This window comes from Populus nigra, chromosome 15 (assembly GCF_951802175.1).
Source record: "Populus nigra chromosome 15, ddPopNigr1.1, whole genome shotgun sequence".
In the NCBI taxonomy this organism is placed as follows: domain Eukaryota; kingdom Viridiplantae; phylum Streptophyta; class Magnoliopsida; order Malpighiales; family Salicaceae; genus Populus; species Populus nigra.
Genome location: NC_084866.1, coordinates 9126957 through 9271135, shown reverse-complemented (window position 1 = coordinate 9271135; position 144179 = coordinate 9126957). Strand labels below are relative to the sequence as shown.

Here is a 144179-nt window from a genome sequence, read left to right as displayed (position 1 = left end):
TCTAACCAGGTCATGTAGACTATAAGATCATCCAAACCAACCAAAACTATCTTTCTGCTCAACTTCTAGAATGTTGTCATCCAATTCTACTATTTGATTTTCTCTACTAATTGATCTCATTCAATTTTTTTCGTGGAGAGTTAATAAGGTTGCTTTATTGGATAACAAACAAGGTTGATTTGATCTAGGATGATATATCTTATTCAGGTACAGCCACCAAAGCCCAGTTGTGCAAATTTTCAGGGTTGTATTTTGTATATGCATCATAATTAGAGATGGAAATCTGATTCTTGAAGTTGTAGTTCTGCAACTTGTCCATTTGGCTTGTGTTGCATCAGGGGCTACAGTTGTATTTTGAGGTAGATTCCTTGAAAACCATGCAATACTGGATAGATAGAGAGAAAAAGGATATACTGCGCTCAAAATCACCTATGTAATGCATTTTGACATCATGCATGAGGGAATCATTAGTGACTGGTTATCTAGTCAACTGCTCTATTCCTGTATATCTTGAGCGTTGAAGCTTGAAAAATTTGCATGAACATTTTGAATTGCTAGGTGAATGGTTCTAATTGTCAAAGCTGCTTTATTCATTTAGATAGCTTTCATCTTCTGTCTCTACTCCACTGAAAAATTGTGTATCAGTGTAAATCTTCTTTTTCATGTGGTTCTTCAAATGTTTTGCTGTTTTTGCTGAAGGCATAAAGTTGGCCCCTGGTTTGGTTCTTATGAATTCATGGGAAAAAAATGGAACTTCCTCTACATGTTAAATCTTTGAAATTTTTAATTCCATCAATTAGGTCTTTTGGGAACATTATGGGCTTGTAGTTTTGTCCTGAATATCTGCTGCTTGACATGGCATGGTGAATAATAGTCTTCTGTAGAGTTCATTGATATCTGAACTTGGTGGTTTACCTTCATCTTATTTGCATGGCAGGAGTGGGAAAGGCCGAAGCCGGGGAGTAGGCCTGATATATTCCCGCAGTTTAGCCCTATGAAGACACCGATACCACCCCCATTGCCATATGATCCTCCTGAAGAAGACGAGGAAGAAGAAGAAGAGAAAAAGAAAGAGGAGGAGGAGGAAGATCCTGAAAAAGAAGAAGAACCAGATAAGCCTGAGAAGCAGTAGTATTAGTAGCAGTGTGGTAGCCTTGAATTTCTTTTGAATTGTCTATCAATTCGCCAAGTTTTTGATGAGTCAAGTCTAGCTTTTCATTGGTAATAGGAAGTGGATGGAATGTAGTAATCATCCAAGGTAGGGTGATGTTATGGCTGGTATTTACCAGTATGAGCTGCAAAGATCTTGCTATGGGACATAATACATGGCAAAATGCGATAAATAGATGTTAATTCATTGCTGTGTTGAAGTTTGAAATATTCTCTGTTGTGTTTCATTAGTAATTTCTATTTTCACTATCTGCCTGCAGTACCATTTCTGAAATAAATTGCTGCTACAAAGAATAGACTTTATGATGGATTTCCTATAAACAACGATCTAAGGTATGGAAAGTCTATTTTCTAACAAAGGCTTCAAAGCTATTAACGTATGTGTTCTAGACATAAATATGAATTATGTTTTCCTTGTAATAAACGATCTATAATCTCAGAACTTATCATTCTAGGTATGGAAACTCTATTACAAAAGTTTTTTTCTCAAGCGTTGTCCAGTTGGATTGCTGTCTAATTTAACCTAGAAGATAAAGCTCGGCAGGACAGCAGCAGGTGTAAGAAAAAAAGACAAACTGAAAGTAGTATGTGCCATTTGGGGCACAGAAAAATGCAGGAGGTATGACTCTAATTTCTGACGAAGCCTTCAAAGCTACTAAATATATGGGTTCCAAACATAAATTTGAATTATGTTTTCGGCTCGGCACATATTAGAACACTCCCCCTTGACACAAACTATCCCTTCATCTAAATGGCAGCTAATACTCATATCTATATTCATAGTATTCATCCAAATAGCCGATTATGATACTCAATCAATTATGTTAGTTTTCATCTAATCAATCAACTAATTTACATATCCGTATCCATTGTCTCTTTCTAAATAGTCAACTATAATACCAATCAATCACATTAATTTCTGTCCAAACATTCAATTAATCACATATTTGTATCCATAGTTTCCATCCAAAAATCCAACTATAATACCAATCAATCATATTAGTCATCATTCAAATGATCGATTATAATATCAATCAATCATAGTAGTCTCCATCCAAATAACCGACTAATCATATATAAATTTACCAGTCTCTATCATTATAACTTATTTATTTATTTTTAACATTTTTAGGTTCAATTGTTGTGGTCAATTATAATTTACATAGTGACTATTGCTGTTGTGATCAATTATAATTATATACTAGTTATAGTTATTGCAGTCATCCATAATTATATACAAAATATCTTAGATATATTACCTCTATTTTAAGTTAGGGATGTACAAAAGCTCATAAGAAGGGTGATAACTCTTAATAGATTTATCTTTCATCTAGGATAATAGACTTCATAGTTGAGTACTACTTTAATGAGTCACTTGTGGATGTATCATGCAATATGTTCTAGTTTGAAGACAAGATTGTGTTTATTAGCCTTAAAAAATATGTCTTTAAGTATATATTATGTTTTGAGTTTGTATCATCGAATAATACCACAAGGTATGAAGCTCTCCTAGCTAGCTTAATGTTGGCAAAGGTTTTAAACATATTCCCCTTTAAAGTATATGGCGACTAGTAATTGATAATGGGTTAGTATGAGAGCTAATTTAAAGATAAGGATTCCTTAATGATCAGGTATCAAAAAAAGATATTTGGGCTACTCGTTGGTTGAGAAGAGAAAGGGAACACAATCTCTCTTATAAGAATTTTGATAAAGAAAAATAACTGATAAAATCTTTTATTAAAGTTAGTAAGCGCTAACCCTATAGATCTTCTCCTATATGTGTGGATAAAAGTCATCAAAAGTCCAAGTATTGAGGAAAAAAAAAAGATACATGTAGGTGCAATCAAGGTTAGCTATAGAGATGAAGATGAAGATAAAGATTGGAGGATTGTCTTTAAGAAATACGAATTAACTAAAAACTACTCTATGGATAGGGTTAAGGTTGTTCACCTTATAGGTAAGGCAATATGGTATTGATTGGTGAATGATCAGTTGTATCAAAGATCTATAACTACACTATTTTTAAATTATGTATCCATATACGAGATCTAATATGTGTTGAAAATAGATCCACAAAAGGGTTTATGACATATATATGGGTGCAAGAGCGCTAACATCTTAACTAACTCGAGCAGATTTTTACTAGCCCACCATTACCTAAGATGTCATGGATTTTATTAAAAATGCAACAAGTCCTAAGAGTTCGTCCTTTTACCTTATCAATCATCGACTGGAATGATTGTCATTTCATCTTTTTTTACCCTTGTTTTAGTAAAAAATGAACACAATAGGATCATTTTTAAGGCATATGAAAGAAGATAATTTGATCTAGTAGTTGTAGAGTATTTCATAAAATGAATAGAGGTTAAAGCCCTAGTTAATATCACAAAAAAATCTTCTTCATATGAAAAACATAATTTGTTATTTTATCTCACCCAAGGTTTTGATTATAAACAGTAATATCTAATTTGACAATACAAAAATAAAAGAACACTAACAAAGAATATATATATATATATATATATATATATATATATTCTCCTATATGTCTCATCTATAGACAAATGGACAAACAAAGCTCATGAATAGAATAGTTCTGAATAGGCTCAAGAAGAAGATTGAAAAAGCAAAACAAGAATGGACAAACCTCTTGGATAAGATTTTATGGGCCTATAAAACCATCCAAACGACCTCCATGGATGAAACCCCATTTCTCCTAACTTATAACAGAAAATAGATGTTCTTTATGAAGATTGGGTGCCCAAGATACATGGTACAAAACTACTTTAGTAAAGAGAATGAAAAAGAACTTACAGTGAATCTGGACCTATTAGAGGAAACTCAACTGATGACTTTAGCATAGAATAAGGTTTATAAACAAAAGACAGCAGTACAACAATCATAAAGTGAAAAACAAATGTTTATATGTTGGGGAACTATCTAGTCCTGAGAAAACTAGAGGTAATAGGAAACCCTGAGGAAAATAAAAAAACTAGCACCGAAATGGGATAACCCTTACAAAATTGTTTATATGGTTGATGCAAAAACTTATTGAACACTATTGGGAAAAACCTAGCTTGTGCATGACATTCAAATCATTTAAAAATAAACTATCATTAGGTTGAGGACTTGATATCTATATAATTAAGTATTTTGAGCACCATGAATGAATGAAAAAGTACATGCTTTCTCATCTAGTATTAATCTTTTTACTATATTAAATTACCATAATTTCCAAATATAAAGGCAATGACTCTCGGACATTAGAAATTATTTTTTTCGGGTATAAAGGTGACTATATATAGATAGAAAAGATCATCTTTTCCAAGTATAAAAGAAATGGCTCATTTATCACAGGGACACTACCTTACCCAAGTATAAAGGCAAAGATCCCTCATGGATATAAAAGACCATCTTACCTAGGTATAAGTGTGTATACAACCTTACTCATGTGGATGGCCCTCAACAAGTATACTCATAAAAAAAAATTAAGTACAAGATTATGAGAGTCAAACCTTTTAATGAACTAGACTTGTCCAGGTCAAGTCAAGAGCAAGAGTACTCCTGGGATAGGTAAAATCTACTACCATAAAATCCACTAAGTGTTAGGATGTGGGATCTCACTCTCTATCTTGATATAATGATATGTTAAACCTAAAATTTTTGCATGTATGTCTAAATTGAAATTTTTAGACATACATGTTATACCTAAATTGAAATTTTAGATCTCAATTTCTATTTAGGTATAACATGTATGTCTAAAAATTTCTAAGTGTTGAGATGTTGGATTCCTTGGTGAAAATTAAAAGGTATATTGAACTAAAAAAAAACAAACAAAAACCATACAAGTTATAAAATACCAATACTTAAAAATTTCAACAAAAAAAAAACTTACATTTATAAAATTCCTTGTCCATTACAAAAAATAATGTTTACTGGAATAGTGTTTTTTTTTCAATTCTATCTTTTAATATTGAATTTACTAGGGATTAAGCTTCATAATTTATTTTGATTTACTTTTTATGAGGTTATCTCGATCTCATGACCTGGATTACGGTTGACTTGAATGTTTTTTATATTTTTTTATTGATTTTTTTAATTTCATTATTCAACGTTGAATTGATTGAGAATTAAACTTCATAATTTGTTTTGATTTGCTTTTTATAAAGTTATCCTAGTTTTATGAGTTTAGTTGCAGGTTTGACGAATTAGCCTGGGTTAACTCCAGTTGTGTTTTTTTTTTGTTTTTTTAATTTTTTTTTTCAACATTGAGTTGATTAAGAATTGAGTTTCATAATTTATTTTAATTTATTTTTTATAAGCATATCGCGATCTTATAATTTAACTTTTGAATTTGACAGGTTAACTTAGATCGATATAATATTTTGTCGTTTTAATATTAAAAAAAATATTAAAATGAATTTTTTTAGTTAGATTACATTTTAAATAATTTTCAAGTTATTTTTAAATCTGTTAAGTTAATTAAATTAAATTATATCAATTTTTATATATTTTAATTTATTTTACTAAAAAAAATATTAGCATAGAATTTTTTTATATTTTTTTTTAATAATAAAGTATATTGTTGTTAGTTTTTTTTTTTTTTTTTAAAATGATTTCAAAGCCAAACATCTCTAAGTTTAAAGAAAAGAAAAAAAGTGAATATAACCTAAATAATAAAAAAGGATTAAAAAAAAAAAAAGTTTCCCTTCCCTTCGTTTGCTTAAACCCTAAACCATCCACCCACAAAGAATTCATTATCGGTAACTTTGAGCGTAACGTCGGAACTCCACCAACTCACACTTGCCTAGCCATCGGCGGTTGTTCTCTTGCTGTCGGAATCCGGCTGTGGCAGTCCTTTATTCTATTAACCAAGCCGTGCTCGGACCTTGCTTCAGCTTGAACTTGGGGGCATACTTTCAAGGTGAGTGGTAACTGTAAATATGTAATATATTCTTATCATTGATTCAGTTTATGAATGTCTGATTGAATCATTGAGTTATGTGGGCTAAAGAATTGCCAAGTTTTGAGAGAGGTTAGATGGAATTCTTAGACATTCACTTGGACAAATCTCAACATTTTCCGGGACCTTGGCATATTGTGCTTTGGAAACTAAATGTGAATAACTTATGTACGGTTGTCATTGGATTAATAATGATGGTATTTTGAATCGATATGAGTTGATTGGTTGTGATTTTCGATCGTTTATTGGCAAGCACGAAAAAGAATGGCGATACCACAGTTATATGGGCGGACAAAAAATGTGACCAAAAGATCAAAGAAGTACCTGGAAGAAGCACTGTATGTGAGGCTGTTCAGAGAAGGCAGCTCAGAGGTAAGTGTGAGACAACAGTTAAATCAGTTCCTCAAGAGCTCCAAGCTTGTCTTCAAATGGGAAGTAAGCGACACCATCAAGAAGCTTCGCAGTCGCAATCTTTATCACCCTGCTCTCAAGGTATCCTTCTCCAAATCCTCAATTTCATGTTCCTGTATTCTAATAAATTGTTTGTGATATTATATAAAATTAATGAACATTTTACTCCTATGGTTTAGAACTTCAATGCTTATGTGATATGATTGTCTGAATCTAGAAGTTGAAACATGTCAAATTTTATGAACATTTAAGTCCATTTTTTAAAATTTTATTTTGTGCCTTACAGTTAATCTATGACCATTTGTCTCAAACTAGTGGTATGTTCTGAATCCCCGTATTAAAAACTGTTTTACCTTATTTTTTGGCTCTTAATGTTTCCAGGGTTAATGTATATTATGGTTACTTTGTATTTTGCTTCGTTCTTTTCCGTCACCCTCTTATGTCATAATCATGTATTTGCTTAAAAATTTTCAATCATACCATGCATAATGTATAGCATTATTTCATTGTTTCACAGCTATCAGAAACTATGTCTAAGAGGGGTATGAATAAAACTGTGAGTGAGCAAGCTATACATCTTGATCTTGTTGCCAAAACTCGAGGCATACCTGCTGCAGAAAATTACTTCATTGATCTACCCGAAACATCCAAGAACCTTCTAACATATGGAGCTCTTCTCAACTGTTACTGTAAAGAGTTGATGACTGAAGAAGCTGAAGCTCTCATTGAAAAGATGAAGGAGCTCAATCTTGGTTTAAGCTCCATGTCTTACAATAGCTTTATGACTCTCTACACAAAAGTGGGTCAGCCTGAAAGGGTCCCAGAAATTATACAAGAAATGAAGGCTAACAATGTCATGCCAGATTCTTACACATACAATGTCTGGATGAGGGCTCTGGCAGCTGTAAATGATATTTCTGGTGTTGAAAGAGTATTGGAGGAGATGAAGAGGGATGGCCGAGTTGCTGCCGATTGGACAACATATAGCAACTTAGCCTCGATTTATGTTGACGCTGGCTATTTTGAGAAGGCGGAAACAGCACTTAAAGAACTGGAGAAGAGAAATGCAAACAAAGACCTTTCTGCCTTTCAGTTCCTCATTACTTTGTATGGCCGAACAGGAAACTTGCTTGAAGTTTATCGAATATGGCGTTCTTTGAGGCTGGCTTTTCCTAAAACTGCAAATATAAGCTATCTAAATATGATTCAAGTGCTGGTTAACTTGAAGGATGTACCTGGTGCAGAGAAGTGCTTCAGGGAATGGGAATCTGGGTGCTCAACTTATGATATCAGGGTCGCAAATGTTCTCATCAGTGCATATGCCAAGGAAGGCATGCTAGATAAGGCAGAGGAGCTCAAGGAGAGGGCCCGCAGGAGAGGAGCCAAACCTAATGCTAAAACCTGGGAAATATTTTTAGATTATTATTTGAAAAGTGAGGATATCAAAGTGGCAGTTGATTGTTTAGCTAAAGCGGTATCTACTGGTAGAGGGAATGGTCAGAAGTGGGTTCCATCACCTGTGATTGTAGGGTCTTTGATGGCACATTTTGAGCAGCAGAAAGATGTGGATGGTGCAGAAGGTCTTATTGAGATTTTGAAGAAGGCTGTAGATGATGTAGCAGTGGAGGTATTTGAGTCATTGATTAGAACTTATGCAGTGGCTGGAAGGAAAAGCCAGATGATGCGTCGCCGATTGAAGATGGAGAATGTGGAAGTGAGCGATGATTGTGAGAAGTTGCTTGAAGCAATATGCGTGGAGTGAGTTTTATGTACTGTTTCAGTTTGTTGCCATGATAACATTTGTTCTAGGATCAATTTTGAATGGTTTAACTTGCAACTTGTTCTAATAATGAAATGTTGCATCTGCTTCATTTGTTATGGTGGAGATACATATAGGCATATAGCTGACGATAAACAAAGTTTAATGCTGTGTTTGTAAGCTCCTTTGTCCCAAAACTATGAAACTAAGGGTACTGCTAAATTCACTGTCATTTTGTTATTCCCAGTATTTGATTTTTTGAGAATGACTAATGCGACATTTTAATGGTGTTTATTTTTATCCAACTCTTGAGTGTTTTATGTCAAGTACCTAAAATTAAAAAATTAGTTTTGCATAATCGCTGTGTTTCACTCGACATTGTATTGAGCTCTGCTTAATTGCTTCGACTCTACTTTCACCCCCGCGTTATCTTCTTCTTGTAGAAGAAAGCTCGTTCAACAGTATGAGTTTTGCGTCGCAGTGGGCAATAGTTACAGAGCTAGCAATACGTTCAATACCAGACAAAATTAATACTTCTACAGGCCAACCAATTAGCACTTCGAAGTTTATTTTAATTTGCGCTTCCCATTATTTTGATCTTGCTTCTTTCCCATATAACCATTTTATTAATTCCGGACATGCCGACAGGTTGATTCAAGATTCAGGCGATGCGGTAGCTGGACTAGTATGAATAAGATAAAGATTAGAATGAGCAAAAATCCAGTAAAATCTAGTTGACCTGTGACTTGGACGACCTGGAAAAATCCGGTTGAGATTTTTTTTTTCAAATATGTTTTTTTTCTAACCAAAAACCCTTCTTTTTTATATTTTTTAATTGGTTATTAACTCTTTTCAAAGTTTACTATGTAAATACTAAAAAAATATTTTATTTTTTCAATGTGGAATTTGAAACCCTTTAATATATATACTCTATGTTCACAAGAAAAAAAAATTATGTTTTTTCAATGTGAAATAAAAAATCTTTTTAGTTTAAATACTTTAATTTAAATGGATAACGTACTAACATAATATCTTTTTAATATGAGATGAAAAAATCTTTTGAAATAATCTTTTAAACTTCATTAGTTATAACATGTATAACCTATATTTACATAGATTATTTTGTAATTTTTTCATATGAAATATTAAAACTTCAAATATTTTTTTTAATTTTTCTAGGTTAATCCAGGTTGACTCGAATTAACCAATGTAACTCAAAACCCAGCTTCTTAACTAGGACTTCTAATTAGATCTAATAACTACGAGATGGCATGCCCGCACGCTGCCGCATGCTTATAAAACAAATGTACTTTATAGTGTTATAATTGTGAACCAGCGCTAGATAAGTAATAGAAACTAAAGGTATGATGGAGCCAATATTTCATGACGGAAAAAAAGTGTGTTAGTGATCAAAAACTTAGAGACTGAACAAAATGATTTGTAGCAATCCCCAATGTTTTGTGAGGAAAGATACAGTGCTTTCGCCACATGATTTAGCTTTTCTATTAATAAAAAGCAAAAAATATTACAAAGCTAAATTTTTTACCAACTTAATATTTTAAAAAAAAACCAACAAAGATAATTTTGGAAGGAAAAAAACTCATAAGGAAAAACGTTGTAACAATTGACAATGTTTTGTGAGAAAAACTATAGTGTTTTCCCCAATAAAATAAAACAAAAACCCTCTTAGAGAAATATTATAGCAATTCACAATATTTTGTGAGAAACATTACAACGCTTTTCCCATATAATTTAGCTTTATTGTAATTATAATTCTTAACCAACTCAATATTAAAAAAAATCGACAAAGATAATTTTGGAAAAAATCATATGGGAAAACACTGCAACAATTCACAGTGTTTTAAAGGAAAAAAATTACAAATCTAAATTTTTAATAAACTCAATATTAAAAAAATCAAATCGATAGAGATAATTTTAGAAAACAAATAACAAAAAAAACAAAAAAAAACAATGTAGCAATTCACAATGTTTTGTGATGAAAGCTACAATGTTTCCCCACATGATTTAGCCTTATTTGTAATGACTTGAAATTGTAATTCTCAACATCTCAATATTAAAAAAAAAATTGACAAAGATAATTTTGAAAAAATTATAAGAAAAAAAAAACCATGTGAAGAGACACCGTAGCAATCCACAATGTTTTATGAGGAAAGCTACAATGTTTTTCCCACATGATTAAGCTTTATTACAAAGTTAAATTTTAACCAACTCAATATTAACAAAATAAAATCAAAAAAGATAATTTAAAAAAAAATATTACAAAAAAAACGCACAAGAAACTGGAAAAAAACCATGTGAGGAAAAACTGTATCAATTCATAATGTTTTGTAAGGAAAAACTTGTATTTACTTGTAATTGCAATTCTTAACTAGCTCAATATTTAAAAAATAAAATTGACAAAGATAATTTTAGGGAAAAACATAACAAAACAGAAAAAAAAAAAAACAAAGTGGGAAAAAACGTTGTAGCAATCCACAGTAATTTGTGAGAAAAGTTATAGTATTTTTCTCATATAGTGCAACTGTAATTTTTAACCAACTTACTATTAAAAAATAAAATAAAAAAAGATAATTTTAGAAAATCATAAAAAAACAAAAAAAAACCATGCGGAGAAACACTGTAGCAATCAACAATGTTTTAAAGAAAAAAATTAAAAAACTAAATTCTCAATCAACTTAATATAAAAAAATAAAATCGATAAATATAATTTTAAAAAATAAAATAGAAAAACTAAGTAGGAAAACATCGTAGCAATCCACAATATTTTAAAAGAAAAAAATTACAAAGCAAAATTTTTAACTAGATCAATATTTAAAAAGTAAAATCAACAAAGAAAATTTTGAAAAAAAAAGGAACAAAGAGGAAAGAGGAAAGTTGGAAAAAAAAGGAAAGTAATTTTGGAAAAAAAAAGAATAAATAAATGAAAAAAAAATGAATAAAGGGGGAAGTTGGAAAAGAAAATGAAAAGGTGCAAAAAAAAAAGTGAAAAAAAAAAGGAATGCACCATGGATCACTATTGTAATTCAGAGTAAAGTTAAATTCTAACCAATTCAATATTAAAAAAATAAAATCAATAAAGATAATTGTGAAAAAATATATTACAAAAAAAACTGGAAAAAAAACACGTGAGAAAAAACTGTATCAATCCATAGTATTTTGTGAGGAAAAACTTGTATTTACTTGTAATTGCAATTCTTAACCAGCTCAATATTTAAAAAATAAAATTGACAAAAATAATTTTAGAAAAAAACATAACAAAAAAAAAACCAAGTGGGAAAAAACATTGTAGCAATCTACAGTAATTTGTGAGGAAAGTTACAGTGTTTTCCTCATATAATGTAATTGTAATTTTTAAATAGCTTAATATTAAAAAATAAAATTGAAAAAGATAATTTCAGAAAATCACAAAAAAAACCATGCAGAGAAACACCGTAGCAATCAACAATGTTTTAAAGAAAAAAATTAAAAAACTAACTTCTCAATCAGCTTAATATAAAAAAAATAAAATCAATAAATATAATTTTGAAAAATAAAAAAATAAAATAGAAAAACTAAGTGGAAAAACACCGTAGCAATCCACAGTATTTTAAATGAAAACAATTACAAAGCAAAATTTTTAACTAGCTAAATATTTAAAATGTAAAATCAATACAGATAATTTTGAAACAAAAAATAAACAAAAGAAAAGAAAAACATAGGAAAGTTGGAAAAAAAAAGGAAAGTAATTTTTTAAAAAAAAGAGAAAAAATAAATGAAAAGAAAGGGGAAAGTTGGAAAAGAAAATGAAAAGGTGCAAAAAAATATAAAGAAAAAGTGAAAAAAAAAGGAATGCATTGTGGATTACTATTGTAATCCAGAGTAAAGCTAAATTCTAACCAACTCAATATTAAAAAAATAAAATCGATAAAAATAATTTAAAAAAAAAATATTACAAAAAAAACACAAGAAACAGGAAAAAAAAAACATATGAGAAAAAATTGTATCAATCCATAGTATTTTGTGAGGAAAAACTTGTATTTACTTGTAATTTCAATTCTTAACCAGCTCAATATTTAAAAAATAAATTTGACAAAAATAATTTTAGAAAAAAATATAACAAAACAAAAAAAAAACCAAGTGGAAAAAAAACATTGTAGCAATCAACAGTAATTTGCGAGGAAAGTTATAGTGCTTTCCTCAAATATTATAACTGTAATTTTTAATTAGCTTAATATTTAAAAATAAAATCGAAAAAGATAATTTCAGAGAAAATCATAAAAAAAACAAAAATAAAAAAATCATGTGGAGAAACACTGTACCAATCAACAATGTTTTAAAGAAAAAAAATTACAAAACTAAATTTTCTATCAGCTTAATATAAAAAAATAAAATAAAAAAATATAATTTTAAAAAATAAAAAAATAAAATAGAAAAATTATGTAGGAAAACTCTGTAGCAATCCACTGTATTTTAAAGGAAAAAAATTACAAATTAAAATTTTTAATCAGCTCAATATTTAAAAAGTAAAATCATTAAAGATAATTTTGAAAAAAAAAAGGGGAAAGTTGAAAAAAAAGGGGAAATAATTTTGGAAAAAAAAGAAAAAATAAACGAAAAAAAAGAGGAAAGGTGGAAAAAAAATAAAAAAGTGCAAAAAAAGGTAAAAAAAACAGAGAAATGCAATGTAGAAACACCGTAGCAATCTACAGTATTTTAAAAAAAAATTACTAAGTGAAATTTTTACCTAGCTCAATATTTAAAAATTAAAATCAACATAGATAATTTTAGAAAAAAAAAGAAAAAATAAACAAAAAAAAAAAGAAAAAAGAGGAAAGTTGGAAAACAAAAAGGAAAGAAATTTTGAAGAAAAAAAAAAGAGAAAAGTTGGAAAAAAAATGAAAAAGTGCAAATAAAAAAGAAAAGGTGAAAAAAAAAGAAAATAAAAAAACTATGTGGGAAAACACTGTAGCAATCCATAGTATTTTAAAGGAAAAAAATTACAGAGAGAAATTTTTGACCATCTCAATATTTAAAAATTAAGATCAACAAAGATAATTTTGAAAAAAAATAAAAAATTAATGAAAAAAAATAAAAAAAGGAAAGTTGGAAAAAAAAAGAAAATAATTTTGGGAAAAAAAATAAACAAAAAAAAGAAAAAAGGAGAAAGTTGGAAAAAAAATGAAAAAGTGCAAATAAAAAAGAAAAAGTAAAAAAATAGAAAATAGAAAAACTATACGAGAAAACATCGTAGCAATTCACAATATTTAAAAAAAAAATACAAAGTAAAATTTTTAACCAGCTCAATATTTTAAAAGTAATATCAACAAATATAATTTTAGAAAAAAAATAAAGAAAAAAAAACAAAAAAGAGGAAAGTTGAAAAAAAAGAAGTTATTTTGGAAAAAAAAGAAAAATAGACAGAAAAAAATGAAAAAATTAGGAAAAAAAATGAAAAAGTGAAAAAAAAAGAGGAATGCACCGTAAAAACACTGTAGCAATCTATAGTATTTTAAAGAAAAAAATTACAAAACAAAATTTTTAACCAGCTTAATATTTAAAAAGCATAATCAACAAAAATAATTCAACGAAAAAAGAAAAAGAAAAAAGCGGAATGTTGGGGGAAAAAAAGAAAAAGTGCAAAAAGAAAAAGTAAAAAAAAAAGAAGAGAAATGTATTGTGAATTACAATGACAGTGTGGATAAATAATGAATTCCCCGTATCTTTTAATTTTATGTATAATAATAATAATAACAATGTATAGAACTCAAAAAAAAAAAAAAGTTTATTTGAAGTTTCCAAGGGCGTGCTTGATCACAGCTCAAAGAGAGGACTAAAAGTTTTTGGGACGCTATTAAATTCACATCAAACATTAACCTTACATATACAATAAATGTACTTGGTGCGCGGAAAGAAACTAGAGGAACGAGACAGGATAAGATAGAATATATTGAGTAGCTATCCTCAATGATGTGAAAGGCAAAAGGTAAAATTAAGATTAGACCAAAGAAGACATAAAGTTATATTATTATTATTATTATATAATTGATATTATATTTATGATATTATTCCATTAAATACTATAGATTTTATTTTTTCTCTCAAATAAAGTTATAGAATGTTTTTTTAATATAGCAAGTGTTCTACTTTTTTTACTTACAATCCTTTATGGTTTTTTTTTCCTTTCAAAATTTAGTTAAAATTAGCCTTTGAGTCCGTGTTTAGCCGTGAATTGGCAAAAAGCTAATAATTGCATTAAAAAATATAAATGTTCTTATTTTTATCTGTATGCAATGAAATATTTGAAATAATAATTAAAAACTCAACCAGTATATTAAATAAAATAAATCAACTACCCATAAGCGTTAATAAATAAAAAAAGTCAATGTAACTTCTTTGACCTAACGGGCCAAGAACGAGTTAGTTGGCCTGTTTAAATGGCGATCTAATTTTAAAAAATTATATCTTTTTTTTTCCTTCTCTTATTCTTTTTCTGGTTGGGCCTTGATTGAGTCTTAATTAATCGTCTTGATTGGGTCTTAATTAATCACATATTGGATTAAATTTGTAAGTAAATTGAAGAGTTATAAAAGAATTGAAGATAAAATTCTAAAAAATATGTCATATTGTATTATCTTCGGTCAACTTGAATTAATAGATAAAATTAACAACCCAGTTAATGGACATGATCTCAATTAGGTATAATTTGTTTAAGCTAAATAATACTCAACGATGAAAATTGCATTTTTTTAAAAAATAATTAAGTTAAAAAAATAATGACAACAAAGGGTTAAATTGCATTCCTCTTAAAATTTAAGGGGAAAATGCATTAAACAAAAAAAGAGCTCAAATGTTGTGTTTTAACCCGTCAAAACTTTGATCCGCGTAAAAAACCAAATAGGGTCTAATAATTTTTTTTCTTAGATCTGTTATACATCAAAATAAAGAATATTAAAAAAATCCCTAAAAAAGAGCCTGGGCATGTGGGTTGGCAGCCCTGGCCTTGCGCCCGTGCCTTATATATTTTTTTAAAAATAAAATATTTCAGACGACATGTCATTTGTCTGCCAGATTTCGCCTACCATAGTGATAGCTAAAAAATCAAGGTAGACCTATTTTCCTTTAAAAACTCAATTTGTAACCCATTTTAAACAAAAAAAACAAACACCTCACAAACACCTTTAAGACTTTATAAACCGATTTATCAACCTAAGAAACCCCGAAAACAGTTCTAAAATGCGAAATCAAACCATGTTAGATTTTTCTTCCTCGAATTTAATCTATTTTTTAGGTAATATGAAGATTTTAAACAACCATCATCGAGCTACTCTTTTCAAATAGAACTCGTGAATACCAAGATAAACCAAATTGGCGATCATAAGATGCGAAAATGATGACTTTCTCTCTATATATTAAAATTAGATGAAACTTCCTCTCTCCTTCACAAACTAGGGCTTGAAAATAATAAAAATAAAGTTTTGTATCAAAACTGAATTAAAAAAAAGAAAGGGACCAAATAGTTTAAACTTTTAAATTTGAAGGACTAAGTTGGACTTTTCATGCCAACTTTAAACACACCATTTATTTTCGGCTTCTTTTCTATGTTGGTCCTCCTTCTTTTAATTTTATTCATAGTCAACAGTACAAAGTAATTGGCTATTAACTTTGCAATTAAAAGACTCAGTTGATGAAAACAAAAGTTAAGAGACCCAAAAAAAAAAAGCCCAACACTTTTGCAATACACAGTGCATTGGGAGTGTGTGAACAATGTTTAACATTGTTCAACACCATCTTCCATTTTAGTATATTTTTTATTCATTATAATAAAATAATTAATTTTTTTAGTATTTTATTTCATTCAATACCATTCATTTTATCATTTATTTTTGAATAAAATTATAATAAATTCTTAATATAATATTAGCAATCATTTAGTTGATTATAATACATTAACCTACTATGCAAATTTTTTTTTAAAAGTTTGTGCTTGATGGATTAAAGTTTATAATTTGTTATATTTTAAAATAGTTTTTTTTGGGACTAATCATTGTTTTTATTTTCTTGGATTGCACACAAGATATGTAGACATGATTTTCAACGTGTGTTCTTATTTTTATTGAAACTTGTTTTTCATATCATGCTATTTTTTTTATTTAATAAAAAAATGCTCATGATAAGAAAAGTGTTTTCATTAAAAAAGCATATAATTTTTCATTTCCTTTATTAAACACATGCGTAAGTTTTTTTTTTTCACAATTAATTTTGTTATGCTGCTAAAGAACACACAAACAACACCTATCCATTTCTTTTTATTTTTTGTGTTAAAAAATAATATTTGATCTTACCTGCAGTGCAGTGCCGGCAAGTTAGCAGTTAAAGTAGTTAATTTAAGAAATAACATACTAGATTGTTAATTAATTATAATTGTTCTGCACCTAGTTTTCGTTTTTCTTCTGATATGGGACAATGGGTGGCTGAACAAATACAATTAATTTGAGCTGCTGCTGGTGGTCGTGCTGCTGACAAGGAAATGCACAGTATGGCTCTGCTTCGGATTTGCAGAGGGACGTGTCTGAGTCAAAAGCAGTGTTATTAAAACAAAGATTGTCAGATTGGAATTATCTTAATTTCTACCCTTTCCTTGACCTTCGCATGTTTCATTGCTTTTCAGTCACCCTCCACTTCCTAATGCCGTGTACAAAATCATGACCAAAATCATGCCATAAGATTTAATTATGATCAAAATCTTTTTAGTGTATTTGTGATTTTATTATTTGTTAAATTGATAATAAATTAATTTGAAAGATTTTGATTTTTTTAATATTTGAGAGATTTTAACAAGTTACTAGATATTGTACTTAATCTTCAAATATAAATTAATTCTTGAATTGATAATAAATTAATTTTTTAATCCTATTTTATTTAAATTTGTGAATTATATTTTGGCCAACTTATTAGGAAACCTAATGAGTCTTACACATAAGATTCATTGGTCAGAAATTAAAATGAAACGATTAATCAAGTATGACTTGATTATAAATAAGTTTTAAAATTTAGGACTAGAGTGTAATTTATATAGGGAATTACAATTCTAAATTTTAAAAACTTAAATAGGAATTTCATTGAATAAATCTATAAAATTATCCTGAAATAATATATATGATATTGTTCAGGGAAAAAATTGATATTTTATAATTTATGAAGTTTTTATGTTTTTTTATAAATAAAAAGCTATGTTTTTTATTTATGGTATGATGTAAGTAAAGTATAATATAAAAATATCTAAATACAAAAGAAAAGAATTAGGATTATAAGGAATATCAATTCCTGAACATTTGAACATTTGGATGTTAATTTGGAAAGACAAGGCGCTAAGCATTAAAAGAAAAATGATAATATTTTCGAGGGAAAAGAAGGAAAAAGAAGCATGCTCGTATAGCATACCATCGCCCTATTGTGGTTGTTGGAGTCCAAGTTAATTTTACCGTTAAAACGGCCGTTCAATCATCTCCCAACTCCCATTGTAGCCGAGGCAAGTTAGAAAATGGTGGGGGTCCAGCTTACCAGAATATATTGCTTCAATCGCAATCATCTTCGACCGTCAATTCCAGACCGGACCCCATAAACCTCTTCCCATCTAACGGTTGGAGTGAGCCGAACCCCAGATAATTACGCCGGCAATTGTACATCCAATTCTAATTCCTTAGTTACCCTCCATAACGTTCGAATAATGGGCTCCATTAGAAAAGCATAAAAGTAGAAGGCAAAGGTCACGATTGTAATTGAAAAAAATAATAAGAAATAAAGGTAATCACAGAAACAGCTGAGCGAAGTGCCAGTCATTAGTATTTGAAAAAGTGTCCAAAAACGATTTTTAATTTTTAATTTCTTGGAGCTTACTGTTTTCACTTCATAAAGCTTCCCTTTCTCTCCCTCTGTTCAGACTTCAGAGTTGACGAGAGCTTCTTCAGTAATGCCTAATTCTTAGTTTATTTTTTTTTTATTTTTGTTTTTGGCTGCAATCAAATCTACATTTTCGAGCATTTTTTGGTTGAAGGAAAGTAAGAAGAAGAGAAGATGCTGGACGGGATTCTAGGCCGAGGATCTGGTGCAAAATGGTAAATATATTTTATATGTTATGTTTAAAGAATGATTTGAAAGAGACAGAGAGAGAGAGAGATTAATTTTTGGTTTGGCAGTAAATCGCTGATAAAGTCGACGAAGAATCAGATCGAAGTGGCAAGAAGAAAGAGAAATGCGACTTTGAAGTATTTGAAGAAAGATATGGCTGATCTCCTTGCTAATGGCCTCGACATCAATGCTTATGGCAGAGTACTCATCCTTTCTTTTCTTTCTTTCCTTCTTTAACGTAATCAAGTTGATATTGTTTTCCGCTGTTGGATCTGATAAATGCTTTATTGTTAAAAATAGGATTTCTCTTAAAAGAAAGAGTTTGGAAGAGGATTAAAGAAATCAGCGTTTCAAAAATTTAAACGAAAGCAATATTTGTCTGAAATATCTCGTTTTTTTTTTTGAGTTTTGTAATAAAGTCTGTAGAGAGGAGAATGCAAGATTTAATATAAATTTCTTCATTTTACTGACAAGCAAATAGGAAGCATGTAACTAATGTGAAATGTCCAACTGTTTTCTGTGTTTGTGTTTTTTTATTTTGAACTTCTGTTAACCTTCCTTCAATGAGGTCGAGCATTAGGCCAAGTTGAAGTCCATTGAATTGTTTTTTTTTTCTTGATTCTTTATTTATGATTCCAATCTAAGCTCTTAAGTAAGTTTCTGAAATATTAAAATTTTAATTCAGGCTGAGGGACTGCTAGCTGAATTGGACCAATTGTCTTGCTATGATTTTGTTGAGCAATTTTGTGATTTCGTGTTGAAGCATCTATCAGTCATGCAGAAATTGAGGTATGCGTGGTTATTTTCTCGCCGGGCAAGTTTAGTTTTGTGCAAATATTTCTCTGTTCATATTGTTTGCAAGCAACATGATATGATCTATAGGCATTCACGGTAAATATAAAATTATGAGATAGGCAGATAATTGCTTAACACTGCCATGTTCTCTTGTGGATGACAGTCTCTTTGTTGCCCCATGTTCTCCTTCAAAAAAATTATCATTATTGGACTTTTATCAGCCTTTTGGCTAAGATCAAGGGCTTCCAGTGCATGGATTAGGTACCATCACATTGTTGGTCATTGAAGATAGATGTAATGTATACATAAGGTTTTGTTGGGGTTAGCTTTTATGATAATGAGCGCCTGCTTTGACATATTCTTTCTGGGAGGTTTTGCTTGTTGTTTTTACCAAATGGTTGCCCATTTTCATTTACACTGAGTCATTTCAATTTGGTTGAAAAGTGATACAAATATATTCATGAATTGCTGTGGAAATATGAGTTGGACAATGTTTATCTGTATTAGCATGGCCATTGGCATACAGTATGTTTGGCTTGAAAGAACCAATAAAGATAGATTGGTTTTTAATCCGTTCATATATAAAAAGGAAAATAAAATTGTATGACTTCCAAGCATTCAACTTTGTTGTGTGAGAATTACTGAAAGGTATCCTAGATATATTTAAACCAAAGATGGTAATATGGTTTCTTTTGACTGAAACATTTTAACATGAATTCTTTTATAAGTTAGATCAATTTACTAATTCCAAAATTTTATGAATATTTCTCTTGATATTTTTTGGTCATCTTTACAGGCACTGTCCTGAGGAATGTAGGGAGGCTGTTTCATCCCTGATGTTTGCTGCTGCAGGATTAAACAATTTGCCAGAGTTACGTGACCTTAGAGATGTATTTTACGAGAGATATGGGAGTTCTTTGGAATTGTTTGTGAATCAAGAGGTAATTCTTTGTAGATCCTTTCCTTGTACACAATTTATATCCATTGCTCTTAATAACTGATCATTTAAATCCTCATTAATAGTTTCGTGAAAAGCTATCGTCAAAGTTTGTGACAACGGAGAAGAAAATTCAATTAATGCAAAATATAGCATCGGAGTTCTGCATAACATGGGACTCCAATGCATTTCAACAGAGGATGGCCAAAACCCCAGAATCTACGAAGGTTTGCTTGCCCCTTTGTTTCCTTTTTATTGTCTTTTGTGTATTTGTTTATGTTGGGGGTGGAGGGTGAATTATTGCTAGCAGACTGTAATAATGGTTAATATCTATGATCTGATTTCAAATGTCATTTCATCCAAGACTTAACTGCCTTTTTTCTTCTCACTATTTTTAATCAATCCCCCCCCCCCCCTGTTTTTTTTTTTTTTTTTTTGGGGGCAGTAAGCTGTATCTTCCTTATGGCTGATTGTTTTGCAGGACCATGCTAAAATTCATGGGTGTTTACAAAGCAATGATGACAGATACATGCCTAATAATGACAAGGACAGCATCCCAAAAGGACATAAACGTGATTTTCCATCAAAAGAAAGACTTGAGTGTGACAAACACGAGCCAGTCAGGGCCAGGGAAGAAATTGTCTTTAGAAGGGACAACCGGGACATTCTGTTCCAGGGAAGGCAAGAAGCCACACTGGAGAAACATCAACCTTGGAAGGAGGATACTCCCCTGAAAACTGTTAGACTAGGTAGTTCATCTCAAAGGAAAAGAATGGAAAGTGTGGATGGTGGATCCAAAATGCTAGATGGTAGGGAGAATTCTGCTCCTAAAAGAGATGACAAGGACACAATAATTCGTGGAAAGCCAGATATCACTCCTAGTTATGGAGGATTATGGTCAAACAATGATTCATTGACAGCACACAACAATTATGGTGGACAACAGAAAATGGAAAACTCAACAAGAGATGTTTTGAAGGAAGAAGCACATAAGCTGAAACCTTACTATAACAATGCTATCCCCCCTCCCTACACTAAAACTAATTCTAAACTGAAGGATACCAGACATGGAGCCAGTGTAGGGTCTTCCCAGATTGGTTCTGACATTAATGCAGTTCAGAAAGATCCTTCAAGGGATAACATAGCCAATTCTTGGAACAGCTCGGAGAAAATCCAACAAGGATCATATCTGCTGGATCATGAGAAGCAGAATGTTGGACTTACAAGACAAGATGATCATGGACATGAGAAAAGTAATTATTATCAGAATGATGGTGTTGGTAACCCCATACCAAAACCAAGATCCATGAGGCGGAGACACTCAAAGTCACACTCCACTCATGATGATGCTGGAAATTCGGAAGATACAGGTGGTGTGAAGAGAAGGTCAAGGAGCAGGAGAAGGGGGGATGACTCAAGAAAAGGCCTGCAAATCTTGTTTGATGATGAACACTATCAGAATGATGAAGAAGAAAGGATGATAGATAAACTTTTGATACATTACAGCAAGAAACCTACTGCGTATGAACCTGGAAATGTGGTGAGAAGAAAGTCAAAAAGCCGTCACCCACATCAGCAAGGCACTACCGAGGCAGATAAATCCCCACGGCATACCAGCAGGGACGGGCCTGATGAAATCTCAGAGACAGTTTCTGCACCACCCCGATCCATTTCACTTCCTCATGAAACAAATTCATCAGAGGCAATGAAATTGTTTACTCGAGCTGCTTCATTTCAGCCAGACAGATCAAGCGCAGCCCGGCATGTGCATCCTAAGTTACCAGATTACGACGACCTGGCAGCCCGTTTTGCAGCCTTGAAGGGGAGGTAAAATCATTGAGCAATCAGATTCAGAATCTTTTATCATTGCCATGATCGCATGCTGTAGCCGGAATCTTGCACGTGTTCCTTGGAGAGTGGTTCTTTCGCTGTCTTTGAGGAGGAAACAGGGCTTTTCTACTTGTATTCACCGAAGTAGCAGGTTGGCTTTTTCTACTCGTGATTTCTAATCCTCTGTAATTGAGAGGGGGTGCTGTGGTTCACACTGGCATTACATATTTCTCCAATCTATTGACATTGGCGTTTACATAGCTTGTAATATCTGTTCTATTTCTATTCAATTTTCACCCATTGTTCGAGAGAAGTTGAGATTAAGATTGGTCTTTCTGTAAAACATTTCCTTTTCATAATAGCAGTTACTTGAGAGGGCATTGTACTTTTTCATAATAGTTATGTGTTCAATGACTGTTATGACCTTGAATGTCAGAGAAACCCCACTAGATCAGAACAAAAGCCCTTTAAATTTCCCATGCCCAATGCCCTCGGTTCCTACCTGCTATCCTTGTCGAAGGTGAAAGTACTGTTTCCCGCCAAAAACGAAAAGCTTCTCACCCTGCCTTTTATTACAGCCCCTCTTTTACTGCCTCTTACTCCACCTTTCAAGCATACGCAGACGCACATAGAGAGAGAGAGAGAGAGAGAGATGAAGGGCTCCTCCAAGATCATAATGGGAGCAACACTGGCAATGGTGGTGAGCCTTGCCATTGTTTTGGCCCTAGTTCTGGTGCTGCTAGCTGAGCTTTACTGCAGTCTTTTACTTCGCCGGCGTCAACTAAGATCCACCTCCAACACCACCACCACCACCTCTGCCACCACTACCACCACATCCACCACCAATACTTCCCTGTCGCAGTCACCACAACCCCAGAATCAACCGCCTTCTCTTCCTCTACCAAGCTACTATGCTCAAGGGGTCCTTCGGGCTCCAAAAAGTTTCTTATTCCCTGCAGTTTCACCCAATAAAGAAAACAAGTCGGCAGAAACAAGAAAAGAACACTCTCAACTTCATCGTGTCCTCGAAGTCCATACCCAAGTATTAAACCCAGGTCTCAGCCCCCAGCAAATTGGTCTCATAAACATTTCACCCCCATCAACTGCCTTCGTATCTTCACCCCATCAAGTTGAACAAAACCCTGTTCAAATTAGGAGTAGCAATGCCTGTAACGACAGGGAATGTGCTGGTTGTGGAGAACATCTTGTTTACATATCTAATCCCATTTACGACAATGATGCAAGCAGACCAAGCAGGGTGGATACCCCATATGAAACTCCTGATTCTTCACCATCACGTTTGGAAACATGCGGTTCTAGTTCAGGTGAAGAAGAAATAGCCTTACCATCCCCATCTGCTCCACGTTCAGTCCCCGGGACCCCTCCATTGACTCCAATGAAGAAGCTCCCAGCTAAGGCTTGTTCAGTTTCATTGAGAGATGCAAGGTCTCTGGGCACTTCAGGGAGTGATTCTGTTAGTAACAATGGCCTCTCATCATCATCCTCAGGTTCTCCATGCACATCTCCTTCATGGTGATCAGCATTTAATTTTATGTTAAACCTTTACGAGGTGCATGCCTGTATTGTGAATACGGTGAAAGCTAGAGTGAAGAAGTCCCTACCACCTTTTTTTGTTTTTGTTTTTTTGCAGACATGGCCATTGCTCGGTCACCCGAGCCCACGTTTATGCTAAATAGAAAAATCTCGTAGGGCAAGTGGGAGTACCTCTCTCTCTCTCTCTATCTTCACTCTGCAGAAATGCCTCTCTGGTTTCATCTGCTTGTAATTGTACGGGGTGTTTTTGGACTTCCAACTGGGTTCTGGTGGAAGACTGAACCAACCACCCAAGCATTAATTTAGATTTTTGTTTGTTTTTATTGTAGACGCATGTGAAGAAGTCAGGAGTGGAATAGAAAAATAATAATAAAAAAAGATATCTGTTTTTGAGGGACCTCGGGTTCCTGTCTCGATGCATGAAAAGCACAAAACAAACTGTCACCTGCGAGGTGTTTGTCCACTGTAGAATACGACCAGACCAGACGAGGAGGCCAGTCATATTGTGTTGTATTTTTCCAGATGTGGAAGAAGCTTCACTGTCTGCAATGCCTTAATAATTCCGTAGGAATGGTTTAGTGATTCGGGCACAACCCATTTTTGCAATTGTCGTGCCCACAAGGTTAAAAAGACACAAATGCTGTCCGGTTTGTGGTCTGAGCTCCATAAACATGTGTTGGAAACTTGCCTGGCAGTTTCATCAATTTTATTTTCTTTTTATGTCAGTTCATCTTTGCGTTTGTTTCCAATCTCGATACCCCCACTTTTAGTAGTGCGCGGAGATTTATAAGAAAAAAAAAATTTTATTAAATTGTTGGAGATTTGTAAAAATCTATTTATTTTTATATTATTTTAATATATAGATGTTAAAAATAGATTTAAAAAAATAAAAAAAATATTATTTGAAATTTTAGATGTAAAATCATTAATAATTTGAGTTTGTGTTCATTTTCTATTAGATTTGTGCTTAGGAGGTTGATGGGGTCATTTTCAGGCAATTTTACATAAAATATTATATTGGATGGTGGCAGGCAATTAGACTAGATTCCAACGAATCTTCTAAGAAATAAGTGAACGCCCATCATTTTTGCTTCTGGATGGCCTTCGAACCCGAGCATACCTGGGCTTGCTTCCAAGCCCATCAACTCATGGAATTGGTTTGTGACCCATGTCTTTTTTTCTTTCTATATAATTTCTTAAAGTATTTGTTAGATATATAATTGTATTATAAAACTTTCTTTGAATGAATATTGAAGAATATTAGTTATTAAAGTAGAGTATAATTTATTTTATTTGTTTGTAACTTATTACAATAAAAAATCAATTAACCAAATTAAATCAACATTTGTTTAATGTTTCTTATTAATTTGAAGAAAAATTAAATAATCTCCCCTTATTTTAGTAATTATTTTATATTGTGGAACAAAAACTTTTTATTACTAACATTATTAAATAATATAATATGCATAATACAAATAAACTAAAAAATATATGTGTAGTGTTTTTAACATGTACAATGACAAATACATGAGTAAAGACTTTTAGATTATGTATTGTTTTGTCCACTATTAATTTAACCAGTACACAATGTAAAAGCCCACAATTATGGATATTATACTTAAATCCATTTTTTTAGCCTTTAAACAATACACAAATAAAAGAGTAAAGGCTTCTAAATTTGTCTATTAGTAAAGACTTCTAAATTATGTATTGTTTAATGATTTTAGCATATTGTATAACAAAAAAAATACAAGAGTAAAGGCTTCGACTATGACATACAACTTCTTTGGTTCCATCTCTTCTTTTCTGTATAATTTTGCTTTTATTTTGTACATATACCAACCATTATTTAATGGTGGGCATGAAAGGGATTCCAACTTTATTTATCGTAATTTTTAATTAATGGGAAACATATATAACAGAGCTAATTGTGGTTTGTATCTAAAAAAAAACCATGAGATACAATTTTTCATTATGAAAAGTTATAAATATCTATAAGATATATATTGGACTTGGTTACAACCTTGCTAAGCTTCTTAGAGATACAATCCAATATAGATTGGTAATGGACTCACCTTATAATTACTCAAGGAAAGGAAGATCTCAAGATTTCCAAACACAATTGATTCATTAAATATTATAATCAATATAGTACATTTAGATAATAAGGATAGGTTTTGCTTTGGCTTTGGTTGTTTTGCTCAAGTTTATTTTGATGCTGAATTTCCCCCCCTATAATTTTTTATTCAATTGTTAGATCATGCTGAAATTTTACGAGATATCTCAGATACATTGTTTCTTTTAGGGTTAAAATTTAATACCCCTTAGAGATTGGGAAGGCCTTCAAATACGACCTATAAATTACTATTTAAGATTTGTTATATTTTCCTAATTGATTTATAATTCTTTTTATTTTTATTTTGATTAAAGCTCTTTTATTGTTTTTTTTTAAATTTAGTTAGAACGTTTTTCTCCTAGTTTTTTTAGGACTTTTATTGTTTTTCCTTTGTTTTTAGTTTTTCTTATTGGTTTAGGTAAGTTTTTAATTTTATTTAAGGACTATAAACCTCACAAACATGAGACTATCTAAAAAAAAATAATATTTAGTTGTAAAATTATGAATTAGGGTTTTTCTGTGTGACAATCCTATTTGGTTTTAATTTTATCTTTTTAGCTTGTTTTCTTTTTATGTTTGCATTTGCATTAGCATTGACGTAAATAAAAGCAACACATGAAAGACAACAAATACAATAACACTGATGGTTATTTGCTTGCTTTGTGCTGGAATAACCATAAATGGAACAAGTAGAAGAACATGTCATGTTCTTGTAGGAGAGGATGATGAGGTTCCTCCTCGAGAAAGAGATGTTCAGGAATTAGTGATAAAATACATGCAAAGACAAATTACAGAATTCAAAAGAGATGATCAAGAACCAGTGATATAAGACATGCAGAGATATATTGCAAAATTAACCCGTGAGTTGACAGAGATGAAGAGCCATAACGATCATGATAAAAGTGATCATGAATCCATTGGTAGTTTTGAAAGCCCATTTCATAAGCATTAGTAGAGGGGACATCTTCTTGATCGAGATAAGTATCGTGAAGATTTTGATAGTTTTGTTTATGGTAAGATAAATGCGCATTGGTATTCTCCACCAACTTATGATGTTTTTTTTTTATAATGATTATATTGATGATGATATCATAAATAATGAAAATAATAATAATGATAATATCATTGATGATATCCTTGTTAATAAGATAGAGATTGAGTGCAAAGAAAACATTGAAGGTGTTTAATAAAAAAATTATTCATTTAAACTATGTTGATAATTTTGATTAAAAGGTTAATGTTATCACAAAGGTAGATTTTGAAAAGTTATATAGACACAACATATTTTTGATGAAGCAAGTTTAAGGTTTGCAATTTATTATTGTAGAAGTCAATAGAAGAGAAATAATATGTCCAATGTTATTGCTTATATAAAATTCGAGATGAAGGGACTAAAGTTGATGTCTAAAATTTCTATTCACAAATAGAAAAAGAAGAAAAGAGGCTAAAGAGTTTTGATTGTATATCCAAGAGATCAAGGCAAGAGCAATGTGAACTTAAGAATGAGTTCTTCAACTCTGGAAGACTAACATAGAAAATGTTTTTCTAATATGCAAATTTGATGTTAATGGAAATAACTATTGATCCGACCATTAGATCATATTGAAATCTTTTAGAAGATTTCAGAGTCCTTGTTTTATTTACGGTTAAAATTTCATTTCCTTTGAATTTTGGGAAGGCCTTCAAATAAGGCCTACAAGTTACCATTTAAGATTTATTATATTTTCCTAATTGATTTATGATTCTTTTTGTATTTGGATTCAAACTCTTTTATTATTTTTTCTAGATTTATTTAGGACATTTTTTCCTAGTTTTTTTTTTGGACTTTTATTGCTTTTTCTTTATTTTCAGGTTTCCTCGTTGGTTAAGGTAAAGAGTTATAAGCATATTAGAGATGTTACCATATAAAAAGAAATATTCAGTAATAAAATTGTGAATTAGGGTTTTGTGTGACAATTCTATTTAGATTCAATTATGTCTTTTTAGCTTAATATTTTTTTGTTTATGTTTTTATCTTTATCATAATTAACACAGACGAAAGCAACACAAGAACGACAATTAGTACAATAACACAAAATTCTACCAAATACAGATTACATAGAAACCCTAAGTTGAAATTTTATTAATGACCATTTCTTTTTAAGTAGTCTATTTTTCTAAGAGGTTTACAACTCCTTAAATAAACTTAGAATATAACCTAAATCAATAAGGAAACTCAAAAATAAAAAAAATTAATGAAAGTTCTAAACAAACTAGAAAAAAACTCCTGTATAAAGTAAAAAATAAAATAAAATAAAATAAAAGAGTTCAAAATCAAATAGAAAAAAAATCCTAAACCAACTAGAAAAATATAACAAATTCCAAACAATAACTTCTAGGTCTTGTTGAGGGAGGTCTTCCTGAAATTTGATGGGTACCAAATAGTGATCACATAAAAATATTAATTTGAAATTTTATTACTAAATATTTCTTTTCAAGTAATCTACCTTTCTAATAGGTTTACAACTCATTAAATAAACCTAAAATCCAACCTAAACCAATAAAGAAACCCAAAAATATAGAAACATTAATTTGGAGTAACAACACGCACACAACTCTGATGTTAAATATTGACATAATGACAAACTCTGATTTTTGCAGTACATTTATTAGTTGATCAAATAAATAATCACAAATTTACGACGTGACCTGTTTCTTTATTCATCCGTTCCACAGTTTTTTCCAGCACAAGAGTATTTATTTCCAAATATGACAAAGCTTCTGAGTGAGAAGTAACAACACGCACACAACAGATATTCATGTGAAGTTTTTTTTCCTTGAGAGCATCTTCAATCTTCAAATATGATGGCCCACAATGCATTCCAATCTGATAGAGCAACATCCGCAGACAAGATCCAGGTTAATCCTGTTAAAAGATATCAGGCCAAACGACAAATTTGTATTTAAGGAAAATTATTTTGATTTAGGATCGTAAAACTTGAAGTAATGATTGAATCCACCACAGGGAAGCTGCCTAGCATACCCAAGTATATGTCAAGCAGGGGTATCATCATTCTTCAGGAGCAACAAAACATTCTTCTTCTAGTTTCTTGAGGTCTCCTATGCAATTTCATTCCAATTGGACGTGAAGGGGCTTTTTTGGCCAATCTCTTAGCTGCAACAAGGCAAGTTTGCATGAGAAACAAGAAGAGCAGAATATTTGAATTATATCTCAACAGCTAGCGCACATCACTACATTTGGAAGGATTGATCATGTTTGCGGCCACAACAACTACTGTACTGCCAAAATTAAGAAAGCAACCGGCAAAACTTAACCATGTAATTTTGGACTTATCATAGTTCAATTTCCTCCTTTGTTTCTAGCTAGCATTATATTCAACATTGGATACTAGATAGAGAATTAAAGTTGGAAACCTCAATAATTGATCCATGAGAAGAATAAGAATAGTCTCTCAACATTCAACAAAATAAACAAATTACCTATTTCGTAAAAGAGCTCATTCACATTCTGGGCGGTTTTCGCAGATGTTTCAAGAAATACCATTCCATTTTCTTTAGCATACTGCTCACCTTCCTGCATTATTAATTAGTTGAATCATTGATGTATTTCCCATGTCTCATGTACTTTACCTTCTTCAATAAAATGTGGCCTTGTCCACAGGCATTTTATATACGATGATATTAATTTGGTTGTCCATTTATTCAACCAGAGAAAAACGAAAGCGAAAAGAAATTTAGAATATCAGATTAATCATGGATGTACCTCGATGCCAACTTTTCTCTTCTCTTGCAAGTCAACCTTGTTGCCTACTAAGAACATTATCAGATTTGGATTTCCTGATACGGCACAACACAATATAAATTTGTAAATACAAAATCTCACTTCAATTCTCAGTTCAATTCTAATTAATAGCACCAAAGGACTTCCACTTGGACCGTTTCATGTAAACCCTTGTCCGGATCAAAAACCAAATGATCTAAACCAAAGATGGCCTTCTTAAAAATATGTATAACTTCGTAAATACTGGGTGCATAAAGACGACAAGGTAAGATTGAAAGGCTGAAAAGGTAAATTGATGATAAAACATCACCAAGCACACAAGTGGTTTTCTTGTATCCTGGGAACATAAAACATAGCTAGCATGTTATGATGATGAAAATATAGATTGGTGCTGGGGTCCATCATAGAAGATCTATTAGGGTTCCACAACATTTAACTTTTGGCAAGCAGCTTGAGAGATTGTTGTAGAAGAATGAGAGTAGAAAATGGTGTAGATTTCAGAAAAAAATCATTGTAGAGAATGGTAAATGTTTGAGTCTTAGCTCCATATATTTTTGATTTTATTGAATGGTATATTACTCGTTTTGTAGAAGAAAAAAGCAGCTAGTTACGTACCTTGTCTCTGCAATTCAGTAACCCACTTTTTAGCTCGTTCAAATGAATCCTGAAGATAAAACATGTTTCAATCAAGAGGAGATGTAATAAAGGAAATTACAACAAAAATGATTTCTAAGAAAACTAAAAATCTTAGTTGACATACATCACAGGCATGAAGCAAGACCCAGCTAATAAATTCACAGAATATTTATGAATACCAATATTTCTGAGATGACAAAACATGACATGGAACCACATTTTGTACAAATAGGCCAATCATCAACGTCCGACCAAAAGACAATCCTTACATTTATATTTCATAATTTATCAAACCTGAGGAGATGTTTCTTGCTGCTGTTTCTACAATGTTCATGCAAAGGTGACAAGTTTCGTCATAGGTTATATAAAAATAATTCAAAGACACGCATACGAGGGTTATTCAAGTTATTAGGGTTAAGCTAAATCAAGAATTAATTAATATCGAATTACAATGATGAATCCTGTTACATAACTTCATTCAAGACACACAAGAACACACGTACATGTAAACAAGTAAAAGCAAATAATTAATATACTAAAGAATAGAAGAATTAGATGGTTGATAAAAATATACCATGCTTGTGATATCGTATACCACAACGGCTGCAGCTGCACCGCGATAGTACATTGGTGCCAAGCTATGGTACCGTTCCTGCCCAGCTGTGTCCCATATATCAAACTTAATAGTTGCCTCATTCAATGACAAAACTTGAGTGAAAAAGGCCGCTCCAATTGTTGATTCCTAAATATTACAATCATGTTAGCTAGATACCATTAATCGACTTTTGAGGAATTTAAAATACCAGCATTGATCAGATTGTGTGGATTTGAATGAAATAGAAAAAAACTTAACGTAAACTTCGTAATGTAGAAATCACAACCGATGCCAACATTATAGCATTATTTCCAATACCAAGATATATATACCACACATATCGATGAAGAATGAAATTTGAGTTTCTTACAAAACCCATCAGATTGGATCTAAGTTTTCAATATGGCTTAATAAAATAATGTACTTTGATAGAGGCTCATTGACATTCTAATCCAGACATAAACACAACCGAGAAGGATGAAAAGACATAGTATTTGATTGAAATAGGATTATCTTGTAAAAACTCTAAGTCGAGTTTTATTTCTGATAATAAAGTCTAATAAAATCTGCTCTCTAAAAGGAGTTTTTAAATACATATGAAACTGATCTTAACAAGGAAAAAAAAAATCAAAATTCCTAGTAAAAAAAAACAAGCAAAAAATATAAAAATAACACAATCCAAAAAAAATCAAGGAAAAACAACCAAAATAGCTCAAACAACATATATAAAGCCTAATTTAGAGGTCTATTAGAGCTCAAATGATTACAACAAACTAGGTCTTCTATAGAATTAGCTCAAATGGTATGTGACCTATAGAATTAGGCCTTCTGTATAGGTCATATACCTCCAAACTACTAGTGCTTCACTAATGTGCCAAGATCTTTATGAAGATGCTGATAAAGGCTCTTATGAGTATATAAAAGCAATTTAAGGTCTTATCTTCTTCATTACATGTAGCTCCTATGTTAGCACCATATCCTTTATTATCTATTATGTGCAAATAACTTGTTTTTAGAGAGTTTGAAGGGTAAATCTATATAGTAAAAAGTAAGAAGGAATATCATTATTCTCACAAATCCTATAAAAATCATTGTCATTATTATGAAATATAGTTTCCAAATAGAAGTTTAAGATGTGATAAGAGAAGGCTCGTGACATAACAACCACATCAATAGAGGAGTCACCATTATCACCATCCAATGCAACTATAATGTTTCAAGCTTTCCAAAATTCTACAAACCACTCATGCAATTACATTATACATAAAGGCTCAATAATTAAGATAAAGAGATGAAAACTATGAGTATTCTAGCTTACCATGTAGCTTGATGAACAAATCTATTTATCATAGTCAATCATTCTACCTATTCATTTTTATCTATAAATGATACATTTTATAACGAGTTTTGATTTTATAAATTGGTTTAGTTTGGAAGAAAGAGAAAGATATTACTAAAGTGAAAAAAAAGGTGCAAGTTTAGTCATCTTAATTTATTGGATGATCATACAAACTTCAAACATTTGTGTTTTTCAAATGCCATAGTGCTATAAAAAAATACGTAGTCATAAACTCTCTCTCTCTTTCTCAAGAGTTTAGTAAATTATCCACACTTCATTTCACATGAGAACCAATCATCTGACATTTAGATTCTTAAAGAATCTTGTCATTATATGAATGGTTTTTGTAACAAATGGTATACCAATTTACATGAAATAAGAGAAACCTCTATGCTTACTATATTTATTTAAAATATTCATTTCTTATGATATTTCATTTCATCAAGTGAGAAATATTTTTTTTCATTACAATATGTATCACCACTACAACTGTGAACAAATATCATTAAGTATGAAATGCTAGATACCCAAGATTGTGTTTATTGTTTACCTTTTTGGTGTATATATTAATTTATATTTAATGATCACATGATACTACTCATCTGATCTCACTAATAAATTATTTTTAATAAACTTTCAAGAGATTATGATTTAAGAAAAAGTATTAATTTACCTAGTTATCCAATTTAAGAACCTCAAATGTATATCCTATCTTACCTAGACATCAAGCATTAGAACCTCAGACATCTCTTTCCACCTATCTGGCTGTCTAGCCTAGGAACCTCAAACATACATCCTCTCTCGCTTAGCCATCAAGCATTAGAACCTCAAACGTCTCTTTCCACTTATTCAACTGTTTAGCCTAAGAACCTCAAGCATATATTTTTTCCCTACTTGGTCATCCAACCTTGGAATCTCTGGTGTTTATTGAGAAATGATTTTTTATGAACCATATTCATTTAGAACCAGCAATCATATTCCTCCAAGCATCATGCTTTTCTAATAATTATATTCCTCTAGAAATCTTATTTCTCTAAGCATCACATTTTTTTTATAATCATTTTTCTCCAAAAATCCTGGTCTTCAGGGACTTTATTACTTTAAGAACCTACGATCAATTTTCTAGGTATAAAGACATTCACCCTTTGGTCATGAAGAAATCATTCTACCTAGGTAAAATGCTATATCCTTTTAAGTACAAGAGATCACCTTACCTGGATATAAAGGCATTGACCTTTCGATTATGAGAAAACCATCTTTTCTAGATATAAAAGCTATCTCCCTTGGTAGAAGGCCTTGTTTAGGTACAAAAACATTCACCATTAGGTCATAAGAAAGCCGCCTTACTTAAGTATAAAGGCTATATCTCACTAAATATAAGGGGCTATCTTGACTAAGCATAAATACATTCACCTTTAGGTCATGAAAAAACCCTAAGTATAAAGACTATATTTCCCTTAATATAATGAGCCATCTTTTCCATGTATAATGTCACTCCCTCCAAGCATAGAAAAACCATTATATCCATGTATAAAGGCTATTTTTCCCATAATAATAGGCCACCTTTCCCAGGTATAAAGGCATCTACCTTGCTTAAGTAAAAAGGTAATCTCCCTTTGATCATAGAAAACCACCTTGTCTAGGTATAAAGGTTAAATGCTAAACTCATCCTAAATATAAATAAAAACCTTGCCTAGGTATAAAGGAAATCATCCTCCAGTGATGGAAAACCATCTTATGTAGCCTTTCTTTAAAAAATTCCTTCTAATAAACGTTACCTGTTAGTAGATTAATCATTCAGATAGTTAGACTTGTCACCAATCCCTAATTAGCAGACTGACCACACATCCCTATAAACAAACCTCACATCCCCTATCGATGGACTAGCCACACATCCCCTCTTAATGAACTGGTTATATATCCCATCTATTTGGATTGATCATGCATCCCTCACTATAAGACATAATAGTGTATCTCTTCTCAATAAGGTTTGGCTAGACATTCCCTTATAATGGACTGGTTATTTAGGCAACTAGACTTATCTTTAATCCCCTCTCAACGGACTGGTTATGCTTCTCTCTTGGACTAACCTTAAGTTCTATCTTGGTAGACTGGCCACACATCCCCTCTTAGTAGACCAATCACTAACACCTACCTTTTTAGACTTATTACAAATCTTACGTTAATGAAACTTGAAAACATGTCTTTTCTCAATAAGGCTTAGTCACATGTTTCCCTTTTATAAACTAGTTGTCTAAGTAATTAGCCTTGTTGTCTATCTCTTCTTGATGGATTGGCCATATGTCCCCTTTGTTGGACGAACCATGTATATATTTTAGTTAACTAGTTTCACTTTTTATGAGATATAATAACATGTTTTTTCATATCATGGTTTGACTGTGCATTCCCTCATGATGGACTAGTAGTCCAGGCAAGTGGACTTGTCGTCAATCCCTCATTAGTGGATTGGCCACAGCTCAACACCTCTTGGTAAACTAGCCATAAGTCCCTACCTCTTTAAATTGACCTTGTCCTCTTTGTTAGACTAACCATATGTCCTCATATAAAATTGGTCATGCATGCATCCCCTCTTTAACGAGCTAATAATGCATCCTTTTTTAGGTGTCACACTCTTAACCATGAACAATGACTACCATAAATATTAATGTGTTTGGATGGACAATTAACACTTTTTTTAGATGGAAAACATATATTGGTTAGTTGTGTCTTTGATTTACCAATAATAATACTTGCCATTAATGTCATCGTATGTCTAGAACATATGACATCCTCTAGCTATACGATTACTTATCATAAAAGAAAAAACTTATACCTTTAGGATCGATTTTATAATAGCAACATTTATCTTTCAAGATTTACCCAAAACAAATCCATATGAGCTCAAGTATATATAAAAGGCCATAAGACTTAAGGGATCCAAATTCAATTGTTATAATTAGATGAACCTAAATCTAACAGTTACTCTGGATGCACTACTTGGTCTACTTGCCACCAACTACAGAGACAAAATGTACATTCATTAAATAAAGGCACATCTTTTGGTAACGTATCTTTTAGGGATTGATTTTGTTATTATCATTGATTATACCTAGCCTAAAAAACACAAAACTAAGGCAACTTTTATAGTATCTTGTTGTCACTCTACGCCTTTGTCTTTAAGCAGCCAAAACTATAAATGATAAGTGGATTGACTATCATACCCTTGTATAAATACACCCATGTGGGTTCAAGGTTACATAAGTAACCTTGAACTCCAAGGTAAGTAATTATCCCCTCAACCAATTTTTTTGTTATAAAAAACTATATTTTCTTCTTCTTCTTCTTCTAAGCTTTGTAACATATATAACACAACCTTTTGAAGTTCCTTTCCTCCAACATAATGTAACTTGAACATCAAAGAGTCTTCCAAACCTATAAAAAAACTTGTTTTGGATGTGTTTTAGTTGCCCAAACTCATCATTTTAGCCATCTTTTAGCATTACAAAACTATTGTATTGTTGACTTGCACTATGTTGTGGGCCAGATTAATTTTCATAACATAAAAGAAAATGATTAGGCGTTGCTAATAATCTTTTAATAAGGATTTTTTTTTATCATGAATACATTATTTGATGCACATTGGACAACATCTTTTTTAAATATTGAGATAATGATATATTGAATAAATGCTTTTAAATACCAACACAACAATATATTAGATGAAACTATGATAATCCCATAAAATGCATATCAAAACAAATCATGAAACCCAATTCTCAATCAACAAAATATCGAAGGTCAAAATTGAAAGAAAATATTCAATTTTATAAAAAAAAACAACCCGAGTCAAATTAGATTAGCCTTTAGAACCCGTAACCTGAGTCATGAGAATAGGATAATCTTATAAAAAATAAATTAAAAAAATATGAAGTCAAATTCCTCATTAACCCAATGTTGAAGGATAAAATTAGAAAAAAATAATAATAAGAAAATGATAAGAAAAAAGATCTGAGTAAATTCGGGTTAGAATGTTAAACTTGCAATTTGGATCAGATTATGAAATCTGCAACTTGGGTTGTAAGAATGAGATATGCTCATAAAAATCAAATATGAAAGAATCACGAAGCTCAATTCTCAATCAATTCAATGTTGAAGAATGAATTTGAAAAAACAAATCATAAAAAAATTACAAAAATAAAAAGACCCATGTCAATTTGAGCTAACTTGTCAAACACATAACTTGGGTCACAACACTAAGATAAACCATAAAAAGAAAATAAAAAATTTTCACAAAACCCAATTCTAAAACAACCTAATGTTGAAAGATTGAGTTAAAAAAAATCAATGAAGAAAAAAGACTTGAAAACAACAACTTAAGTCAACCTGAATTAACCTGTTAAACTTGCAACGCAGGTCATGACACCGAGATAACTCCATAAAAAAACTGAAAAAAATACAAAGTTTAATTCTCAACCAACCCAATGTTAAATAATAATTTTTTTTTAAAAAATAAGAACCAAAGTTGATATTCAAAAATAAATGACAACCCATTTTGCTATTTTAAAAAGAGTGAAGCATGAAAACTAAGAAGAAAAGAGAGAGAAAAAAGAGGATAATAAAGAAAAGAAGATTGGGTCGTTGAAGCCAAACTAGAACTCGTTATTGTGCACACGTCGCCTTGAAAGGAAGAGCACACCAAGGCATATCAAATGGTACAAAGGAGGGTCGCCATTAGATGCCTTTGGTTGCCGCATGCATTGGCTATAGGGATTAACTTTTCTAATACATTGGTGCATGTGTTGCACACGCCAACCACTTTTTATTTTTTTGTCTATTTTAATTTCTAAACATTTATTTTAGTTTCAAACTTGGCCTTTAAAGTTTTAATTGTTCTGAATAAATAAAATTGAAATTTATTTTATTAAATTAAGCATCGTATTTTCCCCTAACATCCGTGAAGCCAACCGAAGAAAAACATTAACTCCAGTAATAAATTAACTTGATTTGAATGGATAAAATTTAAAAAAAAAAACACTTGAGTGACAAAAAAAAAACATGATTACAATCCAAAATATTTTTATCCGTGCATCTATAAGGAAACCCCAAAATGTTTTTTTTTTATATAATCTATGTGAGGTTTTGAGCATCATCATGTGTGTGTCCATACTATTAATTAAACACATTGTAAAAGTACCTGGAACTCCAAAAATTGCCCCTTGACAAACCTCAGTACCAAACTTGTTTTCCCGGTCCCCATGTCCCCGAGGAGCACCTGTAAAACAACTTTTAATGATCAAGTCTACACCTATGTCTGCAGTAAAAACTTGTCAATTAATTAAAAGACTAAAATTGTAAAAGCTCCCTTCACTTTCAACCTCTACTCTTTGTTAAATTTCAGTTCAACAATTTTCTTGCTTCATTAATAATTAATTGATTCATCTCAAAAGATGTTTCGTTCCTGTACTTTCAACATCCTAAACGAAGCTTATCATATTCAGCAGAGGAGAGCATGCACGTGAAGTATCTATACATGGCAAGATACAACTATATGTAATCGCATAATAAATCCTACGGAAAAAATACATGAGATTAATCTTTTTCTCAAGAGAATAAATTAATTATACGTGTGGTGTTACATGTTAATCAAAGCAAACGATCAATGATATCTTTCGTTTTCCATTTCATTGAAAAAAAAATAGAAAAGGGCAAGACATACCCACCAGCTTGGCCTGTATGTTATTGCTTCCTGTCCTTGCCATTGCCGATCGATGAAGAAATCTCAGAGAGAGAGAGAGAGAGAGAGAGAGAGAGAGAGATTTAGATCGGAAGAGAGATTGAAATCTGAGTTTGACAGCGAAATCCCAACTATGTTCTGAATATCAGATGAGTGCCTAGAAAACGTACAGAAATGCTAAAAACAGAGCCATAATTGCTGTTTCCACGAATACGAAGGTGGGCATAAGCATGACTGGCGAGGAAAAACATGACTGGCGATAGTGTTTTGATCGCTGAATGGTAGCTTTGTTTGACTGGTTGGTTTCTGGGTCTTAGCGGTTGGATTTTGCGTGTTCCTTTTTCCTCCCACCCTCGCTGGCATCACAAAATATAGTTAATTATAATATTTCAAATTAAAATCAAGTAGAGTAAAATCCAACTCCAATCCAATCCACCACTCTTCCTACTACATCTTCGATTCAACTAGGATAAATTATGGGAGTTTGACCCAACCTTACTCTCTGCTCCCATAATGCATTAAGTGCTTTTAGTAGTATAATGGCTTGTGCTTTTCTTGTAACTAGTTTATATATATATATTATTCATAGATGTTGTTAAATTTTTTTAATAGAAATTATTTAGCATATATACATGAATATTTGTTCAAAGGAGTTTTTTATTTTCTAATGTTAGCAGAGTTTGCCAAGGATTTATATAGGTATTAAAGTTTACCAAGGCAATAGTCAAGGATTTAATATGAGAAAAATAACTAAGAATATGATGTAATGAATTTTAATATAACTCCAAAATCCTTAGATTTAATATGGTTTGATTTTTTTTTCTTTTTAGACTTTTCAAAGGTTTGACTGTCAAATTAAAGATTTGAGAAGCTTATTACATGTTATTTAGGATTTGATGTAGCATTTAAATATACAAGCATTGAGGTAATTAAAGTTTATTGTATTGTTTTAAGGATTAACAATCTATTAATTGTTTTTAAAGAGATTTTTTTTTTATATATATTGTATAGATATAGATTGGGTTGTGTTATTCTCATTCCATATTTTAATACAATTATGATTAATATAAGCGTATTGAATATGCCTTGCAATTCCTCTTTAATTTTAACTTCTAAAATAATTCCTTTTTATGTTTCTTTCAAAATAACAAGAAAAAGAAACAAAAAACACTACATAAAAAAATAAAAGCTATATTTTTTCTTCAATTGGTTCAAAATATTCTTTGATTTATAATATATATTTTTTCAAATAATATATTTTAGAGGAACGTACCATCTTCTCAAATAGAAATTGGTATTTATAATTGATAAAATATTTTTTTAGGTCATAATACATATCTTATTTAATAGGGAAGTCATTACATCATAAAAATACTAAAATATTAATAGTAATTTATAATTTATAGTATATAATTTTTGGTACCTAAAAAACTTATCATGATTCTTGAGTATAAGATTTGCAATATCTACCAATGTTAAGTTTATAACATGACATGCATTTTTAAAAATTAAAATCATAAATATTTAAGTATATTCTACTCCTTTTCATTTAAGTATAATCATAAAAATTAAAATCACAAGATGAAGAGCCTTGTACTTATTAAAATTCCTAAATAGTAACTTGAATTAGAGTCCATGTTAAGAGATTTTTGAGATGTGAACACAAAAAGTAACGGACTAATCATTTTGTTTAGACATGATTTTCCTAGATAAGGAGGTGAGTGCACTAGCCAAACTATATTATTATATAAAGTTCATTTGTTTATGTTTCTTAATATATATATATTCTTTCAATTTCTATTCAAAAAATTATTTTTTTGTTAGTTACCTCATAGAATTTCATCCATTTACCGAGAAGATTCTTTGGTCTATTGAAAGATAAAATAAAAATAATTAATTTAGGTTGTCATTAATAAATAATAAACCTTTTTTTTGATAGATTTTATAAACTTCGAGGAGGGAAAATGAGATTAATCCTATATATAACTACTTATAATTTCTATTCTATATATATAAAAAAGGCATATTAATCTATGCATTCATTCACATAATTTAGATTGACATGTTTAGGGCACCATTTCAAGAGGGTTACATGTATGTCTAGAAGATTTGGAGGTTAATATGGATGTTGCTAACCTCATGTTAACAATTTGTATATAATTCAATTGTTAGTGGTAACCAACATGCAAAAGTTAGAAAAGAGTTGTATAATTATTGGGTTCTCAAATATTATACACGTAATGAAAATAGTAAAACAAAATTTTTTAAGGCTCCCTAGGATCTTATTAAACATATTTAGAGTTATTTAGAAATTTATTACTTGAAAATTTGATATTCTTCGACTTTGAATAATTCTTTAAAGGTTGAGTTATCACAAATCACAAGTCGTCCAAATTGTTCGGCCTCTAACGGTAATCTATATGAACCACTAGTGAGAAATTTTTTAAATCCCTATTTAGGAAGGATAAATTGCTATACCTATAGTGTTAGCTCTCTATTCTATGACTTATATAGTTTTTTTGTCTAGCATACAACCCACATTAAATAAGAGATATAACTTACTATTTATAGAAAAATTTGAAAAACCCTATAAATTAAAAAAATATCAATTTCTCCTTTGAATAATATCCATATATTAATTCAGGATAATTTTAGAAATTAACTTAATCAAGTCATTACTTAATTTTTCTAGGTTTAGAAATATAATCTTTGTATTAATTATATTCTAGCCCTTGATTTATAAAATATATTTTAATCAAATCATACTTAATTAAATCATTCTAGTTTAATTTCTAACTAATAGTTCATAATGTGTGTGACCCATTAAGTTTCTAATATGTTAGCTCAAATATAAATTATAATTTTTATTAAATAAATTAAATAAATTAAATAATTTAATTTATTATCAATTTATTAATCGATTACAATCAGGTGCATCGTCTTACAATGTGTTATGATCCTCAAATATTAAAAAAGTTGTTAATGGTTTGACTTAACCTTTCAGTGACTGGTTTCTCAGTGTAACTAATATCCTTTAATTTCATCAATAATGTTCCAATTTAACATTAAAACATGGAATATGTATGTCTGCCCTGTTAAATCATGTTTGTTCTCTATATAATAGTCATTGATCGTTTGAATAAGAATTGAAACTCTTTTTAAATCTCATTCCACATTGGCCAAGGATTTCTCAGTCAATACTATTTAAGAACAGATGAAATATTTTTTCTAATTCACTTAGGGTGATGAATCCTCTCTTGATCACTCAAGTACCTTTATATAGTTGATGCTATATATTCAATGCCTTCCCCTTCGTTACCTCATTTAAGATAACATGTAACAGAATCATAGTATATCATTCTTTATATAAGATAACTTAGTGATATCAAGTTTAATGATCACTTATACAATTGTCATGTGAGCTTTTCCATAGACATATGTGACCTCTCTATATGAAATTCTCATGCGGGTCTGTTCAATGTACATGTCTTATGACAAGCACTTACATATTAGTTCTAAGTATCCTTTATATCTCAGCTTATGAGAACAATTGTTTCTTTTCATAAAAAAAAGAATATGATATGTATCAATTTCTATGACTCTAATAAATATCCAGTATTTAAAAAAGCATTGACCAGAAATATTTTAGTAACAATGTTTTGATGCAATAGGAATTCCATAATCATAATAATTTTATAATTTTCTTTGTAAAATATTTTTGTTCTATAAACTTTATCTTTACTCTATATTTATAAATCAAGTATTAGATTCATTAATTTAATATTATATGATATAAAATATATATTAAGCTTTTATTAATATAAATATGTATTTATATGAATATAATAATACCATGTGTAACCAACTGATTGACTACAAGACATATTAAACTAACAACATACTAGCCAAGAAATTTATTAACTTAAAACTAGTTGGAAAAAAGATATACAAAACTGATATCTTGATAGGTATTTGCAATGTTTATTTCCTTAACATATATATGTATATGTATAGTTTTATTATAAGTAGTAAATGCAAGATAACTTACCTTAAATAAGATATTTTATGGTAATTTTCATGTTCTCTTTAGAATAACTTGCCCCTTATTTAGAATCACTAAAAGATTAGTTAAGATTTCTAGTTACCTTAAAACTACATGATAATTTTTTTTTCTATTTTATCCCATCAATCCTAATCATCTTGTCAAGATATCCTTTGTGATAGGGATATTGGCCTTTAAGTAAGGAATGCAAGAACTGGCTAAGGAATCGAATGATTCTTTTAAATTTGACTTCTTAGGCCTTGTGAAACTTTTAAAAAAGACTGAGTTAATAAAGTATTAAGAGAAAAAGAAATGACAACAAAAGTTTGAAGGGATGAAAACTCTCTGTGATCTTATTATAGGAGTCTTTTTTGTTTTTTCCTTATTAAAGGGCTCAACCTAAGGCATTAAGAGGTCTTTTATAGACTCCATGATATGTATAAAGCCTTAACATCTTCTTATGTAGGATTCAACTCAAAAGAAGGCTTGAAACAAGAAAAACCATTTTTAACATGTTTCCAATGCTTTATATACCATTGTAACTACACTTTGAAATCTCTCTTCAAAGCTAGAATTGAATGATATATTTTTTTTGTTGAGAGAACTAGGCACCTTATGTAGTGTTATCCCACCATGAAAAAAATGCTCAAATACATGAGAGCAATTATAGATTAAGATAAAGAGGTTATAGTTTCATGACTAAGGATATTGTTATGCATGATATCCAAAACCTTCCAGGATAAATGGCTCTACAAGTGTGTCTTGAAAAGTTATGAACATTCAATAAAAGGATAGGTATATTATGACACAAATCAAATTATCTAGCAAAGAGGTTTGGGAAAATAAAGTCTAGTTAGAAAGTGATATGCCATGAAGAGAGGAATCTCTTTACGAACAATACTACCTTTTAGTATTCTTGACTTTAACATTTTAATTAACTACTAAGAGTGCAAACTTTATACCAGTTAGAAAGTAGTAGTCACAAGTCTTATACTCATCATTTATGAAACTAGACATTTTAGTCACACAATTTAGAAAGTAACCTATGACCCACATGTTTACTAACCAAAGATAGCTATTAGTGTTTGGGTATAGGTCTTCAGTCATAGGTAATTACATACTTTGAATAATATAAGCTATTAGTAAAAGGGCAAAAGCTAAGGATTTTTAACATGAACAATAAGATAGTATCTATAGTTGATGGTTGTGTTTTTTATAACAAATGTTTTATTTTTAAAACCATATCAATTAAAACCCAAGTTTCATAGTGTCAAGGCCTTAGTTAGTATAGGTAAAGTAAGTATGAACCTTAACCATAAATCTTAGGAGGCGTTTCGTATAATCCTTTTTATTGATGGAAAACTAGACCCTAAAACAATTCAAGCTAACTAGACAACACTCTGTCAAGGGCATTACATCATCTTTGATTAAACCTATAAACCCTTGGTAATCTGAATATAATTGTTGCTAATGTTCTTAAGTGAGATAATAGGACCTAATAAAGATGTGTTCATATAAGGTATATGGTTAAGGGTAAGATCAAAGAGTTTCAATATCCTCATCCCGCACTGGTTTGCCATCGTATTAAAATGGTTTACAAGTGTTCAATACAAGATATGGACCTTAGATTGACAAGCAATATAAATTGGATTAGACATTTTGAAAAACTAGCAAAGTTATTCCGAATAATAAAGGTGAGAACTCTTTTCTATAGAAAAGTTTTGGATTAATTGACCCAAGGTATCATAAGATTTTACCACTAATTCTGAGATAAGGAACACAAAACAAAAGGATTTAAGAGTGTGATCGATTCTAGAAAGTTGAATAATCCAAATGAATGTTAAGGGGGTAATTCACCATGATATTTGAAAATAAAAGTATCATTGACAAGGGATGAATATTTAGGAGTTACTTGTTTACAAAAAAATAAAATAAAATAGAATTGTAGGGTTAATCCACTATAATCAAAGGACGGGACTTCAACTTTCCTAACCTTGGGTTTTAAAATTATAGAAAGATATTGCTTGTAGGATTTCATGGTAAATTTAGAGTGAGCTCATTGGATGGTAAGAGATGAATTACAACAATGAAAAGAGATGTTAAGTGATTAACAATAATGAATAATGGTGAATAATGATGAGAAGTGAAAAAGACATAATGAATGCTACTTTTATAAGAGTTAGCATGTGAAAAATAACAACTTCAATAGATAAAAAAGAAATTAAATAACCATCATGTCTTGGGATAGAGATTAACAATTAGTGATGATGGGTTAAATATTTGTTTTGTTTTATTCTTTAGATCAATGTGTCTATAAAGTTTAAAGATACATATCTTTAAATCAATTTTGGTTTTCTCTCTAAATCTTTTCTTTAATATCCAAATTTATTGATTTGATATTTCTTATATTATAAGGTACAACAAAACTTTTTATGTTTCAGATATGTGATAAAATTCTCTTAATTACCTAATATACAAACTATATTTTAATAACATTTGGTACTTAATAAATTGAAGTTGAAAGTAAGTCGACAGCCTTGGTTCTTTTTAGTATTTGTTATTTTAATTATTATTAAAATAGTTTATAAATTTTCTTGAATTAAATTAATATGTTGTAAACATAAAACTATAGCTTTTATAGTTTTGCAATCTAAAAGCTGTACCTACCAGGATAAGTTTAGCTGTTCCAGCTTAATAATTTATATAAAAATAAAACAATAACGGTGATTTTAATAGTGTATGAGATAGACTAGAGAGGAAATAATTACATTTGAAAGGATGTGAAGGAAAGTAGGTAGAGTGCTTTGCACGCTTTTATTTAAAATACACTTAATTAGAATCTATCCGATCAAAGTTTTATCAATTGAGACAAACACTTAGAGCCCATAATGGATGGCCATGGCAAGTAAGTCATTTTAGGTTGTGTGAGTGTGGCAATAAAGAGTCGACGCAACAGGGATGAACCAAGAGAATTGAAGAGGTGGATACAGAAGACCCTTTTTGTATATTTGTATTTTTCTTTCTATCTTTTGTGGATTTATACTTTTTAAATCGCAGATTTATGCCTTCCCTACAAAAAATAAAATAAAAAATAGGCTATTAATGGGCAGCTTTATTCACCATGCGAGGGCTCAGTCCGGTCCGGTCACCTTCCTTTGTTTTTCAATAATTTCATAAGCAATAATGAAACGGTAAAAGCCAGAGCACTCTATTTCGAGGAAGATAAACTTCGTTATTGAGGGCCATCACTCTCTTGGCCGGTTATCCATCAGAAAATATCGAAGACTTTATTGATTATTTCTTCAATATTTTTAACTAAGACATTTAACCTAATCTATTTGAGGCCATTCAATACTCATATCTTGTTATATCCCATTAGAAAAGGAAAGGCAAGAGTCAAAAATTGGATTCGCAAGTCATACTATGTGGGCAAGGGACTTTTAGATCATAAATACCATGCCTGCTTTCAGGATAATGATTCCTTGATAAATTAGTGGCAGCTAGTTCTCTTCTGCGTATTCATATATATCTATCAAGAACTTATCATATAAATATTAAAGATTTAGTTTAACTAGTTAGGTCCTGAGTTTGTTTCTTAAAAATCATCAATTTAAGTGCTACAAACCTCTAATGTACCTCAAATCATTAGAGATTTATATAATTGTTAATTTTAAAACATTAAAGAATTAACCAGTATATGTAAATTGACCAGAACACCTATAATTAAAAAAACAAAAACTTAGTAGTGTTATTTACCCAAACCAAGTAAATGTGGATTACACTTATAAAAGAAGAAAGTAAAACGCACATCATAAATTTTTTACAAGTTTCATAATTTTTTTATGATTAATTTATCTTTAATTGAATTAGGAAGACAATTTCCGCAAAAATATTCATAGAAGTTGAAGGAAAAAAAAGAGAAAGAAGAGAAGTAGATCCATCCATCCAAAACCACCTGTTGCTTCCAAACAGAGCATAAAAGAGGTAAGGTACGTGCGTATATATACATTTAATATGCATAATTGCATACCAATCATAGCACAAAGACAGACAAAGTTATACTGTTCCGTTTGGCAGCGCGACAATCCAACAACCATGACCCCAGTTCTATTTTTTCTCTTTAATTTTTTGCTGGGGATGATTAAATTATCAACAACAAGACAGAATATAAGCTGCAGTAGTTTTCTGCATATAATTAAAATGGAAACGTTAATTAGATCGAAGCAATCACAACAAATCATCTACATCCCCAGTATACTTCTTCCGCTTTGGTTTTTTTCTACACAGTCGGTGAGGTATGGATAGATAGGATCTCGTGGGAGGTTGATTCACAAAGGAACCACTTGTTACTGAGCTATAAATATTAATCAAGTAGACTCAACTGACTTGGGAGAAAAGGAAGTTGGAGCGTCTTTTGGTGGCATAGACTTTGATCTTTTCATCATCGGAGCCGCAGATGACGTTGACGACCGATGAAGCCTGCACCTGAATGACCCTTGATGTGTTGTTGGCGAGCACAGGCATTGGCCTTTTGGCGAGCTTGATGCCACAGCACTGCTTCTTTCTCCGTTGCCGCTTTTCGGGGATGTAGAAATGCTTAGTTTACCATGCGAGGCCATATCCACAGCGTAAGAACTCGTGCTCTGAGAGGGACAAGAAAAGAATCAAGAAGCTCGAACTAACTAGTCTATGACCAAACTGGAAGAGCTTGCACTGACAATATATAAGGAGAGATTGTTATCCTCCTCACATTGCTTGTGAGGTTAGAATCGGAAATCCAATCAAGTGGAGCTCTATGATTCTACCTTGTTTGTCCGTATTGTATCCAGCCAAAGAAAGTTCCCATTTCCTGCGTGAAAGCCAAAAGCGATATCGATATCGGTTCGGTTCCCAACATACGGTTTGTTCTGTTTTATTTGGGATTTTATTTCTTTTGAGTTGATCCCAACGTAGTCCTTATAATTTATTAGAATTAATTAATTAATTAATCTCTGTATTATAAAAACAACTAAATAGTCTTTTAATTTTGTCTTTTTTTTTTGTTTAAAAAAATACCTAATTTTCCCATAAAATTATTCAATTTAAAAAATAATAGTTTTTAAAACTATAAAAAGTACTAATAAATTAATTTAATTAAATTATAGACATTAAGTTGTAATTAACTCTTTTTTATATATATATATATATAGTTAGAATAAGGATTTTGTTTTTCTATTGAATGGAAGGTGCAATGGACCTACGAGAAGAGCTAGGTTTACGAGTGAAGAGAGGTCTAGGATGAAAAAGTTTTCCCAACCTTAATTATCATACTCATCTCTCTAGCTAGTACTGAAATTGTATATATATTGACATACACACACCACTCTCTGCGTTAGAAAGACAAAGTAAGGAAGAAGAAATTGCCTCATTAACAAAAGTTAAACCCTCTTTAAAAAGCATGCTTTACCCAAAATTATTTGCGCATGCAGTTCACTTAAATAATGTAACGAAGATTTTACTTTTTTACCCAAATAACTTAACACTGGTTTTTAAGGGTATTTTAATCTTTTCATAAGGTTTATTAATCATTATCAAATTAATATCAAAGATAAAAAAAACTTTTTTTTATTTTAAATATACAATAAAAATAAAAAAATATCATAGAAAGCAACAAATTTAAAACTAGTGTCAAAACGTGTTTTCATCTTTTTAGAATAATTTTTTTATTATTTTCAGATAACTTAGGAGAAATTAAGTATTTAACTAAATATATGTATAAAAAAAAGGGTTACAGCGCATATAGTACATGTTTTGGAGTGTGGGAGTAGCTCACGCTCTTCAAGTAATGCATGTAACACCTCCTAACGTTTAAAAACACTCTTTAATAGCGTTGTTAGAAGCGCTACCATGTTTTCTTTCTAGTGTAACGACACGTGGAAGCGGTGATTGTTTGGTTTGTTATTGATGAATTTTTTTTTCTCTTCCCCTAAAAATGATATATTGCCCTCTTTATTGTTTGTATTTTAACTTCAATTTTTATTATTTTGATTTCTAATTTTTGTTCTACATTTTTTTGTCGAAATTTTATATATTTTTAATTTTATAATTTAATTCTAATTTATTATATATTATATTTTTTAATTTGACTCTCATTATTTTAATTATTTTTTTAGAGTTTTTACTGAAAATAAGAAGAAGCAGGAAATTAAGGGAAAAAACCCCATCTCATTCACTATTTATATCAACAGTTAAAGAGGTGAGTTTACACGACGTAATTCGCTTCTTTATACTATTTATATCGTTTAAATGTTATTAATAACTGAGCAAAAGTATGTTTGTTTTTCTACATTCAAAAAATGTTTTTTAAATCGTTATACAATTGTGAATTTTTTATATTAATTTTTAAAAATAAAAAATAATATTTTAATATATTTTGTAAATAAAAAAAACTTTTTAAACAATAGCTATAATAATCCAAACACCGACCAACGAAGAAAAAGCACATGGAGACGTGAGCCTTGTAGCATGATGAGATATGCCACCGTTTGCTACACGTATCAGATTCGCACAATTACTCGGGTCACTGAAAATGAAAATGAAAATGAAAATAAAAATAGAAAGATGTGATCTCACAATCAATTAGCCTAAAGTTTTTGAACTCCCATCAAGATTCTTCCACGTGGTTATGATCATTAGGTAGGTCTTGTAGCTCTCATTTTATTATTTTAAAAAAGCAGTTGGGGCCTAGCAACTGCTAGATATTAAGTGAGATGATTCAATCTTTATTTTAGTATAATAATAGCATATAGATCATCGATTCACTTTTATATAAATTTTTATAAATAATTTAGAAAGTGGAGTAACTCTGAAAGAGTTATTAAGTGAATTATTGACGAAAAATCTATATAATAATTAAAAGTCAATAATTCTAAACAAATATATATATATATATATATATATATATATATATATATATATATATATGATTTTCCCAAGAACTATATAAACTATCAACATAGTATTCTTCACAATTAAGAAAGTTATTGTTAAAAATTCTAGCCATCTACAGAGGGTTCATTTTTATCATTCAATTGTTTGCAAATATTTTAATTTAATAATAACAATATTTAAAACTATAATGTATATAACTCAGTGTATTATGCTAATAAATGTAAATCTTGACATGATGACTTTAATTAACTTTGTCAAAGTTGTTCTTAATTAGGAATCAAGAATTAAAAGAGTGAGGTTTTACTATTCATTCACTGCTAACTCAAAAAAACACTATCGTTTTATGCCCAAAGTCAATAAATAAAATGAAAAGGAATGTTCAATTTGTTTACCTTTCCATTTTTGATTTGGCATGCCAAGGAACAGAGAGAAGAGGGGGCGGGGAGAGGGAAGGAAAACGGAGGAATTTTGATCAGGAGAGTGTGAGGATTTTTACAGTCGGACTTGAAGGATTCTGAGCTTGAAAAATCCAGATCTAAAACGTTAAATAAAAGCTTTATTTTGACTCGTCGTTTTCAAAGCTCGAGCTACTAAAGCAGCAACCACAACTATACCTTATCTTGAGAGTGTTCCAATTATTTCGAGCACATATGTTGCTATTGGATAAAGAGACTCAAGACGTCATTCTTCCTTTTGTAGCCAAGAAAGATAAAGAAACTGGCACTCTCCATCCTTAATCAGCCTACTTTTTAAAGTAATTTACAGTAAAGATGCTGAAGATTCATGAAGCTACTCAAGAATCCCTTCATTCCTAGAACTAGATTAGAGAAGTTTAAGTACATAACTATCTAAAAGGCCAAACAATCCTTCAAAGATCTCACGACAAAGCTTTATTCCCAAGAAAGCAACATGGCTCATTTGAGGGAGGAATTGGCCAGGGTTGAAGAGGACCAGAGCTAATATGACTCTTAAAGAAGCTGAAGCTAGGAGTAAAGTAGAAAGGTCCCTCTTCCTTCAAGAATCAGCAAACACAAATTTGACTTCATTTACAAACAAAAGGCTGGTGAGGAAAAAAAGCCTTAAAAGATCTCTAAACTGTCACCTCTACTTGGGAGAATATATTAGAACTGTGATGGAGAACAATCTCCCCTAAATTTTAATTTGTATGAACAATTTACTCTTATTTTCATGTTTTATCAGCAAATTTATGTAAGACATTTCCAATTTAAAACAAAGTTTTCTTTATGAAATTCAATTTTTATCAGCTTAGTTGTTCTTTAATTATGTCAAAAAATACTATTCATAATTAACTAGTGTTTTTTATTAAATTCTTGTTGTAATTAGAAAACAAAAAAATTGGTTGTAATATGAGAAATAGCCTATTTAGTAGGCTCAAAATACAAACAATATAAATCTTTTTCAATTTATACTTGTATCTTTAAAATTACTCATTTTTTGTTTAGAAGCATAATTTTCTACCATGTTCTTCATACAATATGATAATTTTTCTTCAGATATCAATCATTGATCAATCAAAGAGTAACTCCCCATCTTCATTTTTCATTTGATAAATATCTCTTTTAAAATCTTTGGTAACTATGTATGAACCTCCTAATTGGGAATTGCTTGCTAAATCTTGAACTTTTTATAGACAATAGGTAATATGGCCTTCCACACCATATCACATATAATTTGTTTTATAGTATATGTATCTTATATGTTCTTTTAACTTTTTTTCTCAAGTGATCCAATACAATGTATCTCATCTCATTCAAATTCTTCAAATCTCCTAACATAATAGAATAATAATTTATAATGTCTATATGACATTATACAACGCTTTTAAGTGACTTAACTGTAAGTTATATGAAGTCTTATATGCTTACAATACTTCTAATAATGCATCATATAAAGCCATAAAATATTTTTAACAAATATTTATATGATAAGAATAAAAATTTTATTGGTCGATTCTGTTGTTTATTGGCATGAGAATAATAAGGAGTAGAATGAATTATTTGAATCCATACTTTTATATTAATTGCTTTATACCCTCTCTCGTGAATACTAACCGTTGGTCAGTAGTGATGGTTTTTAAGAGTTCAAATCGATGTATGATATGTTCTTTAATGAATTTGATCATAATTTCTTAATTAATTAAGAATAACTTTAGCCTACTTGATGAAGTAATTTATAGGTATAATTAAAGATATAGTATATCCCCTTGATGAAGGTATATATATTTTGCCAATGATATGTTAGTGTATATGTTGTATAGCCAATCAGTTCGTTACATACGGTATTGACTTTATTCATATAAAAACATATTTATTATTAATAAATGATTTCTTATCTTTAATACTCATTTATATTTGATTAATAAATCTAAATTTAAAACAAAGTCCTTGGTAAAAAAAATGATTCGTAAAAGAAGTTATAAAGTGGTTACAATTATGAAATTTCTATTGTATTAAAGCATTGTTCCTAAATTTTCTCGATTTCTATTACATCAAAACATTGTTCCTAAATAATCATGGTTGATGCGAACATAATAGAATAATAATTTATAATCTCTACATAACATTATACAACTATTGTAAATGACTTAACTATAAGTTATATGAAGTCTTATATGCCTACAATAGTTCTGACAATGCATCATGTAAAGCAATACAATATTTTTAACATATTTCTATATGATAAGAATAAAAGTTTTACTAGTCGATTTTGTTTATTTATTGGCATGGGAATAATAAGGAGTAGAATGAATTATTTGAATCCACACTCTTATATTAATTGCTTTATAACCTCTCTCGTGAATACTAATCGTTGGTCAGTAGTGATGGTTTTTGAGAGTTCAAATCTATATATGATATGTTCTTTAATGAATTTGATCAAAGTTTCTTAATTGATTAAGAATAACTTTAACCTACTTAATGAAGTAATTTGTAGGTATAAGGATGTAGTTTATCACAAATTTATGAAGTCCACACATATTTTCCACTTGTCATTGTTTTTCTTGACTATTACCATATTTGTAAGCCAATCATGGTACATCATTTCCCGGATAAAGATACTGTCTAAATGTTTATCCACTTCTTATTTATTGGTTTTTGTCTCTTACCTCTAAAATTCTACTTCTTCTAGTGGATTGGATAAACAATTAGGTCAACCTTAAATTGATGAATGAGTATTTCATGATTGATTCCTAGCATGTTAAAGGAGCCTATTGTAAAATTGGGTATTTGGATATAGAAGAGCTTCGTTAGTGATTGCTATTGTATTAGTGTTAGAGTGTAACCCAATCGCGTGACTGCTTCTTCATTTTTTTCTAAAAGAACATCCCTTAACTCTTCAGCAGCTTCGATTCTCATCTCCAACTTTTTTTTTCAAAGACCCTTGTTGGTCCAATGTTAGGACCTTTTTTTCCCTTCAAGTAGATAAAGGCATATTGCTTTGGGATCATTTTATTTTCTCTTATTGTGGTCACTTTTTTCTAGGTAGGGAATTTTAATGCTAAGTATTGGTGCTGATTGTAACAATGATTTGATATTTGAGAGGTCTACCTAGAATGACGTTGTAAGTTAAGGTCACGTCAATGACCATAAAGGTTTGCTTGAAATAGACACATTTATGGGGAGTGCCAATAGTAACTGGGATTTCTAAGATGCCTTTCACTGACACATTCAAGCCTTCTATCCAAATAAAAGGAGTTTTCACTAGAACCATTCTTGAAGAAGATATCCCCATTTATGCCATTACTTCTTTAGAATAGATATTAACCACAATTCCATCATCTACCAAATCTCAATAAACTCAATGGTTAGAGAGAATTTTGAAGATGAACAAGGCATTATCATGTGAAAAGGTTACTCCCTCTTCATCTTCTAGAGTGGAGACAATAGGCTCATGGCATAGCATCTAAGGATGAACAGTTGTAAAAACCTACTTCCTATACTTTCTTTTCCTCATGCTGGAATCATCCCATGTTGTGGTGCCATCTAAGATCACACTGATTTCGGGTGGTTCCTATATATATTGGTAAGGCTCGTCCCTACTTTTCCCTGGATAGGAATCCCCTTTTCACAAACTGAAGTAGATAACCTTTAACTATCAACTTTTTAATTTTTTTTTCAAAATGTAACACTCTTCTATGTCATGTCCTTTGTCCCTATGAAATAGATAATACTTCTTAGAAGTGTAGGTATTAATTGGTGATCTCATTTGTAGAAGGTATTGAACAAGTTTTTTACCCTTGATGGCAATAAAGACCTCTGTAAGGGTGATATTTAATGGAGTAATGCACATTTCAGGGTAGGTCATGCATTCCTTGACTGGCTTTCTCTGAATTTTTATAAGGTTATTGTCCCTTCTAGGAGAGTGATCTCGCTTGAGAGACTTCTCTAGTAAACTCTCGTTAGAGAAATAAAGAGGCTCATAGCACAACATACTTGCCTTTTTTACGCGTATATGGTTATCTATAACTTGCTTCTTTTTGAACAAGCTTCTGTTTTGTAGAGCATACCACTCTTTCTATAAAGCTCTCATTTTACTCCATTTATCAAAGTCTTAGAAGCCACTAGCTCGATTAATTCCTCGACCTTGAGCATTTCCTCACTAAACCTCTTCAAATATACTCGTTTGGACTTATCATCCACCTTAGTAACCTCACAGAGTTATATGGAGCTTTTTAAAGCTGAGATATTTGTGCTGAATCGTGCAACCAACTTGATAAAAAGGTCACCAAAGCTTGAAATGGAGTTTTGCTCCAAATTTTTATACCATGTGTTTACTGATGGTTGGCATCATTATCCATGATGACAAATTCCAGGTTGTTTCATACATTTTGTACATGTTTTGTTGGGTCAGCAAGATTGTTATGGTTGTTTAAGGTCATCTTAGTTGTCATATAAACTTTAGGAATACGAGTACATAACACTTGTCTTAACAAGGGGGAATTTTGAATTTGATAAGAGGTGTCTACATCGTCATGCATGACCAGATGACGTTAAGCTGCGAGATCAATGGCTAGCCTCCCCTACAGGTTGCTTCCTACTCCCATATTTATATTGTTCTAGGCAGCTTGAGATTTTTGGCATGGATTGATGGGATTGATGGCTAGCCACCATATCATGGTGGCCAGATGGCATCAAGAATACTTATTATGTTCAAGAGCATTGTGACAACGTGAATGCCCTCTGGAAGGGTTTGATGACCATTGAGGCTGAAAACTCCCCAATATTTCATTCTACCCAAACTCCTCTAGATAATACAATTATTTATGGGTGCTTAGCACAACCTGCTACAATGGAGCTGTAAAGAAGGGTGCTGCCGCGGGCTCTAAGACTTGTTGTGAAGTTATAAAGAAGGGTACAACCTAGGTGAGGAGTTGCTCTTGGTTGATGAGCTATTCGAAGTTTGGTTAGGAAAAAGTGTTTGTCATGGTAAGGAGGTCTTTCATGCATCCTATTTTATATGAATTTCTTGATTATCTTCCATTAAAGGTAATTAGAGATGTCAAAACCAGTTCTGAAAAAATAGTTTATAGCTTTTTAATCAGTTTCTCACAGACGACGTCAAATGATGATATTCCAAAATCCAATATGCTAAGGAATGAGGTTTTTGAGTTTTTGAATAGTGGGAAATCACATGTTTATATCAATATTTCATTCTCTAAAGCTCAACAAACACATTTTTTGTGGTAGCAAACCTAACACCTACAAAACAATCTTTTTTGATAGAGTTTAGCCTTAGATGATAAAATCAATGACTTTTAGGTAAGTTGGTATAATAAATGAGAGAATGAGCTTTAAATTCCAAGAAGAAGAATGTTTATTCTTGTTTTTATATGATAAATGCTCTAAGAATTAAAGTATATATATTTAGAGAATAAAAATTATAAATTCTTTACCTAAGTGGTTCAAGGGTATTTATAATCCCTGATAGCCTTAATGAGAGATAAATATGTATTGCACAACATTAAATAAGAGACAAATATCTCTTACACCATATTATTAAGGGATAAATATCTTTCACTTAATATTTATAGCGATGATTTATAATGGACTCTTAGAAGACTTTTATACACCTAGAGGTGTAGAGAGATAGATATTTTTTATATTAATATTTTATGTTAGAATTTATAAGAATAAACAAACGAAGCCTCATGATCCAACATGGGGCCAATAATGGTCATTAGACCCATATCCACTTGGACTTGACATGATACCAAGCCCAAGGTTGATGAGTCTAATAATTTGTTAGACTTATGTTTACTTGTACTAAGCTTGTAGTTGAACCCAAAGATATCGGGTCTGACAACTTGCTAGACCAATATCTTCTTGAACTGGTGTGTAGCTAAACCTAAAAATATTAGGTATAACAGTTTGTTAGATCTATATGTGCTTAATCTCAGCACATATATAGTTGAACTCAAGGATTTTAAGTTTGACAGCTCACCAAACCCATGTCAACTTGGGCTTAATATGTAATTGAACCCCAAGGATGTTAGGTCTGATAGTTTAATTTGTCAATACTTAGCTGAATTCTAGGCCTAGAAGCAAGCCAAACCCATAATATTTATTTTTATTTGGGCTTGACTTTCTACCAATTATAGGATATTGAGTTATTATTCTATATTTAGTACTTTTGAATATCAACTTTCAGCTAAAAATTTAAATTTAAAAATATGTTGATACATATAAAACCTACTTAATTAAACATATTAACATATTGTGCCTTCTATATGATACCCGAATGAAAGAAAGAGTGTGCATCCTTAACTGATGACGAGATGCGATTGATTATTCTTTGCAGGAAAGACGTTCTTTTTAAAGTCCCCTTTGCTAGATGCCTAACTTCTTTTTTGTTTTTTTTTGGAAAAAAAAATATAATAAAATTACAAAGTTTAAGTTCTGGTGCTGCACTGATGTCAAATGAAGACAAATGAAGAAAAAAGGTGAGACTTTGAGACCAGTAACCAGAATCAGTCTCTGATCCTATGCCGGCTGGTTAAGTTCCTATCCTGAAAATCTATAAACGGATGCCGTTTTCATGTTCCTATGCCTGTTTGCTATGTTACTTTACTAGACGTTTATCAACGGAACCCAATGTGTGAAACTGGAGCAGTGGATGAAAAGGAAATTTATTGGACACAAGATTTAAACACTTCAATTTCTTTTTTCATTGTTTATACACTTACATCAGACCTTCCAAGGAGGTTGCTTCCTTCTTGTTATTCTCCCACCCCACACATAATCAGAACGGTGGTGCCTGCACCTGAAGGATCCGGGGTGCCTTGTGGGAGAACACAAACACTTCTTTATCGAGCCAGCAACAGCACTGCTGCCAGTAGCAGCCACCTCTGTCGGTGCAAGTCCAGTTTCTGTCTCCACGGCTTGCAAAACGAGCCATCTTCGATACACCACCAAGTTCCTGCTACCCCAAGGCACACCCGGGTGACACATTTTTCTTCTAACCTATCTTCTGTGGAGATTGTATTAGAGTAAGTCTATTGTGATGAGAGAGCTTGTAAAGAAAAGAAAAGAATCCGTGATGTTATGAGATTTCAAGTAAAGAAAGGAAGTCTAAAAGTTAAAGTTTCAGAGGTGTAGAGGAACTTTAGCTTTAGGTTGATTCCTTCCCGGACAGGGTTTGCAATTTCATTTCTTCCATGCGTGGGTTATTATTTATTTCTGATCTGAGTAAGCAATATGCTTAGCTGACGAAACCACTACCTTCACTCATCCTAAACCACGGCCTAATAAGATAACAAAGCCGAAAATGCGAAAGGAAAGCAGCCAAAAGCTCCTCCAAAGAAAGATCAGGTTCTTCTGGCCGACATGTGGCACAAACGCTGCCGTGTGTCCAGGTTTAGTGAGCACGATTCATGCTTGCCACTTGTTGTATCTCAAGTGGAAGGGACACGTCGCTTATGTTTTTATTATATATCGAGCTTACTGGTTTGTACTTTCTATTCTCTACATAAATTTTGATTGGTAGAGAAAATTGGTTTTTTTGGATAAAATGGTTAGTTTCGTGGGTGGAGATGGGATTAGGCTGCGCTTTATAGGAGAGGTGTTGTTTGAAATTGGACAAGATGCTGATCCTTTGCATAGTCATCAGATTCTTTACGCTTTTTCACTTGTCATTTGGATCGTTCATGCCAAACTGTGAAGGCGCCAGACGGTGCCATTGTCCACAACGCCGTGTGAGGTAACAAAAGGAGGGAGACCCAGAAACCGCGTCATCCCATCACTTCAACTTTATTAAGCTTTGATCAGAGAAAATATGGAAGAAAAGTGAACATTTTCTGGATGTTGCTTTTCATTGAAACTCATTTTCAGGATTGAAGAAAATAATGTTGGGAAATCTGTTTTCTAAAAAATAGTTAATGGTTGCATTCGATGTTAAATAAAAAATTGGTATCCATTTACTTCTAGAGTTACAACTTTATTAAAATTTAATTTTTAAAATAAATTCTGTAATATAGAACATTACCATAACTTAAAATAAATTATAGAAAAATAAAAAATTAATCTCAAATAATCTTTAGTTGACATGTGTTGGTAAAATCTAAAACTCACATAACTCTATCCCACGTAGAAAAGAAACAAAACTTTTTTAATGTTTATATAGTACAAAGTTGATAAGGCAAAATTGTGCCCAAATAACAAATAACTTTTAGAGCAAAGAGTTCCTAAGCAAAATAGGTTTTGGATTTAAACCCACATGTTAGGCTTGAGAATGGTTCTAGGTTTGAGTTTATTATAAAATAATATTTTGAACCGTAAAAGATTATTTTTTGTTAATTGAAATTTGAGCTTAGGTTTGGTCATTGAATATTGTTTTTCAGCTCATTGGTTTGTCTAGCCTATGAAAGTTAGAATCTGATTAGTTTTTTTACTACCAGAAATTCGATTAAAACCAACGGATTTACCGATGAAATTTTTCAGTCGGGAATTTGCAATGATATTTACCAACGGATGTAAATCCCTTGGTAATGATGTCGGTATTTACTGATGGAACAATTTTGTTGGTATATATCGACAGAATTACCGGGGGACTATTTAGAATTTTGAAAAAAAAAAACAGGTTGATGAGTGGAAGTTTTTGCGGGCGATTTTACCAACGAAATTACCAAGGGATTCAAACCAAGATTTTTGTACAGTGACATGACCCTTTCACTAGCAGAATCACCGAGGGAATCACCGACAGAAATATTCTGTCGGTGATTTTATCGGTAAAAGTTAATATATCACTACGCTGCCGACCCTCCTCTCCCTTTCCCTATTTCTCCTTGTTCTTCCCCGCCCTTGCATTTAAAGAAACTGCCCCCCCCCCCCCCCCCCCCCCGCGCTGCAAACATTCACCCCCCTAAACTATCCCCCTCTTCTCAACACAACTCATCCTTTAACTTTTGTAGTTATAACATCTATGTTCTGATTTATTATGGATTTTGTTATTTTTTGTAAGTAAATCTATCCTTTTTTTAATTTTAACATTAAAATGTCAATTTTATTATTATTTAATGTTTTTTTAGTATATGTATTTTGTTAGTGTATGTACATGTTTTATCGTTTTTTCTCAAGTAAACTTGTAGTATGAATGTATAATTTTATGCTTATTATGGTTTGTTTTAGATTTTATAAAATTATATTTGTTTGTAAATTGTTGAAACTTATGTCTAATTATCGAATTAGATGTGTTGTGATGAAATAAATAATAGCTTGTTTAACAGGTCCGTTTTAATTTTTATCAATTTATGGAGTTGTAATTTCCATAAATATATGTGTATAAATTTGTATAGACATTGATAATTGATAATGAATATTTAAGAGAAGTTGTAATTAGTTTGTTGAATAATCTCGAGTTAAACCAATATTTTTGTAAATTTATTTACTTAACATAGTTAATTAATACATTTTGTCATCATTATTTTATAAAGATTAAGTAGAAGTCATGGATGATCATTCATGGATGTAACGAGACTCACCACAATGATTGTGAAGATGGATTATTGAATGGGGTTCAGGGTTTTATTAATTTTGCAACATCTATTCTGAGAAATTTTAGTGGTGACGATATTAGGTGTCTATGCAAGAAGTGTAAAATAAAAAGTATTTGCATGCAGATATTATAACGATGCATCTTCTACACAAGGGGTTCATGGAGGATTACCTGTGTTGGTATGCATACGAAAAACAATCTGTTCGTAATGAGAGCATGGTAGAAAGGATGGTTATGTCAACTTCTAGTACTAACAACGTGCATAGAGTTGTAAATGACAATAGTAATCCTTACAAGAATATGATTATGAAGGCAATAAGAATGAATCAAGGTAATGAGAATGAATCAAGGTAATGCTAATCAATTTCCAATTATAGAAGAAGAACCTAATGCAAATGCGACTAGGTTTTTTAATCTGTTGAAAGATTATGATGAACCATTATGGGATGGCTGCATAAATCATAGTAAATTATCAGTCATTGTACATGTATTCACCACCAAGTCGGATTGTGGGTTGAGTAAGGCCAGTTATGACAGAATTATCGAATGGGCAGAAAGTATTTTATCTGAAGAGAACAGGCTGAAAGAAAACTTTTATACTGCTAAGTCCATAATGAAACCCCTTGGTTTAGGATACTAGAAAATTAACATGTGCCTTAACTTCTAGATATTGTACTACCTAGAAAATGTTGAGTTCGAGTGTATGACATGTGGGCATTCCCTTTACAAACTCAGAACTGGCACAGGAAAGACTCTCGTGGCATATAAAAAACTTAGATACTTCTCAATCACACCTAGACTACAGAGGTTATTCATGTCACCAAAGACTGCTCAACATATGACATGGCACCAATCACATGATGCGGTTGATGAAGTGATCGTGCATCCTTCTGATGACGTGCATGGAAAACACTTTAACAGTGTGCATCCTCACTTTTCAGCTGAATCAATGAATGTGCGTCTTGGGTTGTGTACAGACGGATTCAACCTATTCGGGTCATTTGTTGCTCCTTATTCTTGTTGACCGATCATACTCATGGTTTATAACTTGCCACCAGGGATGTGTATTGGAGTTCATGTTTTTATCTATGGTGATACCTGATCCAAGTAGTCTAAGCCGGAATATAGATGTTTGTCTTGGACCGTTGATTGATGATTTGACGTAGTTATGGTCCTCTAGAGTTTTGACTTATGATATATCAAGAAAACATAATTCTCTTATGAGGGCAACTTTGATGTGGACTATCAATGATTTTTCAGCTTATGGAATGGTTTATGATTAGAGCACACATGGAAAACTAGGATGTCTATACTGCATAGAAAACAACAAGACATTCACGATAAAAAATGAAGGTAAAGCTTCTTTTTTTGACTGCCACCGTTATTTCTTGCCAACGAATCATAAGTAAAAAAAGAACATAAATGATTTTTTTTGGCAAAGTTGAAAAAGATGTTGCATCCCCGCATCTTTCTGGTGAAGAATTGCATGACGTTGTATCAGAGTTCGGTGACATTGTGTTTGGTTTCCAATATGGTAAGTAGAAGTTTCCTGGTTTTGGTTTGACCCACAATTGGGTAAAACAAAGCATTTTTTAGGAGCTTCTTTATTGGAAGACCAATCTTCTCCGCCATAACCTTGACGTTATGCATATAGAAAAGAACATGTTTGAGAACATTTTCAATACCGTCATGGATATGAAGGGGAAGACAAAGGACAACATCAAAGCTATAATGGATATAACATTGTTCTGTAATCATAAAATTATGAAGTTGGTTTTCAATGGCTCAAGGGTCACAAAACCCAGAGTAAGTTTTGTGTTAGAGATAAATGCACAACAACTAGTCTACCAATGGCTTAAGAGTCTGTGTTTTTCCAATGAACATGCCTCGAACATATTAAGGTTGGTTAATCTAGAGGACTATAGATTGTATAGAATAAAGAGTCATAACTGCCACTTGTTTATGCAAGTACTCATTCCATTAACATATCGTGATTTATGGCCAAAGAGTATATGAGATGCACTCATAGAGATTATTCATTTCTTTAGAGATATAAGCTCTAACAAGTTGCAAACAAATCACATTGAACGACTTGAAATGAATATCATTGAGACAATATGCAAACTTGAGATGATATTCCCTCCATCATTTTTGGACTCAATGGAACACTACCTATATATTTACCGTATAAGGCAAAAGTTGGAGGACGAATCCAGTATAAATAGATGTATCCATTCAAGAGGTTAGATATTACAGATACAATGTAATTCATAAAGTATTTTTATTGTTTTGCTTAATTTAAAATATTTGTTTAATTCCATGTAGGTACTTGTTCAATCTAAAGAAAAATGTTAAGAACAAGGCGCATGTTGAGGTTTCGATATGTAAGACCTATATTATTGAGGAGATCTTAACATTTATCTCGTACTATTTCAAATCTCATTTGAGAACGAGAATCAACCGCGTTCCACGGCATGATGATGGTGGTGAAGTGCCTTCTAATGAAAACTTATCAATATTCTCTAATCCTGGACTACCCACTCCTAAAAATGTCGTAAGGAAAAGATATTTGTCTGAGATAGAGTTCAGACAAGCACACAATTATGTTATATTTAACTATGATAAGCTAAGACCTTTTATTCAGTAAGTATATGTACTACTTAAACTTTGTTAAAAATGTATTATTTATATATTGTAAAATCATAAACTCATATAATTTTGAAAACCTTGTAGGCAACATCGACAATATTTACTGTCCAATAACTTATAGCTGATCGAAGCCCAAATCTTTTGATTACAAGATGAACAATTTGCCACGTGATTTAAAACACATGGAAGTACTATCACAAACTCATTATCTCTTGCAAGTTATTGTATTTCGTTATAGAATTCTCATTTATTGTTCATTATTGTACTTGATATACAAGGTTTATCAAATGGAAAGGAGTGCTACTATTTTATTGTCTTTACTAAGCCTGGGTCCTGAAAGAAAAGTTAAGTGTTACAACAGGTATTTTGTCAATGAATATGTGTTTCATTTTGAAGAATATAGGCATGGAAAAAAGACATATAACAACAGTGTTTCTGTTAAGGGATCGACTTGTAGTGAGGTTGAAGTTGACTACTATGGTAAATTAGAAGAGACCATCGAATTGAAATATCATAGCGAGCAGAATAGAGTATTTTTATTCAAATGCTATTGGTATGACACCAATGACAAAGAAATCAGAGTAGATCCTCACTAAGATCTGGTGGAAATCAACTCAAAAGCTAGACTCTGTAACATAAACGATATCTTTATTTTCACAAAGCAATGTTAACAAGTTTATTACACATACACCCCTTACTTTAGAAAGGATCGATCAAGAGTTGATTGGTTATCCATTTCAAAAACGACACCTAGGGGTTGTGTCGAGGTTGTTCAGGATAAGAACGAAAACACTAGTGTATGAGATGAAGTTTTTCAAGTTAGTGAGTTGGTTGAACCATATCGAGTTACTCATTTGATTGACTTAGAAGAAAATTCAAATTTTCATGTTTTCGATTATAGTCTTGTTAATGTTGACATAGAGGAGTTGAATGTTGTTCTAAGCTCTAATGGACAAGCACATGTCAATGAAGATGATGATATCCACATCAAAGATTGGGATGAAGCTGATGACGATTCAATTGACAAAGAAAAATAAGAAGAAAATTCTGACCAACTATCAGAATACGAAAGTGTAAAGAATATTTAATAATGTAATATTATGGATGAAATTTTGTACCATGAAATATTTATTTTATTATTCTTCACTATTGTTATTATGTTGTGCAGGTAGTTTGCAATTTAAATGTTTGCAATGAGGATAAATAGATAATACAAACAGAATATGTCATAGACCGTGCACATCTGACAAATCTATAGACGGAATACATCCATCGATATTTCACAGAGAGTTGCAAAATATTTACTGCATAAGCCACATTCACCGACAAATATACAGATGGACAACGCTCGTCGGTATTTCACTGAGAGTTACAAAATATTTACTGCTTATACCACATTCACTGACGGATATACAGACGGACAACACTCGTTGGTATTTCATAAAGAGTTGCAAAATATTTATTGCATATGCCATATTCACCGACACCTTTACAAACAAAAAGAGTATGTCTGTATGTTCAAGAGGATGGGAACTGTTCACCTCCCGTGTCAGTGAAGCTTCTGAAACACCAACGAATTCACTGATGAACTGCAAATTCCTTATATTATCGATAAATCTAATTAAACTCCTAAGTTTGTTTACTTTTTCAATGAAATGTAAATAAATGAAAGTTATAAAGTAAAGAAATGGGGGACAAATCAAAGCCAACTTATACCCCAATTCCTATGGTATATTTTAATATCATTTACTCTCATAAAGTCATGTTTTGGGTGAAGCTTATATAGTTTGAGAAGAGGTTTTGATTAAGAAGAAGAATCTACTTTAACTAATATGCCCTTAGGCACGACCATACATAACATAGAAATTATACTTAAAAAAGGTGGACAATTAACTAGAGTTGTAAGTTCTATAGCAAAACTGAAAAAAGGGGAAATTTTCCATAATAAAATTACTTTATAGAGAATTTGTTTAATATTCAAAAATTACTCAGCAACAGTCAAACAAGTAGGGAATGTTGGGGTGAACTAAAAATGTTTGGGTAGAGCTGGATCTAAACATTGGCTAAGTAAATATCCTATAGTAAGAGGAGTAGTTATGAACCCTGAAGACAATCCCCATAAGGGTGGTGAGGGGAGGGCCCTAAATTGTATAAAAAATCTACAACCTTGTGGGGTTTTCTTGGACTTGGAAGAAAAAGTAGAGAAATAAATAAATATAGTGATAATTTTATTCTTCGTCATCATAGTGAATAAAAGAGAAAATAAAATTTTTTTCTTCATCTTTTTTTAAAAAATAGAAATTAACTATGACACATTCACTATATAAAAAAAATTCTTTTTTGTTGCAAATTGAGTCAACAAAGGTGCTACTATAAAAAAAACAATAATTAAACCATAAGCTTGAGAACAAAGTTATTTGATAAAAAGATCAACTTGCCATATAAATATTGTATTTAAGGATATATCATATGAAGAATATGAATAAATTTTTTTTTACAAAGAATATGAAAAATAGAACATATACTTCCAAAAAAAAACCAAAATGTATAAGAAATTATTTGAAAGATTTAACATAAATAAGTTAAATAAGATTTTATACATAGATTAAGTATATGGATATTTATTTTCTTGCTTTGACCTGCAATTTAAGATAAACCTAACATTAATTTTGTTTTAATTATAATAAAATCTAATTTGAAAACAATCACACCATTATTATACATAAAGCTAAAGGGTGCGGGGAAATCATTGTTCATCCACACCCAATGCACTATGGATTACAATAGTAATCCACAGTGTATTACTCTTTTTTTAAAAAACTTTTTTTTTCATTTTTTTCCACTCATAATGTATTACTTTCCTCTCTTTTTTTGTTTTTCCTAAAGTACTTTCCCATTTTCTCTTTTTTTTTCTTTTTTTTTCCAAAATTATTTTTGTCAACTGTACTTTGTTTAATATCGAGCTAGTTAAAAATTTTGATTTGTAATTGTTTTTCTTTAAAATAATTTGAATTGCGACAGTGTTTTTCCACATGGTTTTTCTATTTGATTTTTTTATTTTTCCTAAACATATTTGTCGATTTTATTTTTTTAATATTGAACTAATTGATAATTTAGTTTTGTAATTTTTTTCTTTAAAACATTGTTGATTGCTAAAATGTTTCTCCACATGGTTTTAATTGTTTTTGTTTTTTATGAATTTCTTCAAAATTATATTTTTGGATTTTATTTTTTAATATTGAGCTAGTTAAGAATTACAGTTACAATATGTGAAGAAAGCATAGTAGCTTTCCTCGTAAATTACTGTGGATTGCTACAATGTTTTTTTTCCACACGGTTTTTTTTTGTTGTTTTTATAAAATTATCTTTTTTAATTTTATTTTTTAAATATTAAGTTGGTTAAGAATTACAATTACAAGTAAATACAAGTAAGGTTAAATCATATGGGGAAAACACCATAACTTTCCTCACAAAACACTATGTATTGATATAGTTCTTCCTCACATGGTTTTTTTTCGTATTTTTTTCCAAAATTATCTTTGTTGATTTTATTTTTTTAATATTGAGCTGGTTAAAATTTAACTTTGTAATAAAACTTAATCATATGGGGAAAGCACTATAATTTTCCTTACAAAACACTGTGGATTCCTACAGTGTCTCTCCATATAGTTTTTTTTTTAATGAATTTTTCAAAATTATCTTTGTCAATTTAATTTTTTTTAATATTGAGCTGGTTGAGAATTACAATTATAAATCATTACAAATAAGGCTAAATCATGTGGGGAAGCACTGTAGCTTTCATCACAAAACACTATGAATTACTACAGTGTTTCCAACATGGTTTTTTTTGTGTGTTTTTTTTGTTATATTTTTTTTTGTAAACTTGTCTCTATTGATTTTATTTTTTTTAATATTGAGCTGATTGAGAATTTAGCTATATAATTTTTTTTCTTTAAAACACTGTACATTGTTGTAGTGTTTTCCCACATGATTTTTTTTTTATGATTTTTTCTAAAATTATCTTTGTCGATTTGTTTTTAATATTGAGTTGATTAAGAATTATAATTACAATAAAACAAAATCATATGGGGAAAGAGTTGTTGTTTTCCTCACAAAACACTATGGATTGCTATAGTATTTCTCTAAATGGTTTTTTCATGATTTTTTCTAAAATTATCTTTGTCGATTTTTTTGGGGAAAGCACTGTAGTTTTCTTCACAAAACATTGTCAATTGCTACCATGTTTTTCCTCATGGGTTTTTTTCCTTCCAAAATTATCTTTGTCGATTGTTTTTTTAATATTAAGTTAGTAGAGAATTTAACTTTGTAATTTTTTTTTTACTTTTTATTAACAGAAAAGCTAAATCATATAGCAAAAGCACTGTATCTTTCCTCACAAAATATTGTAGATTGCTACAAATCATTTTGTTTAGTCTCTAAGTTTTTAATTACCAACACAACTTTTTTTTTCCGTTGTGAAATATTCATACCTTTAGTTTCCATTACTTATCTAATGCTGATTCACAATTATAACACTATCAAGTACATTTATTTTATAAGTTCATGGTAATGTACGAGCATACCATCTCGTTATATGAATTTGATGTTATCATCGTATTGTTGCCAACTAATCTTTGTTCAAATGTAAAGAAATTTGGAATTGTCTTTTTCCTTTATTTCTTTAAGTTTTTAATTTGGTCTACAAAAAACAAACTCTTCCAAAGTGACCCAATTAATTGTAGAATGTTTATTTTGAGTGAATGTAGTGAGTATTTTTCCCCTGCAAAGAATGATATTTAAAATAGTGGTTAAAATAAATATGCTCTTCATTTTCTCAATAAGACAAAAATAATGTATAGACAGAGAACTCATAATATTTATAAATTTAAGTTATTTTTATTGCTAAAAAACTTTTCAATTTATTTTTCCTAGAAAGTAAAAAATTATGGAAATTCTACAATTTTTTCTCTGACAACGTCGTATTCATGGACATGTATGTTTTATTTTTTTTGTTCTCTTTCAGAAAATTCTCTAATGTTTTGGTAATATTTTTGGTATCTTTCTTCTTATGTTTTTTTTTTATTATTTTCATATTTATTTTTGTTATTTTTAGTTCTTTGAGAACATAAAACTTGTTCAGTTAGACATTTTAGTTCTTTTGTTTCCTAAAAAAGCGATAGTTTTGGTTGGATGCTTGAATTAATAGGACAAATACTTATGGTATCAAGAGTTGTAGTGTATGGTCCTATCTTTCATTTAACCTTGACTTGATTTGTGATTTTCACTCGGGATACGTTCAACCTAGTCTCTACTAGATTCTAAGTACCCTAAATTTAACCTTAGGTGTCCTAGAAGTAATATTATCTTGACCTTTAGTAGCCTCAAATGGAAGTTTGATACAGACTTGGTCTGATCCTTGGATGCCCTAAACTTGGTCTCGGCCTATCCCCTAGTAATCTTAAATATGGTCCCTATACAAACACCTCAATGCCTTAATTCCAACCCTTCCCTAGTCCTAGGGAGCTCCAAATCTAGTTCCGGCATGACTTTGAAGCATTATAAAAAAAGCTAAAAGATAGGGAGTTTTAATGTTGCTTTACATAGAATTTGTTGTGGCGGTGAAATTATCTTTTTATCTTTGAGTAGCTTAAATTTAAGCCTTTAATTTAGGGGTATTTTGATCTTTTCCTATGGCTTAATGATCATTAAAAAATTATTTAGGGATATATACGTCTTTTCAAATTTTTTAACATAGTAAAAATACTTTTTTACCCCTAAAGTCAATAAAATTTAGAACTATTAACCAAGGGCTTTCTTGGCTTTTCACAATATTCATAATAGTAAAAATATTTTTTTGCCCCCAAGATTAAAAAAATAGGCTCCTAGACAAGGGTATTTCAGGTTTTTTCAATTTCCATGTACAATAAAATAATAGTTTTACTCTTAGAACAGACAAAAAAGAAGCTTTGTCTTTGGGGGTGTTTTGGTATTTTCATGTTTTATTTTTTATTTTTTAATCGAAAAGCTACTGGCGCGTATTTCACATGTACCAGCGAGTAGGCGGCATCTACTCCATCCATCATCTCCCTAGATGCACAGTCATGCCCTCTTCCATATAATAGGGCGCGTGTAGGCTGATAATTTTTAAATTGCCTCCGGTGATCAATTTTTTATGTTTTTTCTTTCTTTTCTCTCTCCTAACAACTAGAGTGCACAATTATCCTCTTTGTTTGTTATTTATTAATTTCAGCCCTTATTCTTTGAATTTTTTATTTCATTCTTATTCTTTTTATAGAAAGTTTTTTTAAAAAAATTTTTGTCCTTCAATTACAATTTCTTATATGTTTTGCTTTGCATTTTAGTCCTCATTTATTAATTTCTTATTTTTTTTATTTCTTTTATAGTTTCAGTCTTTTTAAATCCTTCTTTATTTTTTTTGTTGGTGTTTCAAAATCCATCATTTTTGTTTTTATTTTTTTATTTTGGACATTTTTTCTTTTGTTTGGGTTTTATTTGTTTACAATTTAGTTCTTTTATTCTAATTTGTGTATATTATTAATTGGAACTTAAAAGTGCATTTTTTATCAAGATTTTATATCATTATTTTGCACTTGAAATATCAATAACTCCTTAATTAGAACATATTTTATAATAACATGTCTAATAATATAAGATACCTTTAATTTATGGTAAATGTTCATCTTAAATGCAGGCCTATCATTTGAATTAAAGGATTGATTGATGAGTTTAACTATTGAGATTGAGAAGACAAAAGGAGGGCTAAGCTTAGAAAAGAGATGCTGGTTCAGTTCAAACTGGAATACCATTCGATTATTTGATGATAACAAGAGCTAAAAAACTTGGATTTAGGTCTGGTTTATATGTATGGAAAGCTAAGACATATACCTAAAACTTTCATAAGAGTCTAAGATTCAAAAAGATCGTTTTCAAGTTCAAATTATAGCAACAACAGAGAAGTCAAAATATGTCTTACATCCCAGATGCTATTCAGTGTTCAGCCCATATCTTGAGTTTTAGGAGTCCAAATGCGCCAATTTTTATTTTGTTGAAAAGCTGAGACAATTTCCTAGAACTTTCATGAAGACTCTATTCAAATTCTGATATTAGCAATGACATTTTATTCAAACAAGAAGATAAGAATTGTCACGAAGTCAAGATGTGGCCACCCACTAAACAATTAGTCATCAAATCAATAGTTCCAAATTTTGGCCTATAAAAGGAGGCATTTGCCATGCATTTAGGCATCTTGATTTTCAGATCAAGATCATGTTCTTGCTCTCTCTTTTTATATTTTTGTAATGTTTAAGTTTTGTTTATATTAATCTTTTGTTTATGCTTTTCATTTCCTCTCCCTTACTTAGTTAACTTATATCTTATTTATTTATATTTCTCTCTTTCATCATGTTTAATTAAGTTTATTATGTCAAGGTGAAAAGGTTACACTAACGGTGTAAGAATAAGTATAGTATAAACTCAACATGGACTTTAATATTTGACACTAACATGTTTTGTATTTGTTATCTTGTTCACTTTCAATACTTTGCTTGTTAAATGATTAATCTAGATTTATGTTGTATAACCCTTGGTACAACAAATACTTGGCATTTTCATAGCCCAACTGTATGGTATAACTGACACATGTGCTATGAAATAAATTTAATTTGTTGTTAACATAAGTTATAATTATGAATACCTGACAACATTTACAAGTATTAGCATTATTCAAATAAGATAACTAATGTAATTATGTTAACAATTTATAATCCGATTGGAACTTCCTTTATGTGTGGTTTCCAGTAAAGTAATAAAAAGAGTTTACACTATGCTTGTTTGAAATACCATTAGTAGATCCTCTAACCATAACAATTATTTTATCCTTGTTTCATCCTTATATCAATATCACATCTCAAAGCTCTTTTCAACACCTTTTCTGTTATTATATATTTCTTTATTTGTAGTTTATACAGTTAATCTCCATATGGTTTGACCTTGTTCTTGTCGGGTTATTTATTACTTCGACACTCTTACAAGAAGACATCAATCTTTTGATTGTGTTAATTATACTTTTCAACTTAGTCCTTCTACTTTTGATTTTTTTTCCTTGGCTCTTTTTTCAAAGTTCTTATAGTTTTTTAATTTTACCCTTCAAATCAAATTTATAGTTTTTTTAATTTATTAATAATTATATTAATAATATTAATGATGATGATGATGATAGTATAATATTATAATAATAATTAATAGTAATTGTGATTGTGATGATGATAATAATAATAATTATTATTCTTATTATTATTATTATTTTATCCTTCAAATAAAATTTATGGTTTTTCTCAATAGTAATAAATGTTTTTTCAATTTTAATAATAATAACAATAATAAATTGTGATTGTGATAATAATAATAATAATAATAATAATAATAATAATAATAAATTGTGATTGTGATAATAATAATAATAATAATAATAATAATAATAATTTATAGTGGTTGTGATAATAATTATAACAATAGTATAAACAGTAATAATAATAGCAATGATAATAATGATAGTGATGGTGATCACAATAATAATATTAATAACAATTATGATATTATTTATTGATAATAATATTAATGGTTGTAGCTATAATGAAAGTAACAATATTAGTAAGGATAATAATAACGATAGGATAGTAATTGTTATAATAATTATAATGATAATTCATCATTCGATGTTATATTTTCTATGAATTGAGTTTTGTTGTTGTTTCATAAATGATATTTTTTATCTAATATCTAGAATTACTGATTTGGAAAATTTGCTTGACATTCACTTTTTTTTATCATATATTTTTTTAAAATTTTATTGTTCAATATTAATTTTTTTTTTTAAAAATCATTAAAGTTTCTTTAAAAATATTAAATAAACTGATTCACATCAAGGTAGCACTTAGAGATTTATCATCTTATTTGAGTTTACAACATTAAAAAAAAATGCACTCTTAATAACTTTTTTTTACATTTTTTAAAACATGATTCGACTAACTGAAACAAGGAAAAATTAACTAGTTGCAAATTAAATACTAACTTGACTACTCAACGCTCGAATCCAATCTCAGCTTGACCCATAAGCACCTCGATGCAGTCCGAACACGACCCTAGAGCACTTTGAATCTTGTCCTAGCTAGATCCTAGCATCTTGGACCCATTCTCAAGCCCCAACTCCTAAAACAATGGCTATTCAGCGTGGAAAATAAAAGTTTCCAGAACTTTTTTAAGTCTTTTTTTATTTTCAAAAGATTTGAAAATTTATTGTCAATTTTTGGGTATTGAAAATAAAAAATAAAATCGAACAAATTTAACAGAATCTTCATTTTTTTTAACAAAAAACAAAAACGACACAACACAATACTTTAGACACTGTGTTTTATAATTGTTTTTGTTAAAAATTAACTTTTTTATATATTTTGGATCGTTTTAATGCACTAATCTTAAAATAATTTTTTAAAAATTAAAAAAATATTTTTTTATATATTTCAATAAAAAAAATATTTTAAAAAACAACTATAACTATATTTTCAATCAGACATAATTAATTTAGACTCTTGAAAAGTCAAAACCTAATAATAAGTGATTCCAAATTCTCCAACGTATGAAAACATTGTAAAGAAATCACCTATTATTTAATCCTTCTGTCATTCATTATTTTTAAATACAATCCAAACGACAGACATGCTTCTTTTCTACGGTAGTTAATTTATAAGTTTCTTTCACAAGTTTATAATAAAAGAATAATCACAAACAAGGAAAGACCAGATTAAAAACAATTGCCCATATAAAATTTAAATTGCTGACGAGCTGCCCCCCCGAATACAATTATCAATACCAAACTCTTACCTCATCAATTAGCAGTATCAAAATCAGATGAGTTCTTCTCACGTGAAAAAGAAAAGAAACCCTTTCACGCGTCGTTGAGTTATTTTATTCAAATAACTTTGCAAGTATAATAGATTCCATGGAAGTGCAAAAAGGGAAAGGAAAAACTATGCAATTGAGCTCAGAAATTCTAGAAGACTATAACGTAATCTTAGAAAATAAATTTTTTCGCAGATAATTCTTCTGCAGACTCGAGAGGTGGTGGTGGTGGTCTCTGCAAATATCACTTCATGAAATCTATGATCCAGTGGAACCCAAAAAAGAGAGAGAAAAATCATGGTCTCCCGTCCTTATCAATGGCATGTGGTGTATCCAAGTCGTCGGGTACCCTTTGACCGTGTCTCATATTTAGGGTTGGCTTGTTTTATGAAAAATATTATTTAGAAAAACATTTTCCACATTTTCAATGTGAAAGAAACATTATTAAATAAGTTAATTATAAAAAATATTTTTTAAATAATTTTTAAATTTATAATATTCACCAACATCTGTATCATCATCACAATTTCATGATCACCTATATTACGTGTTCTTGTTATTAATATAATAACTAATAATAAACATTTTTTTCATCATTTCACTAAAATTCTATTTAATTTATATTTATGATTTTTTTATTATCACTATTATCATTGCAATAACAAATATCATTTCAGGACTATCATAATTATTATCTCTGTTAATAATATTATAAATATTAAAATCATTATCTTTATCATATATATTGCTTTTCTTCTCATCTTATTATAATAGTTCAAAACCCATGAATAAAAGATAATTTATTCTATACAAAAAAAATATTTTTTTATGCATCTAAATAACAGAAAATGAAAAATGGAAATGAAAAATTTTCTAGAAAAATAATTCCTAGAAAAACAAGTTTTTGTTTTTACTAAAAGAAACTTTAGGGATTGGTTTAGTTGTTCACTTAAGAACATTTCTTATAGCGGGGAAATAGCAAATACGAAAGAGAGGGGGATTTTATTTGCTTGCAATCAGTCTTGCGGTTAGGCATTCCAGCAACTGCTCCGTATATATTAATATAATATCCGTGATATACTAATTTATTCTCTACCCTCCAATTTTGACGAGTACAGCTCGTATATTTTGACTATGGTTAGGCTAACTGAACTCAGGTTATTTTTACAATTCACATTTTTTTTTCTTAATGTTGTTAATTCCATTCCTATACTCTTAGTCCATTAAGAATTCAGTCCCTACATCACCAATATTTTTATTTTCTGTTAATTCATTCCCATTCTTTTGTTGTTTTGGACTTCTATTCAAGGCTACAATACGGGTCATTCTGGGTTTTTTTTTTATTTTCTATATAAAATATTCTTCTTTTTTTAAGAATAAAAATATCTCAAATAAATACAAGAGAAAATCTACTAAATTAGAATATTTATAAAAAGAATTATACCTTGCAATGATTATCAAAAGCATTTATATATTACAGAAAATATTTTTGAACAAATAAGTTTTTAATAAAGTTGTTTTCTACTGGAATTAATGTGATTTAAAATGTATAAGAGAAGTTTTTCGGTTTATATTTAGCCAAGATTTATAGAATAAACTGAGATTAGAAAAAATATAAAAGAATTAATATGATATAAAATTTACCAACTACTCTACGGAACGTTGCTTCTATTTAAAAAAAAATAAAACAGTCTTAAATTATATTAAAATGAAAGTTGTCAATGATGGATGTGGGCATAATAAAAATAGAAGGATGGACATAATAAAAATATAATTAAAAGGACTATCTAAAAACAATGTCAGCCGTAGAGGGACTACATAAAAGAACTAACCCTCGGGAGGAATAAGTTTTCTTCATCTCTGCCTCGTCGACTTTCAAAAAGGTTTTTTTTTTTTTAATTTTAGATAATATTTTAAATTGTTCTCCGAAGAGAGACTATTTCCCAAATAATAATATAAATATACACCAAGTTAAATGTTCTTATGGAGTGGGGGAACCATCAATATCAGCACAATCAAATATGATTTGAAGACCATAAATTATTGATAATAAGGCCATGAGACAAAACCATGAATAAATTTAAATTAATCACTGTCTTAGTGTGTGTGTGTGTATATTGAAATAACAGAGATATAAATCACTTTTTTTCGTATATTTCTAGTTTAAAAAAATACAAAAAATTATTTTAAAATTATCTCAAATACAAATCAGCCAAATATATAAATCCCATCAATCAAATTTCCTTTTTTTTTTCAAATTAACAAATTATATACCTAAGCTTTCCCATCTAATGCTCGAAGATATTTCAATTCATGACCAATACAATTCAAAATCAAACAGAGATAGCTCAAAGAAATGAGAACACGACAAATCTGACAAATAAATAATAAGAATAAAAAAGGATTCCATGCAAGTCTTCTATTCCAGAGTAAAAAGAAAAATAGAAAATAGCCCGTCAAAACGAAAAGCTAAGAATAGTATAAAGCAGGGGAGAGATAACAAAGAAAGAGAAAGCAACGCGTTCCTTCCTGTGAGAAGCCACACTTCAACGCCACGAGGCAGCTTCGAGGTCACTTTCTTGAACGAGTCAATAAGATGAGCCGCCGAGCGAGTCAAACAATCCCCTAATGATATCTTTTTCTTCGTATGGATTCGATTTTCTCTTGTCTTCGACGAAATAGTGCAGCCTCCGCGTTTCTTAATTGCCTCGAAGTTTCTTTCCTAACGTTCATATAAATTCCTCGCAAACCTCTTTATGCGTCTCATATCCTCTTGTCTTCTCGCTTTCACATATCCCCTCCGAGTTCCCTCCCCCAGCTCCGTTTTTGTTTCTTCTTCTTCTTTTATACTAGTGTGAGATCATTATCAGTTCTGAAGATGAGTTCCATGAGATTGTATGCTCTTCCCATCATTGGCTTCATGTTCTTGGCACTCTTGGAGTTTGGTTTCGGTCAAGGCACGGCTCCTTCCCCTGCAGAAGGCCCATTTAATGATGGTAGGCAACTGTCTTGATTCTTTCAATTCTTCATTTCTGGGTACCTAAATGTACTGTGCACTGAGTTGTGCCTTGGCTTAATTGGAATTATCCTAATGTTGTTAAATGTTGGTTTTTGCTGCAGGCAAGACTATTGATCAAGGAATTGCTTACGTCCTTCTCATGCTGGCCCTTGCAATCACATATCTCTTCCATTGATGTATTTTCTCTTAGACCAGTTTAATGTATTCAAATTCTTTATGTACTCTCTCCTCATATTCCTCTGGAGAAATTGCAGCGATTGTTTTATCTATTCATCTCCTTGTAATATATGCTATGCTGCTTGAGCACTGATCAGAGAAGATAATTTTCGGGAAATTTGATTTGCCTCCCTCGAGTTTATCGACTGTTTCAACTCATCTCAAAAGTTGTATTCTTTTTTTACACTAATTAGTTCCCTCAATTAGTCAAATTTCATTGCATCTTCAATTTCTCACAAGCCCATTTACTTTGATAAAAGATGGGCATTTAACTCGCAGGGATGGCGAGTCATGGATAGGCATGAGCTTGTTTCAGTGTATCTATATATATTAATTGAAATGGGTTTAAAAACCAACATTTACTCTTAATGGTCGTATATATAATTACATCCATCTAGTCCAAACTCGCTTGCAACATTAATGAATATATTCCAAACATAGAAAGAAAAACTAACCTAAACATGTATTTGTTAATTCAAATAGTCAATATCCAAGATAGGAACATAAAATGGGTCATCTATTATTGGAAGGAGTTCTCCAAATAGATTATTGCTTACACATCAAAACAAAAACTAATATAAAAATACAAAAAAAAACATGTATTTTCCAATTTAAATATACTCGATTGTCCTAAAACCTCTCATTAAACACTCAATGTTGGCCCTTAATTGTTCCATAGAGATCTCAGTCTTCTAGCTTTCTGTGTTGCTAGTTATCCTTGTATTGTGTTTGCACCTAGTTTTGTGTTCTATTTTAGCTTAATTTTTGTATCAACAAATATGGAGCAGGGACTATGGTTTTATGGTGCCTGAATGTACAAAGTTACAGTAAAAATCACGGCTTAAAAGGGTTTTCTTTTTTAATGGGGAATGTATAACAGTTGCCTGGGCTATAATAGTGTATCTTTTAGCATGTTTCTGAGGGTTTTGAAATAAGAAAAAAAATGTTATGACTATGTTTTCTTTATATCAATGTTGCAACAAGTACTAGGTATTATTTATTTTTGCGTTTCAAAAGCATTTTTGAAAAAAATTAAATTTTTTTTTATTTTTTTTTTGCTTTAAATTAATATTTTTTGGTGTTTTTAAATCATTTTGATGAGCTGATATCAAAAATAATTTTTAAAAAATAAAAAAATATATTATTTTGATACTTTTCTGAATAAAAAGCACTTTGAAAAGCAACCACACTACCAAACAAACCGTATATAAGTTTTAGCTCATTAAAAAGAATGAGACTGTAAAAATACAGACCTTTATGGATGATGTAATTGTGTGGTTTTTGGCCTCTTTTCGCATCAATAACAAAGGATATATGGGTTATTTTTTTGTTGCAAATTCCAAAATATTTTCACTATGAAAAGTAGAATGGAAAAGGTGTGTTCTTGTAAACCCTAGCAAAAACAATTAGTTAAATTAAAAGTTTATTAAAGTTAACTTGATAATTAAAAATGAGCACAAAACAACCTCTATAAATAATGTCTCTAAACATGATTGATCATATGAAGAAATAAATTAAATGCCTTATAGAAGTTAGATTTATTAGGCCAATAAGGCATGTTGAGTGGTTATTTAACATACTGCGAACAATAAAAAAAATAGCAAATTAAAGGTATACATAGATTTTAGAAATATAAATCTCGCAACTCTAAAAAATAAACATCTTATGCTAGTGGTTGATATGTTGATAAATGCAGCATTTGGTACTACAATAGTCAACTTCATAGAAGATCACTCTAGTTATAATCAAATCTTGCAAGTTTAAAAATGTTAATATCTTTTACCAATGGTTGATATGTACTCAACTTCATGGATTTTCATTCTAGTAATAAACAAATCTTTATTATAAAGAAAGATGTTAATTAGATTGAATTTAGATGTTTTGGTTCACTGCAAATGTATGAACGAGTGGAAATGTTATTTAGATAAAAAAAAATTATTAATGCAACATACCAAAATGCAATGAACTTGATCTTTCATAATATGATTAATTACAATACAAAGGTAAATATTGATGATATTATGGTAAGTCAAAATTAAAATCCACCAACATAGATGAATTACGTGTTGCTTTTGAATAAACAAGAATGAACAACTTAAAAATGAACCCTTTAAAAATGCTTTCATGGTGTGCAAGTAGATAATTTCTTAGGATTCTTAGTACATCAATGAAACATAAAAGTTTATTGGTAAGGTTTATTTTATAAGGAGGTTCGTTTCAAATAACACATGAAAAATTAGAACATTTACTAAGTTATTGAAAGGAAAAAGCTCTTATGAGTTTTAATGGAATGAAAAGCAATATGTTTTCTTTAAAGATGTAAAGACTTATCTAGCAAAACCTCTAATATTAGCCCCCACCAAATCTTGACAAGCCTTTAAGGTTGTACATTTCAAAAGCAGAAGGATCAATTGATAGCATGCTGGTATAAAAAAAATAACTCTAGGCATGAACATGCTATGTATTATCTTAGTCATGTATTCACAAAGATTTAAAAATATTGCTAGGTATTATGACCTTCCATATCTAAAAAGGTTCGAATGACTATATAATAAACATGTTTGATTAAGAAATTTCTAAAAACTGATTTGATATGGAAGGTTATAATCTTAATTTTTCATAAAGATCCCAAGTTTAGAAAATGATCCCCTAACTAAGAGGGTCTATATATCGTTGCCAAAGTTTTTAAATAAGGTACATATTATCTAGCAAATCAAGATGGGTAAATGCACCATTAATCGATTAATGGTCTATGTTTAAAGAAGTATTATCCACACATGATGGAAATATTAAAAGATGGTACTTTGAATAAATTAGATGATCAGATCACAATTATGAAATTGCTCTAGATTTATATTGATTGTGCTTTATACCTTATTGGTTAGGCTTTGTTTTATAATTTGGCTTAAATTTTATGTTTCTCTTATTATAACATGACTTTAAGTTATTATTTACAATATAATTAATTAATGGAATTAAATATCATTATTCAAAGAATTAAAGAAAAATTATAAAACTAAATTTCGTAAAGAAAATTTTAACAAAAAAATCAGTACATATAATAAATATTGTTCATAAAAGAAAAATACTTCCGATTTTGGTTCTAATAGTTTCTAAAGACACTAACACTATAAAGGCCACTTATAGCTTTTTTCCTAACTTGCCTTTAAGGCCGTTTGGTAATGTGACTACAGGTGAGGTTTACCCCACAGGCACAAATATTATCATTTGGTTAAAGAAAAAACATAGGTTGATGCTAATAGGACCCATCAAAAATTCAGTTGTGCTGTAGGTTTTGTAGAAGCAGCATTTTGCTGCTTCTCATGGGGAGGAACCACTGAAAAGTGGAGCATGGCTCCACTGTCGCACTGTTCACGTGAACAGTTTTTTTTTTTTTTTGAAAAACCATTGCAGTGAATTTTAATTCACTCGCACTATTCACATGAATTTTTTTTAAAAAAAACCAGTGCAATTAATTGATTTCACTCACATTGTTCACGTGAACGTGAACAATAATTTTTTTTGTTTTTTTTAAAAATTAGTTTAAGGTGAATTAAATTTACTCGTTCTGTAATCTCAATTTTATTCCTGATAATATTTTACCTAATTTTATTGCATGCTCAAAAAATCTTGGAAACTGTAGTTCTTGTCGGATGAATTTTGTACATAATGGAATTGTAGATAGTTTAATGGAACAATAAAAAATATTTTATATAAAGGATGCTTTATTTCATGATGTAATAGTAATATTTAAATCTATAATATTTAAATTAAAAACCATAAATATTAATATATATTTTTTAAAATTATTTTATAACTTCAATTTCAAAAGCATTTTTAACCAAACACATTAAACTACTTTTTGTTCAACCTCAATTTCAACCACAGTTTTAACTAAATATATATTTTTTCAAACCAACCTCAACTAAAAGTACTTTTTATAAAAAAAAAATTTTCAAATAACAACTACAACAGCTATCGCAATACCAAATACACTTGCTCAATTAAGAAGAGACACCATAGTATTAATTGACTTTAAAAAAGAGAAAGAGTTTTTTTTATATGATTTCTAAACTCAGTGTTAGTTTAATATATCTTGAAACCAATCAGTTAGATACATGTGACATTATTATACTCATATAATTGCATATTTATTATTAATAAAGTCTTAATTTATCTTTAATATTCATAAAATATTAGATTAATGAATCTAATACTTGATTTATAAATCTAGAGTAAAGATAAAGTTCATGGAACAAAAATGTTTTGCAAAGAAAATTATAAAGTTGTTATGATTATGAAATTTCTATTACATTAAAGCATTGTTTCTAAAATGTTCATAGTCGTTGCTCTTATAAATACTAGATATTTATTAGATCCACACAAACTATTATATATTATGTTCTTTTCTTTATGAAAGGAAGCAGTTGCTCTAATAAGCTGATGTATAATGGATATGTAAAACTAATATGTAAGTGCTTGTCATAAGACATGTATACTGAATTGACCGACATGAGAAATCCATATGCAGAGATTACCTATATCTATTGAAAGGCTCACATGACAGTCATGTAACTGATTCTTAAACTTAAGATCACTAAGTTATTTTTTATAAAAAATGTTATATTTTAATCATGTTACATGTTATCCTAATTGAGGTAACGAAGAAGCAGAAATTATGTATAACATGAACTATATGAGGCATTTAAGTGATCAAGAGAGTATTCACAACCCATGTTATAATGTCTAAATTAGAATATTGTTGATCAAATGATAATAATTACATTGAGAAACAGGTTACTGAAAAGTTGAGTCAAACCACTTATGACTTTTCTAATATTTGAGAGATAATGACAAGTTGCTAGATATTTTATTTGATCTTCAAATATTAAAAAAAATCAATTGTTGAAATGATAATAAATTATTTTGTGTAATCTATTTAATCTTATTTTATTTAGAATTATGACTTATATTTGGACCAACTTATTAGGGAACCTATTGGTCACACATATAAGAGCTACTTGTTAGGAATTAAAATAGGATGATTAATCAAGTGTGACTTGATTGTAAATAAATTTTAAAAATAAGGACTATAATGTAATTAATATAAATGATTATAATTATAGACCTATAAACAATAACGTAAGGACTTGATTGAATAAATTTCTAAAATTAACCTAAAATAATATATATATGATATTATTTAAGGGAAAACTGATATTTTGTCATTTATAGGGTATTTTGATTTTCCTATAAATAGAAAGCTATACCTTTTATTTTTAAAGATGAGAAAAATATGGTACTTAAACACATTAAACACAAAAGAAAAGGACTAGCACTCTAAGGTATATTAATCTATCTCTTCTAAAAGTGTTTAGGAGATTTCGTACTAATAGTTTGTGTGAATTACTGTTAGATGTCGAACATTTGAACGACTTGTGGTTTGCAACAACTTAGCATTGGAGCAAATATTCAAAGCTAAAAAAAATATCTCATTTTCAAGTCACATAAACTCTAAACAATTCTAAATTTGTCTAACGGGATCCTTAAAAATCCCAAAAGTTTTTAAATTTACATTTTCTATTATATGCATGTGTTTCGGAAAACCAATAACAACACCATATATCAAAATTTCTAAATAAAGCTAAGTCCACAGCATATATCATCCCATAATTTTTTTTTTAATAAAAAATAATGAAAATATCAGATTGGATACGAGGAAGTGAATTCTATATTTGGTCCAAGTAAAATTTGATGAAATTTTATCTATAGTAAGTCAAAATTGAATATTACATTACGTGAGTGATATTAGGCACCTAATTGGATAAAGTTGCCATCCCAATTTGCATTTGAGCTTGTTATTTAGTTTTGAAAGAAAAAAAGTAGTCAAGAAAATAATTGTAAGGGTAACATTTATTATTTTAAACAATGGAATGAGGGAAAACATTAATAGATATATTTTAAAAAATATGTATTTTATCCTTCAATTTCTTTAGTAATGCATCATACATGTTTATATATCTAATTTGGTTTAATTCTAATATAAACTTTAAAAATTCAAACAACGGACCTTAATAAGATGAATAAAGGAAATTGCCATAAAAATTAAAAATGAAAGAAGGATTTGATTGTAATTTTTCATATTATAAGAATAATTAAAAAATCATTAATTTAATACATTTCCTAGCGCATAAACAAATGCATTACAAACGCAAAGGGAAAATACGGAACCAGTCATCCTCAGTGCATAAATGATAAAACCTTTCCTTTTCCCTCAACCACCATTTTAGGGTTTAGGGTTTTGAAACCCCACGATCGATCAATCATTCATTCCTTAAAGAATCAGCATCGTTTCACAGTCTTCATTGTCTTCAATCAATGGCGACCGAATTAGCAATCGAAACAGAGAGAACGCAGAAATTCTTCAACGACCTCGACGCGCGAAAGACCATTCTATCCTCCTGTACCCAACTATTCACAACCTTGACCACTCACTTCAAATCCCTTCAAAACTCCCTCTTCCAGAAATCTCAATCCCTTGAATCCAAATTCCAATCTTTAGAATCCAATTCCCAGCTAACCCTCGAATCCCTTAGTTGCAGAGAAAAATCCATACCGGAACGCGAGTCAGCTGCTGCTGCCAAAGTCGAGGAGCAAAGAGAGACCGCGTTATCGGAGTTCCGAAATTCCTACTCTTTCGATAATTTATCGGATTCGTTGAAGTCTTTATGTAGGAGAATGGATTCATCTGGGTTGTTAAGATTTGTAGTTTCGAAACGAAAGGAATCAGTGTTTCTTAGAGCGGAGATTTCACGTGCGATAATGGAAGCTGTGGATCCTGCGAGACTGACTTTGGATGCAGTGGATGAGTTAGTAAGAGATAAAGTTGGGAAAGTTGGGGTTACAGATAAGAGGTGGGCATGTGGAATACTGGTGCAGGCGCTTTTCCCGGAAGGTAGTTGTTTTGGAAGGAAGGATAAAGGGCCGGAATTTGCACGTAGTGTGGTGGAGAGGGCTGCTGGGATTTTGGAGAGCTGGAAGGAGGAGGACGAGGTAGAGGAGAAGGCTGATGGGGAGGGCGGCGGCGGCGGCGGCGGCGGAGTCGTGGGACCTGCGGAGGCGGTGATGTTTTTGCAAATGGTGTTGGGATTTGGGCTGAAGTCGAGGTTTGATGAGGAGTTCTTGAGGAAGCTTGTGGCAGAGAATGCATCAAGGAGGGATATGGCGAAGCTTGCAGCTGCTATTGGTTTTGGAGAGAAAATGGGAGGTATGTAGGATGTTAATTTGATCAGTGGGTTATTTGTTCTTCAGTGGTAATTGCTGTTCTGTGTGGTCAGTTCATAAGAATGTCAGTGACTTTTGTTGCAAGGTTTTTCTGTTCAACTCGCTACTATTTTGTACTTTTGGGTTTTGCCTTTTGTTCCATACCTTTTTTGTTTGTGAGATTCATTGTTGTAAATGAGATCATTGCATAATTAGTTGGCATCAAAGGACATAATTATCTCTCTCTTTGTATGATTAATAGATATGTTTATATTGTGAATCTGAAAGGGCACAGCTTTAGTATCTCCAAATGCTATGTAAATTATGCCAAAAACGCTTTATTCTGTTTCTAAAGAACTCGAGGCTAATGCTCTAAGAGTTGAAGTGCCTATGTTCAAAATCATTTTAAAATTACCTGCATTATTGCATTTTTGTTCCACTAGAAATTGTTTCTGATGTTTTTGACATTTACAAATAATGCAAAGGTCCTATCCTGGTACTACTACATCTGCTTGGTGTGGCCTTGTTAAGTTAATTGGGTATTTGCATAATGTTTCCAGGCTGATGCTTTTGAAAGCCAGCGTGGACAATGCATTGATATCACCGGGAAAGTGATAATTTATTTAATAAAACAGACTTTACCTAGGTGATGGAAACAATGCTATACTGCCCTGACAAATAAATGTATAAATGACATGCGAGAGTTGAATTGGTTTTGCTTACATCATTGTTCATAGAACTGCTTATTTCCTTTTCTGAAGAATGTTCTTTGTACGCTTAATTGAACTAGACTCTTTAAGTGTTTAATGGTTCTCATCAACCATTTGTCAAAGAAAAAAAAAAGTCTGTTAATTTTATTGGTTTGCCATTCCAACAGGGGCTGGTTCCCCTTTAAATTGTGCATGCAACTTTGTTAGCAAACCTCTTACTTTGGTAGGCAGAGTTTATCTGTGTTGTGACTTCAGATAATAACAAGTTTTCTGAATTCCCGGGAGTAATAATCCTAACCATCATTTAAGGTTAGTTGACAGAATATCTTTCTTGCTTATTTCTTAGTTCATATGAACCAAACCTGCCTCATTCCTCCCCTCATGAGAGGTAGTTAAGTAGTGTATGATCCCTAGTAGTAGTTTCAAGATATGACTATCACTGTGTATATGTCTGTATTTAATTTAGCTGAGAGTTCAAACAAGTGTTTATGGTGTTAAACTTTTTTCTTAGGAACATCACTTTATTCTCGTCTTTCAAATCTGATTTTGATATATTGGTCTATAATCACTTTTTTAGTAATCTTTTTCAATCATAATTTGTTTTGCAGATATAATCGATGAATTGGTGAAGAATGGGAAAGAGATAGAGGCTATATATTTTGCTTCTGAATCTGGTTTGACGGAAAGATTTTCTCCTGTATCTCTACTCAAGTCATATCTTAAGAATTCCAAGAAGATCACAACTACTGTCTTGAAGAATGGCAATTATAGTGCAGCTGCAACGGTGTGTCTAATCTCTATCTATATTGTGTAATTCTAATAATATGAAACATTCGAGTCTGCAAGATTCTTAGTAATTTTTTTGCAGGATGAGTCAAGTACCTTGGAGTTGAATTCTATTAAAGCAATCATCAAATGTGTGGAAGATCATAAGCTTGAATCAGAATTTTCCCTTGACAGCTTGAGAAAACGGGCTTCTCTGCTTGAAAAAACCAAAGCAGAGAGGAAGAGGGGTACGTCAGCTGCCACTGCTACCAAGTCTCAAAACAAGCGAGGCCATGGTTCAAGTGGTGGCCGGGACAGTGGACATCCTCCTTATCGTCAAGCCAAAGCTGCCAAATTTTCAAACAATTATTCCTCTTTCAGCCGCAGGAATGCTGCTCCCCCTGCACAGCATAGCCCGGCTAGAAGATATTCTGGGCCATTCCACTACCCTAGCCAGAGTGTCTATGAGGGCCCTGCAGCAGCCCCGTATGCATCAACTTATGGTATCTCCCACGCTCAAAGCCCTTCCGCAATCTCTCAGCAACCCTACCATCACTCTCAAAGCCCCAGTGCAATTCCTCAACAACTCTACTCACAGCCAGCAGAGAACATGAGTGCTGCCGGTTTCCGTGCCAGTGGTTCTTATGGAAGCCAGACCAGTTATGGGGCATATGATTACGGCTCTGCTGCACCCGTTACTTACCAACCTTCATCCTATACTCAATAAGATGGGAGAAACCTAGCCAGATGTTAAGATATTTATTTTTATTTTTATTTGGTCTCTATGATTTCTGGATGTGGCCCTCTAATTTTGGGACCCGCCCCCTTCATCTCCCTTTCCCGTATAAAAGTTATTTTTGTCATATCTCATGACTGGATAGGATGCCCACGCCCGTAACGCTGATTACCTTTATATGGAGCTGAAGCTGGATGTGATTTCCGTGCTGTGAGTTTTAAATGGTTTGGCTATCGAGCATTGTATTCTTTCCAATTCTTTCCTTGATTGGAGTCGCCGTTGGGTGCATATGCTTGTTTTTTGGCCAAATTCTGGTTAATCAAACCAATATCATTTGCTGCTTGCACTTTTTTAGGTGTAGAATCTTCTTATTAGAAGGAAGAAATGAATAACAAGGAACATATTAATTAAAGAATTCATTGATCTATTATCAATTAATAGATTGGCATGCGTAATTTGTTAAAATCATAACAAATTAGTAGTCATGCTAACAATCCAATTTAGTAAAAACATGGCTGTAATGGGTAACAATTAGTTAGTCCTTGTAATTGATAGACCACAAGAGGTCTGAAAATAACTCACAAACATTGAGACCAGTGGAGAAGCTTGTATTAGATGTTCTATAAAATGGTTATTCATCATCTAATTCTCTATATAAACAAATAACCACACATGGATAGAGCAATAATGTCCCCTTATAACTCGTAATATTGCCACCTTTTTTAATGCCATTGCCTCTACTAGCACAACCTCATAGTCAATTTTTTGGGCTTAATAACAAGATTAGATGGTAATAGATAGTTTGACTACACTCTAGTTAGATAATACTGTCTCCTTCTATATATATATATATATATATATATATATATATATATATATATATATATATATATATTATCAAAGCTTAAATCTATTTAACGCTGATTTGAGGACTATTTTGCTATAAATAAAAAACACAACTTACCAAATCCATAACAACATTTAGGATTCGATTGATTACCTCAATCAAAACTAAAACTATAATGAGCTTAAAAAAGGTTGATCAACCACTCCTTTTTGTCTTGTTTCCAAGGAGACAAGTCCTAGGATATTCTTCAATAATAAATACTCTAATAGGAATGTTTGGAAGTTTTCAACCATATCCTAAGTATCACATGTCCACACAATAGATGCTATAATAATCTTGATATAATTTGGGTCCAATCTTCCAAGTGATCAATTGATATTTAATTTTATGAAAAAATATTCCATTTTATTGGTTTAGAGCAACTAAGGCTTTTGGGACTAAAATCGAGTCTTTGAAAACTCATGAACACCTTTAATTTTGTTCCATTGAGGACTAGTTTCTAATTTTAGTTGTTGTTATTTTTTATTTTAATTTGGTCCTTTCATTTTTTTTAAAAAAATTATCTTGATAGTTTTTATTCTTAGATATAAAGGTCCCACAATATTAAGGCAAAGGTCTGTGCTCGATTGATGCCCAATTTATCAAAATATATTTAAATTAAGTTGATTTAAAGCAATTAAAGTTTAAGGGACCGAATTTGATTATGAAACAAATATAGAAGACTGAAATTAATTAGTATAGTTAAAAAGATGCAGCAACTTTGGCAGCTCATGCAACCTTTTCTAGCGGCCAACCCACTCCTCCATTTGTGGCAATCGATGCATCTTAGAATTGTTTTCCTGTAGGGGTAGCATATGTATTCTCATTTTTTGTGGTGTGTTGTCGGTGTCATTTTCTTTATTTGTTTCCATATTTTCCCTCTCTCATCTTCAAAATTCATACTAGCCATTTTAAATTTTATAGTTGTCCCCTTATTTTATTATTATTTCAAAATTGGTCCCCTTTTTATTACTAAGTTTTTGTTCTAGGTCTTTTTCTAAAATGTAAAATTGTTTTCAATTTCGTTATTCAATAAAAAAAATTGCAAGTTGTCCTTTTATTTTATTTTTCAAATTTGATTCATATTTTTTTAATTTTTATTTTTAGTTTTTGATTCTATAGTAAAATTAAATTTTCCTTTCAATTTCATCCTCTAATTTGTTTTTATTTCTAATTTTATTCTCATTCTTTTGGATGCTATTTTTATTTATTTATTTTAGAGCCTTTTGTAAGATTAAATTTTTTAATTTAATTCTTTAGCATGTGGTTAGTTAGGAATTATGCTTCATGTTTTTTCTTGATAGGATGATCATGGTTCCATAAACCAAGTCATATATTTTAAAAATTAACTCGGGTTAACATCGTTCTTTTATTTATTGAGTTTTTTTTCTACATAATTTTTAGTTTTTAATTTGATCCTTTAATTTTCTTTTTTTTAAAAAAAAAAAAATTGGGCTTTATGATTTTTTTTCTTTCAATTTAGTTATCCTAATTTCATTACTAGGACTACGGGTTTGATGGGGGTAGCTCATGCATCTCAACATTCTTTCCTGGGGTGGCACATGTATTCTCATTCTCGATGGTGTGTTGTTAGTGTTATTTTCTTTATTCTTTCATTATTTGCCCTCTCTTTTCCTCAAAATTCACGATAGCCATTTTAAATTTAATTGTTGTTCCTTTATTTTATTGTTATTTCAAATTCGACCATTCTTCTTTTAATTACTAAGTTCTTGTTCTGGGTTCCTTTCTAAAATTAAAAATTATTTTTAATTTCTTCATTCAATAAGAATTGCAGGTTGTCCTTTTATTTTATTTTTTAATTTGGTCCATATTTTTTTAATTCCTATTTTTAGTTTTTGATCCTTTAGTGAAATGAAATTGTCCTTTCAATTTCACCATCAATTCAAAAATACCACATCTCCTCTATTTGTTTTTATTTCTACTTTTGTTTTCATTCTTTTGGTTGCTATTTTTTTTTCTTATTTTAAAGCCTTTTATAAAATTAATGTTTTTAATTTAATTCTTCAACATGGTGTTAGTTAGGAATTGGGTTCTGTGCTTTTTTTTAGGGTGATCATTGTTTTATGAACCAAGTCATATATTTTAAAAATTAACCTTGGTTAACATTGTTCTTTTATTTATTAGGGTTTATTTTTCTCAACACAATTTTTCTTTTTCATTTTCATCCTTCAATTTTGTTTTTAAATTAATCTTCATGATTTGTTTATTTTTCTTTCAATCCAGTTATCCCAATTTCATTACCAAGACCACAGGTTTGACGAGTTTTTTTTGGATCGTTACTTTTTTTAATTTAAAATTTTATTAGTTTCATCCTTGAACATTTGATTCCCTTTAGAATTGAGTTTTGTAATTTTTTGTAATTTGCTTTTTATTAGGTTATGTCATTCTTATAATCTAGATCATAAGGTTTGGTAGGCTTGTTGGGTTTGCTGGTGTTTTTATTTTTCCTGTCATTCTTCTAAATTGATTTCCTTTTGATTTTATTTTTATACATTTAATTATTTAGGAATAGGATTCTATTATTATTTTTTATTTACTTTCTATATGTTTATCCTAGTCTAATAAACCAACTTGCAACTTTAACATGCACACTCGGATTGATTTAAGTTTTTTTTTCTCTTCTATTTCAATCTTTCATATTTGGTTGGCTTGGAACTAGTTTCCATCACCTTTTTTTCTTTTTTGTTGATGTTTTTATAAGTTCTCATCCAAAGTTTTTTTTGTTTGGTTCAATCTATTTACCCTTCTTTGTTTTATCATCTTATTAAATGCTTATTTGACTTTGTCACAAATATTTTTAACTTTTTTAGAGCAAAATTGCAATATTCGGACAATTTTATTAGCTAATATTTTTTTTTTCCATTTAACTTGTGGCGTAGCGTTGGGCTATGGATTTAGTAATCACTACCACTTGTTTAATTAGGAACAGTGAAAACTAATTTTTAGTCATCACTTCTTCTTATTATTTATTTATTTATTATTGTTTAATAAAAGTAGTTCCTTCCTTGAATTATAACGAAACTATTTTATAATTATGCAAATAAAACATTTTGCCTTTTTCTTGTTGTTATACCGTAATTACTTTATTGAGATTCCAAAACAAAATAATCGCATTTATATTACTATTTGGAAAAACACTGTTCATGTAGATTAATAAGTACTATTTATTGAAACAAAGTAATGATAGTTTTGCTTTCCTCATGGAAGAATTTGAACTAGTTATTAAAGATATTTAAGATATTTTCACAAGTTTTATTTATTATTTTCTAGACAAATTAATAAGTGTTTTTGCATTTTGAAATCACCGTAAAATAATTAAAACATCTTTATACATAAAAATTAATAAATTGGTATCCAAGAGCTCTTTAGTATTTTCACACTAGTTTTTTTCATTATTATTAGATTAATCGAAATAAATTTTGGTATTTTAATAAATATAAAATATTATTTGAAAACAAAATATAGCTAGCCCATGTAATGCTTGTGCTAGTATATAGGTGGCGCTAGCGCCATTCGGGTGGCATCTCTTAGCGACCAAACAATAGCTTTTGTCGTGTTATTGGAAGCACTGCAATATCCTCTTCCTTTAAAGACAACGCGTGATGTCATTGGGGATGTCGGTGTGATGTTAGTGATTTTTTTTCTTCTCATCCTACTTTACTCTTTTCTCTTCTTAAAAATCGTGTTGGCCATGTGAAATTTCAAAGTTGTCCTTTAATTTATTGAGATGTCAAATTCATTATTTATTTTTTTGATTTTTAATTCTTGTTCTTAGTCATTCTATGAAATTTTGAGTTATTTTTAATTTTATCCTTCAATCCTAATTTGTGATATATATATATATATTTTTTCTTTTCAATTTAGTCCTTTGATAGTTTTATTTTTTGAGTCCTTTTGTTAAATTGAATTTTGTTTTTAATTCCACCCTTCAATAAAAAATAAAATTATTTTAATTTTAATTTTTATAATTATTCCTTCAATAGCTAATTTTTTTTTATCTTTTTATATGATTGATTTTTTTTTAACTTTTAATATTTGATTAGTTGAGAATTAAACTATTTTTTTAATTCAATTTCATCATTTCATAATTAATGGTCTGGAATTGAGTCACATCATCTATTCTCTTTTGAAATAATATTTTTTAAAGGTTAACATGATTATTTTTTCTTAATTTGTTCTATATGCTCTAACTCACTGTCTATTTTTTCTTATCATTTAATTAAAATAAAACAAATTTATTTAATCTAGTCTGTTCTATAACTAACTTAAATCATATATCTTTCTCAATGCTTTAGAACACATTTTATGAACATTATTTTTTATTTTTTATATGAAAGAAAAAGAATCCAACCCCACATCATAGGTCAGGTCCGCGACCAGTACATACTATTTATCAAAAACGCTGCGATTAGTTGTTGTCAAACTATTTAGTGCTTAGAATTCGAAAGTCAAGTACCCTGCAACATGGAAGAAGACACACCAGAGACATGTATGTTCTGCTTTATATATAACCAGAGTCTTTACAAGAGAGTAGAGAAAGAGCTTAATATCTATTTGTTACAAATTACATGAGATTTTAATACAAGATAAAATGCCCTCCCGTTAATTTGCAAGCTATCCAGTTTGAACTGGATGGCTCTTATTATCCTTATCACAATTAATATGGCCAAACAAATACACAGAATACAAATTTGTCTTTCGAATTTCTAAAAAAATATATTAAAAAAACAATAATAAATCTTTTGATCCTATTTTGTACCCATAAGAGAAGTCCGTACACCCGTCCTTCTTTCCATTCGAGCCATCAATTTAAAGAGATTTGCTTGCACAAAAGAGAATACTGAATTTGCAGTTGAAACCATCAATCTATAGGAACAAACTAATTGGGTAAAAAAAAGACAGGCTTGGAATGTGATGATGGCTGTGAAAAATCCATTACGTTCTTGCACCGTGATTGTCAGGATGAATGTAAATGCTAAACCCATGCAGAGAAGGGAGTAAAAATTAAGAAATGTCGCTATCTCCATGCTAGATGTTACATAACTGGCACGACCTAATGATATCCGACCAAGGATTATAGCGGCGATGAGGGAGAGATTCATAGCTAGCATGTCAAAAACAATATAAGCTCTCATCAGATATTTTGAACTACCACTGTTAAAATCAGAACCTGAACCAGGCACAGTGATAGCACCAGCGAAGGTTACTCCAGCTACCAGTACTGCCACCACGAGAAGATTCCCTACCCCTCTGTTCAGTTCCTCCTTCGTTAACGTCGTTCTTAGTAAATCAAAGATAAGCTTGATGTCAAACTCGGCCATATCATCTGCCTCCACCAAAACTTTTAATACCTCACGCTGAGCAACGAAGTGTTAATTAGAAAATATATGGTATACAAATTATATAAAGCACCATGACAATATTAGCTTAATATCCCATAATAACGACGAAGTAATTCATCGCTATTTAGTAGATCAGTGAGATATTCCATATTTTTGAGCAAGTAAAGAACTTTATTTCCATTTTGGATTAATCAAATTTAAGGTAATTAAAAGAAATCTATCATTCCCTTTTCCGTAAAGTTGCAACTTCGATAAAATGTGGATGTGAAAGTTTTTGTTATAACGAGGGAATTATAGTGGAAAAAAAATAATTAAAACAAAGCAAAAATAAATGATAACGTATCATTTTACCAGTGAAATTATCGACAGAATAAATTCCGTTAGTAAATTTATAGGTAAATTGTAAACACTGTTCATCATGTCAATTACAAAGGGAATTATCAATGAAAAATTTCGTCGGTATTTTCTAGAGAGCTCTGTAACTGTTCACTTCCCAATAGCACTGTTAATTACTGTTCTTTACAGATAAAATCACCGACGGATTGAAAAGTCGTCGGTGTTATTATTTGACAGTTTTCTGAAAAATTTCGATTAAATTAAATATTACAGACGAAATCATTGATGAATTGAAAAGTCGTTGGTGGTATTTGGCGGTTTCTAAAATTTTTTAATTAAATTAAAATTTTAAATTAAATATTACAGATGAAATCACCGACAGAATGATTAAAAATATTAATATTTAATTATATGTCGGTAAAACGCACAATAAAAAGCCTAGAATTTATAATTTCACAATAGACGTTGCTCCTTTCTTCTTCTTCTTCTTCTTCTTCCTCATATGTAAAAAACATGAATATCCATTTCTTTCTCTTCTCTCCTCTCCTCAACTCTTTCTCATCTCCTCCATGCCCAGGTATGTATTCTTCTCATTTCTTCTTTTTTCTTCACGGTTTTATTTAATTAATATACTTTACGAATTGTTTTTCTTTTCTTAGCTTCACTTGCAACCACATTAAGGTAAGTTTTTTTCTTTTTTTTTCTTTTTTCGTGTTTTTTTCACTATATTTGTTTTTTATTTTATTTTTAATTATTTTTATTCTTAATAATTGTATGAATATTATTGTAGGATTTTTTTGCATATGATTTTATTCTTCTTCTTTTTCAAGCGTTTTGAGTATTATAGAGTGTTGATTTATATTAATTTAATTATTTTATAGTTTTTTAAATGGATTTTTAAAAATATTTTTAAATAATTACCGACAGAATTACATGCGGTATTTTTCCTAGGAAAATACCGACCGAATAAAGCGAATAATGTTTTTTGCGCGCCTTTTCCGTCAGTAAATTCATCAGTAAAAATATTTTTTTTATTACCAACAGACTTACCGACGGAAAAAAAATTACCGATGAAAGATTCACTAATGGAGCATTTCTATCGGTGATTTCGTTGGTAAATTAATTACTAATGGAATAATAGTACAAATACTGACGAAAAATTCTGTCAGTAAATCTAAAGATTGTGGTAATGATACAAATTATTGGTGTGATAAAATTTGAAATCAAATTGTTCAATAGGAAAAAAAAAAACGATTTCGTTCTTCGATAGTGAAGAATGTTTTAACAGCTCAAGGACTTAATATTTCTCTTAAAAAAACTAAACCTGCTTAAATCCTGGACAATGATCGGAACTCAATTAAGAAGAAATCATCGAGTCAAATTCGATTGGCTTCGACTCCATAGGTTAAGTACAATATCTTACGTGAGTTGACCCTTAGAGGCATATGGGAAAAACTAGAGAGTATTCATGCTTCTAAACCCATGACTAATCGTTTTCTTTTCAAGTAAGATTTGTACTCTTGAGGATGGATGAAGGAATGGATATACATAACTATATATCTTTCAAGAGTTATACTAGATAAAAATGAGGATAAAGAGCGAAACCTCACGTTTAAATGATGTAATTATAATCTTATTGGAGAATGAAAGGTTTTGAAGCAGAAAACAATGTCAAAAGGTAACGCGGCATTGGTGATGGGAGGTCGTCTTGGAAATAAAATTATGATTGTCATGGGAGGAACATGGCATAAGGAGGTAGATTTGGTATAAATAACTCTATTTGAGATTCTAGTCCTAGAGTGGATTGGAATGATAAGAAATATATTTATTGTCAATGAAAAGGCCATGTTTGGTATCATTGTGAGAAGATGAAAGCCGACATAGAAGAATTAAAGCTAAATCATACGAAGTCTAGAGATGTCACGATTACCATTGAAAGATGGGAGCAAAGATGATGATGTTCTCATGGATCATAAATGTAATAAGGTTTTGAAAAATTCATGGATTGTAGATTTTGCATGCTGCCTTCATATTTATTTAAAGAAATAATGTTTTGATACTCACAAAGAATATGATAATGTTAAAATTAAGATATATGATGGAGCAATGAAAACCCTTGTGATGTTAGGCACATGCCAAGACTTAAAAGAAAGAAAGTTTGTGAAACCGAAAATCTTACCATTTTGCGAACTTCTGCTTCCATCGATTTGTTCCATACACATCTCGCAGCATCATCCTCATGCTTGGTATCGATTAGCTTGTTCTGAGCAAGGACAAGCAAAGACAGTATTAATTTGTAAGTATACATTCGAAACTGAATTTGAATGTATTTTCTTGCAATCAGTTTTTGTAATTTTAAAGGTTGTCCTTTTCATTTTCATTTTTTGCAAGTTAAACTGATCCCTCGTGATGTTCAAGAGCAATTGCAAGCCCATTAAAGGCTCAGCATATAAGCATACCATTCCATCTGACTTTGGAGGTTTAAAGCGTCCGCCTAGCAATAATTTCGCAACAACACCAGATGGTTTCAACTTTTCATTATTAACAATCCTTTTATCCACCCGCTTGTCACTCACTAGTGCCTGCATTATCTCAGAACGGCCATCCATAGCAGCCAAGTGCAAAGGTGTATTTCCATCGTAATCCTTCTCATTTATAAGTGCTTCCAGATCTCGATTTCCCAATATTTCTTCCACTAATGTCATTTGTCCACTCTCCGCTGCAACATGAAGAATATTCTGTCCTTTTTCGTTGAGAAAATCCATTGGATCGAACCAATAAGTAAGTAGTTCGCGTACTACTTCAAGATGGCCCTTCTGGCATGCAACATGGATGGGTAAGTTGCCTTCTTCGTTTCTTTGTGATGCGGCAACAGGACATCGACTAACCAGGAGTCTTGCTACAAAAAGGAAACCCATTGATGCTGCAAGATGAAGGAGATTTCCCCCTTTTTTGTCCTCGGGAAGCATTATATCCGGCTTGCGGACCGCTAGTTTTTCTAGTGCAGCATAATTTAAAAATTAGATAATCAATACAAAAAACACAAAATGCATGGAAATAACTTGAATTTTATGCTTTACATAAAATGAAATTATGAAGAATCAGTTTTAATGAGACCAATAATTATAAGTGTGACATGTTATTTTTCACGTCGAAATGATGAAAACATGTGATTACCTAAATTTCCTTCCGGCATAGCTTCTATAAAAGAAGCAATCATCTCCTCGTCGCAACTCTCTACTGCCAAGTACAAGGGAGACTTGTCTTCCTTGTTCTTGTGGTAGGAAACTTCTAGGTCTTCATAACGGAGGAAACAGGCCACCTCTGGGCAACCCTTGATGACTGCATCATGCAAAGGGGTGTTTCCTTTATTATTCTTCATCCTCAGCAAGCTAGCAAGTTCAAGTGTTTTATGAGGATCAATTTTCACTTGGTTGACGAGATTTTGAATTGTGTCAAACCGTCCAGCCCTGGCAGCCAGATGAAGCGCATTATCACCCTGGAAATTTTTCCTGGTGATTAGGAGGGGGAAGTGATAACACAGTAGCTGTGTCACACCTTCGCTTCCATGGCTTGCTGCCACATGAAGCAGTGAATTTCCAGAGGCAGCAACATGTTTGAAAATGACATTGAGCACTTCCTCTGATGAAACATGTTCCAGTTTATCGGACAAGAGACGAAACAAGGCATTGAAGTTGTCTTCCTTTGCATAGGTATAGAACTCCTTCTGCAGTATTTTATTTGGCTCACAAAAACCATACTCTGCAATCGGAACTGGGAATTTAACTGCCTTCCATTGTTCAAGCTCCTCATGTACTGGTCTCGGCATATCTATTTGTAATTGCGTAGAGAGTTGCAACGTGCTGGGAGATTGTATAATGTCGGTTGAGTGCTCCATCTCTTCTTGAGTGACTTAACTTTGCTGCGGTTGTATCAGTGGTAAATTGGTAATTACATGTCTTGTTATTTGGCCAAGCAAACTACAGAATTCATAGAAAACATGAATGCAAGAGATATGCTATTTAAAGTATTAGTGAGAGAAACGTACATTAGCTACATAATTTTGTCAATACAATTATTTAGGAGCATATATATATATATAAATGTTTAAATTCAAGTCAAAATCAAGCTATTAAAGCGTTACAATTGGATGTGTTTGAAAATGTGGCTGCAATTGTTTTTTAAAGTGTTTTTTATTTAAAAATATATCAAAATAATTTTTTTTTAAATATCAATTTTTACATCAGCACATCACAATGATCTAAAAAAACTAAAAATATATATTAATTTAAAGTAAAAAAAATTTGAAAAATCTATTTTTTTCTAAATTATTTTTAAAATACAAAAACAATTAGTATTAAAGTCAAGTTAAGGCCATTCTTTTATATCCAGGTCCAAGAATAATTAAGGGTTTGTGTATTGTATTTACAAATAAAATAATATTTTATGACTTTTAAAATATTTTCTAACAGTATTATATAAATTAATAAATTATATGCATAAATATATCAAATTAACATAAATTTTATTAGCGCAAACAACTGATGCTAGTTTGTTAAGAATTTGAATAGAATTTTCAAAAATAATTCTCATAATACAAAGGAGAAAATAATACATCTATTTAACCTAGTTTAGCCAATTACCTATTTCACAGGCGAAAATAATTCCCGGATTTTGCTGTAATAAAAAATGAGGATATAACAAAGAAAGAGCAACATTTAAACCCGAAATCAATTATACTCATATCATAATAGAGTAATTAGAATTACAAACCTGTACTTAAGAAGAGAGTAATACTACAATATCCCAAAAGTCTAATAAATACCTTGATGTGATGATTGATATTTCACAAAAATATAAGGTATTTCTGGCTCCGAGTTAGTGAATAACTCAATAAAATTGAATTAAATCAGTGGTATATATATTAAACAAAAAGATATATCGAATATTAAATTTACATTATACAATAAAAATCCATAAATCAAATATTCAGTGAAATACAAAATAAAACACAAGGGATCAACACATAAATTTAAAAGAGTTCATAAATTATTTTTATTTTATTTTCTAATATAAAAAAAGATCTCGGTTGGTCAAATATATATATATATATATATATATATATATATATATATATATATATAAAGGATTGGGCTAGGTAAGCCTGAGACCCAAACTCAGAGTTTCCTTTTTAAGGTGAGAGTTCAGCTCAGTCGGTATAGACCGGGACGGACCCAGCCGGTCCAGCCTAGAATCGAGCGTGTACATTGATAAGTTAATTAAATTTCAAAGTGCACAGTGTTAAGTGGAATTGAAATTGTAAGAGTGGGGAAGGGAAGAGACTTACCTGGTAGTTCTGGAGATGAGGACTGGTCGACTAGTTACTGTCTTCCTCTGCTTTCACCTCTGTTCTTGCTTTTCTCTGATCGGTTACTCCCCTGGTCGTCCTCCTCTTTGCCCAGGGATCAGTGTTATAAACTGTGCATGTTTTTGTCTGCATCGCGAATTACTGTAGAAATGTTTTTCTCGTGTATTGTACTGTTTTTGTCTGCATCGCGAATTACTGTAGTAAGGGAGACATAATGATATATTATAAATACTAATGAAATATCAAGTAGGGGGGGACATAATGTGCACTCTAGCTGGAAGCACATTAATTACTCTCATGACGTTATATTATAAATACTAATGAAATATCAAGTAGGGGGGGTTTGTCTAATTCAACTAATATATAAATATCAAGTAAGGAGGGTTAGTCTCCACATATATAAAATAATATTTCATTGTTATTTAACCGATTAGAATAAAATATAACCTCGAAGGCTACATTCATCCTGATGTAGGTATTGCATACTCCTTGAAGCCCAATAGTAGATTTATGTTATTGGTGCTCTTGATCTCCAACTGCAACGGTCTCGATCTCCCAATCCCCAACTGCTCTTGTTTTCCCCAGTTCGTCCTCAGTTCGTTCCTCCTGGTGTGTTCTGTGTGTTTCGTTCCCCTGCTGTGTTCTGTTCGTGGGTTTTCTCTGTTCTTTTCTTTCTCTTCGTTCGTCCTCTGGTTCTCTCGGTTTGCTCTCAGTCCCCTAGTCTTCCTCCTCTTCGTCCTCCCCCTTCCTCCTGGAGGCCTCTGGCTTCATAGCCAGAGAATGCCATACGTTTCAGTAACGTATTGCATCGTGGGCAGGTGAGGCGTTGAGGAAGATGAACAGCTCGTCTGGAAACGGCGCCGTTGCTTTTCTGTCGGTTTGGTCACTGAAGTTTGGAGATTTCGCAATCAAGCCCCTTAATCAGGAAATTCCGTCTTTTTGTTTTTTAATTTCGCCCCTGGATAAATTGTAATTGGACCCCTGGCTTTTATTGCCATTTACTAAACAATCCCTTAGTTTCTGAATGTTTCAATTCAGTCCTTAATTAATTCTTCAACTTTTACTTCTTTCAAAATTACCCCTAGAAAGATCAATTAAACTCCCTATAGTAACCCCCGCCTTTTCACTTTGATCCTTAGTCTTTAATTCCTTGCAATTTTGACCCAAATCAACCCCAAACTTTAGTATTTTTTAAAATTAAGCACCTGATTTCATTAATAAAACTAATTTCAAGTTCAATTAAGTCTCAAAACTTATCAATTCTTCAATTAAGCCTTGATTTGATTAATTAAACTGATTCAAAGTTTAATTAAGTTCTCAAACTTCTAATTTATGTTGTCTTGACCTAAATTTCAATTTATTCTTCATTCAATTTATTTTTTTCATTTTTTTCATCATCATTTTTTATTCTCATTTTTATTATTTTTATAAAAAAAATAGTAAAAAATTGAGTTATGAAAATAAATATAAAATCAATTACTATTATCATTATCGTTATTATCATTACCATCACTCATTATTAGAAATTTCCTTTGATGGCTCAAATAGAAAAAAGGCCTTAAAAATTATGATAGGCTTATAGACTCATTAGAGACAAAATTCTTTCGACCATGTTTTGAGGTTAGACCAAGATGTGGTGTCATAATTTTGATTTCAAATCTATTATTGGCTTTTAGAATCTTTGTACAAAGCTCATAACTTAATTTAGAATAAACATCCAAGCTAGGAAAAGCTCTATCTAGGTGTAAGGGTACTATACTACCTAATACAAAGGGTATCACAACAAGAGAACAACCCAGAAGGACGAACCAGAATAGCAGGGCTATTATTCCCCTACTGCTTCTCAAAGAAACAGAGGAATGCGTAAGAACCAAAGAAGATAGGGACGAAAGAGAAAGAACAAACACGGGGAAGAAGGACTAAGGAGCACATAACAGAGGAAACCAGAGGAGAAAGCAAATAAAAAATAGAAAGGAAGAGAAGAGAATCTTCCAAAGCCAGTGTTATTCCCAGTCTTTCGCCTTCAGCAACGTCTGCAGATCAAGTAAGTTTTTCGTTCCCTCCTCTTCCATTTTTCATTACAAAGTCATTGTGCAGCTTGAATTTAATTAATCCTTCACTGTGCACACACGTGTTGCTTGTGCCTCCTGCTGACCAGCCGAGTCACTAGCTTGGGCCAGTGACCCTGCTTGGCATGTTGGGTCCAGCCCAGCCACATGGGCTGAGCTGGGCCTAGGCCAAAAAAATAAAAAAGTAGAAAAGTAGAAAAAATAAAAAAAATAAAAAATGTGTATACATGAATAAAAATAATATAAATTTATTGGTTTATTCACTGACGCCAGAGTTAGGAATAAAAATACCGGTTTAAATTTATATTATTTTTATTCATTGTATTTTATTTTATTTAGCTAGAAAAATAAAAAAAAATATGTGCATGCATAAAAATAAATTTATTTTTATTTATTTATTTATTCACTGACGTTAGAGTCAGAAATAAAAATATTGATCTAAATTTATTTTATAGCTACGTAATATTTACCAACGCCAGAGTTGGAAGTATCCGTAGTTGAATATTCACTGGCGCTAAAGTCAGGAATATTATAAGCAAATTAGCATGGCATAAACCAATAAATGTTTAACAATTAAGACAAAACCAACAATGCAGTCTGTCTTAGGCAGAACGTTTAAGAGGTGATAATATCTTTCCTTTTACGTAACCAGTTTCAAACCATAAAATCTCTGTTGACCAGTTAGGGTTCCTAGTGACCATAATACTAGATGACGACTCTTTAAACAAGATCTTTTTTCTAAAAGAACAAAATGCTAGATATCTGTTCTTTTTCTATAATCAAGAAAAATTTTAAGACCGCTGCAATATCAAGTGTGACAATATAGCCTACAATAAATTTTACTTGTAAACTATCTTTCTCTCACACCTTACATGCTTTTCTAAGAATAAAATTATGTAAACTTAGTTCTTTAAAAAAATTAGTGTTTAAGCTCAAAAAGGATAAGGGACATGATGTTGATACATGTATAACGCCAAAGTATAATTCAACAAAGCTTTAAAGTTTCAATTGATTCAAAGATTGCCTAAATAATTTCTTAAGTAATATTTTATCCAAGAAACCATGAGCATCATCAAACAACTTTAAAAGTTTGTTAAGACCATATAAATTTATAATATTCACATAAATTTTTTCTAGGTATGCAAAATAATTATTGATCTTGATGACCATTCATTGAATATAGAAAATCTTAAATTAAGCAAAATCAAGTCAAGAATTAACAAAATAGACTCATGCAATAAGATATATATATATATATATATATATATATATATATATATATATATATATATATATATATATATAGCCCATATCATAGCTCAGGTCCACTACTAGTACATACTATTTATCAAAAACGCATGTGATTAGTTGTTGTCAAACTATTTAGTGCTAAAAATTCGAGAGTCAAGTACCCTGCAATATGAAAGAACTCTGTAACGACACACCAGAGACATGTACGTTCTGCTTTATTAATAAGAACTCTAAAACGCGTGGCAGCAGGGTTTTTTTTGTTTTTTTTGCTTTTGTTTCTTCTGTTTTTTACATACAGTGTGAAACACTTGACTTTTTCTTCTTTTTTTTTTTCGTTTTTGTTTTTTTTTTTTTGCCTATGGGTTTTTTTTCTTTTTTCTTTGTGTTTTTTTTCCTTTAATGAATTTTTTTTGTTTAATTTAGTTTGTTAATGTAAAACTTTTTTTATTTAATTATCATATTTTTATTACACGGATCTCGGATTTGACCAGTTAACCTGAATTTTTTTTGTTTTTTTCCTTTTTAATCAATTTTTTTCGTTTGACCCATCAATTTTTTTTTTCTATTTAGTTATCAAACTTTAATGACGCGAATCTCAAGTTTGACGGGTTAATCTGATTTGACGAGTTAACTCAGTTGATTCCGATTTTTTTTTCTTTTTCCTCATTAGTAACAGGCATATCTCTTTTGTTTGTTTTTGTTTTTTATTATTTTTAATTAATTTTTTTCGTTTAGTTTAGGTTGTTAATGTTCAGTTTTTTTTCTATTTAGTTATCAGACTTTCATGACACGGATCCCGGGTTTGATAGGTAACCTGGTTTGACGGGTTAGCCCGGTTAATTCTGGGTAACCCGTCAATTTTTTTTTCTATTTAGTTATCAAACTTTCACGACACGAATCCAAGGTTTGACAGGTTAACCCAGTTAATTCAGATTTTTTTTTCTTTTTCTTCATTAGTGTTTTTCTTTCTATTGGTTTTTTTCTTTTTAATTAATTTATTTAATTATCATACTTTTATGACATAATCTTGCAGCCAGATCCACATGCAAGGCAGATCCACATGCAAGGTTATTGGGTCTGGTATTAAAGCTAGACCTAGACCTACAGGGTTATGCAAGTTTAATATTATTATTATTATTATAAATATTATTTTTGGATCAGGCGTTATAACCAGATCTAAAATTCTTGGATATAGCTTTGCAGAAAGACCTAATACTTTTAGATCTTAGTTTTTTTTTTTATATTTTTTATATAAAAAAGATTAACCAGCAGCATAGGGCGGGTTATGTGACTAGTATATAACCAGAGTCCTTGCAGGAGAGAAGAGAAAGAGCTTATCTATTTGTTACAAGAGATACAAATTAATTACAAGAGATTTAAATACAAGATAAAATGCCCTCCCGTTTGCAAGCTATACAGTTTGAACTGGATGTGATCGTATTCTCTACCCATAAGAGAAGTCCGTACATCCACCCTTCTTTCCATTCGAGCCATGAATTTAAAGGGATTTGCACGCAGGAAAGACAATACTGAATTTGCAGTTGAAAGAATCAATCCATAGGAACAAACTAATTGGGTAAAAAAAAGATAGGCTTGTAATGTGATGATGGTTATGAAAAATCCAGTACGTTCTTGCACCGTGATTGCTAGGATGAATGTATATGCTAAACCCATGCAGAGAAGGGAGTAAAAATTAAGAGATGTCGCTACCTCCATGCTTGATGTTACATAACTGGTACGACCTAATGACATCTGACAAAGGATTATAGCGGCGATGAGGGTGAAATTCATAGCTAGCATGTCAAAAAAAATATAAGCTCTCATCAGATTTTTTGAACTATCACTGGTAAGATCAGAACCTGATCCAGGCACAGTGATAGCACCAGCGAAGGTTACTCCAGCTACCAGTACTGCCACCACGAGAAGATTCCCTACCCCTCTGTTCCGTTCCTCCGTCGTTAACGTCGTTAAATCAAAGTTAAGATTGATGTCAAACTCAGTCTTATCACCTGCCTCCACCAAAACTTTTAATACCTCACGCTGAACAACAAAGTGTTAATTAGAAAATATATGGTAAACAAATTATATAAAGCATCATGACAATGTTAGCTTAATATCCCATAATAACGAAGAAGTAATTCATCGCTATTTAGTAGATCAATGAGGTATTCCATATTTTTGTGCAAGTAAAGAACTTTATTTCCATTTGGATTAATCAAATTTAAGGTAATTAAAAGAAATCTATCATTCCCTTTTCCGTAAAGTTGCATCAAATAATTATGACTATATTTAGTAGATCAGTGAGGTATCCAAAATATATTCCCTTTTCCGTAAAATTTTTTTTTAATGCATTATAAACTCATGTGAAAAACACATCCTTAAAGTCTCTTTGATGGAGACTTAATCTCAATTAAAAGAATATATTTTGGATAAAATGTGGATGTAAAAGTTTTTGCTATACTAGAATATATTTGCTTCCATCACTTGATTAGCTTCTTATGTGGACCCAAACGGCTAGAATACAAAGTAATTTGACTTCAAGGAAATTTTTTGTGTCTTCTCTTGTTCTACAGGTACAAAAAAATCAAATGTGACTCATGAAGTTTTGATAATTAATAGATCTTTTCAAGTAAGCATTTATTTTTAAAAATTTATTTTTGACATATCAACTTTGAAAATATAAAAAACATATTAATTTTAAATAAAAAATTAATTAACTTTTTTTAAAAGTAATTTCAAAACACAATTCCAAACATAAAGGTAGTTGTGGTGCGTTCGTGGAGATTAATAATAATTTGTATAAGTTGATATAAAGTGCAGTTTAAGTCGAAGCATAAGATAAAGTGCAGTTTTAGTGAAACCGAAAATCTTACCATTTTGCGAACTTCTACGTCCTGCGATTTGTTCCATACGCCTCTCGCAGCATCATCCTCATGCTTGGTATCGATTAGCTTGTTCTGAGCAAGGACATGCAAAGACAGTATTAATTTGTAAGTATACATTCGAAACTGAATTTGAATGTGTTTTCTTGCAATCAGTTAAGGTTGTCCTTTTCATTATCATTTTTAGCAAGTATATATGATGATTAATTTGGAGTATGATCCCCCGTGATGTTCAAGAGCAATTGCAAGCCCATTGGCACCATAAGGTCAGTTTTTCGAAAAGGCTCAGCGTATAAGCATACCATTCCATCTGAATTTGGTGCTTCAAAGCGTCCGCCTTGCAATAATTTCGCAACAACACCAGATGGTTTCAACTTTTCATTATTAACAATCCTTTTATCCACCCGCTTGTCACTCACTAGTGCCTGCACTATCTCAGGACGGCCATACATTGCAGCCAAGTGCAAAGGTGTATTTCCATCGTAATCTTTCTCATTTGTAAGTGCTTCCAGATCTCCATTTCTCAATATTTCATCCACTATTTTCCTCTGTTCACTCTCCGCTGCAACATGAAGAATATTCTGTCCATTTTCGTTGAGAAAATCCATTGGATCGAACCAATAAATAAGTAGTTCGCGTACTACTTCAAGATGGCCCTTCTGGCATGCAACATGGATGGGTAAGTTGCCTGCTTCGTTTCTTTGTGATGCGGCAACAGGACATCGACTAACCAGGAGTCTTGCTCCAAAAAGGAAGCCCATGGATGCTGCAAGATGAAGGAGATTTCCCCCTTTTTTGTCCTCGGGAAGCATTATATCCGGCTTGCCGTCCGCTAGTTTTTCTAGTGCAGCATAATTTAAAAATTAGATAATCAATACAAAAAACACAAAATGCATGGAAATAACTTTAATTTTATGCTTTACATAAAATGAAATTATGAAGAATCATCAGTTTTAATGAGACCAATAATTATAAGTGGAACATGTTATTTTTCACGTCCAAATGATGAAAACATGTGATTACCTAAATTTCCTTCCGGCATAGCTTCTATAACAGAAGCAATCATCTCCTCGTCGCAGCTCTCTACTGCCAAGTACAAGGGAGACTTGTGTTCCTTGTTCTTGTGGTAGGAAACTTCTAGGTCTTCATAAACGAGGAAACAGGCCACCTCTCGGCAACCCTTGATGACTGCATCATGCAAAGGGGTGTTTCCTTTATTATTCTTCATCCTCAGCAAGCTAGCAAGTTCAAGTGTTCTATGATGAATTTTCACATGCTAGACGAGATTTTGAATTGTGTCAAACCGTCCAGCCCTGGCAGCCAGATGAAGCGCATTATCACCCAGGAAATTTTTCCTGGTGATTAGGAGGGGGAAGTGATGACACAGTAGCTGTGTCACACCTTCGCTTCCATGGCTTGCTGCCACATGAAGCAGTGAATTTCCAGAGGCAGCAACATGTTTGAAAATGACATTGAGCACTTCCTCTGATGAAACATGTTCCAGTTTATCGGACAAGAGACGAAACAAGGCATTGAAGTTGTCTTCCTTTGCATAGGTATAAAACTCCTTCTGCAGTATTTTATTTGGCTCAGAAAAACCATGGTCTTTCGGAACTGGGAATTTAACTGCCTTCCATCGTTCAAGCTCCTCATGTACTGGTCTCGGCATATCTATTTTTAATTGCATAGAGAGGTTGCAACGTGCTGGAAGATTGTATAATGTCGATTGAGTGCTCCATCTCTTCTTGAGTGACTTAACTTTGCTGCGGTTGTATCAGTGGTAATTACATGTCTTGTTATTTGGCCGCAAGGAAACTAAAGAATTCATAGAAAACATGAATGCAAGAGATATGCTAATTAAAGTATTAGTGAGAGAAAACGTACATTAGCTACATATTTTTTCTCAATACAATTATTTAGGAGAATATATATATAAATGTTTAAATTCAAGTCAAAATCAAGTTGTTGATGGGTTGTGATTGAGGGTGTGATTGTGGTTTCTTTTTTAAAGTGTTTTTTACTTAAAAAATAATATTTTTTTATTTTTTAAAAATTATTTTTAACATTAGTATATTAAAATGATCTGAAAATACCAAAAAAGTATTTATTTAAAACAAAAAAAAATTAAAAAAATAAATATTTTTTAAAAACACTTTTAAATCGCAAAAAAAAACAGTGTAAAATTCCAGTTAAGACATTCTTTTATATCCAGGTCTAAGAATAACTAAGGGTTTGTGTATTATATTTATAAATAAAATAATATTTTATGTCTTTTAATATATTTTCTAACAGTATTATGTAAATTAATAAATTCTATGCATAAATATATCAAATTAATATAAATTTTATTAGCGCAAACAACTGATGCCAGTTTGTGAAGAATTTGAATAGAATCTTCAAAAATAATTCTCATAATAAAAAGGAGAAAATAATACATATATTTAACCTAGTTTAGCCGATTACCTATTCCACAGGCACGCAAGTATCGTGCGTGTACAGTGATGAGTTAATTAAAATCCAAAGTGCACAGTGTTAAGTGAATTGAAATTGTAAGACCGGGGAAGAGAAGAGACTTACCTGCTAGTTCTGGAGATGAAGACGTGATGGAGGACTGTTCGACTAGTTACTTTCTTCCTCTGCTTTCACCTCTGTTCTTGCTTTTCTCTGATCGGTTTCTTCCTGTCCGTCCCCTGTTCTGCGTGTGTTTCGTTCTCCTGTGGCCGGTCGTCTCTGTTTTTCCTGGGTTTTTTTCGTTCGTTCGTCCTCTCTGCGTTTGCTTGTTTTTCCCCTGCTTTATTTTTCCCCAGTTCGTCCTCAGTTCGTTCCTCCTGGTGTGCTCTGTGTGTTTCGTTCCCCTGTTGTGTTCTGTTCGTGGGTTTTCTCTGTTCTTTTCGTTCTCTCCGTTCGTCCTCTGGTTCTCTCGGTTTGCTCTCAGTCCTCTGGTCTTCTTCCTCTTCGTCCTTAGTTCGTCCTTCCCCTTGATGTGATGATTGGTATTTCACAAAAACATAAGAGATATAAAAATAAATAAAGATATCAAATAAACAAACCTTTCGATGAGAGAAGGCTTTACCTCAAAATGAACATATTACTATAATAAAACACATTCAACAAACCATAAGTGACGAACTTAAATTATCTATAACTAAGAGGATAAGTGTTTTACTATAAAGAGAGTTATTATAGACTGTGAATGCTTGTATTGTTCCAGCACGAATTACTATAAACTATGAATGTTTTCATTGTATACTATTTTGAGTTTACTCTTTTCTAAAAGTACTGTTGGTTAGGGAGGCGTACCAGCAAAGGCTACCCTTACAACGAAGAATTGCAAAAACCTCTTTATAGTTACAAGAGAGTAATGATGCTGAGCCCTGCCACCCAGCTGAACCCAATGTTAGGACCTATCAATGTTGGGTCCTGCTTCCCATCAATAATTGTTTTTTAATTTTTTTTTCGTGTAATTTTTTTTCAATACAGTAAAGAGAAAAAAAATTTAAAAGCGACTATGGGTGAGTTCAGTACCAGCTGTATATAGTCGACGGAATGGGAAATAAGAGATAGGGGTATAACACCGGTCATCTCTCTCATCGGGATTGGAAACCATATCAGCCCCTTCACTCGCACCTGCGGCCAAAGAAGATGCGAAAGCAGCGGATAGCACTGCACCAGAAAAAGCATATTGGAGAAAAAAAAAAGCCATCCAATGCTTCTGCATCGAAAAAGGTTAAGCCACTACAATAGCATTGGGAGGATTTCTCGGACGTGGGTGCGGGATGGATGGAAATTGTCCCTTTTGAGAAAGGCCGAATCTTAAAAATAAATAAATAAATAAACTGAAAAGAATTTTTTTATATTATTTAAAAAGTTAGGTATGGGACTCAAAAGTACTTAGGTTTGGATTCAAATATCTTGGGTTCTGTATCAGGATCAAGATGTTTATTATAATTAAAAGTATTAATATTAAAAATATTTTTATTTGTGATATAAAGATTATTATTTTTATTATAATTAATATTATTAAATTAATAATTAATAAATTAAAAATATTTTTATTTGTGTTATAAATATTTTTATTTTTATTATAATTAACGTTATTGATATTAAAATTATTATTATTATTATTCTCTTGAATCGTGCGTCAAGACCCCTCAGCCTGAGGTCGTGCGTACCGTTAGCCTTGGATCCTGCGTTAGGACCCGATTCTCAAGGGTCCAGCGTGGGTACCCAAGGCTAAGGGGTCCTGTATCCGAACCTCATTCTCTTGGGTCAGGCGTCGAGACCCGTTTTTTTTGGATCCAGCATAAGAACTCGTTTCTATTGAATCTAGCGCCAGGACCCAAGGTTCTTGGGTCTTAGGTTTTTTGTGTCATAAATATTATTATTTTTACAATAATTAAAAGTATTAATATCAAAAATATTATTATTTGTGCTATAAATATTATAAGAACTTGGGTTAGGAGAGTTTAATATTATTATTAATATTATAAATATTATTATATTCATTAATATTATTAAATTTGTAATAAATACTATTACTATAAAAAAAATACAATTGATTTAAAGAATAAAATCAATTATTATTATTATTATTATTATTATTAATTAGGGTGAGGCATCCCCTTCCAGACCCAAGAAACTTGGGGCTGGAAAAAGGCGCCTCACCCAAAAAGTTTGGATGTGGCTAGAGGACAGACCCAAATCCATTGGATCTTGCAGCCCTGCCTAACCCAAGATTATTGGTCCTCGTCAGGACCTAAGGCTAATGGGTCTGTTAGGAAGACCCAAGGTTCATGGGTCCTGGGTGAGGGCCCAATTCCCTTGGGTCGTACGTCCGGACCCAATGCTAATGGATCCTCAGTTAGGACACAATGCTCTTAGGCCCGGCGTCAGGATCAAAGGCTAATGAGTTTTGCATTAGGACCCAAGGTTTTTTGGGTCTTAGGTTTATAAATATAATTATTTGTATTATAGATATTATTATTTATATTATAATTAAAAGTATTAATATCAAAAATATTATTATTTGTGTTATAAATATTATTATTTTTATTATAATTAATATTATTAATAAAATAATTAATAAATTTGAAAAATATTATTATCAATATTGAAAAACAACCATAGATTTGATTTGAAGTTTAAAATGAAAAATTATTATGATTATTATTATTATCATTAATAAATTTTAAAAAACTATTATTACTATCGAGGAAAAATCATAAATGTTTTTTAAGGATTAAAAAAAATAAAAATTTTGACAGATAAGTTAAATATTATTATTAATATTATAAATATTATTGTTGGATTTAGCGTTGCAGCCAGATTCAACGTTCTTGGGTTCGACGTTACAGCTAAATCTAACACTCTTGAATCTTAAATTTTTATAATATTTTTTTTAAAATAAAAAGTGAGTTCACGGCGTAGCGCCAACCATATCTAACTAGTATACAGTAAATATCTACTTCCCCGTTTTGATATATCACATGCATATATTTAAAAGAAATCAAGATGTTTAAGTTGGTAGTGTCTAAACTAATATTTACATTGTTATTTAACCGATTAGAATAAAATATAACCTCGAAGGCTACATTCCTCCTACATTCATCCTAATTTAAGTATTGCATACTCCTCGAAGCCCAATAATAGATTTTTATGATATTTTTTTTAAAAAAATAAACTCGCAGCATAGCATGAGCTACAGATATAGTATTCTTCCTTAAACGCAAACAATTTAGTATTCTTCCTTCTTCTTTTTTCTCTTCATACACCCATCTATCATTTTCTTTATTCTTTACATTCTACACATATATAAAATATAAACTCGAAGGCTATATTCATCCTAATTTAAGTATTGCATACTCCTCGAAGCCCAATAGTAGATTTATGTTATAGGTGCTCTTGATCTCCAACTGCAACGGTCTCGATCTCGCAATCCATCGTGCACCCTTGAAAGTACTCAATGGGCTTGCTTATAACGTAGTTAATGGTTTAATCATCATACTAATATAGATATTGCATCTCATATCGCGACCATCTTTAGAATTCATCATCTAATGTTATGATTATTAAGAATCTTAACTGTTTAGTATAGATTTTATGGTATGAGACTGGTTGCGTAAAAAAAAAAATATTATCACCCCTTAAACATCCTACTTGAAGTAAGCTGCATTGTTGGTTTTGTCTTAAATTGCTAAGGATTTATTGTACTATGCTACCGATGGTCTGCTTGTAATATTCCTGACTCTGGCGCCAAAAAATATTCAACTATAGATACTTTCAATTATGACATTGGTAAATATTATGTTGTAAAAAAAATGTGGTATTACTGGCTCTAGGGTCAATGAATAACCCAATAAAATGGAGTTAAAACAATGCATACATATTTTTTTAAGAAAAAAATGTTTCGAATATTGGATTTGCATTTCACAGTAAAAAATCACAAATTAAATATATAGTGAAATACCCTAAAAAAACACGAGGGACCTACACATAGATTCAAAAAAGTCCACGAATTTTTTTTTTGAATTTTCTGATATAAAAAAGGGGTTCGTTTGATCAAATATATAAAAAGAAAGAATTGAGTTAATTGTGTCTGAGACCCGGACTCAAATTTTTGTTTTTTTTTCAAGTGAGTCGTGCCTGGTTATTGGTCAAGAAAGTGACCCGGCTAAGTATAGGCATGCAAGAATCATGCGTGTACAGTGATAAGTTAATTAAAATTCAAAGTGCATAGTGTTAAGTGAAATTGAAATTGTTTGATTGAGGAAGGGAAGAGATTCAAGGGTGTTTGAAAGTGGATTGGTGATAGTTATTTTTATTTAAAAATATATTAAAATATTATTTTTTATTTTTTAAATATTATTTTTTACATCCACATGTTAAAATTATACGTAATGGAGGACTGGTCGACTAGTTACTTTCTTCCTTAGCTTTCACCTCTGTTCTTGCTTTTCTTTGATCGGTTTCTTCATGTCCGTCCCCTGTTCTGCGTGTGTTTCGTTCTCCTGTGGCCTTCTGTTTTTGCTCGTCTTCTCTGTATTATCTCTGTTCTTGCGTCTGTGTTTTTGTTTGTGGTCTTTGGTCCAGTGTTCTCTGTGTTTTATCTGTGTCTCCTCTATGTCCGGTCGTCTCTGTTTTTCCTGGGTTTTTTCGTTCGTTCGTCCTCTCTGCGTTTGCTTGTTTTTCCCCTGCTTTATTTTTCCTCAGTTCGATCCTCCTGGTGTGCTCTGTGTGTTTCGTTCCCCTGCTGTGTTCTGTTCGTGGGTTTTCTCTGTTCTTTTTGTTTTCTCAGTTCGTCCTCTGGTTCTCTCGGTTTTCTCTCAGTCCCCTGGTCTTCCTCCTCTTCGTCCTTAGTTCGTTCTCCCCCTTCCTCCTGGAGGCCTTTCTTTCTCTGGCTTTATAGCTAGAGAATGCCATACGTTTCAGTAACGTATTGCATCGTGGGCAGGTGAGGCGTTGAGGAAGATGAACAGCTTGTCTGGAAACGGTGCCGTTGCTTTTCTGTCGGTTTGGTCACTGAAGTTTGGAGATTTCACGATCAAGCCCCTTAATCAGGAAATTTCCTCTTTTTGTTTTTTAATTTCACCCCCCTGGATAAATTGTAATTGGACCCCTAGATTTTAACGCCTTTTACAAAACAATCCTTAGTTTCTGAATGTTTCAATTCAGTCCATAATTAATTCTTCAACTTTTAATTCTTTCAAAATTACCCCTGAAAAAATCAAAGAAACTCCTTATAGTAACCCCCGCCTTTTCACTTTGATCCTTAGACTTTAATTCATGCAATTTTGATCCAAATCAGCCAAAACTAATTTCATTAATTAAGCACCTGATTTCATTAATTAAACTAATTTTAAGTTCAATTAAGTCCCAAAACTTATCAATTCTTCAATTAAGTCCTTGATTTGGTTAATTAAACTGATCCAAAGTTTAATTAAGTCTCCAAACTTTCAATTTATGTTGTCTTGGCCTAAATTTCAATTTATTCTTCATTCAATTTATTTTTTCATTTTTTTCATCATCATTTTTATTCTCATTTTTATTATTTTTATAAAAAATAAAATAAAATAAAAATAAAAATAGTAAAAAATTGGGTTATGATAATACACATAAAATCAATAATTATCATCATTACCATCACCATCACCATCACCATCACTCATGATTAGGGATATCATTTGATGGCTCGAATAGAAAAGGTCCCTAGACAGTTATGATAGGCATATAGACCCAATAGAACATATATAAAATGTGTGTTCCATGCACAAGATTCTTTCAACCATGTTTTGAGGATAGACCTAGATGTTGTACCATAATTTTGATCTCAAATCTATTATTGACTTTTAAAATCTTTGTATAAAGCTCATAGCCTAGTTTAGAATAAGCATCCAAGCCAAGAAAAGCTCTATCCAAGTATAAGGGTACTATACCACCTGATTCAAAGGGTATCACAACAAAATTCAAGATTTATCTTGGATAGCTCCTTATCCATTTTAGAAATCACTTTAGCTAATAAAACAATAAAGTCAGATATTTTTAACTTGATGAGTTGCATCTCCAAAGATTTGATCTTTTTAAATTACATTGTAAAACAAAATTATTATGTCTCAAACTAAGTGAACCTCACTTTGAAACATGAGGTAATTAATAAGGGATGAAAGTTGAGGCCTTTATAAAATCCATTAGATTGGACTAGCCACACATTCTTTCAGACTCACATTGTATCCCAATTGACAAATAGAGGTTAGTTTTGAATAGAGATTGGATTACAAAAAAGAGTACCTACCATGGATAAAACTTGTATCCTAAAACAATATTACACCCTTAGATATACATGCCTTGAAGAAATAGGCTAGAATAAGGTTATTCCTAAAGACACAGACTTGGACAAGCATGCCCGATCCAAAATTGCTCTACCCATTTACCGTATAGTTTGTAGGAACATTAATTACTTATACAACTTTCTACCTCTGGTAATCACTTGGCATTAACATTCTTACTCTAATAGTAGACCATCAATAATTAAGGGCTATTACCTTAAATAATTATCCTTAAACTAGAAAAGATATTATTCTCTTTAATTTTCCCTGACTCAATATAAGTTTTTTTTTTAATAGTTGAAACTTTTAGATTAAGATGCTTTTTAGACTTAGTATCATAATTTTAATGACAAAGCAATCAAAAACTTGATTCTCATTGTCTTTTTATCTCTAACTAAATTTTAAAGAATAAGCATAAAGTAATGGTAGATATGTGTAAATTTTAAGTCTAACAGACTTGTAATTAATAGGGTGCACAAGATATTAATATGAAAAAATTCATTGAGATTTAACTATTAGCTTAAAGTTTTTGGTTGAGATATTTTTTTACAATACCAATATAGTAAAAATAAATAATAGTTGAATAAAAAATTCAAAAACTATAAACACCAAGAATTTTCATGGTTAATTTAATAGGAATAGGAATTATAATTATGAAATAAACTAAAAACACTAAAGGTTTTACTATTTCAATTACTATAAATCCTCTCATATATTTATTATGGATTAATACAATGCATCCATAATGCCTTTTTAGTAAAAATATTTGATTTAATCCTTGAAATTTTAATTTTTATGTATTTCTTATTGTAGTATTTAGTTTTGACAGTTCGATCCTAATAAATTAATTTCCCTCATGTTTTAGTCCTTTGACCTTAAGAAATGAGAGATAAAGTAATCGAAAGGGAGAGGAGAGAAACATTTTGGCTAACCATATTCGGATAAAAATAACTAATATTGGTGTAATTGGGCCATCTAAAATATAGGAGTTCAAAATATATGTTTTAGACATTTAATCATATTAGAAAACTTAGATCAGAACCATAGAGTTTGTTTTGATTTTGTATGATTTTGAGTTTTTAAACTAATTAAAGGGTGTTATAAGGCTGAAAAGTGAGTCATTAAGTTTTCTAAGATTTTTTCTAATGATTTTGAGTTTTAAGACTAATGTTTTTAGGTGAAAAATTTTGGTTTTAGGTTCCAAATAACCCAAATCTTGATTTTTTTGATAGTGGATAAAATGTTGCGGTTTGAAACCCATTTAGTAAAAGAAACTAAAGTGGATGATGTGTTTTCTGCTTGAGTTTTTTTTTTAAAGGCAAACATACTAGACAATCCATTTATGCAGGTCTATATACATGGGCTTGACTCTACTCACTCTTTCCTTTTTATTGTATTTATATTATTTAATATTCTAAAAGAATTTTTTTTAATATAAAACAATTAAAATGATATTTTTAAAATTATATGATGGTATAATACTTTTCAAATAAAATTATAAGCTTTTAAGGTTAGTGTCACTACAAGAAAATGCAAACAAAGTAATGGAAATGCCAACGAAAAATATTCAATCACAATTTACCAACGGAAAATGTGATGAGAATTTTTTGTTAGTAATTTCATATGAAAACAACAACAAAATAAAAAACAATTTATGTCAGCATTCCTAACATGTCAAAATCACCTACGAAAATGCCAACAAAAAATCCATCTAAGATTTTAGGAGAAAAATCTAATAGTTCTAATTCAAACACAACCTGGATAAATAATTTTATCTTTTTTTAAAAAATAAAGATGAAACCTCTATCTCTCTCTTTCTCTCCTTAAAACCTCCACTCACTTGTATAAATTCAGCCACCAAAACTCTTCAGCACCGGTGGAACAGCTCTCCCAAGACCTAAACTTTCCTTTCTTGATTTTCTTTCTTGTCAAGCTTCATTCCACAAAGTAAGCAAACCCACACATTTATGTTTTAAGTTAATCTATTGAAATATATATATATATATATATATATATATATATATATATATATATATATATGTGTGTGTGTCTTATGTAGTAATGTAGACTTTGCATTTTAGGGTTTATTTGAGATTTGATAAATAAATTTAATTTGTTACTTGATGAAATTGAGTGTGATTTTATATCTTAGGTGTGTTAGGATTGAAGAAATGATAGGTAATTTAATGGGTGCAAATTATGTTTTTATTAATCTTATGGTTAAATTGAAAATTTAGGGATAATTGGATTTGCATGGAATTGATAATAATTAAAAGTATTAATTTAAGTTGAATAAGTTTGAATTAAAGAATTAATGGATAATTAGTTGAGTTCCAATTAATTTAATTTGATATAGGTTTTTGTTGATAATTTAGGAAAAATAAAATTAATGTGTAATTGATAATAATTAGGTATTAATTGATGTTATTTATTCTTGAATTGAATAAATAATGGGCAGTTAGTTGAGTACCAATTATTGTTTTTGACAATTTTATGGTTTAGTTGAAATTTTAGGGAAAAAATAAATTTGTGTGGAATTGATAAAAATTAGAGTTAAGTATGTTGCGACCTATAAAGTAATTGATAGTTACTGGATTATGAATTATATTTTTCTAAATTGAAGGAATTGAGTTACTTTGGGATTTAAAAAATGATGGGTTATTAAGTTGTTATTGTCTTATCCAAAAAAAAATATTGCAATTGTGAATTATTAATTGGTTTGTTTAGGTTAATTGTGATTCATTTTTAATAAAAAAAATTAGTTCTAAATTTCACCCAAAAATTAAATTTTTTATTGTTATGTTTTATAATCGTTTTAGTATTTGTAAGTTATTAGTTTTGAATTTTACATTACATAATGGTTTGTTATTTCACCTCCTTAATGTGTTTGGTTGATTATATTAGGGTGATAATCTTGTTGTTATTTATAGTTGTTGAATAATTTTGTTGTATGTGTCACAACCGGACATTGCGGCTATTTTAAAAATTTTCTTGATTATGAAAAAAGAACAGATATCTGGCATCTTGTTTCTTTAGGGGAAAATATGTTGTTTAAGGAGTCGCCACCTAATATTATGATCACTAAGAACCTTAACTGGTCAACAGAGATTCTATGGTTCGGGACTGGTTACGTAGAAGAGAAGATATTATCTCCCCTTAAATGTCCTGTCTGAGGCAGACTGCATTGTTGGTTTTGTCTTAAATTGCTAAATGTTTATTAGTTTATGTTATGATAATTTGATTATAATATTCCTGACTCTGACACCAGTGAATATTCAACTACAGATACTTCCGACTCTGGCGTTAGTAAATATTACGTAGCTATAAAATAAATTTAGATTAATATTTTTATTCCTGACTTTAGCGTCAGTGAATAAACAAATAAAATAAATTTATTTTCAGCATGTACATATATATATATATATATATTATTTTTTATTTTAGTTAAATGAAATAAAATACAATAAAAATAAATTTAAATCAGTATTTTTATTCATGACTCTGGCTAGTGAATAAACCAATAAAATAAATTTATATTATTTTTATCCATGCATACACATATATTTTTATTTTTTTTATATTTTGGGGCTGGGTCTAACGCAACCCATGTCAGCTGGGCCAGACCCAGCCAGCCGACCCGGTCACTGGCCCAAGCTAGTGACCCGGCTGGGCCGAGGACGCACACTCAGTCTCTTCTGCGTGTGCACAGTGCCTGTGTAATTAAAGATGGAAAGAGAAGGAAAGATGCAAACTTACCTGGTGCAGCTGCGGGGTGAAGACGAAGACGATGGTGACGACCGGTTAGCTCTGGCCGGCAGACACTACTTCCTCTCCTCTGTTCCTTCTTCTACGTTCTTTTTTTTTTGCATTCTTTCTGTGTTCGTGCTCTCTGTTTTTCTTTGTATTCGTCTGTTCGGAGGGGGAGGGGGGTGGCGCAACCGGTGACGAGGTTGGCGCTCCTGCGTTGGCTGGCCAATGCCCCTCACTGTTTTTGTCTCTCCAGTCTTCTCTCTCTCGGCTCCCCTGTTTTCTTCTTCCTGCAGTGTTTGTTCTTCTCGTCCCCCTCCAGTTCTCCTCTCCCTTTTTCTGTGGCCTTCTCTGGCTTCTATAAAGCCAGAGAATGGCCTTTCTTCACGTGTTCGTGCCTCACGATCGTGAGGCACGAACACCTCTGTTTCTTTGAGAACAAACAGGGGCAGAAAATTTGCTCTCCTCTGTCTTGTTCGTTTCCCTGTCCTTTTCCTGTTCTCCTCCCTGTTTTTTTTCCTTCTTTTTTCTCTCGAGTGACCTTTCGTTCTCTGACTTTTATAGCCAGAGAACAATGCCGTTTCTTCCAGCCATTAATTGCAGGTGTAATGGTGGCAGTGGGCATCCGTTGAAGTAGATGAACAGCGCATCCCCACAGACGGCGCCGTTTTGGTGTTAATAGTTATTTGCATTTGGGCCCTTGACGTTTAACAAGTTTGTAATTAAGCCCCTAGTTGAATTTTAATTGGACCCCTACATTTAGGCGCCTTTTACACGTTAGTCCTTGGACTTTAATCTATTACAATTGTGCCCCCAGTTAACCACAAACTTTGGTTTGTCTTCAATTAAGCCCCTGATTTTATTAATTAAACTAATTTCAAGCTCAATTAAGTCTCAAAACTTATCAATTCTCCAATTAAGCCCTTGATTTGATTAATTAAACTAGTCAAGAGTTTAATTAAATCTTTAAACTTCCAATCATGTTGCCCTTAACCCAAATTTTAATTCATTCTTCATTTATTTCATTTTTACTTGTTTTTCATCATCATTTTTTCATCATTTTTTTTTCATTATTTTTCAGTAAATAATAATAATAATAATAATAATAATAATAATAAAAGGGTCAAAAATTGGGTTATGACAGTATGTTTTTCTAATCTTGAAGCTGCTCCTTTCATCACATTTATGATAAAGTGGTCATTTGAAGAACTATTATTTCAATGAGTCAATTTAATGACCATCTTGAATGGATATATATATATATATATAGTAGATGTTTAGTGAGAAAAGTTTAATGTTAGATAAATAATCTCAAATTTGAGTAACTAGTTTTTTAAATTATAAAAACTAATTCATATATGAAATCAATTAAGGAGAGATTTTGGAGGAAAGAGAGCAGCAAGGTGCTTGTGAGGAGAGTATGGAAAAACCACAGTTCGACTAGGTAAGTTTAAAGATCAATATTCAATATGTTTTTATAATTAAGTGTTATGTTAAATTTATATTATTATAAACTTGTATTATTTTATTTTAATTTCTTACTAAATTTCTATATAATAAATTTAAATCATATATGAATTAACTATTGGTTGTATCAAGTTGCGAGATGTTTCGGTACAATGCCCATGCAAGAGCAATGAAGAAGGTCAGGTCACTTGACATAGAAAAATGTAAAAAGTATAAACTAAAGTATATTATAGACCATAATTGGATAATGTATCTTGGATTTATGGTATTATAAAGTTTTATAAAATGCTCAAGATCCAGTAAACAAATTCTAAATAAACAAACTTATGCTTAGATGAGCAAGCAAACTAGAGGAGCAATTTTTTTTATCCACCATGCAAAGCACCTAGTAAGAGTTCACTGTGACACACACACACAATTTTAATTATGTGTTTATTAGTGAGATTTTTAACAAACTATTTAATTTTCAGGAAAAAAGGTTCGTCGAAAACCAACCCTAGTGGAGTTATATGAAAAAACTCATATTAATTAGGGTGATAGGAGGAATAAAATGCATCATAAGTTTTTTAATAGTTATATTTCATTTAAAATTATTTATTTGCATTAATAATATGAAATATAATTGGATTTTGAAACTTGATTTTTTTTATAAGAGGGATATAATGCCAACATAGTTGAGAAATCTGATTAAAAATTTTTCACCCATCATCCTCAACATCCTCGAGTGGTTAGAGGCCGTTACAAGTGATGGACCTAATAGGAATCCAATTTATGGTTTGCCTATAGCATCAATATATCCAAGAATTGATGGAGGGTTGCACTGTTTCAACTCTAGACACACCATATGTCGAACCAAGCTATTCATCATAGGAATTTGATTAGATTGTGCATAAAAAGGTTCAGGAACAAGTAGTTGTTGAGTTGGAGAAGATGAGTGCACAATTGCTATAATAAAATAGGATGTTTGGGCTCAATTAAGTGCAATTATTGGTATACCTTTTTCTCTCCCTCCTAAACTTTCAACACCTTTGATTTGATTTATTAGATATACTTCACCTTGTTGATTTGATTGTATTTCAATTAAAATTAAATCAGTATTTTTTATTGTTTCTATTTTTGTTAATGTTTATGTATGAAATTTTTTGTATCTCATTTTTGTGTACTGTTCATATAAATGTCCTACTTAAATCTTCTAACTATGAAATCACATAAGTATTCATCATCCATTTAATATTATATATTGTAAAATTTGTACAAGTCAATTTTTAGAGATGCCTTTTATTGTGGTTGTGAGTTTATTGTGAATAATTGTTGGATTGAGAATCATAACAAACAAAACAAAAAAAATTAAAAACTCCAACAAAATCATCAATGGAATCAATATTCCATCGACATTTATGTTGGCAATTTCACCGGAATGTTTGTAAACATTCTAGAATTTTTGGTAAAACTTACAAAATATGTAAGAACTTTTTGTAAATAGTCTTTTTCTCTTTTTCATGTTGAGATTATATACAACAATAAACCCAAATTGAAAACTCCAAAGTATTTTTTGATGAGAAATGGATAGTAAAATCTGATTTTTAGGTGCAAATATTTTATTGACGATATTTTATCAGTATATAAAATTATCAACAAAATTACCGATAGAATAAAAAATATAACGAGTTAATTAGTTTTCGACGGTAGTATCCCATCATCGTGTTCATTAGCAATTTTCAACATCAATAAAATCTTCTCTGTTTACTAACAAAATATTTCATCTTTATTTTCCAATTCTTTTTGGTGTGTTAGGAATTACTTTATAAATAACTATATATAAAACTAATATGCATAATATTCTTAAAATTTATAATGAATATTCAATCTGAGTAAAATGTCTAATGTTTTCTTAAGAAAAAATTACATTAAAAATTCTATGTGTTAATTGCGATTTCACTTTCCCTTTATACTTTGAAAAGTTATACTATGTATATTACTGTTTATATAATTGATATCAATTTTAATACTAAGTTAGAAAATTGCAAACTCAATTAAAAAAAAAAGTCTAAAATATTACAAGTTTGTAATTTATGCAATGTCAAAAGTGTCGTTGTAACTGAAATATTAGAAATTCGCAACTCCACTCTATGGCATTTTATGTCAAACAAAAAAATGTAAACATGTATTAATGAAAAATGTATCACAAAATCCTCATGACGGATATATTAGTGTAAACTGAGAGAGAAGGAGCGTGAATGGAGATGACGAAGAAGACCAGTTTCCTGCATGCAGAAGTACTTTCCCTCCCAATAATTAGACAAAATTAAGAGACTTGTGCATACCGAGAGGTTTCTGAAGCTCTAAGAAACAAAACTCCTTGGGTAATTAGGTTTCTTTGCTTTTCTCTTTTCTATTTAAATAGAAACTGTGATGAACAGGTTGTTTTAACAATACTTTGATCATATTCTTTCAGCATCTTTCTTTTATTTTAAATAGAAACTGTGATGAACAAGCAACACTTTGGCATCCAGGTTGTTTTAATAATCCTTTTATCATATCGAGCTTTAAATTTAACCACAATATCTTTTGCTCATTGTAGCATTAAGCTTTGTTGAACATCAATTACTAATCATACCTGAATTTAAGCCATTCAAACAGCTACCAACGCCGCCCTGCGGTCACCAAATCAAACGTACATCATACCTCTATTTTCCATGCTTTTATTCAGTTTTGTAATTGCTTGCTTCCAGTTCTTGTGCTCAGATACTCGGTTTGCTGATTAAGTTACATATTCCCTGACCTTTCGTTTGCGGATTCGATTTTTATCCCAATTTTTTTTTTTTTTTGCATGATGATTTTTGTGTTTTAAGCGCTATAGTGTTTCGTACTAGAATTAACACAAAATCATTAATAGAAAATTGAAAAACATTGACTGAATATTCCGACAATCAGTGTATAAGAAAAACTTTTGTCAGCAATTTAAATATTAACACAATTCCCAACGAAAACATGCCACAACAAGTTTCTCATCAGATATTTGTGTTTTATCCGTAATTCCATCATAAACTTTCTTTTATGATGGAATGACAAATAAAATATTCATATTAAAAAATTAGATTTTATCATCCATTTTTTATTGGGAAATCCATCAATGAAAAAAAAGCAAATATTATCACTAAAATCATGGATGAAAATGCACTTTAATTTCCAATGGAATATCCCTTCACCGATTCCATTGGAAATGCCTAAACTTTATGTAACTTTTCGATGAAATGTGAGTAAATATTGTGAATAAAAATGCAAATTTTTTGGTGATTCTGTTAGTGTTTCATACTTTTTTTGTGCTGTTTAGTTTTTATAATCCCAAATGTATTTTTTATTAACACTAAACTCACAACAATAACAATAACAACAACAAAATTGAAAATATTATAAACAAAATTCCATGCACAAACAATAATTATATTAAACAAAATTCCATACATAAAATTTTTGTAAACAACATATTAAAATTTTTAAAAAGGTGGAGGGGGTGAAAAAGATCATAATCTATAAGCTCCAGGAGAGGGAGGAAAATGTAAAGCCAAATATGCATGTATTTGCTCTCATTTTCTATTATTTCTTATTTGATTTTTGCTCTTAGTTCTGGCATTATTTATGCTCTTATATTATGTAACTCAATAGCCAATTGTTATGGAATCCTATCTCAAACCATCTCCTCAATGGTCGATGATCACTACGAGAAATTCACCTAAAACCAACAGAATTATCGACAGAATAATTCTATCGGTAAATTGCGGTGATAATTACCGACAACCACTATTTCATCTGTAATTCAGTTGATATATACTGATGGTATTATTATGTCGGTATATACTGACTGAATTATAGACAGAATATATAAAATTTGAAAAACAAAAGGCGATTTGATGACGTAGAAGTTTTTGCAGATGATTTTACCGATGGACTCACCGATAGATTTAAAACGGGATCTCCGTACAGTGATGTGACCAATTCACCATTAGAATTACCGATGGAATCTCCGATAGAATGAGTTCGTCAATGATTCCATCGGCAAAAGTTAATATATCACCACTCTGCTGAGCCTCTCCTCCCTTATTTCTCCTTCTTCTTCCCCATCCCAACTCTCCCCTCCCAAACTGCAAACAACTACCCCCTTTAAAAATATCTCCCTCTCCTCAACACAAGTCATATTTCTTTAAGTTTTGTGGTCACAACATCCATGTTCTGATTTATTGTGGATTTTATCATTTTTTTATAAGTAAATCTATTTTTTTTAATTTTAACATTTAAATGTCAATTTTATTGTTTTTTTAGTATATGTATTTTTTTTAGTGTATGTACATGTTTTATTGTTATTTCTCAAACAAAATTTTTTAGTATGAATGTATAATTTTGTACTTGTTATGGTTTGTTTTAGATTTTGTAAAAGTATATTTGTATGTAAATTGTTGAAACTTTGTTGAATTACCGAATTACATCTGTTGTGGTGAAATAATTAATAGCTTGTTTATTAGATTCATTTTAATTTTTATCAATGTTATTGTGAAGTTGTAATTTCTGAAAATTTATATTAAATTTGTATGGACGTTGATAATTGATAATGAATATTTATGAGAAGTTTTAATTAGTTTGTTGGATAATCTAGAGGTAAACCAATATTTTTGCAAATTTATTTACCTAACATAGTTAATTAATACATGTTGTCATCATAATTTTATAGAGGTTCGATAGAAGTCATGGATGATCATTCATAGATGTATCGAGATTCACCCTAAGGATTGCGGATGATGAGTTATTGTAATGAGGTTCAAGGTTTTATTAATTTCGCAATATCTATTCCTAGAAATTTTACTAGAGGCAGTATTAGGTGTCCATGAAGGAAGTGTCAAAATAAAAATTATCTGCATCCAGATTTGTAATGATGCACCTTTTACACAAAAGGGTTCATGGAGGATTACCTGTGTCGGTATGCACATGGAGAACTATTTGTTTGTAATGATAATATGAGAGAAATGGTGGTTGGGTCAACTTCTAGTGCTAGCAACGTGTATGGAGTTGCAAATGACAACAGTAATCCTTACAGGAATATGGTTATGGATGCAATGAGAATGAATTAAGGTAATGTCAGTCAATATCCAATCATAGAAAAAGAACCCAATGCAGATGCAACAAGGTTTTTTGAACTGTTGAAAGATTCTGACAAACCATTTTGGGATGACTGCATGAACCACAGTAAATTATCGGCCGTAACACATGTGTTCACCATCAAGTTAGATCACGAGTTGAGTGAGGCCGGTTATGAAAAAATTATCGAATTGGCGAAAAGCGTTTTATCTGAAGGGAATAAGCTGAAAGAGAACTTCTATCCTGCAAAGTCCATGATGAAACCCCTCGGTTTAGGATACCAGGAAATTGATATGTGCCCTAACTTCTGCATGTTATACTACCTTGAAAATGCTGAGCTGACCGAGTGCATGACATGTAGGTATTCCCGTTACAAACCCAAAACTGGCAAGGGAAAGACTCTCATGACATATAAAAAACTTAGATACTTCCTAATCACACCTAGACTGCAGAGGTTATTCATGTCACTAAGGACTGCTGAGCACATGACATGACACCAATCACATGATGCGGTTGATGGAGTGATGGTGCATCCTTTTGACGGCGAAACATGGAAACACTTTAACAATGTGCATCCTCACTTTTCAGCTGAATTAAGGAACGTGCATCTTGGGTTATGTACAGATGGATTCAACCTATTCGGGTCATTTGCTGCTCCTTATTCTTGTTGGCCAGTCATACTCATGCTTTATAACTTGCCACCGGGGATGTGTATGAGACCGGAGTTCATGTTTTTATCTACTGTCATACCCGGTCCAAGTAGTCTGGGCTGGAATATAGATGTTTGTCTTTGACCGTTGATTGATGAGTTGACGCAATTGTGATCCTCTGGAGCTTTGACTTATGATATATCGAGGAAACAAAATTTTGTTATGAGGGCGACTTTGATGTTGAATATCAATGATTTTCCAGCTTATGGAATGGTTTCTGGTTGGAGCACACATGAAAAACTAGTATGTCCATACTACATGGAAAACAACAAGGCATTCACGTAACAAACAGAGGTAAAGCTTTTTTTAATTGTCACCGTCGTTTCTTGCCAACGAATGTACAGAAAGAACAGAAAGGATTTCTTTGTTGGCAGAGTGGAAAAGGATGTTGCACCCCCGTGTCTTTCTGGTGAAGAATTGCATGATGTTGTATCAGAGTACGATAACATTGTATTTGGTTTCCAATCAAGTAAACAGAAGTTTCTTGGTTTTGGTTTGACCTACAATTGGGTAAAGCAATATATTTTTTGGGAGCTTCCTTATTGGAAGACCAATCTCCTCCTCCATAACCTTGACGTCATGCACATAGAAAATAACATGTTTAAGAACATTTTCAACACCGTCATGGATGTGAAGGGGAAGATAAATGACAACATCAAGGCTAAATTAAATATAGCTTTATTATGTAATCGTAAAAATATGGAGTTGGTTTTTGATGGGTCACGAGTCACAAAACCAAGAGCAAACTTCGTGTTAGAGAAAAATGCACAACTACTAGTTTATAAATGGCTTAAGAGTCTGTGTTTTCTCGATGGACATGCCTCAAACATATCAAGGTTGGTTAATATGGAGGAATGCAGATTGTGTGGAATAAAGAGTCATGACTACCACGTGTTTATGCAAACACTCATTCCATTAGCTTAACGTGATTTCTTGCCAAAAGGGATATGAGATGCACTCACGAAGATTAGTCATTTCTTTAAAGATATATGCTCCAACAAGTTGAATGTTGATCACATTGAGAGGCTTGAAACAAATATCATCGAGACAATATGCAATTTTGAGATGACATTCCCTCTATTATTTTTTTGACTCAATAGAGCATCTCCCCATACATTTACCATTCGAGGCAACAGTTGGAGGATCGTTCCAGTATAGATGGATGTATCGATCCGAATGGTTAAATATTATAGTTGCAATATAATTCATATATAAAAGTATTTTTTTTCTTAATTGAAAATATTTGATTAATTCCATGCAGGTACTTGTTCAATATTAAGAAAAAGGTTAAGAACAAGATGTATGTTGAGGCTTCGATATGTGAGGCCTAGAGATCTCAACATTTATCTCGTACTATTTTGAACCTCATTTGAGAACAAGAATCAATCACGTTCCACGGCATGATGATGGTGGTGAAGTACCTTCTAGTGGAAACTTGTCAATATTTTTCAATCCTGGACGACCCACACCTAAAAATGCCATAAGGGGAAGATATTTGTCTGAAATAGAGTTTAGACAAGCACACAATTATGTTCTATTTAACTATGATGAACTGAGACCTTTTATTCAGTAAGTATATGTACTACTTAAACTTTGTTAAGAATGTATTATTTATATATTGTAATATCATAAACTCATATAATTTGGAACAACCTTATAAGCAACATTGACAATATTTACTGTCAATTAACTCACAGTTGACTGAATCCCAAATCTTTCAATTAGAAGATGAACAATTTTCCATGTGGTTCAGAACACATGTAAGTGCTATTACAAACTCATTATCTCTTACAAAGTTACATGATATACAAGGTTTATCAAATGGGAAGTAGTGTTGTTATTTCATTGTCTTCACTAAGCTTGAGCCCTAAAAGAAAAGTTAAGTGCTATAGCGAGTATTTTATCAATGGATATATGTTTCATACTGAAGAATACTAGCATGTAAGAAAGACATACAACAACGGTGTTTGTGTTAAGGGTTCGACTTGTAGTGAGTTTGAAGTTGACTATTATGATAAATTAGAAGAGGTCGGCGAACTGCAATATCATAGCGAGTAGAATATAGTGTTTTTATTCAAATGCTATTGGTATGACACCACTGGCAGAGGAATGAGAGTAGATCCTCACTATGGTCCGGTCGAAATCAACTCAAAAGCTAGACTCCGTAACGTAAATGATGTCTTTGTTTTAGCAAAGCAATGTTAACAAGTTTATTACATATACACCCTTCCTTTAGAAAGGATCGATCAACAGTTGATTGGTTATCCATTTTAAAAACAAAACCTAGGGGTCGTGTCAAGGTTGTTCAGGATGAGAACGAAGACACAAGTGTGTGAGATGAAGTCTTTCAAGTTAGTGAGTTGGTTGAATCATATCAAGTTGCTTCTTTGATTGACTTAGAAGAAAATTTAAATTTTCGTGTTTTTGATGATAGTCTTGTTGATATTGAATCAAAGGAGTTAAATGTTGTTCTAAGCTATAATATACAAGCAAATGTCGATGAAGATGATGATGATGATATCCATATTGAAGATTGCGATGAAGCTGATGACGATTCAATTGACGACGAAGAAGAAGAAAATTATGACTAACTATCAAAATCAAGGAAAGTGTAAAGCATTTTTTTATAATGTAATATTATGGATCATATTTTGTAACATAAAATATTTATTTTATAATTGTTAACTGTTGTTATTGTTTTGTGCCAGCAGTTTGTAATTTAAGTGTTACAAAAGACGATCACCGACGTCTCTACAAACAGAAATCATCCGTTGGTATTTTACCAAGAGTTGCAAAATATTTACTGCAAATGCCACATTCACCGACGTCTATACCAACAGATACAGTATCCGTCGGCATTTTACAGAGAGTTGAAAAATATTTGCTGGAAATGTCACAATCACCGACGTCTATACCGACAGATATGTATCTGTCAGTATTTCATCGAGAGTTGAAAAATATTTACTGAAAATGCCATAATCACTGATTTCTTTGCAGATGGATAAAACCCGTCGGTATTTTACCGAGAGTTGAAAAATATTTATTGGAAATACCACAATCACCGACGTCTCTACAAACGGATAGATTCCGTTGGCATTTATCAGCACAGTACACAATTATAGACAAACTCACCAACGGACTATGCGAATCCCAAAGGACGTGTATTAATGCATCTCTTACCGCGTGAATTTGCCGACAGAATTACCGACGGACTACGAAAATTATGGAGGTAATTAAAAAATTTTACTTCGAAATTCAAAATTTACTAATAGATTTTTGAAAAGTCACCGATGGAATAATTAAAAATAATATTATTTAAATAGGTCGTCGGTGAGTCCATCGATAAAACTGTACTATAAATCTCAGCGATCGCCCCTTTAGTTCATTTTTCCTCTGCTTTGTTTGAGAGTTCTCTCTTTTTCATTTTTTCCCCTCTCATTTCCTTCAAAACTTTTGTTTTTTTGGCTTGTAATCTCTAGTTCAATCTTCAGCAAATTAAAAGGTATGTATTTCCATTTAATATGCTTAATGATTTTTTTTTATTTGTTTTAGTTATTGTTATTTTTGTTGTGTTGTTTGTTTTGGTGTATTTTTATAATGTAGATAAAGTCTTGAAATAAACACATTATTAAGGTAATCATTTTTCATTTCTAAAGTGTATTTTTTTTAATTTGTTCAATATATTTTATTGTTATTATTGCGATAATAATTGAATACTTTGTTGAGTTTTAATTGTTATTGTTGAGTTTACCTTGTAATTAGTAATTGAATATATAAGAATAAATTGAATTATTTTATCTTAATTTTACTCTATTATTGCATGATATGTGTTTAATTATTTCCATTGATTTTAATTGTTATTTGTGTAGATGTTAGGTTATATATAAGATTTTTGAATGGGGTCAATTGGTTGTGGTTATGGTCAATATTTACAGGTTTGAAAACTTTGGATAGTCTCTAGTATAGGAGAGGTGTTGCCAAATTGTTTTTAATAATTGAATTTAATTATGTAATTATTCGTATAAAATTATGTAGATGTGTGGAATGAAATCAACAGCTTGTCGCTCATATATGATCGCAGCTAGTTCTTCTAGCAGTTAGGATGACATATCATTAGGTGCCGATCAAGAAGAGTCACCTGCACCGACTCACGATGCTACCTCTTCCAGTGCGGTTTCACAACGCAGAGGTAGTGTGCACTCACAGCGGAATCAATTCACCCGCAAGTACGACGTACATTGGAAGGACACTATTTCAATGGAAGTTTGTTTCGGTTCAATTTTTTTTATTTTTAATTATAACATAATTTATGAACAACTAATCAATATTTCATTAATTTAATTTATTTTCAGGTTCACAAATATTGAGGCTGCCCGAGTAATATCATCGGCGTTTAAATTGTAGATGGAGATTCCATTATTTCGATGAAATCAGGTTTGCAGACATCCTAAATAGAGACCTTATATCGATGTATGGTTTTGAAGATTTCAAGTTGGTGTTAATTTCTAATTTCTAGCTTATTTTTAATAAATTATTTATACACAACACAAATTCAAGTGGGACAATGTGCATGACAATGTTGCGCGGAGGGTGTGGGAAAATCACGCGGTAACTAAGTAACAATGAAAACAACATGATTTTTTTTTAAAAAAATTTGTTTTAAAATCTAATTTGTCACTATGGAAGAAGGTTGCATAATTTTTGGTATGAGACACAAAAAATGCCAAAAAATAAGCGAGAGATAACGGTCTACAAGGCTGGAATGACGTGACAGTTTGGAGGGGTTTCAAACTGTCACACATCCCGGGGGATATATGGCCGTAATATATTGAGCACGTGACGTCTGAGCAGTTCACACGGCGCTCACAGTCCGATGCCGACAACTAGAACCAACAAATTCATGGTTCGGTGACTATGCACATCGGCGGCTCCGTTTCGTTTGCTGCATATGCAAAACGGATGGTAAGATTAATTTAAATAAAATATATCATTAATTAATTTGTTGTTAGTTAATTAACTTTTTTTTTTCTTACAGGCTATGTTTTTTGGACGTGAGCTCAGCCCAATGGAGTTGTTTCTAAAGACGCACGTGCGGAGTGAAGACCGCTAAAAGGGGGTGCAACAATTCGTTGAGAATCGCACTAAACACTTCGTGGTATGTTCGTTCAATAATTTTATTTCATAAGTTATTATTTTTCTTGAATTGAATATGATGATTTCTTTTTTCATTTTCAGGAGACCTATAATAGCCGGTTAAGGGAGAGATATGGGGACGATCCTTCGACCCATCTAGATTTTGATCTAGATTTGTGGATAGAGGTAGGATCGTTTGGTGGACCCGATAAAAATCAGGTGTACGGGCTCTACAACAAGAACTTGCGGGTGGTCCGTAGTGTCTCAACCATCGGGAGCTCCCAATCAGTATCGAGCACCCAGTCTGAGGAGTTCATGGCCTTGAAATAACAATACATTCAACTTTTGGCGGTTTATGAAAAACTCAACCAAATGGTCATGGACATTAGATTAAAGATGGGTGATGATACATGTGCGCCTTCTTTTTGGCTGTTTTGTCCCGGGAACAACCATCCTCTACCACCTCCTCCTCCTCCTCCTCTAGCTCTACCATTGTTCTAGTTTAATTTGTTTTTTGAAAACATATTAAATTTGTTATAAATATTTGGATGAATATTATTTAACTTTATTTTTATATTTTTGATGTTTAATACAATTTTATTTGCATAATTGGTAATTGGTATTTTTACTATTAATTTATATAATTTTATATTATTTATTCTAAATAATTTTTTTTATTTTTTTTTAAAAACATCACCGACGGATGTCCAGACACAATGTTTTTATCGGTATTTTACAAAGAGTTGAAAATATTTACTGGAAACACCACAATCACCGATGTCTTCACAGACGGAACCTTTCTGTCGGTATTTTACCGAGAGTTTAGAAATATTTACTGTAAATGCCATAATCACCGATGTCTTCATAGACAAATACATTCCGTCTACATTTCACCGAGAGTTGAAAAATATTTACATCATATGCCACTATCGCTGACGAAATATTTCCAACGGGAATTTTTTTTTTACGTGTATTTTTCGTCTGTAAAACCATTGGTATTTTTTTTATTGACAGAATATAAAATTACCGACAAAATCTATGCTAACAGACGCATTCCATCACGGATTTACTCAGTAAAATATTTACCGATGAAGTGGTAATCTCACACCAATGGATTTGATCCGTTGGTAAAACTGTTAAATGTTGTAGTGGATGTCTGGTTGAAGTCCGAATGTTGTGTGCCTACCATTGAAACACTACAACTCACCCTTGTATCTTGGGTCAATGCTATAAGCATACCATAACTCAATTTTTACCAACTCTATCAATTGCAACCTCCAACCACAAATAAGGATTGTTAGGAGAATGGCTGTAATTGTCTTTTTCATGTTTAGCAACCATATTGGCATTATATATATATATATATATATATATATATATATATATATATATATTAGAACAAAACAAACGTCAAAATCCAATTAAACCTTTTCAAGAAAAAAAAAACATTAGTAATACAATTATAACTATCCAAAAATACTTACAATGAATCTTTCATTCTATTATCGATAAACCTTTTTACCCTTTTTCTTTATTTTCTTTTCTTATATGAGTTTCCTCATATAACTCCATTGGACTATGTTCACACCAAAACTATTTTTCCTATGCAATAATTTTTGAAATATTGCCTTAGTTCTCGTGACTTTAATAAACTAGTTATTAAAAAAAAAATACATTTTAATACATATTTTTGAATTTTTGTTGTATGAAAATATGATATGATTTTTTTTTTAGATACTTGGCCGTATGCATGAAAACAAAACATTTTTTTTTCAATGTTTTTGATGAACACTAGGTATTTTAATACTGGATTTGTATCTTTACGGTATAAAAATATCAACCAATATTAAGCAAAATTCAGTAGAAAAATACCCAGGAAAATCACTTATTTTTTTTTGAAATAATTTTTGAAAAAAATTTCCTTTTTTTTCTTTCTTTCGGGCTGGGCCCAACCCGGCCCATGTGGTTAGGCTGGACTCAGCCAGCCCGTATGGCTTTTGCTGGACCCAGCCAGCCCTGCCTGGTCACTGGCCCAAGCTAGTGACCCAACTAGGCCACATACGCGTAAAATTTTATGTGTGCATGAACAGTATAAAGACAATTAAATTACTTTCGTACTGTTTATACTCGTTCTTGCATATAGCAAGAACGCAAGCACAAAGTTTTTACTGCAGGGACTGAGAAGGGAAGTGAACATGCCTGGTTCTGGAGAGATGAAGACGATGGTGCTGCTGACCTCTTCTGCTGTCTGTGTTCTCTGCTTCGCCATTCGGTCTCGTCTTTTCTATTCCTTCGCTCTTCTGTTCCTCTCCTTGTTCGGCCTTGCTTCGTGTTTCACTTTTTTTCTCTTGTATTTCCCTCTGTATTATTTCCTTCCTCTCCTCCTCTTCCTTACGCTCTCCCGCTCTCTGTTTTTCTCTGGCTTTATAGCCGAATAAATGCCATACATGTCAGTAACGTATTGCATCGTGGTAGCTGAGGCTAATTGTTTCTTCTTCTTCCTGTTGAAACGGCTTCCCTGGTGTAATGAAGAAGGTGTTGAACAATGACGGTGTTGTTTTGAGATGTGAAATGATCATTTTCAGTTTGGTCACTCAAGTTCTGAAATTTTATAATTAAGTCCTTGGATAAATTGTAATTGAACCCTTGAACTTTAATTTCTTCCCGTTAAAGTCCAAATTGACTTAAAAACATTTTTTCTTGTAATCAAACCCTCCATAAATTCAATTAAACCTTTAATAAAATTTAATTGAGTTCATAAACATTTGATTTTGGACTTTTCTCCCTCAAATTGAATTTTTCTTGTCAATAGGGCTCTCATCAGTAAAAAATATACTGTCAAATTTTAATTTTTGTATTTTTGAACCTCCTCAACCAATTTCTAGCCATTTTATGGACATTCTAGCATCTTTTTCTCGCTCATATTAATTTTTGGATTTCTTCCAAATATTTTTTTATATTTTCTCATTTTTGTGTGGGAACCCAAAAATGAGTAACAACAACAACCACATGAATTCCCTTTTTATTAGGGACAACTAAGAAGTAATTTTCATTGCTCACGATTTAATTTAAAGGACTTGCCAACTTAATCAGAAGCATAGGGAAAGGATAACCTACATCATCAAAAGTTGTCATATTCATAGATATCGATAATTGATCATCAACTATCAATTTATATTCTGTCCTTAGTCACCAATACTATGGTCATTAAGTATCATTCTTTTCTTATCTGTAGTCACCGACACTGCGGCCAATAAGTATCATTTCTATCTCATCCTTAGTCGCCGATACTATGGCCATTAAGTATAATCTGGTCATCCCCTTGTAGATGCCAATAATTTTGGCAAAAACCATTTGATTGCCAACAAATTTGGCTATTAATAACTTCCTATCGAGTCTATCTTTAATATTTTACTTCACATTTTCATACAACCTTATGCCGCATTATTTTATTTGAACTACATTCAACAAACAATTGATGACATGTATTATGGTCTAGGAATCCTTGTACATATAAAATTCTTCCATGCATAACTTTTCATTCTTAACTATGATCAGTTTTGTATATGGTTCTTTAAACATTAATTCTAATTGTGAATAACACATTATACTATTTATTTTATCGTATTAGTAAATGCTTTCAAATGAGATGGTTCGCAATACTCATTACCGGTGATCCTGGTATGAATCCCATTAATCGGAGTTAACATGTAAAATCCAAAAAAAAAAGAGAAACATAATAAATAAAAGTAATAATTAAGAAATTTAATAAGAAAATATGAGGAACACAAGGAATATGACTCAATTTGTAAAGAAAAGGAAAAATTAGAGCCAATGTATAATTAGGAAGAATGGGGACTATAAATACCCTATTCATTCCTCTTTCATGATCGGCTAGAAATTTAATAAAAGTAATATTTCATTTCTTAAATAAGATGAATCTAGTTAACTCACTATTAGAAAATTGATAAATGCAAACGGAAATATTGATAAAATATTTCCGTCAATAAATTACTGTGAATTTTACCGACATAAATATTCCCTTGGTATATATCGAGGGAATTACAGTGGGAAAAAAAATTTAAAAAAAAGCCAAAAAATAAGATGACATGTTATTTCTACCAACAAAATTACCAACGGAATTAATTCTATCAATAAAATTGTTGGTAAATTATTCACTTCTCCCTGACATTGTTCATCATGTTAATTACAAAGGGAATCATCGACGAAAAATTTAGTCGGTATTTTCAGAGAGCAATGGAACTATTCACTTTCTAATTGCACTATTAATTATTGTTCTTTATAGATAAAAACACCAATGGATTGAAAAGTCGTCGGTCTTGTTTGGCGAGTTTTTGAAAATTTTTGAGTAAATTAAAAATTTAAATTAAATATTACAGACGAAATCACCAACGGATTGAAAAGTCATCGGTCATGTTTGGTGGTTTCTAAAAATTTGTGATTAAATCAAAAATTTGAATTAAATATTACAAACAAAATCACCGACGGAATGGTTAGAAATATTAATATGTAATTATCCATCGGTAAAATTATCGGTAAAATGCCCCAATAAATATAATATCTCATTTCACAACAGACGAGCCTGTTCTTCTTCTTCTTTTTCTTCTCTTTCTTCTTCTCCTTCTTCTTCTTTTTCTTCTCCTTCTTCTTCTTCTTCCTCTTATGTAAAAAACATCAACATCCACTTTCTTTCTTTCTCTTCTCTTCTCTCCTTAACTCCTCTTCTCCTCCACTCTCATGTATGTCTTCTTCTTTTTTTTTTATTTTCTCTTTTTAGATTTGTTTTTAATTAACATACTTTATGAATTTGTTTTTTTTTTCTTCTCAGCTTCACTCGTAACTACATTAAGGTAAGATTTTTCTTTTTTCTTCTTTTTTGGTGTTTTTTTATTTTATTTTTAAATTTTTCTATTCTTAATAATTGTATGAATGTTGTTGTAGGATTTTTTTTCATATGTGATCAATGTTGTTATTGTTTTATTTTTTGTGCTATTTATTTGTTGCAAATTTTTTGAGTTGATTTTGTTTTTTTTTCAACCAACTCAATTCTGAGTATTATGGAGTGTTGATTTATATTAATTTAATTATTTTCTAGTTTTGTTAAATAGATTTTTTTAAAAATATTTTTAAACAATCACCGATGGAATTACATACGGTATTTTTTTGGTTATATGACAATTTTCCCGAGGGAAATACTGACAGAATGAAGTGAGAATTTTTTTCGGCATGCATTTTCTATTTGTAAAACCATTGGTTTTTTATTTGTTTTTTACCGACAGAATTAACGACAAATGATGGAATTACTGACAAACGTTATTCTGGCAGATATATTCCGTCAGTGAATTAATCAGTAAAATTTTCACCAATGAAATGATAATCTCATGCCGACATAAAAAAGTGTTAAATGTTGTCGTGACATAATATTGTCTGTCCCACTTGACTTTACAAGAATACCTAAAAAAGTTTCACTGCCCATTAACTATTCAGTCGTATCTTATATTGATAAGATCCAAATCCAAAAAAAATGCATGAATTCAGTTCTTAATTTGCCAGATTTCCCATGTAAGACAAAATGCCAGCCCTACCTTTTCTTCAAGAGTTTCTTGCCAAATCAAGTTGAAGCCGATACTGGTAAAGTTACACATGATGGGCTTCTTTCTTCCTGGTGAAAGAGAGAGAAGATGGGGTCTGTGGGGGACCATGAGGCATCGAATATTCGCTTTCATCCATCCATTTTTAGTTTACTGTTAACATGGGGTTTCTCTTTTGTATAAACACCTTCCATGGTGGGGCGTGTCGATAAGCTAGGATGACGTTTTGTGGCGTTCCACTATCACTTCTGTGTGTCCATCCCTCAGCCATCTTGACTTCAATGGCCACCCGCATTTACATTCCAAGTTTTTGGCTCTCTTGTGCTCCGACACTGATGAGCTGAGGGTTCTCGTCATTTCATTTATCATCATTAGCCTACCTAAAACATGAAGTTAGATGAGTTTGTAAGAAAGAATTATACTACTCCCATCACCAATTAGCAGGATAACCACTTGTTATGTAACTCCCCCATAATTCTGGCAAAACCCTTTTGATTTCCATCAAATCCGGCTGTTAGTAACTTCCTACCAAGTCTATCTTTAATATTTTATTTCACATCTTTATACAACCTTATACCTTATGATGCATTATTTTATTTGAACTATGTTCAACAAACAACTGATAACATGTATTATGATCTGGGAATCCTTGTACATATAGAATTCTTCCATGCATAACTATCTAACTATGATTAATTTTGTATATGGTTATTTAAATATTAATTCTGATTGTGAATAACACATTATACTATTTATTTTATCATATCAGTAAACGCTTTCAAATGAGATGGTTCGCAATACTCATTACCAGTGATCCTCGTATGAATCCTATTAATCGGAGTTAACCTGTAAAATCTCAACAAAAAAAAGAGAAACATAATAAATAAAAGTAATAATTAAGAAATATAATAAAAAAAATATGAGGGACATAAGAAATATGACTCAATTTGTAAGGAAAAGAAAAGATTAGAGGCCAATGTATAATTAGGAAGAATGGGGGCTATAAATACCCTCATTCATTCCTATTTGATGGCCGGCTAGAAGCTTGAAGAGGGAAGCTTGATTTAAGAATGGGGGAGAGTGCAGATTTTCTTCTTCAAAAGAGAGGAAAAAACACCAAAAACACCTCGAACTATACAAACCTAGAACCCCTAAGTAAAGAGGACAACCAATAACAAGGGTTCTAACCAGAAATTGAAGAAAAAATGGAGAGAAGGGCCAGCTACAAGCTTGAGAGGAGGGGCTAAAATCTTCAACTAACTTGAGCAAAAATTCTGAAATTTCAAAAAGTATGGACACTAGACTTAATTGTGTAAAACAAATTAACAATTAAGTATGAGTTATACACCAATTTCAGATTCTATAAATTAGGGTTCTTGAAGGAAATTTGAGGGAAATGCAAAAATTGTTAGAATGAGGTTAGTTAAGCTAACATATGATGTTATGAACATGAAAAACACACAAAATTATTAAAGAAAAACTTAAGGGTTTATTTGGGATTGTGGTTGTTGTTGTTTTTCAAAGTGTTTTTCATGCTAAAATGCATCAAAATGATATATTTTTTATTTTTAAAAAATTATTTTTAAGATCAGCACATCAAAACAATCCAAAATATAAAAAAAATTAATTTTTTTTAAAAAATTTAATTTTTTGAAAACGCTGTCTTAATGTGGCCGGCCATGTGAGGATGGAATGGGGGAGGAAAGGAATTCTGAAATTTAGGGTTGATGGACACTTATGGTATGTGTAGAATGTGGATAATGAATGAATGTGGTAAGAAAAATTAGCTAGAAAAAAAATTCTGGTGTGTTATGTATTTTTATACATGATTAATTATAATAGGAACCTCACTAATAATAAAAGTGTGGGACAAATTGATAATAGGGAACTTTGCGATTGTGATGCATGTTGTATAATGAAAAAAACAGAATTATTGAATTTGAGATCAATTATGTTATTATTGGAATACATCAAAAGAAAATTAAAGAGAAGAATAAAACTTTTTTGCTTGGAATTTGTTGATGAAGAGCTCCACTCTGGCGTGCCTTTCTTATGCAGCGTGATTTCTTTACGGTTCTCTCCTTTTTGTTCCTCTTTTTTTTAGTCAGCTCTAGTCTTGTTATTTCCTTGATCTCCTCCATGTTGCTTTCTTCGATCCAAAATTTTCTTTTTCTTTTTTCTTGATTTTCTTTCCAAACCCGGTAGATTTCGACCCCTGACTTCTAAACCTATTTTTCCCATCATATCAATTTTTTTTAAAAAAAGTTATAAACATTAAAGTTATGGATTTCCCTCTTATATTTCTCCTTCCATGAAGATCACTTAATTTGGATATTTATAAAGAAAGTTATGCCTAATTTATTGCGATATACTTCTAAAATTTCCTTAATCTTACTTTTCAAAATATAAGCATAGAACCCATAGGATGGAAAAAGATAAATTGTGATGCAATACTATTTTCTTTAATTATATTCAAAATGGTATTGAAGTCAATAACTTGCTCTTGATGGGCCTATATGGTCAAGTCAACCTAGCTCAAATTCAGTCAGTGTAGAATCAGGATATAACCTAGTCTTTAAAATAGCTAAACAAATATCCACACATATTCAAGATTAACATTTTATAAACAATAAATATAAACATCAAATTTATATTTATAAATCAATGTTTAAAATAATATTAGGGATTTCTTTATTACATATGATAATTTTAAATAAAAAAATTACTCATAGCATCCTATAGTTTGGTCCATAATATAATTACTCACTATAGTTTGGAAAATTACCATCTAAATCTTGAGCTTTTTACACTTGCTAACACTTAATATCCTTGTAAAAAAAAGTCAATAAAAATTTTGATTATTTTCTATTTAATGAGTAAAGAGGCCTTATATTATATATTACAAGTTTGTCATTGAATAAAAAAAACTAGTCATCACCATATTAACCGAAACTGAGATCTCTAATAACAAAAACCGACCATTTCCATCCCAAATATTGACCATCACAAATCAAAGCACCCTCTAAGACACACCTCTAAAATTTATGTTTTCATAATTAATTGTTTCCTCATTGAATTTGTAACTGGAAATATGAACCCCAACTTTAAAATAAATTTTGGAAATTTGTTAGGTTTAGTTGTTTGTTCTCTTTTCGCTAGAAGGGAGGTGACAAGCTTTGTGGCTAAAGAAGATAGAATTTTTTTTTAAACTAACACAACTAATTTTTTATGCATAGAAATGGCATTCTTTGAAAAAAAAATTTGCGGTTAAAGCATATTTTGAAGAGAACCATGATTCTGAATCGTTTTTCTAATAAAAATCATGATTCAGAATTGTTATTTTAATATAACTACAACTCTAAATTGCAGTTATATAATAAAACTACGATTTGGAATAGCAGTTATGAAGTATACATAAATAGCCTTTTATTCTCCTTGGTAGCCGCTCCTGGTGAAGGAAAACAACCTAGAATTGAAAAACCTAGAACAAAATCAGCCTTAAATTACCCAAAGTAGCCTCCAATCCTCCACCAAAACAGTAGAATCATCTTCTCATTATCTCCACAAGTCTTTCTATTGTTTTTATTATTATTATTATTATTGTAAACCACCAGCCAAGCTTTTGTTGACAGCCTCCCTGCCATCACAACTGGTGGAACCACTACCTAGACATAAAAAAGGCAAGGTAAAATAGTTGTATTGTCTCTTAGTTTTATGAGTTTTATTATTGAAATAATAAATTTTGAGTTTTTATTTATAAATATATGTGTTGTATTTGATAATTAGGTGTTTTGTTGATGTTGAGATAATTTTGGGTCTTAAATGTTGTAATTATATGTTTTTAATACAATTGATGTTATTTATGAAATCAATTAGCTTTGAATTAGAGAAATTAGGGTTTAAATGGATTATTTGTTTACTTTTCATATTTAATAATATTGCTTGAATTGAGATAAATTTTGTTTTAATTGATTCAATTAGATGGACTTTTAATCAATTGATGTTATTAATAAGGTTATGGTTGAAATAATAACAAATAGAGTCTGCATTGAATTTTGGTAAAAATTATCGTGATTGAGGATTTTGTTCAATTAAGATCATTTAGTTTATAATTGAAGCAATTAAATATTTTTCAATGATATTATTAAGGTCAAAGTAATAACAATTATGGTTTGAGTTGAATTGTGAGATAATTGTTTTTGATGAAAAGGGTATTCTTATTTTATAGAATATGTCTTCAAACTTTTTTTTATTGTGTTATTATGATGGTACTATTTTTTCTTATATGAATAATAGTATCATTTATATTGATGAACGTAATGTGTTCTTAAATGCTACTAGAGGCATGTCATTTGAATATGCCAAAAATATTATATGTGAAAGACTTGGGATGAATTATAATGAAGTAGAAATAAATATTACTTGGAGGTGTCTAGTTGGGGAATATCAAAAAACATGTTAGGAACAATAATTCAAGAATATAAATTTCATCAAATGACATGCCTCCATTATATGTGAGTTAGATTTTAGAAATATGATTGAACTGTTCAGCCAAAGTGGAATGAACATGATGAAGTTGTATGTGAGTAGTCGACCTAAACTTAGTAGCTCATATAATATGGAACATAGAGATACTAATGTATCTATACCCATATCTATTGAGCCACTTAGACAATTATCATATTTAGCTAGTGTTGGTATGTCTAGGACATTGGAAGATATAGTTATGAGAATTTTTGATGAAAATATGATTAAAATTGCATATTGTGATCAATGTAAGTATGACTCCTCTGAACCTAGTGATAATCAAGATGAAGATGCCATGGGTTTAGATGATGGTGGTGGTGGTTGTGGTGGTGTTGATGATGAGGTCTCTTATTCTAGAATTTGATCATGATACTAGAGTTGATGACATTGGTTTGTAATAATTGGTTGATTTATTATAGAAAATCAGCTAGTAGTGGTGATTTGGTAGTTGGGCAAACTTTCAGAAGAAAAGATCATTTGGTGAATGATGTTAATAAATGGAACATTGCACATTCACTTGAATACCAAGTTCAACGTTAAAACCTAACATTCGTTTAATTACAATATGTTCATGCACTTAAATGTCAATGATACCAAAAAGGTCAGATTCATTTGAATAGCAAAGTTGAAAGGTAAACATACATGTACGAATACATACATAAAAAAAAGACCATCATTAGCTTGATACAAAATTTATTGCATCAGTGGTCTCAACTCTTGTTTAAAATAACCTTGCTTATACTATTTCTAGCATATAAGAAGAAATCAAATTACACTAAAAGTTTAAAATTTTTCAAAACAAATGATACTTAAGGAATGTTTTGGAACACATGAGGACTCATTTGAAATATTACGTAAATTGTTTTTGTCTTTCCAAGAACCAAATCCTTGGATAGTTATTGAGTAGAAACATAATGGGTAGTTTAATAGTGAAACAATTATTTTTTGTTGAGTTTTATGTGCCTTTGGTCTTGTAATTAAAGGGTTCAAGTCTTATAGGCCAATTATCAATGTGGATGGCACTTATCTACATGGAAGGTTCAGTGGAAAGTTGTTGATTATAGTTGCTTTTGATACATACAATAGGATTTTACCTTTAGCTTATACACTAGTTAAAAAAAAAAAATGTCAACTGGAGATGTTCTTACAACTTATTCAACGTCACATTACAAGTGACCATATATATATAATATCAGATAAGCATGCTGGTATTAAGCATGGATTGATAGAAATTTGACCTAAACTAATTGGATATCATCGATATTATATTAAACATCTTACAAACAACTTCAATCACAAATTCAAAGATTTTTCAGCAAAAAAGGAGTTGTTTAAGATGTGTTATAAAGCTTTGAAGCATAAATTTAATGTGTGGTTTGAAGATATGGGCAATAGTCACCTATAATAGAAAGAATGGCTTGAGCGAGAACCAAAAGAAAGATGGACACTTTCTTATTATAGGGGTCACTGATGTGGTAATATGACAACAAACCTTTTTAAATATTTAACATGTATATTCTTTGCCTATTTCTGCTTTAGTCTAATTGACATTTTTTAAAAAAACTAATGCTTATGTTGTTACACAAAAAGGGTATGCATATAACTACATTGCTTGTGGGAAATTATGGCCTCCTGTTGTTCAGCTAGAATTGGATGCCGATATACTTAGATCCAAAGATCATACTTTAGTACTTTTCAATGTTGATGATGATACTTTTCAGGTTCACACCCTTTATAAACTAGGTGTCAAAAAGAAAGTTAGATTAATAGTTAAGTTAGCGGATGGAACATCCATATGGGTAAATGGCAAAGTTATCATTGACCTTGTTCATATATTCCTGCATGTTATGCAGAAAGACATCTTAATATTACCTAGTATGTTGACCATCATTACAGTGTTCAGATGTATGAAAACAACTATGAGACTCAATTCTATCCTTTACCTGATGAATTAGAATTAAGTGAATATACTAGTCCTTAGGTATACCTAGACCTTTCAAGATGGAAAACCGTTGAGGTCAATAATAGTCAACTCGATTGCATAATAAGATGGATAAAAAAGAGGGGAATTCTTAATATAGATGTGGCATTTATGGTCAAGCAGGGAATAATAAACAAACTTGTGAATACAAACAACATATATAACAAGATACTTAATTATTTGCGTTGTATTTATTATTGTTTATAATGTAATTATTTAAAATATATATTTTTTAATTTTGAATTATATTTTGTATTTTATATGTACACTTGGTTAGGATGCCACAGAAGTAAAGTGCATCATCTTCATCTAAACATAGAGTTTCTTAGTACCTGGATCCTAGTCCAGTTGATCATTTTATTCTACAATTGTAAGGGTTACATAGATCAAAGGCCATATGAAATGGTAATATATGTTTGTTTTCATATAATAAAAATTATAAATTATTGTACTAAGTATCTTATAATTCATATCAACACATCAAATTTTTTCTTTTATTAAACAAGATTTGGGTAAGATGTGCTGCAGATTCTATAAGTTGATGCCTCTTCCAGATCTTCTGATCCTATACATCATGCATATGGATTTTTATTACATTACATGTCTTAGCACATAATGATAGATCATACTTACTCATGACATTTATTGAGGGATAGAGATAGGAGACTCACCCATTTCACCTTCATGTAGGGGAGATGACGCCTATATTACAGGATATTGTTACTTTTCTTTGCTTACCTATAGATGGGTGAGCACTTACTGTCATGGATATCCAAAATAAGGTCACTCTATGCCAGCGTGTATTTGGATGAATGCTCCCTCCTGAAATGTTCAAGGGGAACATTTTTTGCATGAAATGACTTTGGAAAAACTTTTCTGAATTACCTGATGATTATAATGGCAAGATCCTACAATGGTATGTTAATGCATATTAATAGTTCAATTAACATATTGATTTATCTATATTTGATTTGAATTTGATGTTCTATTGTGTAGCTATACTTGAGCGTACATACTTTATATGTTTGGTACTATACTTTTCATGAATCTCAGTGGGACGTATATACTCTTGTTTTACCTATCACTGCTAGAGAATTTTGAATCCATTCCACTGTATAGTTGGGGCTCAGGTGTCCTTGAATGTTTGTATAGGCATTTATGTTAAGCTAGTTTAAAAAAGCAAAGCAAGTTCAAGGATGTTTATTTTTTTTATAAGTAAAATAAATGTAATAAGTTTTTTTTTTGTATTATGTTTTTTATGTTTGAGTTGGTTACTAATTATTGTATTTTTTTTTATTTAAAGCTATGGTCATGAGAGCATTTACACTTGGGGCGATCACGAATTGAGTCTAAACCTGTGATGTCTATTTAAGCTTTGGATGTTGAGCTACAACTTCAATTAGAATACAAGTAATTTGTTTTTGATAATACAAATGATGTTATTTAGATTATGAAATTTTTTCACCATACTTTATTTAATAAGGTCATTGATTTTTTTTATTAATAGATGATGTGGGAGTAGATATTTTAAAAATAATTCAACCGATGTTTTTTTCATTTTATCACAATGAGTTAGATAGATAATAGTCAAATCAAAAGAATGTTAAATAAAATGATGAGATAAATTTTTGATGTTGGAAAATATTGAGAAGTGATATTGAAAATTAATTGCTTGCATTGATATTGGTAAATGATGAGAAATAATTGCTTGTATTGATGTTGAATTTATTTTATATTGAAGAATGTTGGGAAATAATTGGTTGTGTTGATATTGAAATTTTTTATACTAAAAAATATTGGAAATAATTATTTGCGTTGATGTTGGTAAATGATGAGAAATAATTGCATGTGTTGTTGTTGAAATTTTTTTATATTGGAAATAGTTAGGAAATAATTGTTTGCATTGATGTTGATAAATGATGAGAAATAATTGTTTGCATTGATGATGTTGAAATTTTTTTATATTGAAAATGTTGGGAAATAATTGTTTGTATTGATGTTGGTAAATGATAAGAAATATTTTCTTACGTTGATGTTGAAATTGTTTTATAATGAAAAATGTTGGGATATTATTTGCGTTGATGTTGGTAAATAATGAGAATTGCATACATTGATGTTGGTAAATGATGAAAAATAATTGCATTGTTGATGTTTTAATAGGTTATGTAGAATCCTTATTTGGAATATGATACGTTAACTACTTCTATTATCTACACTTTGGTCATGGACTTATGAACATCAATTGTCACACTCATAGTTTTTTTTAGCTTGGTGAGATGTATTGCTCGGACCGTGTAATGAAGCAATTTGGCTTTAAGCAACAAATTTTGTCTGATATAGATACTAGTGACCAATTGCATTCCATTAGTCGTTCGGGTAGGCATGCTGATTATATTTGGATGATCCACCATCTTCAGTATATATCGATGCGGGATGCATGGAGAAATTTTATTTTTAGATAGGTGCATCTTGTAATTTCCGAAGAGGAATACATGGGCAGATACTTGAGTATAACATGCATAATCATTACACCAAACCTAGCGCATGTTCCTCCACACAAGAAGATGAAGTATGAGTCACATGCACATCGGATTCAAAATGTTCTAAGTATTTGTTACTTTTTATAGACTTGGACAAAATCGTTGCATTTTATTTATTGATTAATAATTTCTATTTGATTCATATTAGGTTTGACAATTGTTACATGATGGTCGATGTCGACGTGCTGTGACTAATCTTTGTGATCTCGATGATGATGATGATGATGATGGAAGAGTTGCTTTTTATTTTGCATCTTCTTGGTTTGAGACTTGTTGTATTACACTTGACCTGTTAGGAGACACATTGATCATAGATGATGTTGTTTTAGAGGATGAAACCATATAGATAGGTGGAAGTCGTGCTATTGATGAAGTCAACCCATTTACTCGTTGTCTTAGAAGACATAAATAAGCTTGAATGTATTATTATGCTAAGTATAATTATGTTGTGTTATTTTCTCGGTTTAGAGTTATTTTTATTTTTATTATTAATTTTGTAATATTATTTTATCTAATTATCATGTTGATTTTATTGTTATCTTACATATTATGCATTTTCATACTTATTTTAGGTAAGAATGATTTAAAATCATTAATTAACAGGTTTAAAATCATTAATTAACAGGTGAACAAGTTGTTTAAAATTTCAAATCATCCTTTTACAAGTTAAAAAATACAAATTGTTATGTTTTGTTATTGCCATTATCAATTATATCTAAAAATAATTAATAAAAACAATGTTTAAAAATAATACATATTAATTTGAGATTATAATTAACAAATAAAAATGATATCAAAATATCTCCATCTTAATTATGGATTTGAGGTTTGATAATTTATGGTTTTTTTGGGCTTTGATTGTGGTGTCTTAAAGTTTGTTTTATGTCAATTTGGGGTTTGTATTAGACTAAAATTGTGCCGGGATAACACAATTAATATTCATATTGGAGAACCATTATTATTATTAGTGATTAATTAATATAGATGCTATTAACAATAACAATTGTTTAATACAACTGCTATTTCTATCTATTAGCTTTTAGTAATAGAACTGTAATTCCCTTTAGTAGTTGATTTAAAGTATAGTATTTTCCCAATAATTTTCTATGCTGTGTTATAACCTGAAACCTTTTACTAAACCGTGCAAGTTTTGTAAAAGACCAAAAAGATAATTGTTAGTCAGTATAATTGAGGAGGCAATAAAAAAGAATGCGAGCATGGAATCCCTCACAGCAAATAATGTTAGAAAAGACGTTCTCAGGGGATTTAAACAAACTATTTCAGGCAAAGGACAGAAAAAATAAAGGGAGAATAAATGAACAAGAAATAATGGAAATAATTGTGTGAGAATTGAAAAATGAAAATGACTCTCAAATTGTATTTAGTGGCTATCACTTCAAGAAAACCAGCACCGTGACAGCACCGTGAATTACTGGACTATGGCTATCTACTTGGTTTTGCTCGTGTTTTCATTGGTTATGCTTTCCCACCAAACGTCCATTGCTTCCACCTTTCCTAGTATCTTAAGGTACGATTTCTTGATGGAACGCACAACATTACAGCAGGAAAGTTCTCGAGTTTCGTTTCTTTTCTTCCTTCACATTAATCTCTTTCTCTCCATTGGAACTTCATTTGCCACTTAACTCAACAACCATCTCCCTGTCTTCTTGTTAAAGCCAACTACCCCGCCATCCTTCACATCCCCATATTTTCATAAAAAATTACAAAATTACGGTTCTTCCTAGGATTCAATTTAGGATTTTTTTTTTAGGTTTTTAAAAAAACATAAATAATTGTATTTTAATAAATGGAAAAGATTCTAACACCATTAAAAGAGAAAAATTGATTAAAAATACTAAACTAAGTTTTGATTTGAGTTTAGATTATTGAGATAAGAGAAAGAAATCATGTTCGAAAATAGAGAAATTTTATGTAATTGATTTATTGGGTGTTTTTGATATATATATATATATATATAACAGTAATTTGGTCATTTCTTTATATTTAAAAATTTATGTTGGCTCAGGACGTAAATTGTAATTTCTCAACTTTACTAAGTAATTGGAAAAATAACCTAACTACATGATGTTAAAAGAAATTTTCTATTTTAAATAAATCATTAATATAGTCACTTTAAAAGTGATCTCGACAGTAGAATGATAGTCGATTGGATAACTAATAAAATAAATCATAAGGGTATTGTAAGGGCACCCTCAAACCCACATTTTCAAATTCACATATACTATAAAAAATTATATATTTTGAAACCAATATGACCCACTTAAAGATCTTATCATCCCTAAGATGATTCTTAGATAAAAATAAATAAATAAATAAATATCAGATATAAA

General features: G+C 30.9%; 8 protein-coding genes and 1 long non-coding RNA gene across 15 annotated transcripts in view; 6 read left to right on the top strand and 3 right to left on the bottom strand.

The window, feature by feature from the left end:
- LOC133673645 (DNA polymerase delta subunit 3-like) overlaps positions 1-1378 on the top strand; it is a 2604-nt gene extending 1226 nt beyond the window's left edge. The window contains exon 2 of the mRNA XM_062094483.1: positions 938-1378. Coding sequence (XP_061950467.1) covers positions 938-1132 — 195 coding nt within the window. The 3' untranslated portion in view covers positions 1133-1378. The remainder of the gene's footprint in view (positions 1-937) is intronic.
- A 4453-nt stretch (positions 1379-5831) lies between these two features.
- On the top strand, positions 5832-8535 carry LOC133674944 (large ribosomal subunit protein mL101 (rPPR4)-like). Of its 4 annotated transcripts, none has more exons than XM_062096249.1 (3): positions 5832-6094; positions 6397-6625; positions 7062-8535. In XM_062096249.1, the coding sequence occupies exons 2-3, from the start codon at positions 6398-6400 to the stop codon at positions 8304-8306; spliced, it is 1473 nt and encodes a 490-aa protein (XP_061952233.1). In that variant the 5' UTR covers positions 5832-6094; position 6397; the 3' UTR covers positions 8307-8535. The 4 variants fall into 4 exon arrangements, with proteins under 4 accessions (XP_061952233.1, XP_061952232.1, XP_061952231.1 ...); XM_062096248.1 differs by having other exon boundaries at positions 6387-6625; XM_062096250.1 differs by lacking the exon at positions 5832-6094 and adding an exon at positions 6831-6861 and having other exon boundaries at positions 6497-6625.
- Positions 8536-18117: 9582 nt separating this feature from the next.
- LOC133674510 (uncharacterized) lies at positions 18118-22389 on the top strand. Its single transcript, XM_062095657.1, has 7 exons — positions 18118-18270; positions 18358-18418; positions 18500-18632; positions 19117-19220; positions 20023-20167; positions 20250-20390; positions 20645-22389. Exons 2-7 carry the CDS (start codon positions 18378-18380, stop codon positions 21992-21994), a joined length of 1914 nt encoding a protein of 637 aa, XP_061951641.1. The 5' UTR covers positions 18118-18270; positions 18358-18377; the 3' UTR covers positions 21995-22389.
- An 82-nt stretch (positions 22390-22471) lies between these two features.
- Positions 22472-23963, top strand: LOC133674511 (endochitinase A). Its single transcript, XM_062095658.1, has one exon. It carries the CDS (start codon positions 22472-22474, stop codon positions 23528-23530), a length of 1059 nt encoding a protein of 352 aa, XP_061951642.1. The 3' UTR covers positions 23531-23963.
- A 4315-nt stretch (positions 23964-28278) lies between these two features.
- On the bottom strand, positions 28279-37898 carry LOC133673870 (ras-related protein RHN1-like). 3 transcript variants are annotated; one of them, XM_062094793.1, is made up of 8 exons: positions 37735-37898; positions 37209-37286; positions 30655-30822; positions 30060-30108; positions 29427-29500; positions 29144-29237; positions 28686-28817; positions 28279-28529 (listed from the first exon to the last, which is right to left on the bottom strand). In XM_062094793.1, the coding sequence occupies exons 1-7, from the start codon at positions 37771-37773 to the stop codon at positions 28720-28722; spliced, it is 600 nt and encodes a 199-aa protein (XP_061950777.1). In that variant the 5' UTR covers positions 37774-37898; the 3' UTR covers positions 28279-28529; positions 28686-28719. The 3 variants fall into 3 exon arrangements, with proteins under 3 accessions (XP_061950777.1, XP_061950776.1, XP_061950778.1); XM_062094792.1 differs by having other exon boundaries at positions 28279-28568; positions 37735-37897; XM_062094794.1 differs by having other exon boundaries at positions 28279-28568; positions 37731-37890.
- A 35841-nt stretch (positions 37899-73739) lies between these two features.
- Positions 73740-74648, top strand: LOC133674299 (uncharacterized). Its single transcript, XR_009835190.1, has 2 exons — positions 73740-74291; positions 74416-74648. It is a non-coding gene; the product is annotated as an uncharacterized LOC133674299 (long non-coding RNA).
- A 6083-nt stretch (positions 74649-80731) lies between these two features.
- LOC133674795 (FRIGIDA-like protein 4a) lies at positions 80732-84226 on the top strand. Its single transcript, XM_062096044.1, has 3 exons — positions 80732-81797; positions 83112-83287; positions 83372-84226. Exons 1-3 carry the CDS (start codon positions 80909-80911, stop codon positions 83993-83995), a joined length of 1689 nt encoding a protein of 562 aa, XP_061952028.1. The 5' UTR covers positions 80732-80908; the 3' UTR covers positions 83996-84226.
- A 5169-nt stretch (positions 84227-89395) lies between these two features.
- LOC133674827 (protein ACCELERATED CELL DEATH 6-like) lies at positions 89396-94433 on the bottom strand. Its single transcript, XM_062096091.1, has 4 exons — positions 93767-94433; positions 93049-93587; positions 92769-92852; positions 89396-90268 (listed from the first exon to the last, which is right to left on the bottom strand). Exons 1-4 carry the CDS (start codon positions 94416-94418, stop codon positions 89660-89662), a joined length of 1884 nt encoding a protein of 627 aa, XP_061952075.1. The 5' UTR covers positions 94419-94433; the 3' UTR covers positions 89396-89659.
- Positions 94434-100593: 6160 nt separating this feature from the next.
- LOC133673943 (protein ACCELERATED CELL DEATH 6-like) lies at positions 100594-105211 on the bottom strand. Of its 2 annotated transcripts, XM_062094886.1 has the most exons (6): positions 104737-105206; positions 103183-103922; positions 102462-103000; positions 102151-102234; positions 101137-101317; positions 100798-101029 (listed from the first exon to the last, which is right to left on the bottom strand). In XM_062094886.1, the coding sequence occupies exons 2-6, from the start codon at positions 103385-103387 to the stop codon at positions 100971-100973; spliced, it is 1068 nt and encodes a 355-aa protein (XP_061950870.1). In that variant the 5' UTR covers positions 103388-103922; positions 104737-105206; the 3' UTR covers positions 100798-100970. The 2 variants fall into 2 exon arrangements, with proteins under 2 accessions (XP_061950869.1, XP_061950870.1); XM_062094885.1 differs by having other exon boundaries at positions 100594-101317; positions 104737-105211.
- Between the last annotated feature and the right edge of the window lie 38968 nt (positions 105212-144179).

What these genes read in the sequence shown, in the direction of transcription:
- LOC133674944 (XM_062096249.1), top strand. Translation starts at nt 6,398, where the DNA reads ATGGCGATACCACAGTTATATGGGCGGACAAAAAATGTGACCAAAAGA. An exon ending in TTTATCACCCTGCTCTCAAG is followed by an intron (nt 6,626 to 7,061) that starts GTATCCTTCTCC and finishes ATTGTTTCACAG; the next exon opens with CTATCAGAAACTATGTCTAA.
- LOC133674510 (XM_062095657.1), top strand. Translation starts at nt 18,378, where the DNA reads ATGCTGGACGGGATTCTAGGCCGAGGATCTGGTGCAAAATG. An exon ending in ACATCAATGCTTATGGCAGA is followed by an intron (nt 18,633 to 19,116) that starts GTACTCATCCTT and finishes ATTTTAATTCAG; the next exon opens with GCTGAGGGACTGCTAGCTGA. An exon ending in AAACCCCAGAATCTACGAAG is followed by an intron (nt 20,391 to 20,644) that starts GTTTGCTTGCCC and finishes ATTGTTTTGCAG; the next exon opens with GACCATGCTAAAATTCATGG.
- LOC133674511 (XM_062095658.1), top strand. Translation starts at nt 22,472, where the DNA reads ATGCCCAATGCCCTCGGTTCCTACCTGCTATCCTTGTCGAAGGTGAAA.
- LOC133673870 (XM_062094793.1), bottom strand. Translation starts at nt 37,773, where the DNA reads ATGGCAAGGACAGGAAGCAATAACATACAGGCCAAGCTG. An exon ending in TATACGATATCACAAGCATG is followed by an intron (nt 30,109 to 30,654) that starts GTATATTTTTAT and finishes TTTTATCTTCAG; the next exon opens with GATTCATTTGAACGAGCTAA. An exon ending in TGAGCTCTTTTACGAAATAG is followed by an intron (nt 28,818 to 29,143) that starts GTAATTTGTTTA and finishes GCCTTGTTGCAG; the next exon opens with CTAAGAGATTGGCCAAAAAA.
- LOC133674795 (XM_062096044.1), top strand. Translation starts at nt 80,909, where the DNA reads ATGGCGACCGAATTAGCAATCGAAACAGAGAGAACGCAGAAATTCTTC. An exon ending in TTTTGGAGAGAAAATGGGAG is followed by an intron (nt 81,798 to 83,111) that starts GTATGTAGGATG and finishes TTTGTTTTGCAG; the next exon opens with ATATAATCGATGAATTGGTG. An exon ending in ATTATAGTGCAGCTGCAACG is followed by an intron (nt 83,288 to 83,371) that starts GTGTGTCTAATC and finishes ATTTTTTTGCAG; the next exon opens with GATGAGTCAAGTACCTTGGA.
- LOC133674827 (XM_062096091.1), bottom strand. Translation starts at nt 94,418, where the DNA reads ATGCCGAGACCAGTACATGAGGAGCTTGAACAATGGAAGGCAGTTAAA. An exon ending in CTCCAAAGTCAGATGGAATG is followed by an intron (nt 92,853 to 93,048) that starts GTATGCTTATAT and finishes GTCCTTGCTCAG; the next exon opens with AACAAGCTAATCGATACCAA. An exon ending in AAGCAGAAGTTCGCAAAATG is followed by an intron (nt 90,269 to 92,768) that starts GTAAGATTTTCG and finishes TTCGTTGCTCAG; the next exon opens with CGTGAGGTATTAAAAGTTTT.
- LOC133673943 (XM_062094885.1), bottom strand. Translation starts at nt 103,387, where the DNA reads ATGAAGAATAATAAAGGAAACACCCCTTTGCATGATGCAGTCATCAAG. An exon ending in CACCAAATTCAGATGGAATG is followed by an intron (nt 102,235 to 102,461) that starts GTATGCTTATAC and finishes GTCCTTGCTCAG; the next exon opens with AACAAGCTAATCGATACCAA. An exon ending in ACGTAGAAGTTCGCAAAATG is followed by an intron (nt 101,318 to 102,150) that starts GTAAGATTTTCG and finishes TTTGTTGTTCAG; the next exon opens with CGTGAGGTATTAAAAGTTTT.